The 125,262-nt window shown below is 49.0% G+C and overlaps 3 protein-coding genes across 4 annotated transcripts; 1 reads left to right on the forward strand and 2 right to left on the reverse strand.

Moving 5' to 3' along the window:
• Positions 1 to 4,263: 4,263 nt before the first annotated feature.
• Fam241b (family with sequence similarity 241 member B) lies at positions 4,264 to 7,275 on the reverse strand. Of its 2 annotated transcripts, none has more exons than XM_087898166.1 (3): positions 7,188 to 7,275; positions 6,131 to 6,258; positions 4,264 to 5,173 (listed from the first exon to the last, which is right to left on the reverse strand). In XM_087898166.1, exons 2-3 carry the CDS (start codon positions 6,221 to 6,223, stop codon positions 4,904 to 4,906), a joined length of 363 nt encoding a protein of 120 aa, XP_087754292.1. In that variant the 5' UTR covers positions 6,224 to 6,258; positions 7,188 to 7,275; the 3' UTR covers positions 4,264 to 4,903. The 2 variants fall into 2 exon arrangements, with proteins under 2 accessions (XP_087754292.1, XP_087754293.1); XM_087898167.1 differs by lacking the exon at positions 7,188 to 7,275 and adding an exon at positions 6,730 to 7,151.
• Positions 7,276 to 29,537: 22,262 nt separating this feature from the next.
• Neurog3 (neurogenin 3) lies at positions 29,538 to 31,429 on the forward strand. The gene is made up of 2 exons (XM_048451093.3): positions 29,538 to 29,736; positions 29,857 to 31,429. The coding sequence occupies exon 2, from the start codon at positions 29,858 to 29,860 to the stop codon at positions 30,500 to 30,502; it is 645 nt and encodes a 214-aa protein (XP_048307050.1). The 5' UTR covers positions 29,538 to 29,736; position 29,857; the 3' UTR covers positions 30,503 to 31,429.
• Positions 31,430 to 77,539: 46,110 nt separating this feature from the next.
• Positions 77,540 to 120,667, reverse strand: Tspan15 (tetraspanin 15). The gene is made up of 8 exons (XM_087898168.1): positions 120,464 to 120,667; positions 93,928 to 94,113; positions 92,671 to 92,745; positions 85,691 to 85,786; positions 82,767 to 82,883; positions 80,183 to 80,230; positions 78,785 to 78,901; positions 77,540 to 78,318 (listed from the first exon to the last, which is right to left on the reverse strand). The coding sequence occupies exons 1-8, from the start codon at positions 120,557 to 120,559 to the stop codon at positions 78,169 to 78,171; spliced, it is 885 nt and encodes a 294-aa protein (XP_087754294.1). The 5' UTR covers positions 120,560 to 120,667; the 3' UTR covers positions 77,540 to 78,168.
• Between the last annotated feature and the right edge of the window lie 4,595 nt (positions 120,668 to 125,262).

The following is a 125,262-nucleotide window of genomic DNA, read 5'->3' on the forward strand; positions in this document are numbered from 1 at the left end:
TCAAGTCCAGCCCTCAGCTGACCCTGGCCATAATGAAGACCTCAGAGTTGGCGACCAAGGGATCTGACTTGACATCTACCTCTGACCAGCTAAGATGGCTCTGGCGAGCTTCCTGGCACCTTTGGGTCTTAGTTTACTAAAGGAACAATGGCAATGCATGAAACAATGTGAAGACAATACTCCTCCTGGCACCCGTGTGTTATCCGGTCCCTTGATGACAATTTCCAGATTTTAGCCACTTTCTCAGAACAAGGTGGTTCCCCAGAACCAGCTGAGCTCCAAAGTGCAAGAAAAACACCAGTCCCAAACTGAAGGAGGGTTTTACCCGGGCAATTGTCTTTGGGTATGTGAGCGAGTATGCAGGCAGGGGTGTGTGCGTGTGTGTGTGTGTGTGTGTGTGTGCATGCACATGAGGGCACAGCAGGGTGTTAGTGGTGCAGAGGACAACCTCACCTTTCTCACACGCCATCCACATTTGTGGTTTTGAGACAGCGTCTCTCACCGGTCTAGAATGTGACTGGCTGCCCAGTGAGCCCCAGCGATGTCTGTCTCTGACTCCTAGCATGGGTTTACAAACATGTACACCATGTCTGGCTTTGTGTGTATGCTGGAGAGGGAGGGGTCTAGCGATCAAACCCAGATTGTAAAGCAATTGCCTGCCTGCCTGCCTGTGACATTTCTCCACCCCAGGCAAATTTCTTAACAGCAATATATGGACAGGGAGTACTTCTTAACAACAATACACGGACAGGTTGGGACATTTTTCCTGGTTGCTTTTTCCCCCTACTGGAATTTCAAAAGCAAATTGCATCCTAAATATTCCTGACAGTCGGCAGCTTTCACTTGAGTGCAAACCACAGTGCCACCATGCCACACCCCAGCCTCCTTACACACTCCTCACTGAGCCTGACACCTGCTCCGGGAGATCCCTTCTCCTCCACTTAGACAGGGCAACTGGGACACAACTGCCCAAAGATGGGCAAGCGGGAGATCTGCCTGACTTGCCTTGTGAAAAAGACAAGCCCCATGTGAGAAGGGATAGCTAAGCCCCACACATCACATTCATTAAAAGAACCCACTGGGCACCGGGCCTTAGAGCAAGGCTAGGAGGGTGTGAGAGGGGCTGGTGGTCAATTTCTGGGTTGTCTGGGATAGATTTGGCCATCCCCACTTACAGAAAACACAACCCCAGAAAACCACCAAGCCCCCCCGCCCGGCGGGTCACTTCATATGACAGTAGAACTGTGGGCTAGAAATAACCAAGATTGTAAAATCCCACAGAAAGAAGCCATGACTCATTCTCCTCTGGGGGTCCCCAACGGCACCCCACCCTCAGGCTCCCTGATTCAGTGTACTGAGTGAGGGCAGCTGGTCGGTATCCGGTTGTATCCATCTGGTTTTCCTCTCCGATGCCTCCGTCCCACCTGTGAAAAGGGAAAGGTCCCCTTTCTTCCATGAAATAGCAGGCTTATGCCTCTTCCTGGCACAAGACTCAGACCAGGGTGAAGCCGCTGTAAATGAGTGTTAATAAAACAGGGGCGCTTGCCACCAGGAATCTCCCCGAGGAGACCAATGCTTCTGCCAGACTTTCCACCAGGTGGCGCTATGAGACAACTTTCAAAACACGGTCTTTGGGCCAGGCTTGCGCTCTCTTCCAGGTGGTACAGAGGGGCTCGATCATGGGTTCAGACCTCAGAACTCAAGGCTGGGTAACATTTCATGACTTCCCTTCACCTTAACCTAAGTGCTCATCGGAACAAGGTGGCAGAGGAAGCGGGCACAGACACTGACTGTGCCAAACCGGAAACAACCACCGACTGAGCTCTACCATGGGCAAGAACAGTCCAGTCCGGGCCAACACATTCGGGCCTCAGCTGAAAGGGCCTTTGGGACAATCTGGCCGAGCCTTCCCTGCTGCATTGGTCAGTGGTGGAGGGAGGTCCACGGGGAGCAACAAACCCTCGGGTGAGGCCCCCTACTGGTGAAGGTGAGATTGCCGCCTCTTAGCTGCTTAGGGGACAATCAAATAGGCCTGAGGATGGTTTTGCAGGCTGTTTCCCCTCAGCTTTTGCTGGGACATGGAAGATGTTTCCAGAAAATTTGTGAAGATTAGAGGCCGGGACTAAGTTTAAATCCTTCACTGAGCTACAGGCCTCGAAGCAGGCATTTCTGCTGTGACCTATACCCAGCTCAGGGTTAGGGCTCCTTTTGGAGTCTATGGGGATAGTTCTCCCAAGAACAAATACTGTGGAGGCCAAAAGAGGGTGACAACTCACCCCAGGCCAAAATCGTATAGAATTAAGTTCTTTACTATAAAATGTGCCTGGGACGGATGTTCAGGAAAAGAACTACAGGCGGGAAATTTGTTTAACTTGCTGTGGCATTAAAAAAAACAAAAACAAAAAACTAAAAATTCAAATAGTCATGCTTGTTTATATTGGCTTAAATTCTAAGAAACTGGGCCTGGTGGTGGATGCTTGCAATCCTAGGTCCTTGAGAGGCTGAGGTAGGTGGCTCATAAGTTCAAGGCCTGCCTGGGCTACAGAGTGAGTTCAAAGCTAGCATGGACAGCTTATGAAAAGTCAATGAAGAGGACTGTGGATGGAGCTCAGCATTAGAGTCTGTGCCTAGCATGTGCAAGACCCTGGACCTAATCACCAGAACCACCCAAAAACACCAATCAATCAATCACTCATCAATCAATGAGCCCTGTATGTCATCCCATGCCTATAATCCCTGCTACTTGGGAGGCTGAAGCAAGAGCACTGCACACTCAAGGCCAACCTGGGCTCTATGTAGGCCCTGGACCACACAACCCACCCTTCAAGGGGCAGGGTCCTGTGCCTGGGTCAGACTTGGGTTGTCTTAGCACTTCAGACACATGGCTGAAGCAAAGCAGACCAGAGTCAACGAGCCCAGAGCCCAAGGACACAGCCAGGCACCTCCAGCCCCGAATACCCTTTGCCCTGTGACCTCCCTGTAGTCAGACTGTGACTGCTGCCAGTTCCTCTGACTGGAACTGGCATCCCACTTGGAAGTGAGGGTCGCCTGCTGCCTCTGGGGCCCTTTTCTGGACCTCAAAGCCTGCTCACTTGTCTTCAATGAGGCACTGAATTCTCCTGCCTGGGTGTGCACTCTGGAAAGGGAACTGAATTCTAGAAAGGGAGGTTATATTCCCACAAAGGCCCTTTCCAATCTTTAAGCTCTACCGTGTTACACAAGGACTCTAATCCACATCTCGAAAGGTATTTCCTATATGGAACAAGTTCCACCACAGATCTGAAAGTGAACCCAAAGCCCCAGAGGAACAAGGTGGCTCAGGGGACCGACCGGGATGCGGGACAGGGAGGCTGCAGTGGCTGAGGAGTTGAGCCAGGCACCTGCCAGGCCAGGAGTAGCACTGTGAAGACCCCAAGCAGCCAGCAGCTGCACTCCTCCTCCACCAAGAACGCCCCTAAGTCTCCTCCCCGCATGCCCATGACTCAGAAAGCCTTTGGTGAAGGAACTCCGCCCTGACACAGGCTTCCAGTCCCAGTGGAGCAGTGGACACAGGGATCAAGGGCAGCTGTTCCAAGCAGGAGTGCGGGCTCAAGAGAAGAGAATGGAGCCATCTCTGCCCTGTTCTCCATGAGACCTGGCCACATACAGCCACCCCCAGGGACCTGGGAGGGTGAGCTTCCAAAGGTCTTCAGGCTTCACTTGGGAGACAGAGGCCGGTGGATCTCTGAGTTCAAGACCAGCCTGGTCTATAGAGCAAGTGCCAGGACAGCTAGAGTTACACAGAGAAACCCTGTCTCAACCCCCTATCCCCCAAAAAGAGTTCAAGAGCCAAACCCAAGGCCTCTTCTCTCAGGAAAAGATGTCTACCTCAACCCGACACCCACTAAGGTAGTTCCCTATGTGTTTCTGAGAGCCTCCAGTGGTTGGAGAAAACTAAGCAGCCCCTGGGGAGAACCCCTGAGCAGGAGACCCCAGACATGCAGTGCACCCCATTCTTTGACTCCTAATGTCTCCCCAGTCATTCTGGTCAAAGGATCGCTCCCCCAAAGCTGATCTTGGAGTTCAGTGTGTTAGAGTACCTAGAGCTTCCCCCAGCACTAGACAAGGGGTCCAGGCCTGTGCCTCATCTCCCAGCTCCCCATTCTGCTGAGAAAACCCTGACAATCACCAAGGTTAAAGGCCCCTGTCATGTCCTCCCCAAACCAAAAGTCCCCACCACCTCTTCAGTCTTCCAGACCATGCAGCTCTGAGTCACTCAGTGGCTTCTTAAAAGAGACTCAAATTTATTTATTGAAAATATCACAATAGCTGGGCAGGGTATCGCATGCCTTTAGTCCCAGCACTTGGAAGACAGAGACAAGAGGAGCTCTGTGAGTTCAAGGCCAGCCTGGTCTACACAGGATTCCAGGCCAGCAAGGGCTACATAGTTAAGACCTTGTCTCAAAACCACACACCCCCCCCCCAAAAAAAGAAAGAAAATAGTCACAATAAACAGAACGCCAATACTCTTCCTCATCAATAAGAGTCGCTAATCAAAAGACACCGTTAGAACAAAGGAATGTTATAAAAATCTGGACAATTCCGAGCTGCTCTGAGCTCCAGTTCTGCTCCTGCTGGGGGACTTATGTTCTGGGAGACTACAACATACTAAGCCTGTCTTACCCTGGGCTTGTGCTTCTTAGTGGAGGCCCTATGCCCCTAAAAGCCTTCCAAGAAAACCAGAGTACTCTGTATTTTTGGCGATGCTGGTCTGGAGTCCCTCTATCTCCTATTTAACAGACAGTGGGGCAATTCACTCCTGTGGTCCTATCTTGGATCATACCTTCTGAGCACTCGCATGCTCCCTCCCCCTGTCCCCCGGCTCACACCAAAGCCCAGCCACTCCTAATGAGACGCCCAGAGGTCACCGCTGGCTCAGGTGGGACACCAGGTAGACCAGGCCCACTAACAGGAGGCCGCGAACCCCAAGCATCATGAGCAGGAAAAGCAAGAGAATGGAGGTCACAGGCTCCACCACGTGGTTCCCGAGATGCCACTGGGGGAAGCCCATGTTCACCAGCTGCCGGTTCAGGTCATTGAAGGGAGACTGGGCGGCACCCAGCCTGGCACCTGCCTGCTGCTGACGGGGTCCAGGGCCCCCTGGAGGTCCACCATGACCTCTGTTGAGAAAGCCCTGGAAGATGAAGACAGACAAATGAATCCAGAGGAAGTGCTCTGGGAACTGAAGCTCCAGCCAGGAGACTCGGGATGGGTCCCGCCCTCCCCCTTGGCCATTCTACAACAGGGCTTCCTTCCTAGGAACAACCAGTCACAGGATCTCAGAGCATAAAGAATTGCAGCCTGGGGCTGGAGAGATGGCTCAGAGGTTAAGAGCATTGCCTGCTCTTTCAAAGGTCCTGAGTTCAAGTCCCAGCAACCACATGGTGGCTCACAACCATCTGTAATGAGGTCTGGTGCCCTCTTCTGGCCTGCAGGCATACATGCAGACCGAATATTGTATACATAATAAATAAATTAATATATAAAAAAGAATTGCATGCTATGTTCCCATCACCTTCCCGTCACCTGGCCCGGGACAAGGAGGCCAGGACCAAGAGAAGAGGAATGATGTGTGCCCAGTGGACACCTTTTAGGTCCACATCCTTTCCATAAAATATTCTGAAGCCAACCATTCATCGCTATTATCCAGCTTTATCTCCATCCAAAACTTCTTGAGAGATGCTGGCTCCAGTGGGGTTTGCAAATCCCACCCTAAAGAGAGGGAGCTTGTAGGCTTGAGGCCTGGAGAAGGCTCCCTCCCCAGGAGGCAGGAGCCAGACATAAGTCGGTTCTTAATCTGCTAAGCACTCTCTGGAATATCAGTCTAGTGGTGGGTCGTGACCCCTTTTAGAGTCAAAGACCCTTCCTCAGGGGTCACCTAGGCCCATCAAAAAATTATAAATTACATTATAACGCATAACAGTGGCAAAATGACAGTTACGAAGTAGCAACGAAAATAATTTTATGGTTGGGGGTCACCACAACATGAGGATCCCATGAGAATCGCTGCTGTAGAAGGTGAGAAGCCAGCTTGAGACACTTGTGGGAGTTGGGGCCTGCAGCTACCCTTCTCTTCAGAATGGAGGCCTACCTGCCGAGGATTGCTACTTCTCTGTTGGGTGGTGGTCCTCACTCGGGGGTCGTCATCTTGGACAATCTCCCCATTGGCCAAGATCCTCACCATCCTCCTGGGAGCTGGGACTTCCTGTGGGGCTGGACCTGCAATGAAGGCATAGCCAGCCAGCGGGTGTTACCTCAGAAGTCCCCTCTGCAGTAGCCCTGACTGAGCTCTGTCTATGGAACCCTTTCTCCTGACCTCAAAAAGCCTGAGGCAGAATAGCTGAGAAGGAATGTTTTTCAGTGGTGGTCATACGGCGACCCACCCTCAGCAACTGCCTGGGGGGAGGGGGCGGGTCAGGAAGAAAGGGAGGGACGAGATGGAGGGAGTGTCCCAGGGGCCTGCGGGTGGCGCACCTGTAATCCATCCACCACCGCCAGAACTACGGGAGGTGGAGGCTGGGTGATCAGGGGTTAAAGGGCAGACTGACGTTTGGGGCTATGTGAAACCCTGCCTCAATCAAAGAAACAGGGCGGAAGGGAAGTACTTTGAATACTAAAAAGAAAAATAAATTGAGGGGGTTAGGGTGCAGTTCCTAGGGACCACCAAAAGAGTAAGCGCTGAGGATTTACCCTTACGTAGGTCTGCTCCCAGTTGGCAGAACACGGGGAAGGGCGGGCTTGTCCTGCACAGGGCACGGCCCCCACTGCCCCTCGCCTCCAGGGAGCACCAGTGTCCCTCTGCTAAAGGACAAGGCCCAATGCTCCCACACCACGGGGTGCGAACTGCAGCTGCGGCTCTGGGGAGCCCCAGCTCTGCAGCCCCCAAGGGTGACAGTGGGCCGGGCACTGTCAGCCGAGGAGAGCCCCGGCGCTCATCTGGACTCTCCTCGGGCCGGGACACCGAGGCAGGCTGGGCCCGGAGAGGGGCGCGGCGTGGACCCGCAGCATCGCGGTCCCGCGCGGCGTCCCGAGCTTTGTCATCCCGCAGGCTGGACCACCCGCGCCGCCGCAGTATCTCGGCCAGGCGTGGCTCCTGTCCCCACAGCGGTGGGGAGGGATCGGGACCCGGACCCGGCGCGAACACCCACCTGCGCGCACGGTTCGCGGGCCTCGGCGTCCACGGGCGGCCGCTTCTTCCCACCTGACCTCACAGGAAGCGCGCGCCGCAGGGGCGAGGTCCGGCACAGCGCCCCCTCTGCCGGCTGCCGGCGGGACTGCAGCTGCGGAACCGGGAGGAGGGAGGAGGAGGAGGAGGAAAGGAGGAGCAGCTTGATAGGGGAGGGAGGACTCCAGCGAAGAGATGAGGGGGCTGAGAAGGGATTGGAACAGGGAGTAGTCAGGGAATGGGGAGGAATACATGATGGGGTGGAGGAAAGGGAAGAGAAGTCCCGGAGCCCGATGGAGAAGAGACGTAGGCACAAGCTGAGCCCACAGGTCTCAAAATATGCCCAGGTGATCTACAGTGCCCCTTGGGGAGGACCCAGTCCCGCCCTTCAAGAGCTCCAAGCACCTCGGGGACGAAGAGGCACGCACCACAGGACAGGACGTACCGACTTGCAACGAACTTCCCTCAGGGTTTTTTGAGGCGGGATAATCAGATTTCTTGTTGGCCTCACAGTGAGTCTGGATGGAGGGAGAAGGAGAAAGGAAGACTAGACAATCTGGGGGAAAAGGGAAGAGAGAGGCGGGGAGAAAGGAGACAGACAGACAGGACAGGTGGATGGAGAAGCCAGTAGTCACTAGCTTCCTAACCTGATGACCTGAGTTGGATCCCTGGAACCCACTCCCTGACGTCCCTCTGACACTATTCTGATAGAAATGCTGAGAATATTGCCCAGAGAGCACCTCATCACAGACATGGGCTCTTCCCATGTTGCTTGGCTTGAGAACAGCTATCAAAGAGTTCTGTCCTGCTAAGTACCCTTTCCTAGCCTTCTGGCTGAGAGGAACAGACTTCCTGATGGCTTTTACCTGAGACCACATGGGGAGCCTCTGTCAAGGGTTGCCTTTCCCCGGGTCGCAGAGGTCCCGGTCTTGTTTTGTTTTACACTTGATGTTCAGATGTTTGTTGTAGTTAACAGAATTGGGGAATGCGCATTACCCCATCTTGCTGGATCCAGATCTTCAAACTTAAGAGTTACAGTAATTAAGACATTGTGGTTGAGGCTCCCGACTCACAAAATGACAATGGGTAAATCGCGTCGGAGCAAATCTAAAAATTGGGATTTATGATAAGTGGAAGTATAGAAAAGTAAGAGCACCTCCTTTCCCTCCACCTTTCTTCTTTTAGACAAGGTAGCACTGTTAGACCTGGAACTTGCTATGTAGACCAGACTGGCTTAGAACTCAGAGATCTGCCTGTTTCTGCCTCCCTGAATGTGTTCTACCATTTGCGCTACCATGCCCGGCTAGAATCATTTTATTAGCAAGTAGCTGTGACAGCAAGGCCTCTTATTCCACATGTGTCATAGAACTAATGATGTAAGACAAAACAAAGGCATATCTGTAATTTGTGTGACTTCAGAGTTTTTTTTTAACACATTATTAGTGTCAACTGTAAAGGAAATGACTGATAGCCGGGCGGTGGTGGTGCATGCCGTTAATCTCAGCACTCAGGAAGCAGAGGCAGGTGGATCTCTGTGAATTCGAGGACAGCCAGGTCTACAGAGTGAGTTCTAGGACAGGCTCCGAAGCTACACAGAGAAACCCTGTCTCAAAAAACAAGCTAACAAAAATAGAGACTATGATTGGTAAACTTTTATTACATTGAACCTACACTAATGTTGATACATTGATATCAATATTGGGAATACTGATATAGTTCAGTGGTACAGAATTTGCCTATACAGCACTGAGTGGGTAGAGGCCATAGTAAAATTAGGAATTCCTTTTGACCTACTAATCAAGACACTTGTTTTTAACTAAAGATAGGGTCTTTCTATGAAGTATACCCTGGCCTTGAATTCAAGATCCTCCTAACTCAGTCCTGGAAGTACTAGGATTACATTATTCTTTACCACCCCTAGCTTAAGAAGCTATTTTTTTTAAGAGTAAAAAAGGTGAACATTGAACAAAGAGTTTTTGCAATATAGTTATATGGCAGTTAGTCTTAACTGTCACCTTACCACTTCCTAGATTCTCCCAGAAAAAGAATCTCACTAAGGAATTACTTAGATCTGACTGGTGCAATGCTTGTCTTTGGAGGATGGCCCTGCCGACTGACCAAGCCCACTGTGGGCGGCACCATTCCCTAGGTGAGACCCTGAGCTGTGTAAGAGTCAAGATAGCCAGTGTGGATGCATTGGTTTCTCTCTGCTCTTGAGTTATCCTGGACTACAGCCTGGAACCGCAAACCCAATAAAACCTTTCCTACAATTCTGTTATTATTATTATTTTTTAGTCAGAATACCTTATCACAGAAATGAAACTAGAACAGATAACTATCAACAAGTCAGATGTCTAGGAGGTTGAAAGAGTATACAAATATTTACAAACGAATGATATGAGCAACATAGGCAAAAGATGTAATCAGGCATGTTATCAAAGAAATCTAAATGGCCAGTAAATTTTAAAACTGTGCTCAGCGTTACAAGTTGGAACATGACGAGCCATCAGATGCTCTGGGGGTAGGAAGAGTGGCAGGACCACATCCCGGTGATGCTGGGCAGCACGAGTGGGTGTGCGTAGGCTGCTGGCGGTGGGTGAGTAAATGCACACCACTCTGGAAGACCCGTAGGAAGTGCGCGTAGATCCACTCCTTCTCGCATCCCTGTGATAACATAACAGAAGGAGGTAGCTTCAGAGAGCAAGGATTTATTTTGGCTCATGGTGAGGAAGGCATGGTGGTTGGGACTCTACCTCTTGTGATGTGAGCATGGAGCCGCTGCTTCTTATGTGACTCCAGCCAGGAAACAAAGAGAGAGAGAAAGAGAGAGAGAGAGAGAGAGAGAGAGAGAGAGAGAGAGAGACACGGGAAGTGGTGCTTGAATAAAACCTGCAAGTCCCACCCCCAAGTTACCCACTTCCTCCAACTAGACCCCACATTTTAAAGGATCCACAACTTCTCAAAACAGCACCACCTGGGGACCAAGTGTTCAAACATGAGCCTGTTGGGTACAATGAATTTCAGTGGTATTTTTTGTTGTTGTTGTTTGTTTTGGTTTTTTGTTTTTTTGAGACAGAGTTTCTCTGTGTAGTCCTGGCTATCCTGGAGCTCTGTAGACCAGGCTGGCCTCTAACTTAGAGAGATCTGCCTGCCTCTACCTCCTGAGTGCTAAGATTGAAGACATGCACCACCCTGCAATCACCTCCCGGAGCATCTCCATTTCTTATGACACAGGATGCAAGAGTAAATGCTCCTGTGTGCCAGGTTGTGCATACAGGTGTGAGTTTTTGGTAATGGAGACTGGAAAGCAATTTAAGGTCCATCAAAGCAAAATAGGTAAAGAAACTGTACTGGAGTAATGGGATGGGACACTGTTCAGTAATAAAGACTACGGATAGAGAGATGGGGCTGTCATTAAAAGAGTACAGTTGGCAAGAACACCGTGGTGACCAAAGCGTGTAGGAGAGAGGAGCTGTTGACCCCACAAGCAGACGGGATGCAGGAGGGTGACTGAGAAACTAGTATAACCATCAAAGGAACGCATGCAGGTACCAGCTTTCTCCAAATGGCTCTCATTTCCCAAGATAGCTCCAACTGGGACCAGACATTCACAGCATGAGCCTGTGGGACATGCTGTATTCAAAATGTAACAGATATTTAAAAACATCTTTCAAAAAATGTATGTTACTTATGCATTGGTGTGTGTGTGTGTGTGTGTGTGTGTGTGTGTGTGTGTGTGTGTAAAAGTGTGCGTGCGCATGTGCAGTTTGCCCACATTGGCCAGAAGAGGGCATCAGATTCTGCAGTGCTGGAGTTACAGACATTTGTGAATTGCAGGATGAAGGTACTGACAACTGAGCTTTGGTCCTCTGCAAGAGCAGCAAGTACTCCTAACCACTGAGCCAGGTCTCCAACTCCCATCAAAGCTTTTGTGGTTTTGTTTTGTTTTTTGTTTTTAAACCAAAGAAATTATTATAAAAATTGTAGGGGTAAACCCTAGGCAAGAAGGTAGGATGTCGCTTGCAAGAAACCTATGTATAACTGGTAGGCAGGGCCACACGGTTCTTATATATCGCAGGCAGGGTTCAATGTCTTGACCTGCTTGGTGGTCCACGGGCATTCCCTGTTAGCCCTGAATGGAAAAGAGGACGACCAGGACCCTGGAGGGAGTCAGTTTAGCATGACGTGCTCAGATGACTGTGTTGCAGCTTGGACAGGTCTGTCTTGTTAGCTCTTCTGTAAAGCAGGGATAACGAGACCTCGTGTGAAGACTGGAAGCTCCTAGCATGCTATAAGCGGGGCAGGAGCTTTGTTAAATAATTTTAAATGTGTGAATTTATTCCACATAAAAGTCTCTTAAGCACCATGCGTGCTGTGCCAGACCTCCAGGAGCCTTCATGGGCAGCACACTTGACCCCAGGGTGCAACTCCCAGAACTGTGGCTACTTCCTGCAGTCAGTGCAGCCCTTTAGGGTACACTTTAATGCTGCAGTTCAGGTTAGACTGGGGCTTGGACTAATCCTCACCCTCCAACCTCACCAGAGTTCCAGAGCCCTTGTGACTGAGGGCCAGGAAACTCAACAGGCCCTCATTGGGTGCTTGCTTCTGTAGAGAGGCCTGACTGGCCCCCCGCAACTAGGATGAACCCCTTTGCTACTCCAGGACTCAAAAGAAAGGACAGAGATATGAACTCAAGTTCCCAGAAAAAAAAAAAAAAGGTTATGTCTATGTTAAAGACTCTACTGGCTTGATTGAGTCATTAGAACTTTGGGATTGTGGGGAGTTGGAATTTACAGAGCCAGAGCCCAATTATCTTGGGCAATCTTTAGTCACCCTTAATAGGTACTCACTGCCCATCTCTATGTCTGCCCTAACATCCTTGTGTGTATCAGGTAAAACTAGGAATATTTATCAAGGCCACTTGCTCCTACCCACCCAAAAGCTAAGAATGCCATAGGTCGCTTTGAAATCTATAACAAGAGATTGCCTTGCTTTACAGTAACCCTTGATGCTTCCACCAATGTATTTGGGGAATTTCTTGATTTATGACTTTGTGTTGCTGTTGTTCTATAACTATAAAAGTTTACATGTTCTTTGGGACAACCCGAATCCATGTCCCCAAGCTGCGGTCACTCAGAGTGACTCAAGGATGAAGTCCCTTAGAGTGAGCGCTGCTGTCACATCCACAGAGATCACGTTGTGAGGACAGAAAGGCCAGGAGGTGGCAAAGCCAGCTTTTCATCTGTCCTCTCTCGGAGGAAGAGGCAGAAACAGAAGGGTGGGGGTGGGGTGAGGGAGAAAGCAACTGATGCAGAGAATGAGGCTTGCCCAGCCAAGGGCTTTTTGTGGGGTCTTAATTAAGCTCAGAGGCTCCATTGTTTCCTTTCAGGATGAAACATATGTTCAGGGCCTGGCTGAGATTTGGGACTGGAATTTCAATGGTGCTTGGCCCTATGGCCTATCAGGGGAGGGGGAGTGGGAAGGGATGCACTGTCCCAAGCTATAGGAGGGTCAGCAACATCCCCAGTCCCGTGTCTTACTTTCTCCGGGAGCTGGTAAGAAACATCTCAGCATGGACACATGCAGTGTGAGCTTCGGTGGGCCTCAGTTCCCAACTGTGCACCATTCAGATGAAGCTGAGAAAATAACAGGATAGTCACCCTCTGAGTAGAAGCTGTCTGAATGGCTAGATGACCATTTGAAGGGATTTGGAGAAACCCCCCCATAGGGAGTTGGGCACATGACCCTAGAAGTGTGGAGAAGCTGGTATGGCGTCTCCTGGCTGAACCACTCCCTCCACTTCGGAAAGAAGAATCTGAGCCAGGAAAGCATACAGGAAGTGACAACTTTGCTCCTGGGTCATCAGGAGCGATTCTGCCAGTTTCCACCTCTGGATTCCTGGCCGTGGGAGAACAGTCCCACATACCAGACCCTGACGGACAGGATACTTGCCTCCTGGGGGATTCTGCCTCAGCCTTCCAGGCCGTTGCTGCCTAATCGGTGCTGTGCCTATGAGTTTTAAAGTCCATCCCATTGTTCTATCAAGCTAGATGCTTCGGTATAGTGGGGGACATGCTGAGGTCAGTGAACTGTGAGTGTGGGCCCACTGTCACTCTTTCCTGTCTGTGAAGTGAGCTCCCTGGTCGGAAGCAACGCTCTGTGGACGACCACGACTGTGGGTAAGGCATTCTGTAAGCCCACGAAAGGTACTATGGGTAGAAGCATTGCACGCACAAAAGGCAAATTCATAGTCAAAGGAAGCATCAACTCCAGTAAGGTCAACGTGTTGCTCTATCTGTGGAGAAGTGGTCCAGCATAGTCAACCTGCCACCTGGTCACTGATCGGCTAACCCAGAGAATGGTGCAACCCAGTGTGGGCCTCTGCTGAGGAGCTATCACTGGGTCAGCCTCGGTGAGTGGAAGTCAGGTTGCTGAGTGGGCACCCCCCATCCCTTAACCATGGATACATTGTTCACAGGGGTACTGAGCCCCCATGAGGAGGCAAGAAGACTGTCAGCGTGGCAGGCCCTCCTGCCCACTTAGTTACAAAGGTTTCTCTCTGCTGAAGTCATCTCTTCCCCTCCCCCACAAAAAGCAGGTTGTTACCATTGTTGTTTTTGTGAGTTTTTATTTTCTTTCTTTCTTTTTCTTTTTTTTTTTTTTTTGGTTTTTTGTTTTGTTTTGTTTTGTTTTGGTTTTGGTTTTTCAAGACAAGGTTCAGGGTTTCTCTGTGTAGCTTTTGGAGCCTGTCCTGGCACTAGCTCTTATAGACCAGGCTGACCTCGAACTCACAGAGATCCGCCTGCCTCTGCCTCCCAAGTGCTGGGATTAAAGGCGTGCACTGCCACCACCTGACTAGAATCAATTTTTATGCTGAAGTTCTTCCGTGATCATCTGTAATACAAACCAATCCAAAGTGAGAGAAACTGATCCATCCCTCTATGTCCTGGCAGACCTGAGATGGAGCAAGCCGTTCTGAGGTCACCTCTGCCTATACACGAGACACAAATATCCTTGTCCCTTGCCTCCTGGAAGAATTCTAGCCACAGTCTTTGCCATCAGTTTTCCTTCTAAGCCCCTGACTGTTGAAAAAAAAAAAACCACTAGCTACATTGTGAGTCAGTGTATGGTCACCCACCTGGGTGGTTTTTTTCTTTCCAAACACAATGTGTGCTGCCTCAAGTTCTGCCCACTGTGAATAGTCACCTTCACCAGTACCCATCAGGATGTCCCCAAAGAGGGCTATTGTGCCACAAGTGTCCTCTCTCTTGACAGTGTTTGCAAACATACAGAACTATCTTTAAGACATTGTCTTCTCTTTCTGTCACCTGTCACCATGAGGCCATAGGTATGTGCTGCTGGAGGGAAGGCATTGTAGCAGGGCCAGGCACTATGGGCATTTGGGCCACTTCTTCATAGAACTTTCTTGTGCCTTCAGGATCTGTGCAGGCCCAGTTAGGTTTGTACCACTTGCATTGCTCATGGTTGCTAACGTGTACACCCTTTTTACTGGCTTGATGGGTCAGGTCATACCTAGCTCATGGTGGACCACTCGGGTCACATGATGTTCTAGATTGCTTTCTATTTCTGTGATAAAACATTCTGACCAAAGGCAAGTCGGGTGTGGATGGATGCATTTGGCTTATATTTCCGTGCCACGGTCCATCCTTGAGAAAAGTCAAGATAGGAACTCAAGGCAGGAACCTAGAGGCAGGAACTGATGCAGAAGTCATGAAGGAATGCTGCCCTACCCAGATATGGTACCGCCCAAAGATGATGGATCCTCCACATCAATCATGAATCAAGAAAATAGTCCACAGACTTGCCTACTAGTCAATCTGATGGGAACATTTTCTTAATGAAGATTTCCTCTTCCTACTGTGTGTCGAGATGGCAAAAAAAAAAAAGTAATCAGGTGGTGTTGAGTGTTGAGTTCCCCTTAAGGACCAAGAGCTTTCTCCCAAAGGGAGAATTATCATCTACAGATGCTCAAATCTGTGGGTCTCTGTTGTGATTCACCTAAAGGTGTCTGCCAAAGGCCCCCCAAAACGTCCTTATCTACCCCTGAGGACTTGAGTAATTCCGGGTTTGCTAGATCATATACCCCAAGATGCAGTCCAGTGTGCACAGTATCCTGGACCTGTTCTAGGCCACCCTTAAAACCAGAAGCTTGCCAAGTCATTGGGAATTGTAGTGGCATTTCATTTGTACTTTAATAAATAAAGCTTGCCTGAAGATCAGAGAGCAAAACAGCCCCACTGGTCAGCCTTGCAGACCAGGTAGTGGTACCACACACCTTTACTCCCAGTAGCCACACTAGTTGCCGTAGAAACCGGGCAGTACATACCTTTAATCCTAGCCCTAAAGAGGCTTATAAAACAGGAGGAAACAGTTCTCAGACACAGTCTCACTCTGAGATTCCTGGAGGCAAGATTGCCATTTTTGTACTAAGGTTGAGGTAAGAGCTAGTGGCTGGCTGCTTTGCTTTTTGGGTCTTCAGGTTGAACCCCAATCTCTCTCTCTGAGTTTTTATTAATCATGCTTCAGGGAGTCTGGTTGGGATTAACACAGCCTCTATAGTCCACACAGGCCAACGAAGCATGTCTTTCTTGGTAGTGGGAAGTGACTTGTACAACCAGAAAAGGGCTATCTCTGCATGTCCTATACCCTTGACCTCTTAGAATGTCTAATAGGAACTCTTAGTTAGATTTTATTCCCCATGCTCTGACACGCAAATGCTTTCCCAAGTTCAAAGTGGCTGACACCTCCTGCTCATGGTCCAGTTAGCATAAGCGCTATCGATGGAATGGACCAGTGTGATACCTTGTGGAAGAGTCAAGTGACCAAGATTCCTATGAGTTGAATTATGGCTCAGGGCTGGAGAGTTAATACAGCCCAGAGATGGAATTGTAAAGGTGTATTACTGGGCTGGACAGATGAAAGCAAATTGCCTCTTACGGTCGTTTGGAACACACTGGCGGGAAAAGGCCATTGACTGCATGAACAGCTGCACATCGAGTGCATTAAACTTCTCAAGCAGAGAGGCAACTGGAGTCATCACATGGTTGTGCTTGCAATAACCAGCTGTCAACCTTCCACACAGGTAAAATGCAAGAGTTAAGGGAGATGCGATGCGTCTTCATGTTCTTGATGGTACACTAATCTCTGCTCTCCCCAAGGAACAAGCTATTGCTCTCGGCTCACTATTTCCCAGGTAGAGGTAGCTGACGCGGCTTAGTTTAGCCTATACTACCTCTAACTCCCTGCAAGAGCTTTTACTGCGCAGGACATGGAACCAGTGTGGGAATGTTGCTAACTCTCACATGCATCTATTCCAGTTATACATTCGAAACTGGGAAGATAACTGTCTTAGTTAAGGTTTCTATTGCTGTAAATAGACCACAACCACAACCACGGCAACTCTGTTAAAGGAAACATTTCATTGAGGGTGGCTCGCTTACAGGTTCAGAGGTTCAGTCCATCATCATCAGGATGAGAGCAGGGCGGTGTGCTGGCAGATGTGCTGGAGTTGAGAGTCCTACATCTTGCAGGCAACAGGAAGTCAACTGACTCCCTGAGTAGTATCCTGAGCATAGAAAATCTCATAGCCCACCCCATAGTGACACACTTCCTCCATCGAGGCCACACCCACTCCAACAAAGCCACAGCTCCTTATAGTGCTACTCCCTATGAGATTATGGGGGCCGATTACATTCAAACTACCACAATAATCAGAGGATGAATCTGGGGACCCAACAGAGTCAGCCCTTGGCTAATACACTATTCATCACCTGGCCTCTATAAGTCTCTACTTCAACTGAAGGACCACAATGCTGTTTGGGATGTTGCAGAATCAGCATCACAAAGCAGCTAGTATCCAGTGAGGCCCCAAAGGTTTGACTATTGTGCTGGGATACAATCCTAAAGATTAACAGTAAAAACCTGTTGGTAATGTAGCAACTTGGCCCTTCCTCAGCAGTGCCTGGCCTTCCCTTCAATCAAGAAGCTCTGGGTCTGGGATCCAATCCAGTTCTGGAATTGCTGAGGGGCCATGGTTCTCTTTTGCTTTGAGTCAAGGTAGCCTCTATTCATGAGCACTGGGATGTTTCTGCCCATACGGATGGAATGAGAATGTGGCAGACTTCCCATTCCCTTCTGGAGACACCATGATGAATTAGCCAGTGTCAGCTGAGCCAGGCTGTCTCTGATCATTGCTTTGCCCTCGGCTCCACTGAACAACTTAGCAGTGCCACTTGGTCCCTGCTACGCTGGACTTTAGCTATAAATTTACATTTTCCAAGTGAATGACAGTGGCTCCCACTGTAAGGTCTGGTGCACAGAGAAGAGCACAAGCCACTCTTTGAGGTTGTGGGCGCTTTCTTAGGAAGTCTGTCTCTCACAGTAGCCACACAGGACACAAATACCGCTACCTCTGTGCCCCGCAGAACATCATGGAAGAGCAGGTTAAAAGTGCCACGGGATGGAGACTTGGCATGCTAAGAAATGCTGTCCTTTGGGCATGGCCATCACAGTTGTGAACACACAGCAGCTATGGCTACTGCAAAAGATGTGTACGCACATACACGCGTGCACACACACGTGAAGACATGGTACATGAGGAGGAGGAGGAGTGGGAAGTGAACATGATCACATTACATTCTATGCCTCTGTGAAATTGTCAGAAAAGGAGGAAATGGTCACAGTACTATTCCCTCCAAAACGTGTGCATCAGTATGTTATATTACATGTGAAATTCTTGTTGTTATTTTTGAGACAGGGTTTCGCTATGTAACCTTGGCTATCCTGAAACTCACCCTGTAGTTAAGGCTGGCCTCGAACTCACAGAACTCCTCTTGCTTCTGCCTCCCAAGTGCTGGAATTAAAGGTGTGCACCAGTTCACCAAGCTACGTGGAAAATATTAAAGTATCTCTAAATAAGGCTGGTAAGATGTTGCCATGGGTCAAGAGGCTTGCTGCCAAGCCTGATAACCCAAGTTCCACCCCGGGTACCACATAGTGGAAGGAGAGAATCACCCCCAAACACTGTCCTCTCACCTCCACACATGCCGTATGGCATAGTGTATGTACACACACACACATGCATGTGCGTGCACACACACACATGTGCATACACATACAAACTAACCCCAAATACTAAGTTAAGTATTGGCATTACTTCTGGGTACCCACATGATTGATGGAGCACCCCCTTCTCTTTGATTTTTTTTTTTGAGACAGGGTCTCACTATGCACCCTGGCTGACCTATAATTCAACATGTAGACCAGGCTGGCCTCAAGCTCACAGAGATCTACCTGCCTCTGACTCCTGAGTACTGGGATTAAAGGTGTGTTCCACCACACCAGGCCTATAGTTGGCCCACCTTTTGCTACATATTGCTGTCAATCAGACAAACTGTTAGTTCCTCCGCTGTGAGTTACTACTTTCTGCCTCTTGGCCTCCGACTTGTGGATGTGATGTGACAGCTGCTTCAAGCTCCTACTGCATTGCCTACCCCACCATGATGGCCTGCACCAACCCTGATGGAGAAGAAATCCTTTCTCCTTTCAATTGCTTTTCTCCAGGTGGTTTTTTTTTCCTCGCACATCATCAGGAAGCGTAGCTAAGACAGCTGGTAGACTGGAGTCTTCTGCCATTCAGGAGGAAGCCTTTGTTTTCTATTTGTTGTAAAAAAAAAAATACTCTGACCAGAAAAGAAACTGAGGCAGGAAAGCATTCTAGAAAGCAGACCACTTTACCTTAACCCAAGACTAATCACACCGGACCAGGACCATCCGGGATTCTGAGTGAAGAGATGAATTGAGTCCTTCACCACTCTGCCCTATATGGGTTTGAGTTAAAGAGCACCACTGTTCTCCCACATCCATTGCAACAGGCCATGGATTTTTGTTTATTTGTTTGTTTTGTTTTGTTTTTTGTCATCTTGCACGTGAATTCTCCAGTGGTCTAGCTTAGTCCCTGCCAGCTTAGTCCTGGTCTCAGAGTTCTATGTGCTGAAGAAAAAATCAAGTCTGAAGAAATGCCTTTAAACATTATTTTCACAGGGGAAAAAAAAAAGGAGCAGAAGGTTCACCCTCCCTACCCCAACGCACGAGCAGATGCGCTGTGGTTCACATTCCACTGTGTATTTCAGGGCAGGCGTGGGCTTGTGTGCTGTTGTACGAACCAGGATGAGGAAGTCCCAAGGAGCCTTTTCCCAGTTGCTTTCAGCAGAGGTAATCAGCTTAGGCATAATCAAGATTCAGAACATTTCAGACCCCACAAGGACTGTTCACACTGCCTTTCTGTAGCCTTAGCTTGATTCTCGTCAACCACTAACCCATTTCGTATTTTTGTAGTTTTGTCAGTTCAAGAATACTGTAGCCGGGCAGTGGTGGCGCACACCTTTAATCCTAGCACTCGGGAGGCAGAGACAGGTGGATCTCTGCTAGTTCAGGGCCAGTCTGGTCTAAAGAGTGAGTTCCAGGACAGGTTCCAAAGCAAAAAGAAACCCCCATCTTGAAAAACAAAAACAAAAACAAAAACAAACAAAAAATATTCAAGAATTTTCTAGAGCTGGCCAGATAGCTGAGTGGGTAAAAGCACTTGTCACACGAACCTGGCAACCTGAGTTCAGTCCCTGGAACCCACATTTTAAAAAGTCAGATGCAGTGGTGTGCATCTGTAATCCCTGACCCAGGCTCCCATGGCAAGAGGGGACCATTGCCTGGAACCTGGGGGCCAACTACCAGGAGTTTGCAGGTTGTATAAACAAGAGACGCCATGCCTCAAAAAATAAATTATTCTCTTAGGTATCTGTCATGGCAGTGAAAAAAACTGGGGACGACAATATTCAGACATAACTCCAAGCTTAAAGTGGATATCTGTAAGTCCACACTAACCTAAATTAATGACTGAATCCATAAGCAAACAGGAAGATGGACATTTTCCTATATTGAAGTATTCCAAGACATTTGTTCTTTCAGGAGGTGGGACTTAATTCTCTGCTCTTTACATGTGATTGGCACTTAGTGACATTAATATAGATGCATGTATGTGTATAAATACACACAGACGGTTTTTTTGAGACAGGGTCTCTCTGTATAGTCTTGACTGTACTGGAACTCCATATGTAGACCAGGCTGGCACTGAACTCACAGAGACCTTCCTATCTCTGCCTCCCAAAGGCATATGCCATCATATCTAACAAAAAAAGTTTTCTAGCTAGGATCTCATGTAGCCCAAGTTGGTCTCTAACTCACTATGTAGCAGGGCACAACCTTGATCTTGATCTTGGTCATCTTACCTCCACGTCCAGAGTGCTGGCATGCAATCATGAACCACCATGTTTGATTTTACGTATGAATTGAACTCAGGGTTTCATGCATGCCAGTCAGGTACTCTAGCAACTGAGCCACATTCCCAGCTCCTGGTGATATTTTTCTAAAGATGATACGGAAGGGAAAAGAATGGATGGACAAACATTCTACAGTTGAGAACCTATGAGGGGCCTACAGAGTGAGCTCCAGGACAGCTAGAACTGCTACACAGAGAAAGCCTGGAGAGGAAGAGAGAGAGAGAGAGAGAGAGAGAGAGAGAGAGAGAGAGAGAGAGAGGAAGAGAGGAAGAGAGAGAGAGAGAGAACCTATGAGACAGAGTATATCAGAAGTATATCAGTAATTAGTCAGTCATAGCTATAGTAATACAATGGAGCAAGGATAGCAAGGAACCAAAGAGGAGAGGATACATCTCCGGTGTATAAATTACTTATGGTTCAGACTCTATGTGGGGTTGGAGATGGCTCAGCAGTTAAGAGTGCCTACTGCCCTCCTATCAGAGGACCCCAACTCAGACCCCAGCACTTACAGCAGGCATCTCACAAATGCCTGTGACTCCAGCTCCAAGGGATCCAACACCCCCTTCTCATCTCTGTAGTTACCTGCACACACATGTGTACGAACACACAAATACACATAGATGCACACACACACACACACACTAAACCTTTTAAAAATCATCTAAGTGGCTTAGAAATGGAAAGAACTTTCTCTAAGGATGAAGTCCTTCTATGAAAACCACAGTTGATACCATCCATGCTTTGTGGAGAAATAAGAGCCATGCAAGAGATGTGAAAATACCTAACTAATAATGCCCTGTGGGAAGTGCCATGTTAGATAGAGAGGAAATGGAAACATACGCATGAACGCTGGGTTCTTGACATGTCTCATGACATTTGCTATATCATAGACATGTGCCCATAGGCTGAAAACTTTCAGAAAAGGGCTGGTATAGTTTTCTCAGACTGAGTACTGCAGTAATGAACGCCACCTATAACCTGAAATGCGTTATACATAGATCTAGATAGATGTGTGTTAGCACACACTTGTGAGTATGTGTGTGAGTGCACACATAGACCCAGAGCTTTGGTCAGGAGTCTTCTCCAACTGTCCTTCCTTTAATATATTGAGACAGTGTCTCCCAGCTGAACCCAGAGCTCTCGATATAGCTGCTGGCTAGCCAACTTGCTCTAGGGATCCCTTGTCTCTGCCATCAAAGGACTGAAATTATAAACCAGCCAACATACTTACCAAAATTGTGTCCTGGTGGCACAGTAAGAGGTCTTCGTGCTTACTGATTGTGTGGCAAATGGCTTAGACACCAAGGAATTTTCTCAGACCTCAAAGGGTTATTATAGCAGGCAAGTAAGGTTCTCTTGGCTGTGTCCGTCTTGTTTAGAAGATGACCTCCCAATGTGTAGTCTACATAACTGAATAGTTATCCTGACTCGATGGGGTCATGGAAGAAGACAGGGTCCCTAACAGTCGTCCTATCTTGTCCCCTTCTCTAAGGAGACCACACAGTCATTTCAAGCCAGAGAATATATCTCTACAGACAAGATTCTACCCCTTTTTCGGAAGACCCCCGCCATCTTTGTCTGCAGGAATGGCATGGCTGTCAAGAGCCTCGATCCCTGCTTTTTCTAAGTCATTTTCCTTGGAACCTTGGGAACTACTGGCCACCATCTTCTCATAAGAACCCTTCATAAACACTTACAGGACAAAGGGAACATGGAACCAACTGACCGCAGGCACCTTGACGCCTAGGCACTGACAAGGCTTGATTTCTAGCTTTCCGTGCAGAGCTTTTGCAGAAGCTTTGTAAACTCTTGCTTTTGTTTTTCTATACACACGTCTGCAAAAGGCAGTCCTTTCATCCAATAAAGTCATATGCAGAGCATCTCCCATCCAAGGTCAGTTGCCAGTGGAAAAGAATGGATGAGCCATCTGCACACACCATCAGGGGACCTCATCTCTTAGCCATCACCCTCTTCTTTGACATTGTCCAGCAGGGACTTAAGAAGGGCTGTTTTATCATAAGCCCAGAAGTGGAACTCAGTATGTAATGCCTCAAAGGTGGATGGGGCAATTTAGGATCAGGCCCAGAGATAATATACAGTAAATCCCAGCAACTTGGGAGGCTGAGCCAGAAAGATCACAAGTTCAAAGCCAACCTGGATAAATTAGTGAGCTCTTGTCTCAAAGGAAAAGAAAGAGGGTTGGAACTAGAGCACAGCAGTAGAGTCCTTGCCTAGCAAGGGTATGGTGGAACTAGGGCTAGGTGAAGGGAAGGCTGGGTCAAGGATGGAAGGGTCAAGAAGCACTCTGTCTTGGGGTTGCACAGGTCTGTTTCTTTCTCTACCTCGCTAGTGCTGTGACCCATTAATATAGTCCCTCATGTTGTGGTGATCCCACCCCAACAATAAAATTATTTTCATTGCTACTTCATAACTACTTCCTGACTGTAATTTTGCTACTATTACGAATCATAATGCAAATATCTGTGTTTTCTAATGATTTTTGCTGACCCCTGTGAAAGAGTCATTAGACCTCAAGGGATCACGACCCACAGGTTGAGAACCACTTCTCCAGGGCATTGATGGGGCGGGTGGGTGGGAGGCAAGAAGCTCTAGAGCACCTAGGAAGAGGAAGAAAGTTTTGTCATTTATGGTTCAGAGCCGCTTCCATTACTGGTGCCCATAAAGCCCCATAAAGGGTCCCCCCCAAAGGGTGGAGGGATGGAGATCCTGGTTGCAGACAGTGGGTTGGGGCCAGGAGAGTAACACAGTGAAAATCCCCCACTGGGAAACTGGAATGGATACAAAGGGAGCTGCCTTCCAGTCTGAGGTACTATAGCCTTAGCTGCAAAAATGTAAAGTAGGAATTTAAAAAAATTCTTTTCTGTCTCCCCTACAGATTATGTGAACATCTAAGAAGGTGTTCCGCTTCCATATAAATAGTACTCCCACTGAGCGCTGAGTGGAATGAATAGTACTGTTGTTAAGTATTGAGTAGGAAGCTGTGATGCACCTTAGCCTGCTGCTTCCGTACTGGATTAACCTCAGATTAACCTTAATTTATTTTATTTTATTATTTTACATGTATGGGTGTTTTGCCATCCAGAATGCATGTCTGCTCACTACATGCATGCAGTTCCCATTGAGACCAAGAAAAGGGCATCACCCCCACGCCTGCGAAGTCAGAGTTACAAACAGTTGTGAGGCCTGGGTCCTGGGAACAGACCCCAGGATGACTGCAGGAGCAGCCAGTGCTCCCAACCGCTGAGCCATCTCTCCAGCTCAGCTCCTTTTCCAACCAGTTCCTGACGAGCATATGTTAAGTACTAGATTTAACTAGCAAGAAGCATACTTTTCTTCAGAAACAGGTTGGGAAAGGGGAAGCGCCCAGGGTCACACTCGCCCGCACCCAAGCTGGATGAAATGGAGGTCTAAAAGTCAGGCATTGGGAGATACGCATCTCTGCCAGGGGCTGGAAGTTGGGAACTGAGGATGGCTTCCTAAATACCAGTGCCAAGCTCGTGCCTGCTGCCACTTCCGCTGTAAAAAAGAAACCATTACCCAGAAGGCAAGACAAAGGGAGACTGGATCTGTGTTGGGGGTTGGGACCTGTTGATATCCAAGACATACAAACTTTGTATATTTGAAAGGAAAATGACAAGGTATTTCTCCTACCACTTCTTCCCTCGGTAGGTAAGAAACTGGTAGAGGCCCTGTGCCCTAGTGACTGGAGACAGAGGCAGAACCAGGCTCCCTGTGCAGCCCTGCACACACACACACACACACACACACACACACACACACACACACACACACAGTGTGCGTCTCACTATATTTTCACTATATTTTGTCACCTAGTCCAGGTCTGAAAACTTGCACCAACCAGCCATGAATGGAGAACCGCATGCAGAAGAGTGGCAAACAATTCCTCAGGGTTACGGTGACCCCAGGTGACCACCAGAACCCAGAGTCAGGAGATGGCCAGAGTTCAGACCCTGCGGCTCAATTCCACGCAACCCAAAGGGTCCCCATCCATGCTGTCTTAAGGTGGGCATCCCGATTCGTCCTCCCAGAGTTCACCTGACTGAGCGCTGCACAAAAGAGCAAGCACCAATCTGGTGAAACTTGGAGGTGGCCTCTCCACCTTCTCTAGCTTCCCTTGTTTATTTTTTTTTCCTGAGTAGAGAGAATCACACAGTCTGTTTATTTCCCCAAGCCGGGCAGGCGAGAAACGGGACATATGGGCATTTTGCGCTCCGCATCTGTGTCCTCAGTCAGGGGTTTCTTTGGATGCTTGCACGTGTGTGTGTGTGTGTGTGTGTGTGTGTGTGTGTGTGTGTGTGTGTGTGTGTGTGTGTTTGGGGCCAGGCGCTGGGAACAAACGTGCATCTGTTAAAGCTGACAATAAAGTCCTAGAGTAAAGCTGCCAAGATTGGGGCATTGGGGGGCGGAAGACAGAAGGTGGAGGAGAGTTGGAATCTCAAAGGCGAGGCCAAAGCACCCGGCCCAGGTATTATGTCGGGAGAAGGTGAGGCGAGCAGCTGCTCCTTCTCGCGGGGTGTGTATGGGAGCGAGAGTGCATGTGCGCCTGGGAGGAGTACACACGAGCTGCCCGACATATGTCGCCACAAATCACAGTAACTGTCCCTCCTCCCACCTCCCACTCCCCGCGCAGTTCCTGACCTAGTGCAGAGTTGGAGAAAGCGCTGAGAAGAGGCGCTATTTCAACAGGTGTCTGGGTGCGCAATGCACCTTTTCAAGCATTGACAGGCGCGGCTGGCGGCAGCAATAATGTGGACACTTTGTTTCCTGGCTCTGCGCGCGAGCTGCGGGCGCCCGGGGGGAGGCGGCTCCAGGCAAAGCGGGGGATCTGGAAATAAAGACCTCGGGTGCTCCAGAGTGTCCCAGCCCCTCTCCTCCCTTTGTTGGAGGACTCCCTGGGCCGAAGCTCCCTCGTGCGCTCTGTGGGGTAGCATATGGCGCCCTCTCACCTACCCAAGAAAAGGAACCAGCCACCCATTCAAGAGCGCACGAGCTCCCAGGGCCCCCGGAGGGGGGAGTCACTAAGGGAATGGCCCCTCTCCTAAAGCTAGCGAGCAGCGAGCCTTATCTGTCCCCACCCAACCTCCACCATGCTCTCAGCTGGCGCAGCAGCCGTTGGGTGGGGAGCAATGCCATGGGCAGCACCAGCCCGCGGAAGCGCCCCAGCTCTTGGCAGATGAAATATGGGGTTGGTGAGCCCCTGGAGACCATATGCTTTCAATAAAAGAAGACAAATAGGACCGAGATAGGCCTTGCAGCCAACCTGTTATAAATGAGTGGCAATTGGGCCAATGTACACGGGGGCAGGGCCCCCGGGGGGGAGGCCTGCTCAGTGCCAAATCCATGTGTCAGCTTCTAGGACAGGTGTGCCCAGGGGCCAGGGGCCAGGTCTCCCCCCCACCTTCTGGTTTATCACGGCAAAGGTAATATTGTGCTAACTATGAGTAAACAGTCATTGTGAAGACCAAGGAGAGTTTATCAGAGGCGAACTAGTTAGGGGGTGGCTTAACAATAAAGTTGCTCGCCTTAGGAGCAGGTGATGGCTGGTTGCGCTGACTCCCGCCGGAGATGTTTTCCAAAGCACCCCGCTTTACAATCTCTTGTAATTATTTATTAAACGAAATCTATTTATTATTATTTTAGCAAACACTGGAGACAGGTGGGGCTTTCTTTTCGTCGTCTCCTTTTGTTTGAAGGGCTGTTTGAAGTGGCCAGTCTCGGTCCCGGCAGCCTCGCTCGCCAGATTTTTGTCTTCCTCTCTTTCAGGGCCAAAGCGAAGGCGAGAGAAAGAAGCCCCCTCCTCTGACAAGCCATTAGCTATTCAACTTCCCATGGAGGCCCCCCTCCTCGCTCGATCCTCAAAGAGCCCCCAGGCAATGCTAGCATTACCCCCGCCCGACCGCAAGACGCTAGGGCCAGTAGCTGCCTAACCCTCTTTTCCAAACTGCCTGCCGTCTCCAGGCGTCTGACTGTCGCCTCTCTCTCTCTCTCAGAACCCCTCAGGTCCCCAGGCAACTCTAGGTCTTACAAGGTGGAGGGACACAGGGGTTCTAGAGGCCTCGGGGAAGGTGGATGGATGACCCCCTCACTGTAAGAACAGGTTTTGCTCGGGGACGCAGAGAGCAATTTTACAAGTACAATTGGCGCGCACTGCGCAGTCAACTGCGCCTCCACCTCCACCTCCAAAAGTCCAGGGATTAACTTTGGAGAGGGGTCTGTGGGTCCCTGGCCGTTGAGAGAGAGAGTATGAATCCTGAATCTCTAAACTTCTAGGACTCATAGACATTCAGCTCTGCCTCCTGACTAAATGAAGACTGGCAGGGAGTTTGGGCACTGCTCGGGCGCACTGCCCCTTCGCTGCGCGTTCCTTAACCTGACTGCTTTTTACGCAAAAAGGCTGCTGGCTGCTGACAAGCCCAGAAGGGCCCTGAACCAGGGAGATAGTGAGGAAACTGCACAAGAATTCCAAAAGGGTCTCTACCTATCATGAAATTTTACCAAGAACCCTCAGAATTCGCCCTGGCCCGGGAAGCTCTGCGCTCTAGCCAAAGTCCATTAGACTCATTGGGCAGGACCTAGCCAGGATGAGTCCTGTCCCCATGGACAGTCCCAGGAGAGCTACAGATGTAGGCTGCTTTTCAGGAACCCAGGGGGAACCCCATGATCGTTTGGGTCCCCTAGCAACCTGGGTTCCCATGGAGCCCGATTGGGTCTCAGGGCCCTAAGGATGCCTTTTAAGTCACTCTCCCAGTTTCTGATTTCCTGGAGTTGGAGGGGGTAGAGATAATTCAGGCAAAGCTGTGGTCGGGGACAGAGAAACAGAAAGTTCGACCATGCTTGGTGCTGTTTCCTTTGTCTAGGAGGGTGGGCCATGACATCTGCACTAATCTACTCTGCCTGTCTTCAAAGACTCAGACATCCTGTTCTCTGCATTTTGGGGTCTCTCGTTCTTCCCAAATCATGGCAATGAGAACCGGGGAAGGGGGCGGAGTCTAGGATTAAGAAGAAGCTCAGCTTCTGAATTTTTCATAGTTCTTAGAAGATTTGCTGTGTGACCTTGGACAAGTCACTTTCTTCTCGGGGACTTGGCTTTTTCATCTGTACAAAAGGGTTTCAAGTCCCCATTCTGAGACCAGAAGACAAGCTAGAAACAAGGCACAACCTAAAGGAAGACCACCAACAGAAGAAAGAGCCTGCGCACAGGAGAGTCTGGCCTTGTCTTCAGATTCAATTTCTCAACAGTGGAGAAGGACCCCCCCCCCCACTCAGGATCATTTAGAATCCATGAGGTTAGAACCATTGCCCTCACCCAGTCCTACAACCCCCTTCCTGCTGAACCCCAAGTAAATCCCCAAGTAAATCACCCTCTGCCTAGGAGACTCTGTGCTGCTCCCTCCCCTCCCCTGCATTCCAGGCTGTCGGAGGCCATCACAGGAGCCCAGTCACGGACCTACCTCTCGACCCTGACCCCATCCCCTTATTCTCCCAACCAGGGCATGGCCCCTTCTGCAATTCTAGGGAGTCTCCCAGTGAGAGGACATTCTAGAAAGAATAGAGTTACTGCCTAGAGTCTTAGCTCCCAGCCCCGGTTTCCTCGCCGCCGCACACTGGGAAGAAGAGAGAGCTGAGAACAGCGGAAGCCACAACCCCTCACCCTGAGTGACCGGAAACAGAAGACCACGGGGTGTCCGAGGCGGGGACAAGAGGGGGCGGGTCTGCAGGGAAGAAAGGACCGGCAATGTTTTCAAGGGTCACAGGAAAGATTTCCAGACAACATTAAGAGGGACAAATCAAAAGGCTTGGAGAATCCCTGCGCTGTGTTCACCTACAGTACAGGAGTGATGGGGGGCGGGGGCAGAGGGGAACTAGACTAGGTGAGACTGTCGGCCTTCTCTGGTCTGTGATTGGGCAGGAGGACTAAAGGGGACGGAGAGTAGATCCGCTTTTCTCCCAGTGCCTGCACATCATGACATTGAAAATACAAAAAAGGCTAACTAAGAAGAAGCCCCTCCTGACCTCTTCACACCACCTGCCTCCTCGGGGTCAGGACTTCCTCAACCCCAGGACACCGTTGGTCCCTGAGGGAGAAGTAGTGAGGTGTCCCCTCTGCACTCCCTCCACAACCACCCTCGCCTCTTTGAACGGGATCCGCTCTCTGATGAGGAGGATGGTGGGGGTTCTCCACGGCTGATCTGGGAGTTGGGGGAGAACATCTTGGTGTCTTTGGACCTGGATACCGCCAAACGATGATCTCTGCGTAAAAAACAAAAACAAAACAAAACAAAAAACTTGCGCAGAGCTTTCTCTAAGTCACTCTGTCCTCCCTCCCAGAATAGAGAGGGTCTGTAAAACGCTACTCACACCCCCCCACACACAGACACACACAATGGCAGCGAGCTAGGTAGCACTTGGAACTGATGGGCGCTCCTCCAAGCTGTCGGTCAAGACACTTGACTCCTACTTTGATTGCTGGTTGATTCAGGCAAGCCGTTTCCCTCTCTGAGCCAAAAGCTTGCATGTGTAATACTTAAAGAAGAGGCTTTCCCTACGGGCACCCCCAAACCTCCTTCATGCTACCAAGAAAGGGTCTGAACAGATGCCAGGGGGTAGAGGAAAAAGCAAGGCTGTCCGCGGCGGCCAGACCTGAGCCAGACGGGGCTCTTCTGGCTGAGCGAGGCTCTTTGAGGAACCGAGAGTTGCTGGGAACGAGCCCGCGATGGGGTGGGGTGGGGGAGCAAACAGAGCACTGCTCCCCCGCCATCCCCGCCCTTTGTCCGGAATCCAGCTGTGCTCCGTGGGTGGGGGCTTGGTGGGGGAGCGGCTCGCGTGGCCTGGCCCCTGGGCCCCTGCTGCTGATTGGCCAGTGGTGCAGGCAGCAGCCGGGCAGGCACGCTCCTGGCCCGGGCTGAGCAGATAAAGCGTGTCAAGGGGCACACGACTTGTAGCTCAGGAAATTCCCCTGGGGCTCAGAAGGGGACCCCCTAGGAGCTTCTCTTCTGCTTCCAGACGCAATTAACTCCAGGCGAGGGCGCCTGCAGTTCAGCAGAACTTCAGAGCGAAGAGAGGCACTCAGTTGTCCTCTGCTGCTTGACACTAACCGACCCGCCGCTCTCTATTCTTTTGCTCCGGGAGGACTAGGTAACAATTAGAAACCACCAAAGGGTAGACAAGGGGCAGGCGGTACCCCAATCCTGCGTGGGGTGGCCTCTAAAGCAGAGACTGTCTCACTCTGACCCTTCCATTTTTTCCCAACCACAGGATGGCGCCTCATCCCTTGGGTGCGCCCACCATCCAAATACCCCAAAATACCCAGCAACCTTTCTCCGGAGCCTCAGACAATGAAGTGCTCAGCTCCAAGTTCATCCCACCAAGCCCTACTCTCATGCTGAGGGACTGCTCCGAAGCAGAAGCGGGTGACTGCCGAGGGACCTCGAGGAAGCTCCGCGCACGGCGCGGAGGGCGGAACCGACCCAAGAGTGAGTTGGCACTGAGCAAGCAACGGCGAAGCCGGCGCAAGAAGGCCAATGACCGGGAGCGCAATCGTATGCACAACCTCAACTCCGCGCTGGATGCGCTGCGCGGTGTGCTACCCACTTTCCCAGATGACGCCAAACTTACAAAGATCGAGACGCTGCGCTTCGCCCACAACTACATCTGGGCACTGACTCAGACGCTGCGCATAGCGGACCACAGCTTCTACGGGCCGGAGACCACTGTTTCCTGTGGCGAGCTGGGCAGCCCGGGAGGTGGCTCCAATGGGGACTGGGGCTCTCTCTACTCCCCAGTTTCTCAAGCTGGCAGCCTGAGCCCTACCACCTCGCTGGAAGAGTTTCCTGGTCTGCAGGTGCCCAGCTCCCCCTCCTGTCTGCTCCCGGGCGCGCCGGTGTTTTCAGACTTCTTGTGAAGAGACCTGTCTGGCTCTGGGTGGTGGGTGCTGGCAGAAAGGGAGGGAGCCAGAGTCGCCGAGGTGGGAGGTAGAGGAGGTTCTCAAGCATCCTTGCTCCTTCTGGCTCTCACTAGCCGGGTCCCTGGCCCCCTTGCTGGTTCAAAGCTCTCCTTACAGTTTACAGCACCCTGGCTGCTGCCCAATGCAAAGCAGGCGAAAGCAGGCATTGCAGGCTGCTGTCTTCTTAAATCTCCTGTGCAGTATCTTCAAACTCTCTTTCAAAGCGGAGAAGAATGGTAGCTCTATGCGAGGGGGAGACTCTCATACTTTCTGGTGACCCTGCCCTCATTCACAACTGTCAGCCTCCGACCACCGCTTTCTGCAGGGTGGCCAAATCCAGTGTTGGTCCCACTGCTCTGGCTCTCTCTCATCCAGCTCCTGCTCACTCACCTCTGCTCCATAGACATAGACAATGCTCTTCCTCTCTGCTGCCCATCAGATCCAGGCAGGGTTTCCGGGCCGCAGCATTCTGCCTTAATTCACAAAGGTGATCCCCTGCTTTCTCCTTCTGCACTTTTCAAGTCATAGCCCTCCCCGGAGTGGAGACTCGGTTGGGAATGGGGAAAGCCCTGCTATGGCTCGGAGCATCTCTCCGGCTTGGCCCTGGGTCTGAAACCATGAACTCCAGGGACAGGTTCCTGGACCACTGCTTGTCTCCCTAAAAAGGAAAAAAAGAAAGAAAGAAAACAGAAAAATCAGCGTGTAAATGGTATAAAGCCATTTGAAATGAATTTTGTTATGGTAAATTATATGCCTCCTCTCCCGTTTTACACATTTGTATTTATTGATGCTATTTCGCGGTAGGAAAGTTTATATTTTGTACTTAAGAGTATCAGGGACTGGTGATTGAGATTTTGGACTAACTAATAAAAGATGGGCCCTCAAGACTTCAGCAAGATAACTCCGTGCGTGAGAGGAGGAGAGGAGGGTGGTAGCCACTGCTGGGTTGAGTAGGGCAATTCTACTCCCGGGAGTGAGATGAGGATTTTTCTAGGGTCTGGGGTCTCTACCTTGAGTGCTGAGCTGGAGGTAGGGCAGGCCATTTCAGAGGAGAGGAAGCCTCTTAAGAAATCATTAGTCTGAAGCTCTTGTTTTCTCTGAGACTTGCCTATTTCCAACAGCAGGTTCAGAAGAAAGGCAAATCTCTAGCTGGGGCTAGTGATTTTATAAGTCCCCCCCCAGCCCCCCTCCCCCACACATTTATCTGCCTGGATTTAGAACTACACTGCCCTCTGGGAAGGGAATGATAACTTGGAATACTAACAGGCACCCCTAGAACACCACCCCAGTAATTCCCCCTTCCCAAGGTATTTAGACACCCAGCATGACTCCACTCCCAAGGTACATTTTACTGACCAGTCTCCAGAAAATCACATTTTCAAGTAGTTTAGCAGCGAAGGTAGAGGGTCCAGCTGGGATCTCTATTCCTCTAGAAACGTGGACCCTTGACTGTGTATCCGCTCATAAAGTGGCCTGGGTTTTCACCCCACTGAACTAGCTCTCTGTAGGCAGTTCACTGACAGAGACTGGTTCACTGTAGGACCACAAGCTGGCCTGAGGGTACTAGCAGAGACTGGAAGCATCGCCTCAGAGAAGCTCTGCTGAGTTACAAGAAAGCTGCATAGCTTGCCCCTTAGGACCAAGAAAACGGAGGTCAGATATCCAGGAACCCACCCAAAGGGGGAAGATAAAGAAGTGACACCCACCAGCGGGAAGCTGCCAGTGACTGTGATCTGTGATATGTGTAGGTTGCTTCTGTCCTAGAGCCTACAGGTGGCAGTTTCTCAGGCTCTGATGCGAATGCCTCTTGTGTCTTTCTCTCTGGTGCCCGCCCCCCTCTGGACCTGAATGTTCCCTCTATTTCCAAGTCACTAAAGGAAGCTCAGAAGAGTTGTCTTCCTTATCAAGGACAGGGATTGTGGGGGGATGAGGGGTGGGGGTGGGCACTGCAAACAAGCGAATGAACAGAGCGTTGTTTCAGTTGGTGGCCTTAATCTGGGAGGAGGAGATTAATGGGTTATTGGAAACCTCAACAACAGCCAACTTTTCACCTGGGGCACTGCCCAGGGTGTCAACAGCTCCGTGCTGCACAGACCAAGCCTGCTATGTGTTGGTACCGGGTGGGGGGGAGGGGTATAGGCAGATCTGAAAAGCAGGACGGTTCCCCTGCCTCCTGGGACAGTCTCATGGATGTAGACAAGGTCATTCAAGACCTAAGAAACGTTATTACATGAGATATGAGCCCCAAGTGCAGGCTGAGACTAGTACCTGGGCTCAGATGGCAAAAAGGTTTGCCCAAAGAGGTCCTGGGAGGGTGGAGTTAAAAATGTGGAGAATTACTGAAGTGAAAAGATACCTTTCCCTGTATTAGGCTGTGGGAAGCAGTGTTTCTCTAGGGTGGATGGGAGCTCCTTTGGTACAAGTGACTGTCTTAAGCAAGCTAGAGTCTGGACAATAGAAGAGGCCTGGTGTGCACCCATTGTCCATTTCCCCAAGCATTCTCTAAAGGGAAGTAGGTGAACACACACAGCCTCATCCTCTGCCCCCATGAATGTACACAGGTACAATCTAAGTAACCTGGCTCAGTTGCTACCCAGAGTTAAGTGGGGATTTGATTCCAGAGCTAAGACACCTATTCTCCAAGTTGGGGGGAGGGGGGAAATGGGTGGATGAAAGCTTAGGGTTTGATTTGAATTCCTGCACAATTTAGGGTTCATTGGCTTAAATAGCAGCACTAGTGTGTGTTTCTTCCTGGCGAGCCCTTCTTGGAAGGTGTGAATCCAACTCAAAACAGCCTTGCCTCTCTCCTCTCTGGACATTGGATGTTTTCTAGTTTTTAAAGCTCAGTATACCTGCTGGAAACTCCTTCTGACTGGCTTTCTTTGGTTGGTCTTGTGGTCTGGGGTGCCCAGCTCCCAGAAACCCTGACAAGATTCCAAATCCTGTCACGAAAAGCCCGTTGGGTAGAGTGAATCTCCATCCTCTCTTGCTTTTGTCTGAGTCCAAGTCTCGCTCCCCAAACAGCGCATGAATCTTGGACTCAACCTCACCCCTCCCCAAGCCCTTCAGCACACACAAGCAGGTAGATTTATGGTGCCCTGCCCCCATTCTACCCTTCCCCCACAATCCCCAGCCGGCCTTGGTTGGAGGACAAAGCAATCCAGAGCTGTTGGGATGCTAATGTCTGGGAGCCCATCCACTGGGCTGGCACAAAAGCAGGCCGGGCTGGGAGCGCCCTTCCCTTTGGGCTACTGGGCTGTATGACCTTGGACAAGTCTCCAAGCTAAATCAAAACGGAAGTTGGAGACAGCTTCTAAAAACCCATTTACTAGATTCTGGGAGACCAAGAGAAGGCTTTGCTTACAAAGAATGAAATTACAGCACCCCCACCCCACCCACACTTCCACTAGGAATGGTGTAAAACACCCTTAAGTCCCTCACACCAAGGTCAATGTGGGAAGGCTCAGGGCGGGGTAGTTTACAGACTAAACACCAAGCAAATCTAATTACATTTATGCAACTTTTCTCTTTTGAGTCCCCCCACCTCCCCAGTATACACAAACCTTCAAATTTCTGGCAGCTCACTGCTCAAGAAAAAAGCAGGACCTGGAGCTTGCTGACCTGTCTGTCTGACTTTCCAAGAACCAGATGTAGGGATGGATTGTAGGGGATTTGAGACCAGACACCCATCTCAGTACCTCTTAATGCCAGAGAGCAGGGCAAGATGAATGGCCTCAGTCCAGAAGTGACTTCCATAAGGCCTGTGGTCATTTGGTGACTATGGGAGAAAACAGACCTGAGACACGGACTCTAATTTAGTAGTTTGGTGTTTTTCTCTCTGTGCCTTTAGACAGAAGAGGAGAAGGAGCTAGAGAGGACAAGCCTCTGGAGTTCTGCCAGTTCCCTGGGGTTCCAGTAAGGTCCAGAAACTCCCTTGTGCATTGCTCAATTCAGTTTCTAGGTCTCCTGGCCAGCTTCCAGGTCCCATCCATTACCTCTGCTTCCAATACCTATTGGTCCAAGACGGACTGAAGAAATGTCACTGACCGGCTAACTTTCAGTAGCGACTGCTTAGATCCTCAAGCCTTAAGCGCGCCCCTGGCCATGGTGCTGAAACAGTCAGGTTGCACAAAATATGCTCCTGGGCATGTCTTCTTCTCAGCCCAGAAAACCGCCTGCCTACCCCTTCAGTCCCCTGCTTCCAGGATGGAGTTCTAGATATGGAGCTGCCCAGTAACCCTAAGTGGGTAAGTATGTTCTCTCTCTCTCTCTCTCTCTCTCTCTCTCTCTCTCTCTCTCTCTCACACACACACACACACACACACACACACACACCAAATTAGAAGCTAGAATGTAGCAACATGTTCAGAAAATTCGAACAGAATCTAAGAAATCTGGTGCATAACAATGCTGCAAGTTTGGTCCAGGGAAACCCTAGATGACAGACAAATTGTTTGGAAACTTTTCCCTCAATATATGTCTTAACTTTGAATTACAATAAAGTTTTGATGATTCCAAGAACAAGAGTAAAAGAAAGTCTTTCAAATGCAGACACAGAATAGCAGAGAGGTGACTAGCAATTGCTTTAGGCTAAGATACGTGAGTTCAAATCTTGATACTCTTACTAATTTGCATTAAAGCCCCCTTTAACTTTTTCTTTCTTTCTTTCTTTCTTTCTTTCTTTCTTTCTTTCTTTCTTCCTCTCTCTCTCTCTCTCTCTCTCTCTCTCTCTCTCTCTCTCTCTCTCTCTCTTTGGGGACAGTGTTTCTCTGCATAACAGTCTTGGCTGTCCTGGAACTTGTTTTTCAGACCAGGCTGGCCTCAAACTCACTGAGATGAGACCTGCCTGCCTCTGCCTCCCAGTGCTGGGCGACCATCTAGCCCCTTTATCTTCTTAAAGCCTGTTTTCCTCATTCATGAAGCTGGGACAATGACTGATAAGCATGTAACTGGGCCATTGTCCTCATTAAGTATACTTGTTTGGTCTTCTAGGCTTCAATCGATGGTGCCTACTAATTTCTAAATTTGTCTCAAGCTCTTCCATTGTGGGAAGGAGAGAGAAGACAGTGTGAGTTTAAATTTGCTCCCCACCCCAGCCTATTGTAGACTGACACAAATGCCACAGACCACACCCTAATAACCTTTCCTGAGCCCCAGAAATATATGTACAGTTGCCCCTAGGGGCCTTCAAAGAAGATGCCCCAAATTGAATTACTCTGCACTCCCTCCCAGAATTAACCTTGCCTCCTGCGTGCTAAGTGCCATCATTTTGAGAAGAAATCTAGATTCTTCTAGACTTTTTTTCCCTCATTGCCACTTCATCCTGGTTCCCCTTCTCTTTTTAATTTTTAAAGTTACAGTCACCTACTGAATTGGAGTGTGTACACACACGAGCCCACCCATCCATGTGGGGACACAGTGTACATGTGGAGGTCAGAGGACAGTTTGCGGAAGTCAGTTCCCCCCTTCTCCTCTGCGGGTCCTGAGGACTGAACTCAGATTGTCAGGCTTGGTGGCCAGCATCTTTTACCTGTGAGCCATCTCACCGCCCCTCGTTTTCACTGAGCCATTTCACTCCCCGCCTTTTCGTGCACATGGCCCCTTCTTTCTCTTCAGTTCAACTCTCCTCCCCTTACATGGAGAGATGACCTAACTCAAATCCTGTCCTGTAACCTGGACCCTCCCGTACCAGTGAGTCCCATCCAACATTTAGGATAACCTTGCTGCTCTCCTGTTTAGAATCTTCCTGTAGCTTCCAGCTACCATGATTGAAAGCTCACACTCTAATGTGGAAGAGTGAGGTGACAGGAACAGATGTGAATCTGGGTCCGGTTCCAGCCGGTTCGCTATCAATATAAATATAAGCCATTTTCGCAGTCTTTCTTTCAGCACAAAGAGGAGACTGGCAACATTACTTTTCAGGGTACAGATGGTGGCCTAGGTGTGAGAGAGCCTCATCAACAATACCCTGAGCTGAGCATCCCTGGTGGGTGGGTAGCTCCACTCATGCCGTATAAACTCCTTCCATCTTTGTCTTCCATCAGCTTCTATGTTCTTGACAACCAAAACACTGAGGTTGCATCACCGTGGGTTCCGTCAGTGGGAAGGGAAAGCGCAGACCAGGCTCACCCATAGCCTTCAAGCCTCAACCCTGCAGTATCATTCAGTGCTTATCTCATTTGGGGAACATGACGGCAAGGTTTGACCTATCTGGATAAGAGACTGTACTTAGCTTGGAGAAATGAAGACAAGATTCTGGATTGAGGTAAGGACTATGTTGGGTGATGTGTGCTATTTTTTATTGGATTTGTCATATCAGAATGTACACTTGTGACTGATGAGCTGACACACCTGTTTTGATGTGTGCAATGTGTATTATCACTGAACTAGGACAGTTGAAACTCTGTATCCTTGGGTCAGCTTCTTCCCATCGCCTTCCTCTTCTTTATTGTTATTCTTTTTTACTTTTATTTTGTACACATGGGTGTTTTGCCCATGTATGAGTGTATATCTTTTGCATGTATATCTGAGTGTGCATCATGACTGGGTAAGTACAGAAAAGGATGCCAGATTCTCTGGAACTTGCAGACAGTTGTGAGTTACCATGTGGTTGCTGGGAATTGAACCTGAATCCTCTGGAAGAGCAGCCAGTGCTCTTAACTGCTGGGCCACCTCTCCGGTCCCCTCTTTCTCTTTTCACAATGGCTAGTTTTCACTTTCAGAAATACTGACCCGTCAGAGGTTCCCTTTGACACATAAACACTCATTCTGTGCTGTCCCCTAGTGTTTTCTGTCTGTCAAAAACCTGTCTCCTTTTCCTATTCCCCAAGCCTTGAGAGAGGAAACTTTCTCTATATCATTACCCCACCTCTCCCTCCTACTTCTAGAAGATCCTGTGAGTGTTAATATTCATAAATATGTACATATATGGGATACTGTGATCTATGTGCACACTGTAGAGTCAATAAAGTAAATTAACATACTCATCACTTCATCAATTAGTTATTTTTTAAATTACATTACTTTTTGGGTAAGTGTGCACGTACCACAGCACCTGTAGATGTCAGAGGTCAACTTGACCCCAGCCAGTTCTTTCTTCCACCACGTGAGTCTCAGCAATCCTACTCAGGTCCTCAAGCTTGGAAGCACCTTTACCTGCTGAACCATCTCCCTGATCCGTGTGTGTGTGTGTGTGTGTGTGTGTGTGTACGCACTTGTGTATGCATGCGTGTATCTGTTTTGGAATATACAATGTGTCATCGCTCACAATTGGGGTCACCCAACAGACTTGCCATCTCACTGAAGCTAATTTCAAGTACAACTGAAGCTTTGCACCCTTTGATGAACATCTTCCGTGACCTCTCCTCCTTCCTCACTTTCTGGTCCCCACTTCTCTATTCTTTCCTTCTTTGAGACGTCATTTGTTTAGTTCCCCAGATGAGTGAGATCACACATGGTTTTTCTGTGCCTAGCCTGTGTTCCTCGGTGTCACGTTCTCCTGTGTCATCTATGCTGCCGTGTGTTATTCCACTGTGGATGTATGTCACGTTTTCTTTATTCCTCTATCAGTTGGTGGGCTGGGCACTTGTTTTCAGATCTCAGAGATTGTAGACAGTGGGTGTGCAGGCATGTCATCCTCTATATACTGATTCTAATTCCAGAAATGGTTGGGTCAACCTGTTTGTTTCGGAATTTCTAGCCCTCCACCCACTGGCTAGCACCTGCACACAGGTGAACATCTTTGAATGAGAGGATGATTCATTGGCAGACACGAGGTTGACTCATATTTTCTTCTGTACCAAAATAGCCAATATTGACTGTCCATGGACCTATTTTAGAAGAGACCTCATCTACCATCATAAATCCAGATTCTCACGGTGGCTATGGTGTTTCTGAGCTCAAGAGTAGCAATACCATCATGTAGCTGATTCCTCCTGAGTTCGTTTCAATGAGTCAATGAAAAGAGACAGGGTGTGATGGTTATCTCATCTTTGACACTCATAATCCTATCAACTCTGGCAAGTCACTTAGCTGCTCCAAGCCTCGGTTTCTCCAGCTATAAAGTTGGAGGGCACTGGCAAGATGGCAGGTGTGCTCGCGTACTTCCTGTGATGCCAGCGACTCGATGAGTCTCCACTAGGGGACCTCCTTCATCTCGTCTCATTCCTATAGATGACTAGCAGAGATAGCAAGGCCCAGGAACGACTTTCCCACCTTAACCAGGGAGGTGATGTGGTTTACCGAGCACTAAGATCAGTCATCATGGAGACGCACGGAGCTAAACCACCTCTGCTCTACTAGGTATCTATCACTGTGTAACAGATTACACAACACTTAACTTCTGAAGGTCAGCCACAGTGCATGCATGCCTCTTCTGAGGGTCAGGAACCTCTGTGTGGCTTCGCTGGGTTCCTCTGGCATCTCATGAGGCTGTAGAACAGGCAGGCATGTTCTCTCACTGGGTAATCTGACTGGAGGACACATCTCCATGTGTCTGTGTGTCTGTGGCCAATATTCAGTTCATCTGAGGCTGTTGGAAAGAATGCTTTAGGTCTTCACTGACTGTGGGACAGAGGGCCCCCTCTGGTCCTTCTCACATGGTTTTGGTCACATAGGACAGCTCAAAATGTGGTAACTGACTTCCTTGTATGTATAAATGTATGTATGTATTTTTGAGCTATGTAGTCCTACTGTGTAGCTATCACTAGCCTGAAACTTGCTCTGCAGACCAGACTCAAACTCACAGAGACCCACCTGCCTCTGCCTCTCCAGTGCTGGGATTAAAGGCATTCTTTGGGTTTACTTAGTGGAAGCATACAAAGTATGTAACACCCAACACAGGGGTTATAGACTTTTTGTAACTAAATTTTAAAGGGGACTTAACCTTGGTGGGGGTACCAAGCTCAGGTAACCCAATTCTCAGAAGGTTGAACTGGGAATAGCAAGAGTTCCAGGCCAGCCTGAGGTGCATATCAAAACCTTATCACACACACACACACACACACACACACACACACACACACACACACACACAGAAGTAACAATCCACATGTGACCGTCCACACATGATAGTCTGAACATGACAATCCATCAACTTTGTGACATTCAGCACACAAGGGAAAAAATCAGGAAGGCCTGCCCACTGCCCAAGGGTGGGGTTATACAGAGGAATATGGATTTGGAGACAGAGTTCCCTGGGGCAACCATATAGGTGTCTATCACATTTATGGTAACAGAAATCTTGGCCACATCCCCCCCCCCCATCCCCTGCGAGAATACTCAGCAGGTAAGAGCATTTTCTCTGCAGCCTTCACATCCTGAATTCCCTGATAGTCTCATTTATTACTTACTTTTCTGTCGCTGTAATAAAGACTACGCCCAGAAGCAACTGGGAGGAAGAAACAGAGTATCTGGCTTATTCTTCCCATCACAGTCTATTGAGGAAGGACACCAGGGCAGGAACTCAGGGGCAGGAACCAAAGCAGGCTCCGAGGAAGAACTCCATGCTGGCTTCCTTCCCATTCCCAGCTTGGCCTGCTTACCCTTACAGCCCAGGACTGCCTGCTCAGGAATGTCACCACCGGCGATGCCCCCACGGACTTGCCTACAGGGCAATCTTGTGCAGGAGGAATTTCTCAGTTAAGATCCCTTCTTCCCAGATGTGTCTAGGTTTGTGTCAAGTTAACAAAAACCGACCAGCTCATCAGGTAGAGATGGAAGGGGAGAACTGGCTTCCCCAAGTCATTCTCTACTTTTCATGTGTGCGCCATTGCACACATACGCCTGTACACACACACACACACACACACACACACACACACATGTGCACACGCTCAGACTCTCTGAGGTAAGCATACTAGAGCTTACATGAAGGAATTTCAGGTACTTTCTTTGACTCCTGAGCCTGCAGCAGATGCCTCCTTATCCCCAGGGTTTAGATTGATTCTGCAGAAGGCCCAGAACACCCAGCCTGCCACACTGAATGCACACTGGCCTGCCACACTGACTGTTCATTTGAATCCCCCGACCCCACCCCACCCCACACCCCTGTCCACTCACTGCTTTCACAGGCCTCCCTGCCCCCACTCCTGAGGCAGAGATTTAGGATGTCTGGGGCCTGGACACAACACCCACTGAAGAAAATTTACTGCCTCTGGAGAACCAGGGCCTGACTTGGGGTCTTGAATGCATCTTTTTCCCCTTTGCCTTCGCTTTATTAGGTTAGTCATTGCCTGAATCGGTTGCCATGGTTTGGGCAAACCCATGGCGACTCTATAATGAAGCCTGAAAGACTTGGACCCCATTTATCATCCTCAGTGTTTGGGAGGCCCAGAGCCTCATTTGCCTGCCCTGGGGTCTGGACACCACTCTTCCCTGCTCCCCCCACTCCTGGGCCCCTTTTGAATGAGAAATGAACAGGTGGCGACTTGGAAGAAGAGAGGAGACCCACACAGGTGGAATGAGAAATACACGGTGAAGTTACACACATATCCATGTTTACACCACACACGCACGCACACATACATACACACATGCACGCACATATACTCTAGGAGTCTGAACACAGACCGAATGCACAGCCAACTTTGCCAGACTTTTTCTTCCTAGGGACTAGGAGGCAAAAGTGTGCTCTCCAGGTATAAGGAGTTTGCAACCTCTCTTAGAAAGATGGAGCCCTGTGTCCCGGCAGATCCAGATGCTGTTCCACTCTCCACATTTCTCAGGAATGGCCTGGGCAGTACTGCAGTCCCACAATGAGTCAGGGCAGATGGGACATGGACCAGTACAGACGTGAAGACTCGAGGAGGTTTGGTACCACATTCACAATCACCCAGTGATGGGCAACTATAAGGAGCCCATCAGAGAGAAGAGTGTTATGAATTCTCTCACACTCGTTGCCCAGATTCAGGAATTATCACCTAAGAGTCAGTCACAATTAGAACACATGCCTGCCACTCCGCTCAGCAATCCTCTGTGGGTTACACCGACGCAACCCAGGAACCACACGGTTCCAGTGGTGTAGCCTTCGTTGTCCTGCTTTTGCTCAGTGTGAACTGAATGCGACAGTATAGTAGCTGATAGTCTTGGCTGTGAAGGCAAAGGGCCTGGGGTTCTAATTCAAGCTCCTCCTCCCCTGAGTGTGGCATTGGATCCAAGGGTCTGACCAGGTCAATCACTGATGAAAGGAAACAATGTTGGCCTCTTGCAGCATAATTGCCAGAATTAAAGGACTCAGGGACAGTATCCAGCATGCATCAGCACCTTTGCAGAAACACAAGGCTTCCGTGATTTCCATTCTGGTGACCATTCCACCCCCACCCCTGCCAGCTGCTGTTGTCCTGGTAAGAGGTCAGTTTTATTGCGATTCCTCTATTTTAAGAAAGATTGTGTGTGTGTGTTTGTGTGTGTGCGTGCATGCGTGCATATGTGTGTGTGTGCATGCAAGTGTGTGCTGTGTTAGTGCAAGGCAGAGACCAGAATAAGGTCTTGCATCCTCGAGAACTAGAGTTACAGACCATTGCGAGCTGTCCATTGTGGATGCTGGCATCCACACTTGCATCTTTTTAACGAGGTTTTAGGGGAAGAGTTTGTAGCGGCAGAGGTCTTTCTCCAGCCCCAGAAGGTCAGCTCTTGGCTTTGTGTACTGGTGATTTGGAGTAGGTCCCTAGAATGGCAGCAAGTGTCCTCTTGCTGCTTCATCTGGCACTAGGTGCTCAGCAGTGAGCGTGGTTCCAAGTGCTGACATCCCCCTGCCTCAATTCTCACAGCCATGCTTAGCTGTGCTTCATGAATCCCCCAGTCAGCTAATCAGGTCCCTGTCTCCTGTTTTGCATCTCAGGTTTTGCAGCCTCTACACTCGATCCCATGTGAGCACCCTTTATGTGTGTGCACGTGTGTGCACTTGCTGAGGGTGTTCATCATTCAGAGAGATGCCAGGACACTGTGACCTGTCCTCCTGTGCCTCTTGATTGATTGACAGAAACAGGAAGGAAACTGGTCCCTGAGTAGAATATTGAGGTGCTGAGTTTTCCTGGAGGAGGCGGACAAGCACTCTCCAACATGAAAACACGCTGGCGGGGCGCGGTGCAGGTTGCAGCTCAGGGAAGGCAGGTAGCCCACCTAGGTCTGTTGTGCAGATGAGGCCTGATCTTAGTAAGCTGGCCTGTTCTGCAGGGTTTTTGTTTATTCCAGGAATCCGGAAGCAGAGTTCAGAAGGGCTCTGACTGAATGAAGGGCATGATCTCCCTCCAAAAGGTCACATTAAAAAATTTTAAAGACAACTCATTGTTACTGGGGTAGGCTGTATGTGACTCACTGTTACTGGGGTACACTGTATGTGACCACTGTTACTGGGGGACACTGTATGTGACCATTGTTACTGGGGGACACTGTATGTGACCACTGTTACTGGGGGACACTGTATGTGACTCACCATTATTGTGGTATACTATTTGAGGCAGTCCTAAGTGCGTTCTGCTTATTAGTCTATGAGTGAGAATTACCTTTTCTATTCTGCAAATGAAATGAAGACAGGAACCGTTAAGTAGCATGCTACTGGCTTCCCAGTAAGAGATATCATGGGACTTGTCCCCAGGCCTTCTGGACCCAGAGCCACTTCCGTCTCCATCGTAATCCATTTCCCCCTCTCTCTCTCTCTTTTTTTTAATGAGTTTAGACTTTGGACACTTTCAAGTGGACACAACTGCACAGAGATAGACCACTGTGACTTCATGTATGACCACTAAGCCTCTGCTTGCTAAAAACAGTGAGTGAGGAGAGACCGGGAGGGGTTAAAGGGCACGGAAGTGTAAAGAAGCCTTCCCTGTGGCCACTGATTCGAAGCCAACCTTGGTTCATCTATTTGCAGCCGCCCCTCAACCTGCAGAGACAGCCCAGGCATCTGTCACCCCACAAATGCAACATTAGTGTCTGTTTTCAGATAAAAACTCTTTTCTGAGACACTGTCTCATGTAGCTCATGCTAGCTGAGGATGAACTTGAACTTCTGATTCTCCCGCCCCTACCTGATGCTGGGATTACAGGAACATACTACCACACCTAGGGATAGAACCTAAGGCTTCATACATGGAGGGTAATCCTAATACCTGAGCTATAATTTCTAGGCTCATAAGAACATAGAAATAAAAACACAAACACCAAGTCATTTTCACCTCTAAGGACTTGGCAATAAATCCCTTTTATCCCTACTCTATCCCACCTGAGGCTGACTAACCATCCTGATTTTTCTGGGACTTCTGACATTGGCACTATAAGTCCCCTGTGCCAGGCAAACATGGATGGTTGGTCACCCCACAAGGAGCCGGAAACCCGGAGCCCACCCCAGCCTTCCCTGCCCCTCCTAGCTCCAGTGTGGGGTCCACTGAGAGAAGACGGAGCCTACCATTGAATTTCAAGGACCCTTGAAATGCCAAATAATTTACCGAAACCTTTGAGGGGCCCTGGTGTGCCCAGCTCAGTAAAGAGAGCCCTGAGCATCACCCCCCACCTCCCCCCCACACCGCCGCCAGCCGCCAACACCAGTGGCATGTCAGGGTCTTTTCACACCCAGGAGGCCAGATTCAGTGGACTCCTCCCTCTGGCTTTGGCCGTCTCCAGATCTAATGACAATCCAAAGAGTTCCTGATAGGGTTTTAAAAGATGCTCCCCCATTCACCGTCCACCAAGCATGAAAATCCAGCTCATTTGTGTCCATTCTTCATTGCTAAAGGCCTAGCCGGCCCAGGGCCTGCAGCTCCAAGCTTGTCACTCAACTTTTTACTTGCTTTTGTTGGATTCGCCTTTATTTCATTCTTCTGTCTCCTCAGCACACCCTCTTCTCCCCCCACTCCTCACTCTATCCCTGTCCGTCCGTCCGTCCCCCAGCCCCGCCACCGCCCAGGACTTCCCCGGTCGCTCTCTGCACACACAAAGCAGCAAGGCCAGTCTGGGAATTTGTTTTACAGACCTAGTGTTCCTGCCCCCACTTCTTCTCACTCCTTGCTTTTTGGAACATTGGTAGCTAAAAGTCAGCAGTGGCTGAAAGGGACTCAGGACCCAGTCACGAAGCAGCCTCGTGGCCTGGCTGAAAATGGCCTTGGCGGTCTCAGATTCCTCGATGTTGACTTCAGGGCTGTGCAAAATGAAGGCCAGGAAATAGAAGGGACTGTTCCAAGGTGACAATGGAGTTAGCGGCTAGCAGGGTCCTGCGCTAAGTATGCAATTGCTCAGCCTAGACTCTGCCATTGGGAGTTAATGGCCACTTCTCAGTCCCACTGCAGAGAAATCCTTAGTCTGGCCTCTGTGACTGGTGTGGTTGTAGCATGAGTTAGTAACCATCCTAAACTAGACGGGTATTATCTTCACGAGACCTAGTGGACTCTGCCTTGAAGTTCCCGTGGAGCTTGCCTCCACCTCTCCCATGCAGTCTTCTCCGCTGACTCTTGACTGCAAATGGTCGCCACCAGAGAAAGCCCTGCGTGGAACCCCCTGCGACCTCTCCTTCCAATACAGCATGCACAATAGAGCCTAACCTGTAAGCTCATGTCTTCTCTCTGTACAGATGGTTCCAAAGCCATTTACTTTTCTTTTAATAGACTGTGATGGCCAAGTTTGGAGCGAGGGGACAGATCTGAGCTCTACACGCTTGGTGGTCTCAGACAACTCCTTTTAGCACACTGCTATTGTAAACCTTTAGTACTTCTCCCATAAAATGAAGGCTGCATATGGAATGTATAGCAAAAGTACTGAACAGTCATTCTCCAGTAAGCCCCGTGGATATCAAAATCCAAAGACACTCAAGTCCCGCACACAAAATACACAGCGATGATCTTGAAAAACGGGCTATGGAGATGGCTCAGTCAGTAAAGTGCTTGCTGGGCAACCTTGGGGACCTGAGTTGGGACCCTCAGCACCCCTGTGAATGCATGCATGCGCCTGTCACCTAAGGGCTAGGAGTGTGGGGTGGGCAGAGACAGGAGGATCCCTAAAGCTTGAGGGAGTCAGTCTAGGTTCATTGGAGAGCTCGAGGTGGACGAGAAACCCTGTCTCGAAAAGCAAGGTGAGGAGCGGCAGGGGAAGATGTCATACATCAGTCTCCGACCTCGACACACACGTGATCACACACACCACAGACACTGTCTCCCCGGCTTCTCTCTCTCCCTTAGGGTTGGGGAGATATCTCCGCATGTAAAGAGCCTGCTGCACACTCATGAGAACCTGAATTTAAACCCCCAGCAGCCATAGAACGACAGGTCTTGGAGCTGGGCACTTGCAAACTCCACACCTGGGGACCAGAGATAGGCCGACTTTGGGGTTCACCAGCCCTCTAGTCTAGTTAGCCCGAGTGATGAGGCTCTGTCTCTAAAATTAAACTGAAGAACAATAAAGACAGATGCCCAAAGTTGACCTCTGACTTCCACACCCTTACACACAAGAGTGTACCCCTCCTCATACCACACATCTCTCACACACACACACATGCAACACAACATCACACATCCATACACACACATACAAATTTATTAAGTCAGTTCACATTAAAATAACAACAACAGCTGAATCACACCTGAGAGGCTGAGGACCCAGAAGTTCTGGGTCCTGGAGGCTAGGATCCTCAGCAGTCAGAGCCCGCACACAGCAGCTGTCTCCCACATCAGAGGTCGGCAGCTTGGTAGTTAGTCCACGAGGCTGGTTCCTCGGCAGTCCTAATTTGGCACTGGAAGTCTGGGAGGTCCCTGGAGAGCTGCTGGCCCTGGTCTGCGATAGAAGCCTGAGATTCTGGCTTTGACACCAGCAAAGGAATCAGCAGCGGTGCCAGTGGCAGCAACAGCGGAGCAAACCAATACAGAGGCAAGAAGGTAGCCGAAAGAACAAAAGGTGAGATCAGTGTCCCCCTGAAACACCCTTTTGGTCTGGGCTGCTACCAGAAGGTGCCCCTGAGGTCAGGGTGGGCCTTCCTGCATCAATCAATCAAGACTATCAGGATAGCTCTTCAAGCAAGGCTCTCCACTCAGGTGATGCTAATTTGTGGCAGGTTGATATCAACCCTAATTCTGTGTCAATGCAAAGGCACTTGTTCCATCTCCATGTGTCCAAAGTCTTAACACTTCCATTATTGTTCAGAAACCCATGCTGGAACTAGAGAGGTGGCTAGGCAGTTAAGAGCACTATCTTGTTTTCCCAGAGGACCTGAGCTCTATTCCCACCATCCATGTGACTGCTCACAACTGTCTATAACTCCAGTTCTGGGGATTCTGAGGCCTCTTCAAGCACGGCATGCATGTGGTGCACAGTTATTTCCTGCAGCAAAAATACCCTGAAAAAGAAATAAATCTTTAAAGAAAAGAAGAACAAGAAGAAGAAGAAGAAGAAGAAGAAGAAGAAGAAGAAGAAGAACAAGAAGAAGAACAAGAAGAAGAACAAGAAGAAAAAGAAGAACAAGAACAAGAAGAACAAGAACAAGAACAAAAAGAAGAAGAAGAAGCCTACACTTACTGGAGAATGATAGGACATTTGCCTGACTTGTGAGACAGTTAGTTCAATCCCCAGTTCCAAAACCAACCAAACAAATAAATGAAGCTCATGTTCGAAGTCTCCCTTGGAATTCAAAGGGAGTCCCTGTCAATCAAAACGAAACCAACATACTTCTAAAATATAATGGCGCAGAGCAAACCTTTCCATTCCACAAGGGAAGACATTCTAATTTCCCTGGCATCTCCACCATCCTGGGTTCTCCACCGCATCTCAGATATTCCCTTACAGATCCAGAGGGAACAGGACATTGTACACATTGCTTGGTCCTCTAGGCTTTCCTTTGCATCTAGGTGGAAGCCTCCGGGACTCCACAACTCTTGCATTCTGCATGCCTGTTGCATTCTGCATGCCTACAAACCAGCATGACATGGGTGACAGGGGCACTTCCAGATTGAGGGGCATCTCTGCCTTCCTAGAGTGCAGTGATTTCTGAGTGTCTGGGCAGCTGGAACAGGGAAGGCATTTCCTTAACGGTGCTGTGAAAGCAGGGCACCTGGAGCTCTCTTCTTACCCAAGTCTTTCAAATGAGGCAAAACTTTACACCTTTAACCCTGCAATGGATCAAAGTCAGCAAGTTAGCAAGTTCTTGAGGTATCTCCCATACACCATCTCTACTGTTCTGATGCAAGGCACTTAATTTCTTCAATAGCATTCCCTTCTTGCCCACACTTTAAACATGGTTTTTCTCTGACCAAATTGTACAATTTTCTAATCTCTGCGTTCTACTTTTTGATCCTGATTCTTGCCATAAACCTGGACAAAAGCAGCCAGCACAAATCGTGTCACCGCCTGAATATTATGCTACTATGACATCTTCTCTATCAAATTGATTGGTCTGTTTCTTTTAAACTCAGCTTCACTCAGATTCTTAAGACCCAGATGAATTCTTTGCTCAAATGTGACAAGAATGGCTTCTAGTCTAATCCCAGGTGAAGTCCCCATGTCAACCTGAAACTCGAGGAGCACGGTCTACGCTGTCCTCATTTCCGTCAGCATTCTGTACCTCATGACTCCCATCAGAGCCACCTATTACCATTGCTGTTCTTGTAGAACTCCCAGCTTTCTCTAGCCTGCTTCACCGTAGTGCGCCAAAATCCTTCTTGGAGTCAGTTCCTAAGTCTTAAGACACATGCGGTCATTGATCAGAGCAAAGGGTCCTCCCCTGATGCCATCGTTTTGAAATTCAACTCCATATCTCACCACTGTGACGTCTACCTGACATACACCTTAAAGGATGGAGGATTTGTTCTGGCTCACAGTTTGAGAATGTTCCATCTTGGATATTTCGCCCCATGCAGGAGAGCAATGCATCATGGCTGGGGAGCACAGGGGAGAGAAATTCTTCATCTCGTGATGAGAGGAAGCAGAGCGAAAGGAAGAGGCTGGGAACCAGGTCCAACCTTCAAATGCCCCCCTCTGTAGCCAACCTTCCACAGCTAGTCTCCATCTCTTAAAATTTTCCACAGCTTCCCAAAAGACTGACCCACGTGGTGACCAAGTATTCAACACAAGAGCCTATGGAGACTCTTCCACAATCAAAGCCTCACATTTCCATGGTGGGGGGTGTGCATATGGGACCCCTAAATTGTCATGAAGAGCTGGGAATTTAAAGTAGATCCAAGCTTAAGTTCCTGGACAGCTCAAGAGACAAATTCCTTCAAATTAAAAAAAAAAAAAAAGAAAGAAAGAAAAATTACCACTACTATGGTTTCATTGACTCAACACCAAGGTGGTACTTTTTGTTTTTTAATTTGTAGCTATTCTAGTTAAGAGCCCTTGTGGGGCTAGAGAGAGAGCTCAGTGGGCAAAGCACTTTGTTGTGCCGCCAAAGACATAGGAGGGATTCCCCCTTACAGCCTCTGGAGTTCGCTCTGCCTGCTGCTCTCGGTGTCAAGACTTTAGAGCAGTGGTCCTTAACCTTCCAAATCTGCGATCCTTTAATACAATTCCCCTCAGGTTGTGGTGACCCCCAGCCATAAGATTATTTTCATTTCTACTTAATAGCTGTAATCTTGCTACTGTTATCAATCATAACGTAAATATCTGTGTTTTCCGATGGGTTTGGAGGTCATGAGTCACAGGTTGAGAACCATTGCTTTAGACGCATAGACAACAGAGTGAACTCAGCAAGGCCACAGAGCCACATGATTCCACAAATGGTTCCCGTGTGAGACACAAGCTTGGTGTCTGAGGCGTGGGGCCCCACCTCTGGACTTGGGAGAGGAGACAGTTTCTAGAATGACTGAAGTGACACAATCCCAGATAGGGGACAAGAAGGCTGTTTGAAAGAGGCCACACTTTAAAGGTGAGAAGAGTTAGTGACACACTAATATGACATGAACACGAACGTGAGCCCCAGGATGGTAATCTCCCAGCTCATCACTGTAAACAGCGGCCACCTCATCTTCCCAGCTTTGTACATAGAAGAAAAAGCTTCAAACCCCAGTGTGCTTTGGTGACAATATGCTTATTCCATTTCACTTTTTACATATGAACATCTACCTGTCAATCTCAATGGAACACAGGTCATTGGTCTGTTTTGTCTTCTTTGCTGTTGAGACAGTGTCTCGTGTAACCCAGGCTGACTTTGAACGCCTGACCTTTCTGCCTCCATTTCCCAAGTGTTGGGATTACTTATACACCTCATCAACCACATTTGCCTTATAGCTTATCATTTAAAAAAGGTTTCTTTGTTGGAATTTTATGTGTATGGGTGTTTTGCCAGTGTACATCTGTGTACCAAATGCATATCTGGTGCCCTAGAAGGCCAGAAGGGAGTGCCAGGTCCTCTGGAACAGGACTTACACATGGTTGTGAGCTGCCATGAGGGTGCTGGGCGCTAAACCCAGGTCTTCTGTGAGAGCAGTCAGTGCTCCTAACCACTGAGCCTCCTCTCCAGCCTTTAATGTGGCTTTTTAATTGCTAGACTTAATACTTTTACTTCCCCACTAATAAAAAGGTACAGTAGATTCTCCATGTCCCCTGGTTCCATGTGCAGATTCCCCAACTACAGACTCAAAATATTCAAAACAGTAAACTGCCTCTTTGCAGATCCTGTAGGGACTTTTTGGGGGGTGGCATTGCTCCCTAAATGATACAATAGAAGAACTAGTAATACATAGGTAGCATTGAGTATCCCCTTCCACTTTCAGGAGCCTTTTCTCTTTTCCTTAATGTATCTATTTCCATCCTGCACTAAAGCTATGTACATTGTATCTTCCATGCCCTCTAGAGACGGTTATGACTGCATGGCAGGATACATGGACACGACATGCAAACATTACTCCACCTTAGGTCAGGAACTCAGATAGGTACTCTGGGAAGCCATCGCGCCAGTCCCTGATGGATAGATACTGAGAGATGTCTCTATCTGGTCCCCTGGTTTGGGGCAAGGTTAAAGAGAGGGAGGCTGTAGTGATTATTGCAGATGTATGTCGGGTACCAGGTCATTGCGCAGTTCATTGATGATGACTACAAGAAGAATGTGGCTTGCTGGCCTTGGTGGTGCACGCCTGTTATGTCCGAACCCCTGGGAGGCAGAGGCAGGTGCGTCTCTGTGGGTTCGAGGCTGGCCTGGTCTACAGAGCGAGTTCAAGCCAGCAAGGGCTACATGCTGATCTCCTGTCTCCAATTAAGAAAAGAAGGATGTGACTCCTTTGATCAACTATCCTTTCTAGGGACTGATGCCGGACTAGGGAAGTAGGGAGCTGGGGGCAGGAGAGAGCAGAGCAGCCTGCCTGTAGCTCCTAATCCATCAGCTGCTGACAATCAAGGCCCCCCACGAGGGCTCCAGCCCCAGCTGCTGGGCAACAGCAGGCACTAAACAGGAGTTGCTCCCTGGGCCTCCACCCTCGTGCTCCCCTCCTAGGTCAACAGACAGAAGGGGCTCTGTCAGCCAGGTTAGGACAGGAAAGATTAATGGAGCAGGTGCAGGTTGCGGTAGGACAACCACCTGGCCTGACAAAGTCCCTCCTAGAGATTGAGAGCCTGACCCAGGCCAAGAACCCGGCCAGATATCAACCCAGCTGGTCTTGGTCTTGGCAGAGATGGCCTCCGCTGTCCACTGTTTCCTGCCCTCACCTGGCCACACCAGGTCACATCTGGCTGCACCTGCCCTCCCATAGGAGGCCTCAGAGAAGTCCCTGTAACACTCAGCTTTGAAATAAATATCTTTTTTGTTTTACCAAGGTCCTAAGTAACGCACTACTGAAAAGTGAGATTTTTTTTTTTGAGACAGGGTCTATGTAGCTCAAGCTGATCTGGAAGTTACCAACCTCCTGCCTCAGCCTTCTGAGTTGGGACAATCAGCTTGGCAAAAATAGTTACAGTCACGGAGTGAAGCCACCATTCCTCTTCTGTGGATTTTAACTGTCAGCAGGGGTACAGAAAAAGATAGAGACCAGCACTGCCACCAACCTGTGGAGCTTTCTTTTTCTTTAGGATCTCCTCTCAAGAAAAGTTAGACCCTTGACTTTTCTGCAGGAAAAGTTTTGTGGGGTTGGAGAGATGGCTCAGTGGTTAAGCGCTCATGCCATTCTTGTGAATGATGCATGTTTTGTTCCCAGCACCCATGTCAAGTGGCTCACGGCCACCTCTAACTCCAGCTCCAGGTGGAACACTGTGCCCCTGGCCTTCTCAAGCACCTGCCACCCATGCACGCATGCACACACAGACAGACACACAGACATACAAACATATACATCATCAAAAATTTACAAAATCACTGGGTGTGGTGATCCAGGCCTTTTAATCTTAGCACTTAGCCAGCAGAAGCAGGCAGATCTTTATGAGTCTATGCCATCCTAGTCTACGTAGAAAATGACAGGCCAGCCTGAGCTACGTAGTAAAACCCTATCTCAATAAATAAGTAAAATATAAAAATAAATCTTAAAAGCAGAATTCCAGGAAAACAGTATGAACAAAGTTGGAGTTTATTTAAAAAAAAAAACCAAGAGAATTTTTTTACACTTGTTCTACATGTATGGGTGTTATGCTGCAAGTCTGTCTGTCTGTGTGCCGCGTGCATGCCTTCAGAGGCCAATAGAGTGCATCAGAGCCTCTGGAACTAGAGTTATAGTTGATTGTAAGCTGCCACATGGGTATTGAACTGAGATCTTCTGAAAGTGTAGACAATGCTGTAACCCCTGAGAAATCTCTCCAGTCCCTAAAAAGACATTTTTTTAAAAAATGCAGACTTGTACACAGAGGTTAATAGAAAGATAGGTGCTCAAGGAAAGAATGAGACACGTCTGGGAGTGTGGGTGTGGCCTTCTTAGAACAGGCTCTGTTGTTCTTTACAATAGCTGTGTGTGTGTGTGTGTGTGTGTGTGTGTGTGTGTGTATTGCAGGGAGAGGAGCGCTTGTTCATCCCAGCCACCTGACTAGCTTAGCCCCGAATAATTAAACAGAAATTGTATTCATTAAAACACTGCGTGGCCCATTAGCTCTATCTTCCACACTCATGGAGACACACCTACGTCTGCAAGAAAAGAAATGTCTTTATGTCATCAATCTTCACAGCAAATGCTATTAACTGTGCTATTATTTGGTTGTTTGTTTATTAAATTGATCTATCTATCCATTTATTTATTTAGAAACAGGGTCTCACTATGCAGCCTGAGATTGCTTGGAACTTGCTGCGGAGACCAGGCTGGCCTTAAACTCACAGAGATCCATCAGCCTCTAACTCCGACAAGCAGGAGGTTAAAGGTGTATGCCATCCACCTGGCTGTGCAAAAAATCTTGATTCTCCAATGGCAAAAGTTTGACCACATTCCAGAGTGTGTGGCTCTGTTTCTTCTCCATAAATTTTTTTCTTTCTATCCTGCCTCAGTGGCCTGGAATGCACCATCCTCCTGACTCAACCTTCTGAGTGCTAGGATAATATGTGTGTGCCACCACGCTCAGTTTGGCAAAGACGTCTTTTGTTTGTCTTAAGACTTACTTATTTTTCTTCTGTGTGTCAGCCTGGGGTCTGTGTCTTTACTACAAGATGTACAGTGTGTGAGGAGCCAGGAGCCAGGCAGTAACTTTAATCTCAGCACTTAGGAGGCAGAGGCAGGCGAATCTCTGTGAGTTCAAGGCCAGCCTGGTCTACAAGAGATAGTTCCAGAATGGCTAAGGCTGTTACACAGAGAAACCAAGTCTAAAAAAAAAATAGGATTATCCTAAGGAGACTGGAAGAGAATTGGCTCCCTGGGAATTGGAGTTACAGATGGTAGTACATTACCCGTGTGCATGATGGAACTCAAACCCACATCCTCTGCAGAAATAGCCAATGTTCTTAACCACCGAGTCAGCCCCGTAAATACTGTAGGCAAAAAGATGAGCTTTGGGGGGTTTTGGTTTTGTTCAGGTTTTGGTTTTGGATTCAGGCAGCACAGGCTGGTCTCAAACTCTACGTAGCCAAAGATGATCTTGAATATCTGGTCCTCCTTCCTCCATCTCCCTAGTGCTGGGCCTACAACCTCTCACATGCTGTTCCAGATGACCATTTCCACACATGTAACCATCCCTCAGAATCTATGGTGGGAGAGGTTGATTCCGGGACCCCCAAGGAATACTAAAATCCATGGGGGACTCAAGTCCCTTGGGTGAAATGCATAGAGCTGGTGCACATCCTCCAACATGCTGTAAACCGTCTGTAGATTGCATGTAAGCATGAGACCTAGGTAAACAGTTGCTAATGCAATATACATGGTTCAACAGTAATCACAAGAAAAAAAAACCATGTTCCCAATCTACACAGATATAATGTCATTTTTCCTTTTTGTTTGTTTGCTTGTTTGTTTTTTTTTGTTTTTTTTGTTTTTTTTTTTTAGACAAAGTACTCTCTACGTAGTCTTGGCTATACGGGATCTCACTGTGTAGACCAGGCTGACTTCAAACTCACAGAGATTCTCCTGCCTCTGCCTTCCAAGAGCTGCGGTTAAAGGTGTGCACCAACACTCCCAACTTGCAATATCATTTCCAAATATCTTCAGTCCAAGGATGGTTGAATCCTCAAGTGAGGAACTCCAGGATATAGAGGGGTAACCATAAATCATTTTATTATTCTTTAAGAAATGCCTCAATCGATCTTACCCAAAGCAATCTACAGATTCAATGCAATGCCCATCAAAATCCCAGCACAATTCTTCACAGACCTCAAAAGAATGGTACTCAACTTTGTATGGAAAAGCAAAAAGCCCAGGATAGCCAAAACAGTCCTGTACAATAAAGGAACTTCTGGAGGCATCACAATCCCTGACTTCAAACTCTACTACAGATCTACAGTACAGACAACAGCCTGGTATTGGCATAAAAACAGACAGGAGAACCAATGGAACTAAATAGAAAATCCAGAAATCAATCCATATACTACAAACTCCTAATTTTTGACAAAGAATAAAAAAAATAAAATGGATAAAATAGAGCATACTCAACCAATGGTTCAGGCATAAATGGATATCAACATGTAGAAGAATGAAAATAGATCCATATCTATTGTCATGCACAAAACTCAAGTTCAGATGGATCAGAGACCTCAACATAAAACCAACCACATTGAACCTCATAGAAGAAAAAGTGGGAAGTGCACTTGAATGCACTGGTACAGGAGATCACTTCCTAAATATAACCCCAGTAGCACAGACACTGAGAGAAACAATTAATAAATGGGACCTCCTGAAGCTGAAAACCTTCTGTAAAGCAAAGGACACGATCAACAAGACAAAATGGCAGCCTACAGAAAAGATCTTCACCAACCCCACATCAAACAGAGGTCTGATCTCCAAAATATACAAAGAACTCAAGAAATTGGTCATCAAAAGAACAAATAATTCGGTTAAAAAAATTGAGTATAGGCTTAGACAGAGAATTCTCAATAGATGAATCTAAAATGGCTGAAAGACACTTAAGAAAATGTTCAACATCCTTAGCCATTAGAGAAATGCAAATCAAAACAACTCTGAGATTTCATCTTACACCTGTAAGAATGGCAAAGATCAAAAACACTGATGCCAACTTATGCTGGAGAGGATGTGGGGCAAAGGGAACACTCCTGCATTGCTGGTGGGAGTGCAAACTAGTACAACCCCTTTGGAGATCAGTAGGACGATTTCTCAGAAATTTAGGAAACAACCTACCTCAGACCCAGCAATACAACTTTTGGGTATATACATAACGAAAAAAATCAGCCTACAGAGAATCCAGACAACAAGGAGGACCCTAAGAGATACACACATGGATCTACATGGGAAGTAGAAAAAGACAAGATCTCCTGAGTAAATTGGGAGCATGGGGATCATGGGAGAGGGTAGAAGGGGAGGCGGGAGGGGAGCAGAGAAAAATATATAGCTCAATAAAAACAATTAAAAAAAAATAAATGCCTCAATGTGGAACTTCTGGGTCAGATATATATTCTGAATGGCTTGTAACAGGCTAAACCCGTGCTTCTTGGGGCCTGTAAGTCAGCTGTCCTCTCTATACTAGAGTCCAGGGTCTGTTGGAATAGGTCTGTGCATTCACACCCAGAGACTGGAGTACAAGCCAATAGAAAATAAACCCCAGCCTCTGGGCACGAGGCATCTGCTTCCCACCCAGAGATGATGAACAGGGGGGAAATTGAGAAATGAGCTTCTTGGACTGTACAACCATCTAAATCATAGTTCGGGGGGGGGGGAATTGCTCAGGGGAGAGGAAGCCCTAAATGGTGTGTTAGAGAGAACCTTCTAGAGCCTTGTCAGCAGAGAAGGATGTGACTGGCTCAGCAGGAGCATTCCAGGTGGGGGAAGAGGAAAACCAAGACAGACACAGTCTGCCCTTGACCATGAGCTCCTTCCCTACTCATGAAGTTCTCAACAGGTAAAGTCATGGGGTGACATGACCAGACCTGAATTGAGGACAACAATCCTTTGTGACCTCTGCCCCTTGACTTTCCCATGGCTTTCCAGTCTGCACACTCCCTTGTGACTATGGGGACTGAAGTGGTGGCACAGGGCACAGCCTTGGGAAATGGTGATCAATCCGAGGGATGAGCTGCCAGCAAACAAAAGCTTCTTTCTAACTGCTGTCCCATGTCGACATGCGGAAGCATGTCGTATCTCCACATTCTCCTTACGAACTCTTTTCTGCCTATAGGACAAGGAGGACCAGGGCTGAGGTGACTCTGCAGTACCGAGATAGGGAGCCTCATGGGGGTACAACTCAGGGTCCTGCCAGCTTGGGAGAAACAGATCAGAGACTGTGGAGATAGAAGGCAAGGACTCCCAAGGTCCCCTGCCTCTGCCCTTTCCCTGGCCTCCTCTGCATGGGGCAGCCAGCTGGTCCCTGACCTTGTGCCTCTGACAATGATTTAACCACAAGGTGGGGGTGGGGAGGGATCTGCGGAGCTGTCAGTAGTGGAGGGGACTCAGCCTGGCTCCTCTGTTTGGGTCCCTAGTGAGTTACAGGTGAATTAGGACCCAGGAAGAGGCCAGAGGGCCCTCTGAGAGAGTCTGCTGGCTCCCCTTCTCCGCCATTCCCTAGCAACATCCTAGGAACGCACTAAACCTACAATACCCTGCATCCATTCCCCTTCCCTCTGCATCAGCTTCCCTTGGTGCAAACTTAGGCAACTGTATTGTCATTCTTCTCTTGCCCCGTGCTGAGGAAGCACTGGTCACAGCCTATAGGGGAAATAGCGCTTCCTGGAAGTCCAGGAGCCTTGGTTCATACTGAGACTGCTGGGTGTCTGTGCAGAGATGCCAGAGCAAGGACGATGGGGGAAGCAAGCATGCTTGAAGAAAGCAGCCATGTCAGGGACAGTGGGCACCTGAAGATCACGTACTGCTAAGTCACACATACTATTTCTATGTAATAATAAAGATAAAACCTCTTTCTCTCTCTCTCTCTCTCTCTCTCTCTCTCTCTCTCTCTCTCTCTCTCTCTCTCTCTCTGTTGCTTGGTTTAATTTTGGTTTGATGAGACAGAGTCTTATGTAGCCTAGATACACTATGTAGCCATGGATGACCTGCTTCTACCTCCCATGCCGGAATGGCAAGTGTACCTCACCAAGCTGGGCAAGACAGAATCTTCCAAGGGAAGCTGGAGGTTCAGATTTGTAGGTGATATCTCCCCAGCGTTAGCAACTAATTGGAGCAACAGCAACAAACTAGGCATAGTAGCCCGCACCCACAGTTCCCCCACCTAAGATGGGAAGCTGGGGAGATGACTCGGTTAGTAAGGTCAAGCACGTGTAGGTGTGAGGTCCTGGGTGGATTCTTAGCACCCATTCTACAAATTAAAAACTCAGGGACAGCAGCATACGCCTGTAGCTCCAGCACTGGGGGCTGCAGTGACAGATTCCCTAAAGTTCACTGGCTGGCATCCTGATCAAAGCAGAGAACTCCGAAGTTCAATAAGAGACACTGTGTCTCAAGGAAAAAGACAGAGAAAGTGATCAAGACAGACCCCCCTCAATCAACCTCTGGCCTATACACATGCACACACATGTACACATACACACACACACACGTGCACACATGCATGCACGCACAAGCACCTAACCACACATATATGTGCATGCACACACACACAAACAAGTGCACATAGAGAATTCAAATGCAAAAAAAAACCATGAATAAAAATTAAAAAGCTGGGTGTGGTGGTACATGCCTTTAATCCCAGAACTCAGAAAGCAGAGGCAGACAGGAGGATCTAAAGAATTAAAATTCAATTTAGGCCAAACCAAACAAGTCTGTATGCAACTTTGGGCTGCAATCTAGAACCAGAAGCCACTAGGGCTATAAGGGACATGTGTGAGGTTTTATTTAGCAGACTCCTTTTAGCTTGGTTGTGAAACTGAGGCTGTACAGCAGGTAAGGGAAGGCACACTCTGGTTAGTGGCCCGCCTGGGCACAGAACCCACCTCTCCTGCACTAGCCTGTGTCTTTACCCAGCTTTCCAGGCCGAGGGGCTCAGTGGGCCGACCTTGACAATCCTGAGGAGAAAACCTGAGACTGGGTTCACTTGAGGCATGGAGTCCTCAATGCACACAGAGGCCCTTATGTCTTCCTTCAGAGAGCACCCTCAAATTGTTCACTTGCACCACCAATGCCCTCTCTTCCAGGATCCCATGACCAGGCTTCTATAGTCAACCCCACAAGACAGACGGGGCAGGACTCTGGTATCCTGCTTCCATCTAAAACTCAACAGAGGAGTTACCACCCATCACTCTGTATGGCTGCCAAGGTGACGGTGTGTGCACAGGCATGGGGAGGGCAAATGTGCTGGCAAACACTGATTCTCATTTTATTCTTTCCTTTTTGCCGTGATGAAAAAATAAATCTCAAGCCCCATGCATGCTAGGCAAGAGCTCACCACTAATCAACACTATCATCTTCATAAATGCTAATTTAAAGTATTTTATTACATTGTGAGTGTGTTTGCACGCGCACACGCGCATGCGTGCATGCGGGGCAGTTCCATGGCACACATGTGGAGGTTGGAGGACAAATTTCAGGAGTTAGTCATCATCACGTGGGTTCCAGGGATCAAACTCAGGTTATCGGGTTTGTCTGCAGGCACCTTGACCTGCTGCGCCTGGGTATTTTAAAATAAAATAAAATAAAATAATCCAGGTAATTTCAATTTGTTGTGAAGTTTGGATTTTGCTGTTTTCTACTAATAAGGAATTGCTCTGTGTTCCTCTAGTCCAGTGGTTCTCAAACCTCCTAACGCTGTGACCCTTTAATACAGTTCCTCATGTTGTGGTGACCCCCACCATAAAATTATTTTTGTTGCTGCTTCATAACTGTAATTTGCTACTGATAATTGAATCATAATGTAAATATCTGTGTTTTCAAGTGGTCTGAGGTAACCCCTGTGACCTTTGACCTACAGGTTGAGAACCTCTAGTCCTTCAAAAGACAGGTATGGAAGCTGGGACAAGGATTCTATCAGCAAAATAAGCAAGCTTGAGGACCTGAGCTCTACGTCAGCGCTTAATTAAAACTTAGGTACAACACTGGGGAAGTGGAAACAGGAGAATCCCTGGGACTCACTGGTCAGCCAGTCTACCCTCATAGTTCAGTGCCACATTTAGTGAGAGACCATAGCCCCCAAAATGAGGTGGAGTCAAAATTATAAATCAGTTTCCTAAACAAACCTGTCATGAATGAGGACATTGAGCCAAGTGTGATGGCTCACACTTTTAATCCCAGAACTGGGGAGTCAGAGACAGGCAGATATCCCTGAATTTGGGGCCAGCCTGATCTACATAGCAAGTTCCAGGACTAGCCAGGGATACATGGAGAGACCATGGAGAGAGAGAGAGAGAGATTGAATGGTAATAAAAAGCCTTCCAAATAAAAACTAAATCCAGGACCAAATGGATTCACACCCAAATTCTACCAGACTTTCAAAGATCTACAGCCAGTTCTTTTTAAACTATTAAAAGGGGGAGAGAGAGAGAGAGAGAGAGAGAGAGAGAGAGAGAGAGAAGAAAAAGAAGAAGAAGGAGGAGGAGGAGGAGGAGGAGGAGGAGGAGGAGGAGGAGGAGGAGGAGGAGGAGGGGGCTGGAGAGGTGGCTCAGCTCTTTAAAGCACTGCCTGCTCTTCCAAAGGTCCTGAGTTCAATTCCTAGCAACCACATGGTGGCTCACAACCATCTGTAAAGAGATCTGGTGCCCTCTTTTGGCCTGCAGGTACATATGCAGACAGAATACTGAAAATACTGTACACATAATAAATAAATAAATCTTTAAAAAAAAAAAGAAGAGGAGAAAAGGCAAAGAAGAAGGAAGCAAAGAAGAAAGGAAGGAAGGAAGGAAGGAAGGAAGGAAGGAAGGAAGGAAGAGAGGAGCATTTCCAAACTCTTCCTCTGAAGCCAGTATCACTAATCCCCAAGCCAGGTAAAGGAACAACAACAAAAGAAAACTACAGGCCAATCTAATGCACATAGGTTCAAAAAAGTGTTCAATAAAATACTTGCGGACAGAACATAAACATACAACAAAAAAAATCAATCATCAGCAAGTTGGCTTTGTCCCTGAAACGCAGGGTTCAACACACAGAAATCAATAAATGCAATAAAGCGCATAAATGGACTTAAAGACAAAAATCACATGACCATCTCAGTAGCTGCAGAAACATCTTTTGACAAAAATCCAACATACATTCATAATAAAAATTTCTAGAGAATGTAGGACTAGAGGGAATACACCTAAACATAACATAAGCTATACATGAGAAACCCATGATCAACAGCATCCTAATTGGAGAAAAGTTTGAAGCAATTCAGATGGAATAGGAATGAGCCAGGGGTGTCCATTATTCCCACTCATTTTCAGCATTGTGCTAAAGCACTATCTGGAACAATAAGGCAAGCAAAGGAAATCAAAATGGATACAAATAGGGAAAGAAAAAGTCAAATTATTCCTACTCGTAGATGCTATATGATCCTATACATTAGGGATCCCAAAAGTTCTACCAGAAAACTCCTAGAAAGGAGAAACTTTCTTCAGTTCAGCAATGTGGCAAGATATAGAATCGACTTTAATAAATCAACAGCTGTTCTTTTCTCTATACCAACAACACACATACGGAGAAAGAGTTCATGGGCACCACTATCCTCCCATTCACAATGGCCTCAAAGAAAATAAAATATCTAAGCATAAACCTAACCAAGGAAGTGAAGGACAACTACAGTGAAAACGTTAAAACTCTGAAGAAACAGATAGAGATACTAGAAGATGATGCTTATTCCCCAAGCATGATACAACTCTGACCCTGACCCACCAACTGGTTCATTCAGGCAACGTAAAGAAGGGGTGGGATTTGTTGGGGGCGGAGCTTAGTTCAAGCCATACCCACCAAAACACGGACACTTAGGGACCTCTCTGAGTTTGGGTACACACACACACACACACACACACACACACACACACACACACACCGGTACCCCCGACCAAACTCTCAGCACTCGGTCTCTCAGTTCCTGTGCCCTGTAAGAGTCCCATTTAGTGTCCTCTGGACAGGAGAGTCCAGGCAGGGGAGAGGGAGGTGCTGGCGGGCGACAAAGGAGCTCGCTGTGTGGCCTGGAGGCTCAGAGCTTTTGAAGGCCGATTTGCTCTGGCTGGGCCAGAGGAAGCCGGAGCTAATTTCCTCCCGAGGGGGTCTGTAGCCCTTCCTTCCTAGGGGAAGGAAAGTGGGGCGGGGGGGGGGGGGCGGTGAGGCTGCTGGACTTGCAGCTCCGGTGCCCTGCCACTGTCAGTCTTCTGTCTCCTCAAGTTCTTGACTCCTCCTGGAAGCCCCGTGGCTTCTTCACGGAGCACAAAGTAGATCCACCGAATAACACAGTGAACCCCAGTTTGTCCCTACTTTCTGGAGAGGAAAAAATGCACTTAGCTGCAGTTAAGCAAAGCTAAGAGCAACCTCGAGGCGGAGACACCCGCGGTCCTGGGGAGGAGGAAGGAAGCCTCGGCACAGCCATGCTTGGTGCAGCTGTTTGGACCTCTGGAGAGATGCTGTTTATTCTGTCCTCTCCGCAAGGAATGAGGTTCAAGAGATGCCCGGGTTTGCTAACCGCTCCAGAGAGTCCCATATTCCACTCAGGTTCTTGGCCACCCCAGCACCTGCTGAAGCTTCCAAGTATTGGGCCATTCAAGTTATCTCTTTTTAGATTTAGTTCCTTTTTTTTTCTTATTGCAGCTAGAATGTAAACTTAAAAATAAAATCTTTATTACATTTAATCAATTAATTTAGTGTGTGTGCTTGTTCTCATATATAGAGGTCAGAGGACAACCTTTTCATTCCTTCTATTATGTGGGTCTCTATCCAAGGATGGAACTCAGGTAACTAGACTCAGGAGAAAGTGCTTTTACCCAGTGAGCCCTCTACCTGGTCTTTTTGTTTTTTATTTTGCATGCCAAGTTCAAATAGTAGACTTTCAATAAAAACAAAGAAAGGGCAAAGGCCAGATGTGAGGAGCTGTGGGCTGGCACTTGGGGACAGAGGTGGTGACAGAAAGTGATGACGAGGAGCTGCCCTCAGCAGCCTGGAGTCATGTCTGCTCTGCTTAGATGACTCTGGAGGGGGGGGGGGGGCTTGGGACCTGTGCTTTGGCCGATGGTACAAGTTTCACCTCCCTGTCCACGTATAGGTCCCTATACACTCTCTCTCTCTCTCTCTCTCTCTCACACACACACACACACACACACACACACACACATACTCAAACACGGGCTCATATACTTCCTCTCCACACAAGCTCACACTCTCTTACACACACTCACATACACACTCACACACAATTCATTCACATATACAGTCATACATGCTTTTACACACACTCACACATTCACTCATGGATACACTCAGCCATACAAACATTTTCACACACTTGGACACAAGCTCATACACACTTTCACACACTCACTCTCTCTCACACACACATAATTCACTCACATACACACTCAGGTACACAGGTTTGTTCTCTCTCTCTCTCTCTCTCTCTCTCTCTCTCACACACACACACACACACACACACACACACACACACACACACGGTTCCTTTCTCCTCCTTCTTCCCCTCCCCTCCCTCTTTTCTGCAAGTCCCTCAGGAGTCCCTTTGTGAGGTAATTGGATTTCTCCCCTTGTTAGCTTGCAATGAAAATGTCATCTATTCCAGGCTACCGCCAGGGAGGGGCCAAGCCCCCATTCAACAACCAAGCCCAGAGCTGTGAAGCTATTCAGGCCTCCCAGCCTTCCAGTGGGGCAGCTGCAGGCTGTCTTCCCCGACAATGCCCCTCTTCCTCTCTGGCCTACCAGCATACCAGCCCGAGAGGAGCCTGACAGGAGCCTGACAGGGCTGGACCCGGGTGCCTGGATTCTGGGACTTCTGGGACTCACTTTGGTCAGGAAAGGAATTTGATTTTAAGTACAGCTTCCGATACCACCACCAACTTTGGGCACAAGGAATGGAGTGGGGGGATGATAATTCAACGACATTGGGGTGCACTCGAGAAGCTGAGAGACTGCAAAGGGCAAATGCTGTCTGAGGAAGACGGGTATTGGAATAACCAGTCATTGTCAACTTGACTGTATTTTGAATCACCATGGAGATGCATTTCCGAGTGACTGTGAACTTTCCAGAGGTTTAACTGAGAAGGGAAGAGCTTTAATGGATGTAGGGGGGCATCATCCCCACAATAGACAGAGGTGGCACCATCCCTATAGTGGATGTAGTTGGCACCATCCCCACAGTGGATTAGGTGGCACCATCCCTACAGTGGATGTAGGTGGCAACATCCCTGCAGTGGACGGAGGTGGCACCATCCCCACAGTGGGTGTAGGTGGCATCATCCCTACAATGGGTATAGTTGGCACCTCCCTACACCTAGAGATGTCACTGCCCACAGTGAGCTGAGCCTTCCTACATCAATCATCAATCAAGAAAATGCCCCACTGGCTTGCCCACAGACCATCTGGTTGGGGCAGCCTTCAAGGACATTTCCCCAGTTAGGCCTTATCTCCTAACGTTTCCAGCACGGTCCAAAAGAGTACCACTAGTTAGGAACCAAAGCTTTAACACACGAGCCTTTGGGGGACTGCTCCTATTCAAATCACGACAGAGTATGACGTACTCTAAGTTGGCCGGTGAAACTTGATGCTGAGGATGTCACAGATCCATCTTTCAAGTATTTACTGAGTCTCTTGTGTCACCAGAGCTGCACTGATGACAAGATGCCATCTGAAGTGGGGTTCTGTGGTCCCTGGTACTCAGTCATGGCAGACGGTCTCCTCCTGCTGCTGCTTCTTCAGCATGGGAGTCCCATCGAATTCTCCAGGAAACAGGTAGCTCTGATCTGCCTGCTGCCCCTGGAGCGCTCTCCTTCTCCTTCTCCTTCTCCTCCCCACCCCTTCTCTCTCTTTCAGTCAGGATTGATTTCTAAGATCCACTCTGACTGCCAGCAGAGTCCACGTGACTCTAAAAGGCTCTGATGCCTCAGGAGCATCCATAGCCCAGGCCAAACCAGCCCCAGAGGGCACCTGAGACCGAAGAGCAAAGCTCCAGCCCTGATTAATGATGCTTCAGCCTCTACTTTCCCAGCTCTGCCTCCAGCCTTAGTGTCCTTAGTGGATGCCAACCAGGCTCTTTCTAGTCACACGAAGTCTCTGGTTTCCTCTAGAGGTAGGGGCCAAGAATGTCATTTTGGCCAATGGAGAGGAGGACACTAGGGCAGCGAGAAGAAAGGGGATACAGTCACCAGCAGGGTGGCAGGCAGCACACGCAGGCATCCTTACATGCGGCACGGTCCCCCCTTGACCTATCCCACCCAGAGACCTCAGATGTTTCCTGGGGAGAGGAGACAGAGGCTCAGAGGGACACAAAGGTTTTACAAGGCTGGCAGCTGTGCAGGGTGCATCACGCCTTGTCCTCTGTGGATCAGTGGAGGCACACAGCAGGCCCAGTATATCCCAGGCCATTCCGGTGTGCTCCAACCACTGCCCATCATCCTCCAGTCAGTGTCCACTGTGCTCCTGGAACAATCTAAGCTCTGTGGAGACAATACACACACACACACACACACACACACACACACACACACACACACACATGAGCAGATAAAAATCCTGCTGTAGGTGGGGGATAGGGAGCCTGGCAATGCAATGCAGTAGCAATGTAAGTGCAGTAGCCAGTGTGTTATGGTGTGTGTGTGTGTGTTTGTGTGTGTGTGTGTGTGTGCACGCACACATGTGTGTTGCACCCTGCCATAGGCATTAGTGTGGGGAGAGTAGGTACTGAGTGCCCTTTCAAGAGCCCTCCCACGTCTAGTCTCCTGTCATCCTGGCAAGGTAAGGGTGGCTACCCTCCTGTCAGTAGGTGAACAAGTGGCCCCACAGACTCATTCTGGCATAGGCGTCCTGTCCCTCTCCTCAGTTTCCTCCCAGCCTTCATAAATGCCCAAGGCCCAGACTTCCCTCTGGTGGCTACGTAATGAAGGGAAAAGGGCTGTGCCAGGGAGAGGAATTACACTCACGAGGAGAGAGCACAAAAGATAAATAGGTGGCCTTAGTCCTTCTGTGTCAGTGAGACACAGGCAGAGGCCTTCAAGTCCTCGCCCTTCTGCTTGTTCTCCCGACTGTGTGATTTTGGTGAGTCACCCGGTCTCCCTAAGCCCCTAGGGTCCTGGCTGGACACACTGTCCTGTAACAGCCACCAACCATAGTAACCTTAGTTACTACTGCCTCCCTCCCCTCGTCTGTGCCATCCATTCACTCAACGATTTTTTTGAAGCAGGCTCTCATTTAGCCAAGATTTGCTGCAGACTCAATGTGCAGCTGAGGCAGGCCTTGAATTCCTGGTCCTCCTGCCTCCATTTATTCCCCAGTGCTGGGATTACAGGCCCGTGCCAACACACCGGGTTTGAACAGTTATTTATTGAGAAAAGCCCTTACACGCTAGTGGCTGTGGTGATTTTAGCCTACCTCACCTGTGGCTGCCCTTCTGGGTGAGGAGGTGGGGCCTAGGGCTCGCCCCACCTGATTCCCAGGTGAGGCTTGGCTTCTGGAAGCCGAGTTGCAGAGCGCTGGGCTTTGAAGCGTGCGGGGACAGCGCTACCTAATGGCTATATGTTTCCATTGCTGCTGCTTGCCTTCCTGGGCTTTTAAGACTGCAACTCTGGCTCCCCCTAGGGGCTTCTAGGCATGATTGTAGGATACTGTTAAGTACAGGAGAATTCGCCTTCTGGCAGCATGAAGGCTCTCTCTAAAATTCCTCCCCAGAGGGTGACATAAATAACATCTAACCCTTCTCCTAAGATGGCAAGAACAAACCAAGGCTCAATTCTACCAAAGTTCAGTCCTGGGAATCAGTGAATTTATCGGGCGTTCTTACAGGGGATAGGCGAGGGGTTCCTTACAGGAGTGTGGGTGCTCCTCCTGCAAAGGGCTGACCTGGAAAGCCTTCACCCTGCAGGAATGATGACTCACTCATAGCTGCATAAATGGAGCTCCAGAAAAGTAGGCATGTGCCACGTAGGAAGACTCGTTATTTTTATTTATGTGTATGTGCCTGCTAACCTGTATGTGCACCAATTATGTGCCTGTGGAGACAAGAAAAATGTTGGATCCCTGAAACTGGAGTTACAGACAGCTAGCTATAAACCAGTATGTGGGTGCAGGGATTGAAGATGATTCTTCTGCAAGAACAACCAGTGCTCCTAAATACTAAGATTGGGGAGAAAAACATTTGCATATTATACATATGCAATAAAAGGCTTACATAGAATATATAGAGTTCTCCAAATTCACTAATATGAAAACAAAAGGTCCAGTTTATTATTATTATTATTTGTGTATGTGCACATGTGAGCATGTGCGCATGATGTATATGTATGAACGTTTGTGCCATGAAACAAGTATAGAGGTTTGAGGACAACTTGAAGGAACTGGCGCTCTCCTGTTATGTGGATTCCAGTGACTGAACTCAGGACATCAAGCTTGAAATCAAGTGCCCTTAACGACAGAGCATTCTTGCCTAGCCACTTACATGTTTTTGCAAAGATGTGCAAATGTTCACAGCTTTGCAATAACAAAATAAAGTTGTTGCTGAACATAGCAGCCCACATCTTTAATCTCAGGAGCATCTTTGTGAATTTGAGGCCAACCTAATCTCCACAGTGAGTTCCAAACCAGCCGGGGCTTCACAAGACTGTCTCAAAACAAACAAACAAACAAAAACAAAAAACACCCCAAAAAGGTAAACAGCAAAGTCCATTGATTGGTAAATGCATAAATTAACTATGGCATGTCGGTACAACGGAGTACAACTCAGTCACAGAAATGAATGACTTTTAAAATAATGTTATATGAAAGTAACCGGATCCCAAAAAGAGTGCATGTGAACCTAGTCTTGTAAAAACTTTAGAAAAAAACAGACTGATACACAGAGACAGAAAGCAGATAGGGGCCGCCTAAGTGGGGAGCAGGCAGTGCTGAGGAGTGAAGACAGACATTAAAAAGAAATCCCACACTAGCTCAGAATTGAGTGTAATAAAGGGTTATTTATTTAGGGATAGACTCACAGATCACAGTCCTCTGCTCAAACAGGGAACAGCAACCTAATCCAGCAGCCGGAAGAGAGTGTGAATCCATGTTTTACATTGGCATTTATAGTATAAGAGGCCATGCCTAAGTGGGCTGGTATCTTAAAGGCTACTGACTGAAGGATTTCCTATAGCACCTCCCCCTTTTGTTTAAATAAGAGAATTCTAAGCTTAATACAAAATTATATACAATAAGAACAAATATCAAGTATAAAAATTAGAATTACAACCAGCATAAAAAATATCAAGCAAGAAACATGTAATAAATGTTTCAATAATTATCCTATCCTAAGGAGTCTAAGTCTTATATTATAAATAACTTGGCCAAGTCATGAGAGGAAAATAACTACAACTATCTAGTCTTAAACCCCGTCAAAGACCTGAGAAGGGAAATAATATTACTTGAGTAAGCAGGAAGTACTATCAAGCAACTTCCAAAATCTGCAACAAATGACAGAGACAACTGGCTACTTGGGAAATCACCCAAAATCTCATTTGCAACATTGGAACAACCAATTTTGGCTAAGGCCTAGAGTAACTGACAGACCATTTTCAGAGGGAGGAAATTTTTCAAAACTGTCTTACCCTATCTTAGCAGGATTTGACAGTCTTTTTTTTGTATCCTGCTTGTCCTGTCCAGACATCGTGCATTTTGTCAGTGGCCAATACATGGGCAGTTCCTTGCCCAAAGGTCAATTTTGCCAAGAAGAAAACAAGTTCCAAGGGGAGCGTCTTTGGTGCTCAACATTCTCTCGGGAATAGATTGGTGCTGCCAAGAGCAATCATGTCTCATGTCAACAGAAACCTAAATTATTTAAATGCCATAGTCTACAGCTCTTTGAAGTAGTTGAAGATTTCCTATATATGCAGAATACAATCTCTATGTATCTAAAGAATCTGATTAGTCTAACTATAAGTATGACAAGCATGGATGACTATTGACCTATAATTCTTAACACTTACATAACTTAAAGACTAAGACTTCATTTTAGAACATTAAACAATCTTTAAACAAATGTGCAACAAATGAGGACAGTGACCTCAAAATGTAAACAATGTGTAAGTATCTTGATCAGAGGTAGAAACGTATATTGCAATATGATAAAAATGTCCTAAAATTATATTAATATACAAAATATATTAAACAGGTAGAAGCATGCATGTATACAATATGACAAAATAACTTTGCAAAGGTATACACATATTTTAGACAAAATAGAAACATATTCAATATAATTTAAATTTGTATCAATGTACAAAAATCTAAACCAATGTAAATTGCCTACAAATAATAACTTACAAGTATTCACTCTATTACTCACTATTATTATTAGTGTGAGTAAGCTCACACTAATCTATTTTTCCATCCAAGTTCCCTTTTTTTTTTCAAAGAGATTCCTGAGCCTACATAATTTCCTCCCCAACCCTATAACAATTATAATCAACCTCTAATTGATGCTCCTAACCCTGAGGACAAACTTTGAGAGAGAGGACGTCATCTTCTAGAATTACTCCAAGATGGATTTGATGTTCTTTCTATGGGATCAGGTGAAAGTAAAATGATGGTTAAGTTTCAAGATTACTGTCTGGTATAATTGCAAATAGTCTCTGAGTATTCGGTAGGATTTTACTGAGGTACCTATTTGGAGTTTTGGCCAGAATGTTGTAAAAAGGTGCACCATTTCAGCTAACCAAGTTGAAACCATCTTGAACAGCTGGTACCCAAAACAGGTCTTATAGTAGCTCTATCAGCATCATGACATCATATCAACCAGGTGGAGTTGTTGTTTGGCCCCATCTTCTTCCTGGGAACTTCAAATATTACTGCAGGAAAATTCATTGTTCATTGTAGAAAACTTAAACATTAGTTATATAGACATATATTCAATGAAAGGTATGATAAAGACAAAAATAAGTATGAAGAAAAGTAAATTTGTTTCTAAATTCTTTCTTCTTTCTGTCCCAGATGACTCCTGACATGCGACAGAAACTCTGAATTTTTCTTTTAAGAACATGCTTGGATTGAGAGAAGGACAGAGCCATTGTCCAACTTCAAAGCCAGCTTTGATTTTTAAGTGAGTCATGACTATTATTCTAATTACTATCCTGAGATTCTTATCCTTAGATGACATGTCCTCATAAATCATAATTCTCTTTGCTTGGTGATCCTATCTGGGTAATTATCTTTTCCTCTTTAGGCATCTAGATGTCCAGGGTCTCTTAATTTTTTGAAGATGAATATTTTCTCGCAAAGACAAGAACAGAATCCGCCCCAAGTCTTTTGAGGTTTCCTTACCACCTGATTGTTGTCACTATTGTGGATAAGCTGACATTTCTCTTTCTCAAGAGATTTCTCTTTTTCAAACCGAATCTTTATTAATTTTGATGGTATCCATAGCTTTTCTTCTCCTGTTGAAAGAAGAGTATAAACCCTTCCCCAACATAGCACATCTCCTGGTTTCCATTGTGAGGTCAACACAGCATTGAAATACACTGGGCTGATTTAATTCAGAAGCTTTTTCTATTATCCAATGTCTCTCTGCTGTTGTTGTTCCTTTCTCATTAGCATTGAGAAAATTCAAGGTTAATAAAACATTATGTAATCTATTTCTGGGGTTATTTTCCATCCCTTTCTGTTTGCTTAACATATCCTTTATAGTTCAAATTGTTCTTTATATAACTGCCTGACCTGTAGGATTGTTTGGTATACCTGTAATATGCTTTATATTATAATAAGCAAAAATTTTTCATTTTCTTAGAGACATATGCTGGACCATTGTCTGTCTTTATTTGTGCAGGTATACTCATGAAGGCCATAACTTCTAATAAATATGTCATTACTGAATCAGCCTTTTCTGAGCTCAAAGCAGTTGCCCATTGAAAACCTGAATAAGTGTCAATAGTATGCTATACATATTTTAATTTTCCAAAATCTGTAAAGTGGAACACATTCATCTGCCAGATTTCATTCCTTTCAGTACCCTTTGGGTTACTCCCTGAAGGTAGCAGTGTTTGGTTATAGAAAGAGCAAGTAAGACATCTCTTTCAATATGCAAGACAACTCTTTCTGCATATTGGGAATCAGTAACTATATTGAGAAGTTCTTTAAAATCCCTTAGTACCACGAAAATAGCATATAATTCTGCCTTTTGGAGAGAATCATAAGGGCTTTGTTCCACCTTACTCAAATCTTCTGATTTGTAACCTGTTTTCCTGATTTATTTGCATCATATAGAATGTATGGGCTCCAGTTATTGGTGTGTCCCATACAGTGCAGGGAAGGATCCAAGTAGTTCTCTTTATAAGGTTAATCCTAGCACTTTTGGATTAATAATTGTTATTAATCTCTCTTAAAAATTAGCACAATCTCTTTTCCAAGGTTCATTGTCTTCCTATAATTTTTAAATTTCATTAATAGTAAAAGGCACTATAATCTCTGCCGGGACTCTACCAGCTAGTCGACAAAGTCTCAATTTTCTTTTTATAATTAATTCAGAGACTTTTTCCACACATTTTTAAAATTTTTTACTTGGTTTATGTAGTAAAAAGTTACATTCTAAGATAATATCTTCCCTTGCGTTAAAATTCCTGTAGGAGAAATTCTGGAAGGCAATATAACTAGAATGCAATTAAGATTTGGATTCACCCTATCCACATGTGCCTCCTGTAATTTTTCTTCAATGACCATCAATTCCTTTTCCACTTCAGCTGTTAATTCTCTGGGACTATTTAAGTCTTTGTCACCATCTAAGGTTTTATTTAAATAAATTATTAGATCAGGTGTTATTCTAACAGCTGGTCATAGACTGGAAATGTCTCCTAACAATCTTTGAAAGTCATTAAGAGTCAGCAATCAGTCTCTTCTAATTTGAGCCTTTTGTGTTCTAATTTTCTGTAAACCTCTTTTATAAACTAGATAATTGACAGAATCTCCTCTCTGTATTTTTTCAGGAGCAAATTGTAGTCCCCATTTTGGCAAAACTTTCTTTACTTTCTTAAACAATCTAAAGTATCTACGTTTGAATAAGATAGCAAAATATCATCCATGTAATGGTAAATTATAGACTTAGGAAATTTTTTATGTATTATTTCCAATGGCTGACTTACAAAGTATTGGTATTGGGCATTCCCTGTGGGAGTATGGTCCACTGGTATCTTAGTAGGCTGAGAATTATTATAAGTAGGCACTGTGAAGGCAAATTTTTCTCTGTCCTTTTCTTGTAAAGGTATAGTGAAGAAACAATCTTTCAAATGAAAGAGGCCATCCTTTTGGTAATAGAGAAGGCAGAGGAATTCCAGATTGTAGAAGGCCCATAGGTTGATTTACCTTATTGACAGATAAGATCTTAGATCTGTCACCATTCTCCATTTACCAGATTTCTTTTTAACAACAAATAAAGGAAAATTTCAAGAACTGGTTGATTCTTCAATATGGTGAGCATCTTGTTGCTCCTCTACCAGCTGTTTTAAAGCCTGCAGTTTGCCTTCTGTTAAAAGCCACTGTCTAACCCATATTGGTTTCTCAGTTAACCATTTTAAAGGTAGGACTATTGGTTTCTCTAAAGGTTTGCTAGTTTCTTTGTGTTCTTGTACAACCTGAATGACTGGTGACCCTTGTGTATAGTATTTTATAATATCCCAGAAATATGAGTTTCTAGGACTGTAGGAATGTTAATCTGGGTATTCCATTGCTGCAGCAGGTCATGATTCCAAAAATTCACTGTAATACTAACCATGCATGGCCTCAGCCTTCCTCACTGTCCTTCTGGCCCTATGTATTCAACCCATCTTGTGTTTTGTTTCACTTGAGATAGGGTTCTAATTCCTAGGAATTGAACATCTGCCTTTTGAAGAGGCCAATTTGGATGCCAAGATTCTGGAGTAATGATACTCATGTCCTCACCTGTGTCTATCAAACCCACAGTTACAATGGCATTTATAAGCACTCTTAGCTTTGGTCTTTGATTATTTATAGAAGTCTGCCAGAATATATTTCCTATTGGAATTTTTTATTCATCCTCCATGTTTATTCCATCATCCAGAACAGTATGGTTTTTTACAGAAGGCTCTGGATTTTTTAATTTGCCTGGTGAGACATGTTCCACAGTGACTGGGAATGACTGGATCACTTTTGACTTGGGAGTCTGTGAGAGGCCCCCCAAAAAGTTTCCTGATGTTATCAGATTGCTTTGTCTGTCTTTTGTTGATCTGCATTTATTGGTTCAATGTCAGCCTTTGCCACACCTTCTACATAATCCAGAAGGTTGGTACCTTTTGGTTTTGCCATTTCCAAAGGAGACATTATTTCTAGGAATTTCTTGCCTACAATCCCTTCTCAGATGCACTATTCTACCACAATTAAAACATTTGGCATTTTGATGTCTCCTCATACTTTTGTAAATTTCTTCTCCTACCCAAGATTCAGTATTATAGTCGAATGCCTCAATGTCCATTTATGCAGGATCCATTCATCTATTGGTGCTGATCTAACCTTTAAAAGTCCAAGTGTCTTTTTGCATTCTAAGCTGCCATTTTCAAAAGCCAGAATTTGATAAGTACTTATCTAGCTTATGGGTCTGTTTCTCCTATTTGTACAGCCTTAGTTAATCTTTGTAAAAAGTCACTAAAGGGTTCTCTCTGGCTCCATTTAACCCTGATATATGATTCATTTTCCGAGTTCTTGAATCCTGTCCCAAGCATTTAAGGCTGATTTGTGGCATAGGGACAAGATTTGTTCATCATAAAGAGCTTGAGTCTGTGGGTCAACATAAGTGCCCTTGCCAAGAATTTGATCTTGGGAAGTCTCAAGTCCTTTTGCTTTTCCCTGTTGTCCTAAAATTTTGCCTCTTCTTGTAAATAACATTTCCACAGCAGTTGGGGTCCATCATCCAGGACTGCTATAACTAACTGAAGCCAGTCGTATGACATGGCTTTAAAATACTAGAAGCCCATGTCTTTATCATCTCCCTAACAAATGCCAAATGCAAGCCATCAGTTACAACAGCTTGCTTAATTTCTTTTAGAGCATTCATTCCTATAGGTATCCATCTACCTTCTTTGGATCCTTTTGGGCATTTAGAACTTGATGCTTTGTCAGAGTAGATTACAGGGTAAGAAACTAAAACCCTGGGTAAGTCATCTCTGACAGGTACTGGCAATGTTAAATCCTGCCCTTATACCTTCTTTCCCTGCTAATCAGCTCCAAAAATTTCCTCAGTCATTTTAAATCTTTTTACTACTGTCTTTTGTAAAGCCTGAGTCTCCTGGCCTGTAAATATCTCTAGTGATTTCATTGAGGCACATAGCCTCTGGTTCTCATCCTGCACATGTGATTCTAAGGTCTGAAGTTTTTCCTATAAAGATAACATCTCATCCTTGGACATTATATGGATAGTATGCAGATAGCCTTCCTGGAGAGATACTCTATCTGCTAACCTATCATAACTTTTTAACAGATTTTGATTGTCAAATTCAACAGTATGGATTCTTTTAGATAATTTCTCAGTACCCTTTGACATAGATTGAATTTTGTCTGTAAAATTAATGTTATCCTTTTCAGGAGTATTAATTTTTTCAGGTAACTGTTGATTTTTTTATGGTATTAATCCTGTCAGCTAGCTGTTAATTATTAATCTGTAAAGACTGTATTTTTTCTAAAAGTGCCTCATTCTTGGCTCTGTTATTAAACCATTTTCTTAAGGATATAATATGATGCAAAAAACTGGGCCCCAATATCCAATAAATGGATTTATCACAATAACCATATAAGCCTTGCAGAATACAATCCATTGTATCAGCAAAAATGTTACTAAAATTTTCTATGATTATATTGTCTACCATTATATAACTTTCAAGTTTATTGATTTATTAATCGACAGTTAATCAAATAGTTACCTGTGTTATGAGACCTGGTGAATTGTTTTATGTGTAATAGTCTTTATTGTGCAGCAGGCAACCCGTGGTGGTACAACTCGTGGTGGCACGAATGGCCCTGCGCCACTTTGGTTTTCAGCCTTGGTGCTGGTTAAATACTGACAAATATGCTTTGCTTGACAAATCAAAAGCAATTAAATCAATTCCATAGACAGAACAAGGAGCCCAGAACTCAGGAGCAGGGGCACAAACCATAAGCTGTGCAAGTTGTCATGGGGTAGGTAACGTGGCAGTGGGGCTGGGCTTGGGAAATTTCCAAGTCACCTCGCACTTAGCTCTGCTGTGGCAGGGGTTTTACAAAAAAAGTGCTTAGTAGGTGAAAGCAAGACAGGTGGGCAGGGGTGGGAGACCTCCTGGGCCGTGGACTGTTTGTGGGCCTTTGGACCAGTCCACCCGGCAGGTATGGAGTTGGGGTCCATGTGGGGTGCCAGATGAAGATGAATGCTAAAAAGAATTCCTACACCAGCTCAGAATTGAGTATAATAAAGGGTTATTTATTTAGGGCTAGACTCACAGATCACTGTCCTCTGCTCGAACAGGGAACAGCAACCTAATCCAGCAGCCGGAAGAGAGAGCTAGCACACATGCTTTACATCAGCACTTATAGTACAAGAGGCCACGCCTAAGTGGGCTGGTATCTTAAAGGCTACTGGCTGAAGGATTTCCTCCAGCAGGGGAGGACTAGGAAGAAGGGATTAGGAGAAAGTTGTAAGCAGAGACCCACGTTGGGCACCAGATGATAAAGGAAGTCAAATGATTACCATTTATTATCAGCAAAATCTGAGCACAATTATCACAAGACAGAATGGAGAATGAGCTGAGTCACCAGCCGCTCCACTGCTGCTGTTCCTCGTTCCAAAGGGCGCACAGGGTCCACACATCCCTCAGCTCCGCCTTATCTTTTGGTCATGTCCATTCCCAATGCTAACCCCGCCTCTTAGACCAAAATGCTCCCTACAATTAGTTAGTGGACCAGTGACAGAATTCCTGGAACAGAACGTTCTTTAGAGCAATGAATGTGTTTATTATCTTAGATTGCACTGATGCTTCCATTGGCTCTGTCTGCCTCTTTAAACACTGGAGTCCCATCTCAGTTACTTTTCTCATTGCGATGACAGCATACCTGAGACAAGCAATTTAAGAAAGGGTTTATTTTGACTCACAGAAGGAAAGGCAAAAGGTGGCAGGGATACAGGACAAAACTACAGAGGTGTTTTATTTTTAATGCAATCCTCCTGCCTCAATCTTCTAAGTGCTGGATTACAGGCATGCATCCCCCATGCCTGGAAAATTTGTATCCACTTGCATAAACTTTAAAAGGAAGTTTCCAGACAGTTTTTGGAATTTTCACGTGCAGTCAGTGCCCTGGGCTGGAGAAGTTTAGAGTAGAAGGCTGAGTATGCAAGCCAGAGGACCCTGTAACAGGCAGGGACTGAGGGATGCTGGGAGAACCTGGCAGTCAGCGTTTGCTTTGATATGTCAAGTAGGCACCTCAGCCATGTCCCAGGTTTGAAATGCAATTGTCAGCATTCCCAAATGTATTCTCCTCAAAACTGTCAGACAGCAGTGGTGCCTCCCAGCACTCAGGATGCAGAGACGGGTGAATCTCTGAGTTCGAAGCTAACCTAGTCCACAGAGTGAGTTCCAGGATGACCAGGGCTACACAGAGAAATCATGTCTCCAAAACAAAACAAAAAATTCAAAACTGAAGCCCGCGTGGGTGGGTTAGGGTCTAGTCTTGGGAGACAAGGTGACATAGGGATCCTTGACATAGAGTCACAGAAAGGAGCCGTGGCAGAGGAGTCCCCTGAAACTGACTGGCAAAGCTCTCTCCGTGTGCTTTTTCTTAAGAGACAGATTTGGAGGCCTGAGTGCGCATGGGGAACTCAGGCTTGGGAGGCCAACAACCTCCAACCCTGGTGGTGGAAAGAGTCACCAGACTCCGGGCTGTGAAGTAGCAGGCTTTTATAAGCAGGCTCCAGAGTAGTCCCAAACCCCCTCTGCGTGTCCTGGCCATGTTGCTGTGCCACAGGTGTATAGCGGCATTTCAATTGTATTTTAATAAATAAAGCCTGCCTGAAGATCTGAGAGTAAAACAGCCCTACTGGTCAGCCTTGCAGACCAGGTAATGGTAACACACACCTTTAATCCCAGTAGACACACTAGTTACCATAGAAACCAGGTGGTGCATGCCTTAATCATCGTGGTGCACACCTTTAATCCCCACACTAGAGAGGATTATAAAACGGGAGGAAACGTCTCTCACCCACAGTCTCACTCTCAGATTCCTGGAGGCAGGATCGCCACTTTGGACTGAGGTCAAGGGAAGAGCCAGTAGCTGGCTGCTTTGCTTTTCGGATCTTCAGGTTGAACCTTAGTTTCTCTCCCTGAGTTCTGCCCTCTCCTCTGGGCACAGAAGAATACTGAGAGCAACCAGAGCTAGAGGGCTCAACAGTCAGCCCTGTGCCCAAGTCAAAGGGGCTCAACGGGGCCCAGGATATAAAGAGCCTCCAGCCCCAGCATTCCATAACCAGGGTGTGGCGGTGCCAGCCTGGGATCCCAGCTGGCATCCTCATGGGATTCATGAGGATGAAGCAGGAGAGTCTGAAGTTTAAGGCCATCCTTGGCTACACAGTGAGTTTGAGGCCAGCCTGGACTACACGAGACTATCTCAACAACCAAAGGTGGATGGGCAGAAACATCCATAGTGAGCATGGGAGCCACAGCCCCAGCCATGCCTGGTTTCGCACACCGGGGAGAGTCTATGGACAGACACAATTCAAGCAGAGGTGCTACGGAAGCAGTCCTGTGCATCGGCAAGTTACTTAACCACTCTGCCTGTTTCCCATCAACAAAACTGAGATAACAGGAAGGACTGCAAACAGCCTTACCATTTATGCTAGATGGTTAGGCCTGGCCTTACGTGACCTCTGATGTCCTCGCTGTCATGGCGCTCTTTTTAAAGCCCCGCCCCTGCCCTTCCCCATAACCCTGAGATTCTTATTTTATTTCTACTGACCCATCTACTAAGAACGTCCAGAAAACCTAGAACCCAGGTGGGGTTGGAAGTGACACATGCTTGGGTTGACGCTTCCTGCAGGACCTGCCATTTCCAGCAGGGGGCGACCAGCACCAAGCTTTGCTTGGCATGGGTCCCTGGATATAATCTGCGGATTCCTACCAAAGTTTTTCTATGTAACACGGGTATATTTGCGGTCGCAGATCTCCTTTCCGCGCCCTGGGCTCAGTTACTTCTCCGTGTGACCATTTCTCCACCTGTGGCGTTTTATGTCTTACCATTTAGCCTCAGTTTCCCCTAGTGTGTGAAATACTAGCGCTGTCCATGCTGCCTCCCTGGCCTCAGTGGCCCAAGTCATACCAAGCTTCACTCCAGAGCAGCTTCTCCTTCAACCCCTGCACCAATGAGAGATTTTCAAATAATACAAATGAAAGACCACCATCCCCCCTCAAATCACATCTTTATTGTTTGATTAATGACTGACTCAGAGGGATGAGTGAACTGGGGAGAGGGAGTGGGGGTGGCCAGTTTTGGGTAGCCAGAAACTCTTGTTAATTGTGTACAAAACATGAATGTTATAAAAAACCACGTAGAAAATAGATGGGCAATGCAGGAGCCTTACAGAAGGCCCAAGGCACCTGGAAATTTGAGACATGGTCCAACCGCACATCTGGCTCAGTGGGACTGGGGCTGAACCCAGCACTTCCTGCCCCACGGAACAAACACATTCTCCTCTCCTGAAAACCACCACAGAACCGCTCCTGAAGGGGCGGGGTGTGATGACCACTGGCCAAGGCACTGCAAGAAATAAACTGAGCCCATACTGAGTCTTGAACTTCCTTCGTGGGGACCCAGAACTGGAGCTGGGTCATCCCTATCCCCTGGGGTTCCGCAGGGCTCAGCCATCCCCTGGGAGGAGTGGCCATCAGACACTGTACACGGGCACATACACCCTGGGCTTTGGTCGGTGCCTCAAGTGGGCAAGGGAGCTGGAACTCCTCTGCCTGGCTTGTGTAGACTGGGATGTGCTGTTCAGTACAGTCCTGCTGAGGCTGCTGTGCCGGACCAGGTCCTAACTGGGATAACACAGACAGCACCCAGTGCCCGCCGTGTCCACGCTAGACTTGGCACCAGGTCCCAGCAGTCCATCCGTGACCGAGTGCTCCAAGATAATGTCCTCCACTCGGGTGATGTACAGCAATGTCAGCAACACACCAAAGAACTGAGGATGGAGAGGGGGCAGGTGAGAGCTTCCTGACATATGGGCAGTCCTTCCAGATAGTTCCCCATGACACTGGGTGGCTGGGGAAATTGAAGCATCCTCTCACCCACTGCCCAGGCAGCCCCAGGTTAGACCTCTTCTGTCCCTCCTAGGAACATGGAGACTTCCCTGTGCCTCACTAGCAATGGCCCCTTTTCTGGGCCTTCTGCCTCCAGCCCAGCTCTGTCACACTTTATTCAGGACCTTGGAAAATCCTGCCACCTCTGTTAAGTGGACAGTGGTAACCCATGCACTGGGCTGGGTTACCCATAACTTCAGCTCTGGGCTGAAGCCAGAGCCAGTGCTACGTGAACAGTTGAGGCTATTCCATTTGTCTCTCCTTGCAGACCCTAGCCCTCTCTCAGGGCCTCTAAACTTTCACCTTCATCACTCAGCCTGGCTTCATCTGTCCCCACAGACTACCCACCTGAGGAAGCAGGATGCCCAGTAAGAGACCCGCCATGATGGTGTAGTTGTCCATGAACCATATCAACACGGCGTTGGTGCAGCCCCGCACGTGAATGACGTTCTGGGCACTCAGGCGCTGTGCAGGAAGAGGGTGTCAGCACGGGACCCTGGGCTTTCTAGTACTGCTCCTGAGACAGCATTGGGGACACTGGGGCAGTACTTTGGGGGTCAGAACTGCTGGGAACTGGGGGATGGCAGGGTATACGCACATGCCTCTCAGATGCCACCCAGCACTGCACATTATCACCACAGCCAAAAGCCAACTCCAGGTATATGTGGAAAAACAACAAAACCCCCACAACTACATGGCTTTAATGTACAGGGAAGCTTCTAGAATTACTGTTAGATTTTTCCACAAGTAAAACATTCCTCACCATGAAACTTTGCTTCATCCCATAATTATTAAACAACATCATTTGGGGGTGTGGCTGCTGGCAGGCTGCCCCTCTTCCAGTGGATGGCCCCACCCTCATGCATATATGGGCAAAACTAATTGGACCCAGTGGGTTATTTAAAAAAGAAAAAGACTGGGCATGGTGGTGTACACCTTTAATCCTAGCACTCAGGAGGCAGAGGGGGGAGAATCCCGGGGAGTTTAAGGCTGACCTAGTCTACATATATGAAGTTCCACATCAGCTGGGGCTACATAGAAAGACCATCATCCTAGCTTCCCGAGGAGTTGCCCAAAAAGCTGATGCAGGGGGATATCAGGGAAGGACTTGCTCTACCCCAGGGCCTTCGGGGTCCCAGGCAGGCAGTGCCAGTGTGAGCTGTCAACAAACTACAGGACTGGGCAGGCAGCATGGGAGGGGGCCTGTAAGGGAATGGATGTCTCACACAGAGAAGCAAACCTGGGCAGGTGCCTCCCCTGCCCCCGACCCGGCTCCCTGGGCCCTCATGTGACTGAAAGCCAGAGCTGGGGAAGCTGAGCAGCCAGGAGCACTCTGCTAGAAATCCTCCATCAGCTAGGGGTGGGACAAGATGTCCTCCATCAGCTGGAGGGGGGACAAGAGACCCTCCATCAGCTAGGGGGTGGGACAAGAGACCCTCCATCAGCTGGGGGGGGGGACAAGAGACCCTCCATCAGCTGGGAGGGGGGACAAGAGGCCCTCTATCAGCTAGGGGTGGGACAAGAGATCCTCCATCAGCTGGGGGGTGGGACAAGAGACCCTCCATCAGCTGGGGGGGAGACAGGAGGTCCTCCATCAGCTGGGGGTGGGACAAGAGACCCTCCATCAGCTTGGGGGGGACAAGAGACCCTCTATCAGCTAGGGGTGGGACAAGAGACCCTCCATCAGCTGGGGGGTGGGACAAGAGGAACACCATTTCTGGGGACAAAAGGTTTTCAAGCCCTTACCTCCTTGTCGATTGTTTTGTAGCCGCACATGGTGTTGACGACATCTGTCTGAAACAGAAACATATCACAAGCCATGACTCTATGGGCTGTAATCCGAAGGACACGCCTTTTACAGATGAAAGAGCCGAGAGGTGGGTGTACAGTCTGGTGTGGGGGGAGCTGAGATTTCCGGCCTCCAGCAGCAGGCTCCAGCCTGTTTCTGAGTTACCTCCTCAAGAAATACCCAGTGGAGAGCCAAGGGCAGACCCACCATCCTCCCTGAGGGTCCCGGTGGGAGATAACCCCTCCACCAGCTGCAGTCCATCTCTTAGCTAGAAGCAGTCCTGAGGTGCCCCCCTGCTGACCCATCTGTATTTCCCAGTCACCAGCCAGGCTGTTCCCACTTTCCTGGCTCTCAGAAAGGAACTGCTCAAACCACAACAGGGCCCCCTGCCAGCTGCGGTTTACCTGAGGGCAAGGCTGGGCCACTGGCCACGCTTCTCTGCCCTTTCAACACTGGGTTCACCACCAGGGTCATAGAAGTTTCTCTCTGAAAAAAGGGCCACTCTCCAGGGCTCCCTGCTGACTGATTTACACACACGGCAACCCTATGGCTGGGCTCTAACCCCCATCAAATTCCTTTCCAAGTAGGCGCGATGACACTTCCCATCATTGCCTGTGCCCTGTTTGGTCACATCTTCAGTCATCAGGGGAGAGGTGGAGTCCCAGGTCCAGCCTGGATCCAGTTTGGGTTCCTGCATATGTAAGTGAGGCATCGCTTCTGACATCCAACCCCAAAAGGACAGAGGGGTGGCGGCACTTGATAGAGACAGGGGTGGGGTGGGGGAGTGGATGAGAGGTTCCCCCAGGCAATTCTGGAAAGTCAGGTCACTCAATAAACAAAGGTTAGCTGGCATTTGTTGATATCAGTCTCCATTTTAGGGGCTTGAGGCACAACGAAGCCCCCGCCTCAGCGCCGGTAGCCTAGAGAGAAGGCCACGGACACGATGAGGGAATGACGTAGCTGAGAAAGAGGCGGCAAGAAAGACCTCGCTGGGCAGCTGGAGGTGGGATTGCATGACGCCCAGGGGACATGGTCGTGTGAGAGCCTGGCTCCCTTGCCTCGGTGTGAGTCAACTTGGAGGGACCATAAGTATAGATTTAGCGGAGACTCACACCGAATCTCCACCACCGCTCACACCCCTACCCTCCCACTTGGTATTTGCTTGCTTATGTGCGCCCTGCAGTCTGCCCTCCTGCTGTGGCTGCTCCCTTGGAACTTCCTGCTCCGCTCCTGCTTGCTGCCAGCACCTCAGGGCTGACTTCTGTCACTCATGAGGACACCAGCCTGTGGTCTTCAGGGTACCACCTTGAATTTCCCCTACCCCCTGCTGATCTCAGTCTGCTTTCTGGCCACACAGGCCTTCCTGCTGTTTCTCAATCACACCAGGGCAATTCCTACCCCAGGACCTTTGCACCCGACACTCTCTCTGCTGGAGATCCCCCTCGCCAACACTTGTGCAACTTACTCCCTCACTCCTTCGGGGTTTTCCTCATAATCCACCTCTGTATCTAAAACTGCAGCCTCCCCGAATGTTCTTCAGTGTCTCCTTCAAACCTGTCACTTACGTTGTCAGTTTCTCTCACTAAATCGTCCCCATTTGGGCAGAGACGTCTGCGTGTGCCTGCAGTCCCTCCAGAGCCTAGCACTATGTCTGGCACACAGTAGCTCTTCAGTCAATGGTTGCTGAATGAATGAGCAAAAAAGGAAGACACACTGGGCTTCCACAATTCATCTTGGACACCCAAAGTGCACCCACGGGCGAAGAAGTTCAGGGTCGCCTTCCGCAGTTCTCTGCAAACCCGGGGAACCTTCCACAGCGCTCAGCGGCCTCAGAGGCCTGGGGTTTCCAAAGTCCCTCCACCCCGCCTTTCACAGGCAAGTTCATTTGGCACTGGTCCAGACTTTGGGCAGAAGCCCCACCCACAGCCACTCTGTTTCCATGGTGACTGGCTGGGGTGGAAAGCACAGCTGTTGGAACCATTAACAAGAGACTTTGCACGAGGGTGTGTGCATGGGGGGTGGGGAGTAATTGTGAGGCTTTTGTTTCCGGCTCCAGTCCAGAAACGGGGCAGTTCCTGATAGACTTGTCATACATCAGGACTGATGGCGCGGTGACGGCACAGCTCAGCATCCCAGATGGCTGGGGAAACAGCTGAGAGGCTCCTGCCAGGGCAAGGTGGAGGCTGGCGTTTACATCACCGCATCCCTGCTGGCCCCAGCTCTGCTTACCACGCCTGCACTGTACGAGGTGGAGCTGGCTGCCCCTGCTGGGCGCCTGGCCTGACACAGCTGCATTCCATACTAGCCCTGCCAACCTTAGGCAAGTCTTCTAGAGGGGGTAAAGTAACCCCAGTGCAGAGGCAGTGCCGTGGGTAAAGTCTCCCCAGGTCTCCCTTTGCATCCCTGTTGTGGCTACCAAGAGCCTGGGCGGGGCTATGCACATGCTCACTGACACTCTCCCAGAGGAAGCTGCCCACCCAGCTCCCCTTTGCCAGAGCCCGACTGGCTGGGCGATCCTGCACCCAGCACCCATGCGGTTACCGTGTTCCTGATGCAGCAGGTGTAGGGCACCCCGCAGGCCAGGGGCCCTGGGGCGCTGCAGTCGTGGTACTGGTTTTTGCTCCAGTCTCTGTAGTCCTCCCCGCCACAGCACTTGAACTGAGGAGGAAAGCACACCAATCTGAGTTATTGCCAAAGTCAGGGTCAGTGTGTGTTGGGGGCAGGGAGGGGGCAGTACCAGGGAGGGGGTCGGAGTGCCAGGGTGGGGGCGGGAGTGCCAGGGTGAGGGCGGGAGTGCCAGGGTGGGGGCGGGAGTGCCAGGGCCAGAGTGGGGGTGGGAGTGCCAGGGTGGAGGTTGGGAGTGCCAGGGTGAGGGTGGGAGTGCCAGGGTGGGGGCGGGAGTGCCAGGGCCAGAGTGGGGGTGGGAGTGCCAGGGTGGGGGTGGGAGTGCCAGGGTGGGGGCGGGAGTGCCAGGGTGGAGGTCAGAGTGCCAGGGTGGGGGCGGGAGTGCCAGGGTGGGGGTGGGAGTGCCAGGATGGGGACAGGAGTGCCAGGGTGAGGGCAGGAGTGCCAGGATGGGGACGGGAGTGCCAGGGTGGGGGTGGGAGTGCCAGGGTGGGGGCGGGAGTGCCAGGGTGGGGATGGGAGTGCCAGGGTGGGGGCGGGAGTGCCAGGGTGAGGGCGGGAGTGCCAGGGTGGGGGCGGGAGTGCCTGGGTGGAGGTCAGAGTGCCAGGGTGGGGGCGGGAGTGCCAGGGCCAGGGTAGGGGTGGGAGTGCCAGGGCCTCATGAAGCCATCTTCTGTTAGGCCAGAGGGATCAAGAGTGGCCTGGCCATACAAAAAGGGGTGAACTCTCTACCCTGGAAAGCCATGCACAGTAAGGCCGAACTACTTCAACTGGACACCAGGTGCTGACTAGACACTGGAAAGGGAGTCTCCCTGGCAACCGATCTGCATCCTTCTTCTTCAAGCCCCTGGGGTAGGGGTCTGGCCGGAGGAGACAGCCTCAGAGGCCAGATCCTATGGAAGCCCTGCTCCATCCTGACCTTGGAGACCAGAATAAACTGCCATAGTCTCTCTCCTACACCTCTCCTTTCTGGACCAGGGCCAGCTTTGGGTGGGGGTGAAGTGCAGCAGAAAACAGTTCTACAGAAGGGCCAGCTGGATGACTCCCTCCTGGACACTGTACAGATGAGGTAAAATCACCCTGGGAGATAGGCCTACTGGCTAAGTGATGAGCGCCAGAGCCAAGAATGCAGACATGCCTGGATTCCCCGCAGGAGAAATGGTACAGTGTGGAGCCAACCTGGGCTACACAGTGAATTCTAGGACAACCTAGGCTACAGTAAAAGACTCTCTCAAAAGCAAAAACAAAAAACAAACAAAACTATCCCAAAACCACCTGGGAGAGGATGTGACCAGGAAGGGGTGCTCTATACCTGGGCCCAGGGAAGGCGGGGGAGGGGGAGGTGACTTTATGTTGGGAGGACAGGAAAGACAGCTTAAAAGAGAGGACATGTCATCTGAAACATGTACAAGGAAGAGACAGTCACCACGTATGTGCCAAGGCCCTGTACTTCATCAGCAAGTAGAAAAGTCTGTGAGTGGAGGGGATGAGGTTCAGGGAACAGAGGCCCAGTGTGAAAAGATCCATCAGCCAGAGCAAACAGAGGTCTGGGACTGTTGCAGGAGCGGGAAGCTGAAGGAGCGTGCGGTGGGAGTCCAGGTAGACACCATCTGGACACCCTTCAGCCGTCTCCACGGTGCCCTGTCGATCACCAGGCCTTCCTTGGGGTCCACAAGCACCTATCTGCAGTGTTGTACAAGGGCCATGTGTTCTGTTGCTGGACAGATACATTTGAATCCTCACATCGACACCTCAGGTGTGTGACCAAGGGCAAGGGGATCAGCCTCTCTGGGCCTTGGACGCTTGTCTGTTAGGAAGAGCAATGCCGGCTCCGTGGGACAGAGCTGGACTGTAAGAGAGGCCCTGAGGGAAGCGTTTTGCGCAGGGCCCAGTGAGCATTAGTCACCTCCTGCCCCCACCCATGGAGAAATGAAATCTCTGAGCCAGCTAAGGGCTGGTTCCAACAAAAGCATCTACCAGGAGAATGTCTCGGCCCTCCCAGCCTGGGCTGCCAGGCACATGGATGGCAGGAAGCAATCTCCCAGAAGCTGCACCTGTTTCTCCTACAGAGGAGCCCAGAGTCACAGGCCCCGGGGAGTGGTGAAGCTGGCCTTCACTGAAGCTCAGGGGACCAGGAACATCCACTGACAGGCTCGGGAGGGGCCTGTGACCCTCCAACATCACTGTCCCCACCCAGTGAGTGAGGGTGACCCCCACTGCACTGGCTCTGCTCTGAGCATTTCAGAAAGAAGCTGAGCAAGTCCCAGTCACTGTGAAGGGAGAGACCAGAATTGGCCCCATGGCATGGATGAGAAATCTGCTGCGCCTCAGGACAAAGAAAAGGCAGGCCAGCCCCAGGGAAGGGTGGCCCCACTGCAGTTGTGACGGTTGCACCCACAAACTGGGCTGGGCCTCTGGGAGAGGGACAGTGTCCCAAGAGGACATACAATTGTCATCACATTCAAAGATGTCTGAGAGGGATGGGAGGGGTCTTGTCCCATGTCCAGCGGGGATTAGGAGAGAGTTTTCTCCCCACCTTTGCTGAAGTAAACTCTCCACAGCAGAGGGACCGGGCCCAGTGGGCTGGACCCTGGGGGAAGGCCAGCCAGTCCTGAGAGAATGAGATCCCTGTCAGCCAGAGGGTGGGCCCTACAAAGTAGCCGGAGTGACATCTGGCCTTGTGGGTTGTTCCCTGTGTTTGAAGGGCCACTCACAGGCCAGTCACCTGCACTGGGACTGTACTGGTCACCTAGCCCTTCACTCCACTCTCTGGAACAGAGGCTCAGGACAGGGACAAGGGTCCTGGAGGTGCCCCTCAGACCCCATGCTCCCCATGTCACCTTCTTCTGAACAAAGTCCATGATGTTCTTGAAGTCCAGGTCGTCGTAATAGTTCTCAATTCCTCTCCGAATGTTGTCGTTCAGGAAGTCAATGGTCTATACAGAAGGAAACAAGATCACCAAGGAGAAGGAGCATACATCAGAGGCTAGGCCAAGATTATTCTAGAAGTCCAGGTTAGCACAGAGGTGTAGCCAACGGTTCCCACCTAGCTGAGTAAGTCTCCCCCACGCCCCACCCTGAACACCCGAGACTACCCAGCCCACAGATATTGCCCAGGTCCTGAGAGCCCGGCCCGCCAGGCTCCAACTCTAAAGAGCAGCGTGCTGGAGCTGGGCCTCAACCCTCCTGATTCCTGGCTTGTATTCTCTCCTCTGCCCAGCAACAGGCCTGAGCTGGAATCTTCCTTTGATGCTCCAGCCCCTCGGCCACACTCTCATCAACCAACCTCTTGCTTTATGAAGAAGTAAACTGACCCCAGGGGAAGAGTACTATGGAGCTTGGAGAAAGGGTCACAGAGGGGGCTGGTCAGGACCACATAGCCTCCTCCCAGTTTGGGCACAGTCAATCTCCACCCGGAAGGGCACTGGAACGCCACCCTCTCCCAGTCACGCTGGGCTCCCGGGATCAACAGCCGGTTGTTGTGCTGAGGTCCCCGGAATACAAAGGCTCCACAGCAGGCAGGGCTGGGGTGGGAGAGTGGGCAGCCCAGTCACAGGCTTGTTGTGACAATCGAAGCTTTCAGAGCAGAGGCAGAGTACCAGCAGAGACTGGGGACAAAAGGCATTCTTGGCTCTGGTACAGGGCAGAGGAGCCAGACAATTCCTGGGGGAGGCACCCTGAGGTACGCTGGGATGGCAGGGGCCAGCTTCCAGGCCCTGTTAAGGCTGAGTTTCCCGTCGGTGAACCAACCCTGGGGACCTTCCAGACCTAAGCATTAGCAATAAAGCTAAAAGGGGCCATCAAGTCTCATGGTTAGGGCCACAGTCCCTGCTGTCACCAGGCCACAGGCACTTCTTTTAATCTCTAAGCCTCCTTCTCTCATCCACAAAATAGGGAGACAAAGACAGTCAGCCTTCTGGGGGTGACAGGAGTTTGAACCCCTGAAAGTGCTCATTCACGGATGCTGGGTGCATGGTGGGTCCTGATAACACAGACATCTTTGCATGTGGGAAACAGACCCCTCCGGGGGCTACTTCATACTGCCACAGAGGAAGCTCAGTCCCTAGGGGAGCTAAGGCCTACCGCTTGCCCAAACGACCTCCTGCCAGAGCGGTAGCCCCTAGTAGGAGCATTCTGGAGCTTATATGAGACACTTGCAGCCCTGAGATTGGTATGCCTTATCCAAGGTCCCCCAGCTGACCAAGGTGCCAGCCTGCCAGCCCACTACAGTCCAAGTTACAGGCGAAGAAGCCTGGGTTCAGGCGCGGCTAAGTGAGGGCAGGGCCTGATTTGAGAGCCTGGAGGACCTCCCCTCCCCCACACTTCTGCTCGTGACCAGCGGCAGCATAGACCCTAACAGAAAAGAGAAGCCCCAGGCTTCTGCAAGAGTTTCTGAGGTCATCAGCACACAGCCCTTCATGGGTCTGGCACCGGACCCCAGGGTAGGGGTTGAGTGGTCCACCTGCCTATCAGCCACACTGCATAGGTAAAAAAACTAGGACCAACCAAATCTTAGCCTGACCTCCCATCTAACCTTGCCTGCCTGGTCCTCTGGGGGATGGGGTGACAGGCCAGCTGGCCGGGGTGGGGTGGGGATGAATAAGAAGCAGGACATGAGGGTGAGGTCTGTCTGCCACCCGAGGGGGTGAGGGAATGAGCTCAGAGCCCTGACCCGTGCACTGCAGGGCTTCACTGATTGAGCTAGGGTATGTGGGTGACACCAAGGTTAGGGACTTGCCTCGGCCATGAGGATGGAAATGTGATGTGACAGTCTCTTTCCACTCTTTGGGCACACTGGGGACACAGAGCTGATTCACCATGGCCCTCCTTTTCTACCTCAGCCATTCTAGATCTCCATGGAGGCTCTTGCCTCAGGGCAGGCCATGGCGTAGATGAGGGCAGGAGGCACAGTGGCCAGGGTAAACTGGAAGCCTGTGGGATCGGTCGGTCTGTCATCTATCTATCTATCTATCTATCTATCTATCTATCTATCTATCTATCTATCTATCTATCTATCTATCTATCTATCTACCCACCCATTCCATCCATCCATCCATCCATCCATCCATCCATCCATCCATCCATCCATCCATCATCTATTCTCTCTCTTTCTTGCGTTCTCCCTCCCCTGCTAAGTCTTGCTAGGATCTGAGGTATGTGCTGGCCCCACCAAGACAGACCAACAGACCAGGAAACCCTATATACCCATATGAGGACCATCTTCCCACCCAGGAAGCTGTATTGCGCCTGTTATGGGAAAAGGCCCTGCGGGGAACCTCCCTGACTAGGCACGGGGGAAACAGATAGTCCTGGCCCGGCCAGCTCAATGAGATGGTTCTTGGAGTTGTTTTGGCTGCTGCAAACCTGTACTGCTCCTGGAACTGCGCTTGAGGTGTGTTTCCTGGGAACATGAACAAGACACCAAGGTGGTCCCTTGGCTGTGGCCATTGAAAAGATGTAACAGATTCCCATGATGCACTCGGGTTGTGCGGTTTCCAAGTGATAAAGTGTTTGCTAGTGTTCACAGCACCTATCATGCAGGATTCAAGGGAGCTGGGGTCAATCAGAAGAGGGACAGGGCACAGAAGAGGAAACTCTAGCTTCTGCAGCTGCTGCCCGCGGCCAGCCACACCACACCCAACTCTCAATCAGGTCACACCAACAGGAGCAACTTCAGCCCGCCAGCTGCCTTTCACCGGGGCTGGCACATACCACAAGGGGCACATGACCTGGAGCAGACAAACATCAAAGGCCACGTGACTTCTCAACGTGTGTTATGCCACCAGATGAAGCCATGCAGACCTATCCTTTCCAGAATTCTCCTTTAAATCTGGATTTCTAGCCTTGGATGCCTCCGCCACACCCCAGGGAAGTCTTAGACTATTTTAAACGGATAGAGGTGTGTGTGGTACAGCTCCCTGTGCAGGAGCCAAGGGTGAAGGAGTCTAAGAGCATCCCACAGGCTGGCTGCTCCAGGATACAACCCCTCTGGGGATAAAAAGCGCTCTGGGCCTCTCTGCAGGCTGCCCAAAACTTGGGACCTCAGGCAAGCTAGGCCAACAGTAAGAATGGAGACTATAGCTCAGGTTGTGGGGTCACCAAGTCCCCTTACTATGCTCACGGTCAAATCACCGGACATTTTTCTGCTGGCCCCAACTTGACTCCCCAGTACACACCACACATATGCACAGACAAGGACACCCTGCACTCTGATTGCTGGGTCCCCCTCTGTGCAGACACCTCACCTGGCACAGGGGCACTTTCTTCTTGTATCCAAGCATCCAACACTGAATTTCTACAATGACTAAAGAAATCTGCCTTCTCCTGAGGAAGCAATTGACTTGGGCACCCCCTCCTCCTCTTCTCCATCCCCTCCTCCTCACTGACCCCTCCCCCACCCAGCAGCCTCTTTTTCCCCCCATGCTCAGCACTGGTCTGGCTCCTCTCTGACAAAATCATTTGCAGTAGAGCCAGAAGGGGCGCACTGGTTGTTTTTGTTCTTGCTGCTGTTTTTGTTGCTTAATGTAGCATTCCCCACCAGCGAGAAAGAAAACTTTAGGAGCTAGAAAAAAAAAAAAATAGAGAAAAATCAACCCAACCCACCCCTCTGGTTCCAGCAGTTTCTCCAGCTTTTTTCTTTTTTTAATTGTTGAAATAAGGAATTACTATGTAACCTAATATGCCTCAAAGTTGCAATTCTCCAGCTTCAGCCTCCAGAAGTTCAGGAATTACCGGTGTGAGTGGCCATGTCTGCTGTGTTCAAACAACTTCAATATTATATATTGTGATTTGATTTTTAATTTTGAGACAGGGTCTTGTTATATACCCCTGGGTAGTGGAACTCACTATGTGGCTCAGGTTGGCCTCAAAGCCTCATCCGTTCCCCTCCTGTTTTGGTCTCCCTGGTCACGAGACAGGTACTGGTCCCAAAGACTATAGGCATGTGTCATTATTGTATATGTTTACTTTCTTTTGTTCCTGGTTCCTTGCTCATGACCCTGTTCCCCAAGGCAGGCAAAACAAACAAACAGAAACAAACCTAGAAGCTCTGTTCCCCAAGGAGGGTCACAGAAGTGGTCACCTGCCCCACTTTCGGGGCCACAGAGACCAGCTCTGAGCCATTCCCATCTGGTAAGGTCATTCCAGAGGGGTCCATGGCAAACCCACAAGAAAATGCTGAAGAATCTTCAAACAGGCTTCCCCACCGGCTTTTAGGTAGTCATACCTACACAATGGTCTTCATAACGACCCAAAGGGACAGTTTGGGGAGCTGAACAAAGGGTGGTCCTATAGGGTAGAGCATTGGGAAAGGCGCTGACCAAAAGAACATCTCTTCTCATCCTTTAGAATGGCTTTGACATGGTTTGTTGTTGTTGTTTGTTTGTTTTGTTTTTCGAGACAGAGTCTTTCTAGCTTTGTAGCCCTGGTTGTTCTGGAACTTATTATGTAAGCCAGACTGGCCTTGAACTCACAGAGATCCACCTGCTACACGTCCTGGGTGCTGGGATTAAAGGTATGTGCTACAACACCTGGCCTTTGACATGTTTTGTTTAGTTTTGAGACGGGGTTTCAAGTAGCTGAGGTTAGCCTCAAATTTACCAGGTCGTTGAGGGACAGCCCTGAATTCCCTCACAAACTATGAAGCACACATTTATTTCATGGCCATGGAGCCCATAGGGAGTGGGGATAACTAGAAAATCACTCCTGACCCAGGCCTTGGCTTCCTAAGCTGTGAGGACTGAAGGTTCCAAGAGGCTCTCAAGGCAGTGGCCTTCACTCAGCTCAGTTCCCTCATTTAAAAGAAGGAAGTGATGTCATGGCCATGACTGACCTTTAAAGCCCTGGGAAATGACAAACCTGACAGCCTTAGAGAGGCATTCTGGAACCGGGACTGGCTCTCTTGGAAAGGACAGGTTTAGTAAAGCCATGAACGGCCCTGACCATGAGCTGGCCCTGGGGCTCAGCCAGGAAAGTGCTAACCTAGACCCCTGCAAGACCACTGGCCAACTGAGAGACCTGCTGACCACACAGGAAAGCATAGACAACTATAAACAACTGGAATAAACACCTCTCTCTACCCCAGATTGCTGGGGGATGAACCAGTACCAGCTCAGAAGACATGCTCTGAAAAGCAGAAAGAAGAAACAACTCAAGGGGCCTGGGGTGTGGTGGCACACAGCTGTGATCCCAGCTCTGGGGAGATGCAGGCAGTAGGCTCAAGGTCATCCTTCCTACACAGCTAGTTTGAGGCCACTAGACTATGGAGATTCTGTCTCAGAAAACAACACACACACACACACACACACACACACACACACACACACACACCTTTCTGTTCTTGGAAGGGCTTCTTAACCCCTCTGGGCATTGATGACTCTCCATCAACACAATGGGAACTGGTCCTCTCCCCAGACCCTTGGACCTCACTCACTCACTAGGAAGCAGACCCCGAGGTCCTACATTTGCTTAGGGTCAGGTCCCACTGTTCATGTTTCCTTCTGGGTCAGAACACCACTATGCCAATGCAGGGTGGACTAGGGATCAGGCATGTCACTCTTTGAGGGTTTGGGACAGTGATTGGTGACTTGGAATCAACAAGTTACATGATTCAGCAACAGCCCTTGAGGCACTGTCTTATTGTTTTTTGAGACAAGGTCTTTCCACATAGCCCTGCCTGTCCTGGAACTGCCTAGACCATATAGACCAGGCTGGCCTTGAACTCAGAGAGATCTGCCCACCTCTGCCTCCTGATGAGAGGTAGTCTTAACAGTACCTGGAAGGTCAGGGACCAAGCCCTACCTATAACACCCAATGAGGAGGAAGGCAGGGAGGAAGCTAACAGGAGACAAGCAGAGCTCGGTGTGCCGCTCAGTGGTAGACCGCTTGCCCAGCTTGTGAGGCATCCCAAGGAAAAAGACAATGCCCTGAATCGGAAGACACCCTACCCCATCACTAATGGGATCTCGGACAAGAGATGCTGAGGAGGGTCTAGAACAGGCCTGAACCATGCCCTGCTCATCACATTCACCCCTTCACTCCATCTTCACCCCAAACTCTAGGAGAAGGGAGTACTCAGGGTCAAGGAAGCCACATGACCTGACCAAGGCTTCCCAGCTAGTATGAGGCACCTGAGTGTAGCTGTGAAGGCACTGGGGACCCAGAACTGTGAATCTCATGGACACTGCTGGGCTTGGATATCAGGCATCACTCACTCAACCTGTCTCTTCTCTCAGTCCTATATGCAGTACAATGGCCCAAATCACACATCAAATCCCACTGTGTCAGACCTGGGCACATTTGCCTCCACTTCCATCTGAGCCACCGTTCCTTTGCCTCTGGATGACTGTCACAGTCTCTGGGCTAGACTCCTATGTCACCCTTACTTTCCTACTGCCCACTCTCCACTTGGCAGCTAGAACAAGATGTGAGTCAGGGTATGTCCTTCCCTGCACATAGCTCTCAAACGGCTCGCTGCCTTTCAAAGACACCAGGATGGCTAGCCAATAGCCTCTAAGCACCTCTGTACCCCCCACGCCAGCCTGCCAACTTCACCTTTCATCCTTCTCCCTACACCTTACCCCACGGGTCAAGCAGACTCCAGTCCAGACTGTTCTCCCAGTGTGCCCAGCGGTTCCTCCTACCTCTGCTCACCCATCCCCTTGCCATGATATAGTGCTGTATGGTCTGGCCTATCCCAGGCCACCCAACTTCATAGAAACCATCTGTCTACCCTGTCCATGGCAGCACCCTGGGTAAAGCCCAGGACACTCACAGTGGGTGTTCAATACACACACAGCTGATGGTGAACCCACAGGCCTACCTGGTTCCGAAAGATCAAAGCCACTATGCCGCCAATAAGCTCCATTATGAGGCAGATCCCCAGGATGTACATAAACTGGAAAACAAGATTCAGAGATTCATCCGGGGAGTCAAGGGAAGGCTCAGAGAAATCCATACCTGCGCTAAGATCAAGCACAATAAAGTGGGAGTCCAACCTGACGGGGCCCTGCTGTCCCTCCTAGAGAACACAGGGTGCTGCTCAGAAAGGCTTGACTCTAGAGAGTGACTGAGATGCCCCAGGCAGGTACTCCTCATGTTTGCCCCAGTAATCCTGGGGGTGGGGTGGGGGAATAGATGAACAGTAGGCTCCTCCCCTAGTAGGCTCCTCCCTCAATTAGACTGGTGTCCTTCCTTTAACACAGCCAGAGGGAGCGGCCTGGGCAGTACTTCCAGTCCCTGGTACTCCACTGCCCCCCTAAATATCTCAGAAGTGGCTTCCTAGTCAGCCAAGTATAGAAGAGGCACTTGAAGTTTGAAGAACACACACTCCACCTCTCATTTGAGAAAAGATATTGACCAGATTGATTCTAGCAAGTTCCAGCCTTGGGCAGTACCAAGACCCTGCTTGTGTGTGACTACAAAGCCGCCCATCAGTGGGATGGTGGGGGCAGAGATGGGAAGACGCACATGCATCAGAGGACAAGGGCCTGCACACCCAGTGTCCCCAGGACTGGGTGTCATCCCTCAGCTATCGACAGGGGTTGTGTGGACTACAGCACTCTACCTGATGGGCACATGATCTGAGCCAGGCGCTCCCGTGTACTGGGACTCTGCCCAGAGTGGCCAAGAAAGATGCCCTGGGCTCAGAAACAATCAAGATTTTGTGCCTGAAGACAGTAAGCAGGAGCAGTCCTGCTGTGGCAAAACAGACTGCCCGGCCTTGCCTGGTGGTGCCACGAGGCCCCTTGGCCCCCATAGGTTTGCTGGCTGCATGAGCCAATGAGTCATCTTCCCATCCCTCAGCTTTGCTTAATCTCAGTTGACTGCCATCCCTCCTATGACAACTGGGAATCCAGAGACCTCAGCAGTATCCAAGTCAGATGTACATACAGGCTGATATGAGGTCGCCAGGGCGGATATGGGCCACTGTGCTACGGTGGCTGATGTTCTGGGGCAGCTGGATGGTGTGAAAGACAGAAGGAACCCAGCTGGCCAAGACAGAGGGACAGGCTCTTCAGCTTTCTTGGAGACACCAAGAACCACTCCCTCCATCTTGGGGCTGGGAGGAGCCACTTACCGACTGGAGAAGGCACAGGTTGTCCCGGAGGGAAGCCAGCACCCCGATGAAGGAGACAATGAACATGACTACCCCCAGGAGGATGAGGATGATGGCCGGGGCCAGGAAGGCGCTCTCCAGGGTTTTGTATTTCTGCCGCTCGACCTCTGCGTAGATCCCCACCGACAGGACCAGGCCCCCAATCAACTAAAAAAAAAAAAAAAAAAAAGTGGAAGGTGAGGGGCTGTGGACGTGTAATAATCCAGTTGGAGCATCCTTGCCTAGCAGGAAGGAGGCCCTCCCTAGGTTTAACCGACTACAAAGCATAAACCAGGGGCAGCGGTGCGCACCTATAATCCCAGCATTTAGAAACTGGGGTCAGGAAGTTCAGAAGTTTCAAGTCATTTACACAGGAAGTTTGGGGACAGCTTGGCTACGTGAGATCCCCCCTCCAAAGGTGGGTGGGGCAGGGAGGAGGAAGATGTCAGGCAGCTACTTGACTTTACTCAAAGGGTCTCTCTGAAACTGTAATCCCTGCCCCAAGACATGGGCTCCCCAGGGAACTGCACACGAGGGCAGATGTTGTGCGCTCAACTATGTGTCCCCACAAATCAGTGCCTCAGAATGTGGCTATATTTGGACTTGGGACCATGGAAGCAGTAATTAAGTTAAAATGAGATCATTAAGGTGGCTCTAGTCCAATATGAGTGCTAAGTTGGTTACAGGCTGGGAGGTAACTCAGTTGGTAGAGTGCTTGCTTGCCTAGAACGCAGATGCCCTGGGTTCGAGTTCCAGCACCACATAAACCGGGTGACGGTTTAACACTTGAAGGGTGGAAGCCAGAGAATTGGGGTTTAAGGACATCTCTGGCTACATGCAAGCTTGAGGCCAGCCTGGGATACATAAGACCTTGTCTGAAGAGGAAGGTGAAGAAGACAAAGGTAACAACACAAAACCGCACAGAAGGACCACACGAAGATGCATAAGGAAGACCACACAAAGATGCGTAAGGAAGACAACCATCTGCAAGTCAAGAAGAGGGCTTGGAAGAAAAGAACTCTGTCAACAACTTGATCTTCTCAGACTTTGATCCACCAAACTATGAGGAAAAAAAAAATCCATGCTAGTGTATGTTCTAACAGCCCTGAAGACGGACAGCAACTGCAGCGGACAGTTGGCGGAACAGGGAAATGCCACTTCCTGCAGCGTGAGTCAGAGAATGTGGATTTGTCTCAGGTCTGGGACAGATACTGGCCGGGCGTCCACATTCTCATCTGAATAATGGGTGCTCACCCAGCAGCTTTTTGATAGGTTTCAGTGAGATAGTGAAGATGAACGTTCTAAAAACAGGGGGGCACGAGGTCACTGTCATGCACACTCAATAGGCCGGCCACTCTAGGGACACTTCCCAGCTGCTCAAGGGGCAAACGCTTCACTCAGTCTCATAAACAAGGAATTTCCTTTCAGAATGACCATCGAGAAGGCCGAATGTCAGAACAGCAGAGATTTCTAGGGCATTTAAGTGCAATCTCCGCTTAACAACATTTTAACACAGAGACACGGTACATACATTAGCCACATAGGGTAACTTCCTACCAGGGAAACCAGGCTCCTCAAGGCTGTCGTTCACACATGGGCTCGCCCCACGGCCTTCAGCTCCCGTTTGGCAGAACATGGTTCCCCTATGCTAGACATCCTGGTACACTCCTCCGAATCCTCTGGGGTATTCAGTTGTCACCTGCTCCATGAAACCTTTGGGGCCACATTATTAAAAACTGGAAATCCCCGATTGTTGTGGTCCCACATGCTTGCAATTTCACCTCTCAGGGATCTAAAGTGGGAGGGACTGAGAATTCCAGGTCTGCTTGGGCTACATTAGAGACTTTCATCTCTCTCTCTCTCTCTCTCTCTCTCTCTCTCTCTCTCTAACACACACACACACACACACACACACACACACACACACATGCAGAGTAAAAAATATTTTTAACGGAGTGGGGATCCCTCCCCATGAAAGTCCTTACATCTTTTTTCCCCGATTTATTTCTTCCCTTTTGTGCTTATTAATATGTTGAAAGGGGATCAACTTTAACTTGTTTGTTTCGTTGATATAGGGTCTCATGTAGCCCAGGCTGGTCTTGAACTTGCTGTGTAGCCCAGGGTGACCTTAAATTGCTGATCCTCCTGCCTCTGCCTCCCAAGTACAGGATTACAATATGTGTCACTGCTCTTGGATTTGTACTGACTAGTATTAAATATGCATTATTTTTTAAAATTGTTTCACATATATTTTTTATTGGGGGGTGGGAAACCTGTGGAGGTCAGAAGAGAACTTGGGAATTAGATCTCTCCTTCTAGCATGTGAAACTGAAGACTGAACTCGGGTCATTGGGTTTGGTGGTAAGCACCCTTGCTCGGTGAGTTATCTCATCAGCCTTTATTTTTTTTTCTTTTTTAATTGTTTATTCCCATGCCACCCTAGACATAACGTAACTCCAGGACAAGTGGTCTTTTGGCAGTTCAGGGCACCCCCATCACCCTGGCAATCCCAACATGAGGAAGTCTGGCCAGCGTTTACAGCCTGTTCTGCTGAAGGAAACTGGGCTGTGCTTTCCCACAGACCTCAAGGTTTGAGTTAGACATCACTTCCCCCAAGTGTGTCCAAGTAAGGACTCCAGCATTGGAGCTATGCATGCAGCAGGACAGAGAAAAGGCATTAGATCTGTAGACTTCCCCAGTGCACAGAAAGCAGCATGGAGGAGTAACAGGCACCACGTCCAAAGTAAGACCGGTGAGGGATGCTACTGACTGCTGGAGAGCTATGCTAGGGGCTGGGCGAGCCTGGGGACCACTATCTCTCTAGAGAACACAGAGACTGACCCACACTGACTTCCAGCCTTCCAGAGGCCATAAGAGGCTCCTCTCAGACCTCTGTATCCTCATACAGTGCCAAGGTTATCCTGTGGAAAGAGAAGCACCTGCTTCTGCCTGAGCACTGAGAAGAGACAGGGATCTCAGGAGTCACACCAAAGACGACACAGAAACAGCTGACAGATGACCAGGAAACCAGGTCTCTCGGACCCCGTGTCCTCTTAGACTTTAAGCTGAGTCTTCCTGGTTTGCGAAGATGGCTGAGACCCACCTCCTGGTCCAAAAAGGTCTCTCTAGTACGCATGACCAGGAGGCTAATGGCATGGACAGAATCAGTCAGCATCTCCGTATGAACAAGTTAGCCAAGGCAGGGAAATTGTGGGTAAAGGGATCAAAATGATCCATTTGGGTAATTTTTTTTAAATGAACAGGGCAACAGATATAACACAGACAGACAGACAGATAGGCAGACCCTCCCCCCAACACACATACTACCTCCCTACAAGAATAAACTATAGTCTTGATAGAGAAAGAGTAACTATAGGCTGTCTGGTGAGAGGCATTCTAAAACCCAGAATGTGGTCTAAGCAGGACTGGCCTCAGCTCCCAGGGTTCTCTGAGACACACAGTGGGCAAACATTAAAAAGCCAATTCTTGTGCTGGGCACAGTCACATACCCTTAATGACTGCACTTGGGAGGCAGAGGCTGTTGGATATCTGTGAGTTCGAGACCAGCCTTGTTTACAGAGCTAGCTTTAGGACAGCCAAGGCTACCCAGGAAAACTCTGTCTCAAACAAACAAACAAACAAACAATAAAAGAGGAGTCTGAAGTGGCTGGTGATGTAACTCACTGGTGGAGCACCTGCCTAAAAAGCCAGACCCCCTTGTGACTCCATGCCCAAGGGCTGCTCACTGCATCCCAGCCTTGGACGGGTCAGCCCTGAGAAGCCTGTACCTTGGAACTTTGACTGCTTTCTTAGTCACAGTTCTGTTGCTGTGAGGAGACACAGCAACCACAAAAGAGAACATACAACCAGGGACTTGCTTATGGTTTCAGAGATGAGCCCGTGACCATCATGACAGGGAATGTGGCAGCAGCCGGGCAGGCATGGCGCTAGGGTAGTAGCTGAGAGCTTACATCTTATCCAAAAGCACTTGACAGAAAGAGAGTGAGACTAGGCCTGGCACAGGCTTCTGACCCATCCCCCAGTGACACACCTTCTCCAGAAGGGCCACACCTCCTAATCCTTCCTAAACAGTCCACCGACTGGGGACCAAACATTCAAACCACCACAGATGACGACATCCCTCAGAGCAAAGGGGTTGTCAGAAGCCACACGTGGAAGGAATCAAATATGCAGGGGCCCAGCGTTCTTGAGGGCAGCAGGGGTGGGGCTTTGTCATGTCCCTTGGTGCAAAGTTTGATTCTCACCCTGTCCCTGAACCGTACAGCTCATCTCACTAATGTTTTCAGAATTGATTCCATATGTTCCTGAAAGTTGGAGGCATCCTGTCGTTACAAGTTTATCTTTCTGACAGGATGGGCCCTGAGCCCTGTTAGCTCCCTCTGCTCACGGCCCCTAGCCCGTCCCAGCCCCCACCCTCCTTCCAGCCTGAGCCCCTGCTCAGCCTTTGAATCCACCCCTTAGATCCCAGTGCTGTGGGACAATTTCAGACATAGCCAACCTCAGCCCTCTGCAGAAGGACAATGGGTGGATTCTTTTATTTTACAAGCTCTCTGGAGCCCTGGGACCACTCCGGGACAGTATTGCTGGCGGTAAGCCAAACTTCCCTTGGTCTGATCACAGTCACCCATCAGATGTCACTACTAGTTCCTTGCTAGGTTAGCCGATGGCAACAACTCTAGCCCACCAAAGCCTGGACAAAGCTCCCACACTGTATGCCAAAGCCCAGGCCTCGGGATTCCCTCACTACCTCGCACCAAGCCATCATAGGCCAGTCTCTGCTGGTCAAAGATGGCACCGCTGTTCACACTGTCCCCACCCTGACCCAGGCCCCTCCAGCAGGTGTTCAGAGCCATGCTGTTCATGGCGAGAAGCGGGCATGAATCTTCCCAGGACCTTAAAAATTTCCAAGTGATATCTACATCTCTGATGACATCAGTTTATCCATCTGGGTACAAAGTTATCAGTCAATGCCAGCATGCAATCCAGTCTGCTCCTTCGCTAATTATAGCCCTGCCCCAGGCAGCCAGCCATCCCGGCCCCAGCGCAGGAAGCAAACGGCCCATTTGTTAAACGAGACAGCTTCAGCTCAACAGGCATAAGGGTAGGAGCACGGGCCATGCCCATTTGGGGACACGGTGGGAAAAGAATATACTGTAGGCAGTCTGTGAGCCAGGCCTCACATTGTGGGACCAGGCAGCCTCTTTGTCAGTCTGTGGGGGAGCTCTGTTGTCCAGTGTGAACTCGGTCCTTTGAGAATCCGCCTGGAGCTCAGCTTTCTCGTGGGCAGAGACAGGCCCAGCTGCACGAAGCTGCCGGGAAACAAGCCATCCTGTGTGGTGCCCCTGTGCATCCTCGGAATGCGGCTGGTTGGTGCCTGGCTGGTTCACTCTGAGCTGGAACAGCTTTCTACTTAAGAGAGGTCCATTTCCAACCCTCGGGCACATAACAGGCTCCTGCTACGTTCCAGGCCCTTCCTTAGGCTCCCCCAGGGCACAAGGAATCAAAATCAGATAGGGAGCAAGACTTGGGGAGGAGAAGGTGAGAAAAACATCTGCCCCGTGGATGGATTCATGGAGTCTTTGAACTTAGGGTGCTGGGAAAAGTCACATCTTCCTTTTTTCCAACCAAGTATCTCTTAGAGGCCCAAGTTTATTCTCTAGGGTGGGGCTGCTGGGAGCTGATGGAGCCTGAAGGAGGTAGACCAAGTCAGAAGTCCTCGTTCAGCTCGCTGGGGGCATGCCCTTGAAGGGAACAATTGACCCTCCAGCCCCTTCCTCTTCGTTTGACCCCAAAGCCCCCCTTTCTCTTCTTCCTCTTCACCACTTCCCTGGCCACAAGGTGCATGGTTTTTCCCCACCGTGTGCTCGCTCCATGAGGGACTGACTTTTCATAGGTCCCAAAGCAAATGAGTCAATAGATCATGATCTGGAACTCCTGGAACAGCAAGCCCGAATGGACCTTTCCCCTTTACAAGTAGCTTAGCCCAGATAACTGGTTAAAGTAGCACTGACTAATACTGCCTCTCACTGGAGTGTTCTCTCTGGCCCTACAAACGGAGGTGGCTTACAGGATCGGTGACTGATGGATACAGCGTGTCTCCCCAGGCTTCTAAACCAGGCTCTCTTCTACAGAGAGAGGGAAGGAGCCGTTAGAGACGGGAGGCAGGAGCTGGCATTCTGGGCCTGCCTTGGCCATGGCATAGCCTAACTTTGAGTCTTGCCAAATGGAAAAAAAAAAGCCTTCTGCTATAAACAGTAATTGTTTCTTTTTATGCATACGTGTGTTTTGTCCACATGTGTGTCTGTGTGCTACTTATGCGCCCGATGCCAGAGCATGGCAGAAGAGGGAGTCAGATTCCCTGGAAATGAAGTTATAGATACCTGTGAGCTGCCGTGTGGGTACAGGCAATCAAACCTTAACCCTGATCCATCTCTCCAGCCTCTTAACTGCTGATCCATCTCTCCAGCCTCTTAATTGATTTGATTTTGAGGAAGGGGCTCAGGTGGCCTAGGTTGGTCTAGTGCTAACAACATAGCGGAGGGTAACCTTGAACTTTTGTTACCAGTGGCTAATGTCTAAGTCTGTGTCTCTGGGTTCTTAGCATCATTAATAACTGAAATGAAAACAGACTGCAAAGTAGCAAGGAAATGTCATTCAAAAGCAAAGGAATAGAACAGACCAGGTTGCCGTCAAGCATCATGGTGGGCCACCTGAGTAGGCCCTGGCTTTCTTTTGAAGTTTCCTTTGATGGGGCCCAAGAGCAGGAATTTAGTTGTTAAGAGGGGCAACCCAGGTAGTTTTCTGTTTTGACTGACAAGCTTGGGTTTTATATGCCTTTGCTCACTGCGCATGTTCATTTCCAGGACATGTATGATTTTAGTCACATGCACACCCAATACGCATACGCATAAGATGATCAACAGGGGATTCTCCTAAAAGTTCACTAGAGGACACCAGTTTGACTCAAGGTGAATGCACCCAAAACTAGCTAAGGCCAGATCCCCACCTCCACTCCCACCCCCACCCCCACATTCCCTTATCTAGATAGTTAAGTAGAAACTCTTCTCAAAACTCATCAGTTACTGATGGCTGTTAGGGACTGAGAAATTTACTTCCCTATGTGTGCAGTTTCATGCAGGTAGGGGTCCTGGGAGCTAAACTAGTTCCTATGCTAGCCCACCTAGTCCCTATGCTAGCCCGCCTGGTCCCTATGCTAGCTCGCCTGGTCCCTAGGCTAGCTCACCTGGTCCCTATGCTAGCTCACCTGGTCCCTATGCTAGCCCGCCTGGTCCCTATGCAAGCCCGCCTGGTTCCTATGTTAGCCCGCCTGGTTTCTATGTTAGCCCGCCTGGTCCCTATGCTAGCCCGCCTGGTCCCTATGCTAGCCAGCCTGGTTTCTATGTTAGCCCGCCTGGTCCCTATGCTAGCCCGCCTGGTCCCTATGTGAGCCCGCCTGGTCCCTATGCTAGCCCGCCTGGTCCCTATGTGAGCCCGCCTGGTCCCTATGCTAGCCCGCCTGGTCCCTATGCAAGCCCGCCTGGTCCCTATGTTAGCCCGCCTGGTCCCTATGCAAGCCCGCCTGGTTCCTATGCTAGCTCGCCTGGTCCCTATGCTAGCTCACCTGGTCCCTATGCTAGCCCACCTGGTCCCTATGCTAGCCCGCCTGGTCCCTATGCAAGGCCGCCTGGTTCCTATGTTAGCCTGCCTGGTCCCTATGCTAGCTCGCCTGGTCTCTATGCTAGTCCGCCTGGTTTCTATGTTAGCCTGCCTGGTCCCTATGCTAGCCCACCTGGTTCCTATGCTAGCCCGCCTGGTCCCTATGCTAGCCTGCCTGGTCCCTAAGCTAGCCTGCTTCACTTTTGATCACTCTGTCCCTACCTTGCAACTGCTGGAATTACAGGTATTTACAACTGCTGGGCTTGTGCACTCTCTTCACGAACACCTTACTTAAGAGCAGGATTCTTTTCCTCCCTCAGGCTTTTTCCAAGCTAGAGAACGACTTCGGGGGACATTTTATAGCCTTATTGAGTGTTTGTGAAACAAGCAACGTACGAGGCGTGCGCATCATTTTCTAACTTCCTGTTGGCAGGAAGCTGACTTCGAAGACTCCACACACACAGGGAGCATTCCAGGCAGTGAGGGAGTTCTGCTCAGAGATTTGTGAAACCAGTTTTTCAGTCCAGCCAGGGCAGAGTGGAATTTCTAATCACAAACCGCCATCGACAGATGGCTAGGTGCAGCCAAGACAGGCAGGTGGGAGTCATAAGACCCACCAGGATACTGAGGAGTCCAGGGAGGGTCCGCTGGAGTAAGCCTAGAAGGAGGCACTGAGTTTGACAAGCACCCGGGTGGGATGAGCCTGAGAGATTGGCAAAGCCTGAGATGCTCCTGGGCCTGAAGAAGGCCCTTTGCTGTCCCCAGGCTGGACTGTAGCCCTGGAAGCTTGTGGATGACGGTGACTCAGCCATGGAAATGGTTGCGGGAAGGAGGAGGAGGGGCAAGAGTAAATCACCTTCCCCTACGTCTCCCTCCCCATTCCTTTTTCTGCCCTCTCCAGCCCTCTCTGCCTGCCTCCCTGGAAGGGTCCCCATGGTCCTTGGATAATGGTGGCTTGCCAAGAACTTACTCAGCCTTGGTAGCTTATTGTCAAGAGGCCACAGAGCAGAAGGTCACGCTCCCTGGGGTGTATCCTGGACATCAGGCCCTGGGGACCGAAAGTCCCCACCCAGGCCACTGCAGGAACATGAGCTGTACTGACGGTAGGATGAGGAATGGAGAATTTTGGGATAGGAGCTTGGGGACCCTAGGGATGAGAGCCTTATAGGGTGGAGGGACCTGGTCACAGACACACCCCTGGGCCAAACCACTGCTGCTCAACCCTCTTCCTTCTCATCCAACCAATGCCCTGTCCCCTGCAGCCCAGGGCACCCAGGGAGTCAGAGACAGAAATAGTCACCATGAGCTAGAGACGTAGCTCAGTTGGCCGAATGCTTGCCTAGCATGCATGAAGCCCTGGGTTCGAGTCCCAGCCCTGCCAAGTGAGGATCAGAAGTCCAAGGTTACCCTGGCCTTTTCTGAAAAAAGCAAGCAAACAAACAGATTTTTTTAAAAAAATACTTTTTTGTTTGTTTGGTTGTTTTTTTTGTTTTTTGTTTTTTTTTCCTTAGCTCTGAGCGCTCCTCCCCTGGGAACGTTCACTGGGTAGAAGGGATCTCTCTGCTCTTCTCAAAGTCTATGGTAGGGGAAGCCCTCACTGGTGACAATATGAACTGTACTCATTCTGCCCTCTCTGTCCACAGATATGTGCATAGCGTGGTGGCAGGAGCCAGCAATACCCACCACTGTGACATATACCGTAAATGTACTCGCATGTCCCAAAAGTCTGTGTACAGGAAGTTGGGTGGCTTCTCCACACACCACGCTCTTCCCACAAAAGATACATGGAGGGTGGTTGGCCTTGTCAGCTCACAATGACCAAGCCACCACAATGCCCCAGAAGCAACTGCCACTCCAAAATTCTGGGCATCCAGCAGGTGCTCAATAAATGTTACTTCTTTCCTGGAATCACCCAGGACCACCATCATACACACATCTCAGAAGCTAAATCAGATGTCAGAAAAACAAAACAAAACACTTTTTCGTTTACAGCCACTTTGTAACCTTTCCAGGTACTCTTGGGAAGAGGGAAGAACCCTGTGGGTTTGAATAAGATGTCCTAGTTAGTCTCAGGCATCTGAATACTTGATCCCCCTACTTGGGGGCTATTTGAGGAGGGTTAGGAGACATGGCCTTGCTGGAGGTAGTATATCACTGGAGGAGACAAGGTTTGGGGTTTCGGGAGACTTGGTGGTTTGAGATGTGAGCTCCCAGCGGCCGATCCTGCCTGCAGCCAGTCTCCACTTGGCCATTATGGACTCTAACCCTCTGGAACCATAAACCCAACATGAATTCTTCCTACTAGGAGCTGCTTTGATCACCGTGTTTCATCACAGCAGTAGAAAATGTGTAATGCAGAAAAAGTCTGAATGTAATTGGCTCCCATAGCTCATAGGGAGTGGCACTATTAGGAGGTGTGGCTTTGTTGGAGTGGATGTGGCCTTGTTAAAGGAAGTATGTCACTGTGGGGGCGGGCTTTGCGGTTTCATGCACTCAGAATACCACCCAGTGAGTCAGTCGATTTCCCGTTACCTGCAAGATGTAGGACACTTGGCTTTTTCTCCAGCATCATGGCTACCTGCATGCTCCCATGCTCCCCCTCATGTTGACAATGGGCTGAGCCTCTGAAACTGTAAGCGAGCCACCCTCAATTAAAGATTTTCTTTATAAGAGTTGTCAAGGTCACGGTGTCTTTTCATAGCAATAATAAACCCTAAGACAAAAAGTAACAGAGACAAATCCTGTTCTACATTCTACAGCCACCAACCACCATCGTGTGCCTGGCGCTGGGAGTGAGCGGGGAGACATCACCCGGGTGACTCAATGTGCTCCTGAGAGGCCTCACTTTGCACCCCACTCTATTCTCAATGTGACAAGCTAAGGAGCGCGCTTAAAAGACCAGTAGGAGGAGCCAATTAGCTATTATAGCCAGGGAAGGGGGCATTTGGGTGAAGAGAGGGCCCACGCTACCCTGGATGAGCATCCAAGCAGGTACCCAGGCCTTACAATTTATAGCTCATCAAGAATGGTGACTCAGATGGCAAAGGGTGCCTGTTGCTCGGAGTTGAGGTCAGAGGCTCTGAATGTACATAGATATGATTGGAAAGGCTGTTTCCAGGTGCTCTGTGACCCTTCGGTCAAAGGGACACCAGTAGCAGGTCAGGACTGTGATGCTGGCTTCTGAGTTTTGTCTTTTTTTAATGTCTTAGAAACACTTTAGTCACAATGGGAGCACTTTTTAATATGAAGCTGAAATGGTGTGCTTAGACCCAAGAACAGTTTAAAATACATCCTGCAGTCTGGTGGAGAGGCGCACGCCTTTACTCCAAGCACTCGGGAAGCAGAGGCAGGAGGATCTCTGTGAGTCTGGAGCTAGCCTGGTCTACCTAGCAATTTCCAGGACAGTCGGGACTACATAGAGAGGCCTTGTCTCAAAAAATTAATGACAACACCAATACATCCTGGTATACTTGGAATGATTTGTCGTGGTATGTACAACTTTTTCTGTAATGGTCAAATGTCAAAACTCCTGCCTCTGGGTGGTGGTTCAAGCTATATACTACAGCATTCTGCCACCTTATGCAGAAGTTTGATTATTTTACAATAAAACATTAAGAAGGAAAGCAAGGTCCACGCCCCATGCACTCCAAGAAGTCTTTCGTAGGCCTCATGCCCCAGAACATACTAGCACTGACAGGGAAATGTCAGAAGTGTCAGCCAGGAACTGGAGGTGGGTGGCCTCTTCTGGTCCGAATTAATGGCCAAACTGAAGACTTCACCAACTGCTAATTGGAGCTGAGTACAGGCTATCCATGGGAACCTCTCTATTACACACCGGGCTGGAAAACAAGACACTAAGGCTTTAGGAAAGCGAGGGTAGGAGATTTGCAGGAAGGCAACGGGTTGGGGGATGGGATTTGGGTTAGGGGCATGGGAATTGAGAGGGGATGACCTGGTACCTTCAATCCTTTCTCTTCTGCTCTGAGCTCTGAGGAAATCAGAGCGAGCTGAAGATGCAAACACAAGGTGGGACTCTGAGCAAAGGTGGCACAGTCCCCAGAGAAGAGCCAGAAGCCGTCACTACCATGTATCCCAAGTCCAGCCAGTCTCCTGTCGCATCCACATGGGCCAGCTGCTTGTACTTACCGATTGGGTATATTTATATGAGTGTGTGTGTGTGTGTGTGTGTGTGTGTGTGCGCACATGCGCGCGCACGTGCGTGCACTTGTTGCTGTTATTGCTTTGTTTTATGTTTGTTTTGAGACAGGGCCTTTCTCTCGGAAGCAGGCTGAATTGGTAATCCTGCCTCCCCAGCTTCCAGAGCACTAGGATCACAGGCATGACCCACCTCGCTGGATGAGACTTTTCTTTTAAAAGGTGACTTTTCTTCTGAACTGTCCTTCGCTAGACCAACCGACACCTATGAAACCAAAGACTCAAAGTACTTAATTTTTCTCTTTAGAGAGAGAGAGACAAAGAGAGATTTGTTTGATGTGTATGTGCCTGAAGGTATGTATGTGCACCCCGCGAAGCACCCAGAAGAGAATGACAGAACTCCTGGAGCTGCTGCTACAGGCTGTGGGGAGCCACCCAGTGTAGATACTGGGAACCAAACCTGGGTCCTCTAGAAGAGCAGCAAGTGTCCTTACCCACTGAGCCATCTCTCCAGCCCCTTATTAATTTCATTTTTATTGTTCATTTTGGTTTTTCAAAGCAGAGTTTCTCTGTGTAGACCTGGCTGTCCTGGAACTCACTCTGTAGACCAGGCTGGCCTCGAACTCACAGAGATCCGCCTGCTTCTGCCTCCCGAGTGCTGGGGTAAAAGGCACACACTACTACCTCTCAGCTTTAATTACCTCTCAGCTTTGATTACCTTCTTTACTGCACACCACACTCCATACACATGGACCACCTCACCGAACCCCGCGGTGCAGCCACTAGCGGTAGGCGGACAGACCTATCTGACCCAACCCCCTCATTTGCAGAGGGCAAGAGAGGTCACACAGTGAATTAACCACTGGTCAGCAGCTGTGACCAGTTCTCTCTGCTCCCAGGCCCAACTGTCTCCACTGAAGGCTATCCTTCCTCCCCAGGAACATGAGTTCTCACGCCCTGGCATATCCTCTTTAGAAAAAAAAAAAAAAAGTAAAACGAGAAAACCGTTTTCTGTAAAAGCCAGTAAAACTGGCTCCACATCTGCTTCCTGCAACGCAGCAACTCTGGGGAGCCTGCCGGGACTCAGCTAGGGTACTCTGTCACTTGGGCTCTGCCGGCTCCTTCCTCTCCCACACTGGACTGGGGTCAGTGCAGCTCCCTGGTGGAGCTGCAACACCCACCCCAGGGGGCTACCACTCCTATTCTAGCACCCAGCTTCTTCCAGCCGAGCTTCCAGAGGACTCCAAAACTCCCAGACTAAAAAAAAATAAATAAAAAATAAAAAATAAAGTGATGAGTGAAGGAGTGGCCCACCCACCAGGGCCACCTCAAAGGAAGAAGTGTCCCCTGAAGAACAGAAGCTTCCACCTGTCCACCTGCAGCAGGCCAGGCAGTAAGTACACTGCCAGCCAACTGGCCTTCCAGACTCCTCTTCACAGGAACAGGGCAGGGACAAACATCTGCTCCCAAAGGGCTGCATGTGCAAGTCCGTCTAGAAAGCGGCTGAGCTGGGAGTGGCAGGGCAGGCGGAAGAGCTCCTCATTGTTAGCCTCACAAAGACAATGGAGGAGGATGGGACCTGAACAGAAGCAGCATGGGGATTTCCTGGCTGCAAACATCAAACTTAGGGGCTGAGGACAGAGCTGCATTGGGCGAGCACTTGCCTAGCACGTAAGATGCCCTGGGTTCAAACCCCCAGCACTGAACAAATAGGCATAGTGATGCACACTTCGATCCCAATACTCAGGAAGCACAAGCAAGAGGATCAGGAGTTCAAAGTCATCCTCAGTCACAAAGCAGATTCCAGGGTAGCCTAGGCTACATGAGACCCTGTTTGGGGGGAAAAAAAATGGAAGAAAGAAAGAACCAGTCAGAAAACCAGAAATAGGTCCTAGGTTGGTCTGGTCCAACGAAAATTTACGCACACATCGCCTAGGGACTGTTAAGAGTTGAGTGGCCATCCTTTGGGTCCCCAAGCCCAATTCTGACAAATGTCCCTCCAGACATCAGGGCTCCTGACCTCCACTGGCCCCACCTTGAGGCACCCAAGCCCATAGCTGTCTCAGTGTGCTGCCAGGGCTCAGCCAAGCTCACCCGCCTTGCAGCGGCTCCTCACAAGGCTGAGCCAAGAGCAGTGGCCCCAGGCCAGAGGCCGAGTCAGAACCAAGCAGAGAAGTGAGCTAGAGACGTGAGGTAGGCAGGTATCAGAATCACCTGGAAGTACACCTGTAATCCCAATACAAGGGGGGGTGGAGTCCCACAATCTTCAGGCTAGCCTGGGCTACAGAGAGAATATGGTTGCAAAAATACCAAAAAGGAAAAAAAAATTCATCTAGAGAAGTTGACCTCATGCCCTGGAACCTGTGAATGTGAATGTGGCCTTAACTGGAAGTGACAGGACCCAACCTGTTGGCACCCCAGATCCACTGAGTCAGCAACTCTGATGATGGGTGTGGCTGTGTGGGTCTGTGATACCTGTAAAGGCAGGTCTCTAGCCAGGAGAAGGTCCCGACCTTGGTAAGGGACCCGGTCTGAGAAGCCAACAGCCCACTCCACTGCGCCCAGCACACTGCCGGATACCCACCGCCACACTGTTCTCAGGATCACAGAGGTCCTGGCACAGGACCAGGGCACACGGTGAGTGAATCAGATGTGACTCTGACCAGCCATGGGTGAGGGCTTCCTGCTGCACCTGGCATAGCTGGAGAGTCTGAAGCACTGACCCTTGGCGAAGGCCGGGAAGCAGCAAAGAGGGGCCATGTGACCATCCTGGAAGACACATGGAGCACCCATTCTGGAGCGCACACGCAGCTGGCCTGGGCAGGAAGTGGAACAGCTCTCACACGGAAAAACAGACACCCTCTGCCAAGGCTGTTTTCCTTCTACTCCCAGAGCCCATAGTGATTTCTCTTGCCAGTCAAGACACACGTGTGTCTCGTGGTGAGAAAGTCCCTTCTGGGGAAAAAGGAAGCACACAGTGGACATTGTTTTCTTGACGAAAAATCTCTCGTCTCAGAGACAGATATAAAAGATGGCCACAAACAAGTCACTTACTTCGCAGGCCACAGTCTTTCTGTGTGTAAAACGGGTACCTTCCCATTTCTACCCAGCTCACATGGTTGGTCCAAGAACCCAGAGAAGTGAAGGAAAGTTTAGGGGGCTGCAGTCATGGTATCTAGTGAGAGTCATGGTCACTGGCCATAGATCCTGTGGGGGAGGGGGTCACTCTATCCATGCCACACACACCCCGAGGCAATAATTACCTCCTTTCAACGGAAAAGAAAATCTAAATTCTTGGGCTAGCAAGATAGCTCAACAGCTAAAGGTACTTGCCAGGCCAGTCTGGCCTGGGTTTGATCCTCAGAACCCACATGAAGGAGGAAGACGAGAACTGGATCTGCAAGGCTATCCTCTGACCTCCACAAGGGCACGGTGGCAGATACACAATAATGACGTTTTAAAAAAAAAATGTTAAAGACGGAAAGGAGCCAAACATAGTGACGTACTCCTTTAATCCCAGCACTCGAGAGGCAGAGGCAAATTGATCTCTGTGAGTTTGAGGCCAGCCTGGTCTACAGAGTGAGTTCCAGGACAGCCGTGGCTAAGTAAAGAGACGATAGATAGATAGATAGATAGATAGATAGATAGATAGATAGATAGATAGATAGATAGATAGATAGATAGACAGGAAAGGAAAAACAAACATCAAGACAGAGACTTGTCCCCAACTTGTCTCTGGACATACAGCTAAACAGACTCTCTTCCTCATTCTAACCTAGCCCCTAGCAGAGCTGAGTGAGCCTGTCTTCCTGACTACGCATCCTAGCCATGCTGCAGGGCACCTTGTCTGTTCAAAGGGGGAACTATTGCCTTTCACAGCGGTGAAGCACGGGTGGGCAATGCCTTCTCACACACTATCCTTCCCAGGCTCACACCCGAACCCTTCCTCCAGGTTTCCCAGCTGTACAAGCCCTTAGCTCTGCTCAAGGGGTCCAACTCACACTGGCTACAAATCCTCACTTCTCTGCAGATGAACCCCAGGAACCAAAATTTGCCTTCTCTGCTGACTCTGCCTTCTCTGTCTGGCCTGCCTCGGCCTAGAGCGCTAGCGTAGAATGGTACATGGGTACTGTATCGACTCTTTTTCTGTCCCTCCAGCCAGCTTCCAGATAATAACACAGAGACTTTTTACTAATTATGAACGCTCAGCCCATAGCTTAGGCTTGTTCCTAACTAGCTCTTATAACTTAATTAACCCATTTATATTAATTTACCTTCTCTCGTGTGGTGCTACCTTTCTTCCATCTTGCATCTCCTGTATCCTCTCAGTGTCTCCAGCATGCCTAACTTCCTCCTCCTCTTCCTCTCTCTCCCCAGGAATCCCGCCTGTACCTCCTGCCTAGCTATTGGCCGTTCAGCTTTTTATTACCCCAATCACAGCAATACAGCTTCACACAGTGTAGAAATACCCCACAACAGTGTACCATGTTGACAGCTACCTGTCTGACACTCCTGGTTTGTGCAGACCCTGTCCTGGACCCCAAGAAATGCCACGCCCATTTCTCTAGATTCCGGGACCAGCTATCAGAGCCTGGTGGAGTATTCTTCACAAAGCCTGACTCACATGCCCCTTGTGTGACCCACTGCCCCTGCTGGCACACCCCAAGGCCCAGGGACTAAGGGGCAGTAGACAGCCAACACTGACTGTCAACTAGACAGGGTCTAGGATCACCTAGGAGACAAACCTCCACTCTTGTCTGTGAGTAAGTTTCTAGACTGAGTTAACTAAGGTGGGACCCGTCTGCCTAATGTGGGCAACAGCATCCCATGCGCTGCACCCAAGGCTGAGTGAAATGGAGAGAGAGAGCTGAGAACCAGCATCCATCGCTCTCCTCCTTCCTAACTGTGATTGTCATGTGACCCGCTGCCTTCAGCTCCTGCCAAGATGGCCTACACCCTCGAACTCCTTTGCTTCTTTAAAAAAACTGCTTTTGTTGGATGGTTTGACACAGCAAGAAGGTAAGTAATACAGACAGGAAGGACCAGGTCTCCTATAGTCTGTAACCCCTGTCAGTCTGGACCACCCAGCTAGAGGCCACACCCACACCACCTGTTCTAGAAGAAGGAAAGCCGCCTCCTCCAACACAACCGACTCCACGGATCCTCCCCAGCTCTCTCTGAGCTAGGCAAAGGGCGTAAGCATTCCTGGAACTCTTGAAGCCTTCATTTTACAGGAGCCTCTCAAAGCCCTGAGGGCTGTCCATGGATGAGAGGCCACAGCGAGGTGGTTCTTTTCCCAGGTCACACAGAAAAGCTGACCTTGACTTAAGTCTCCCTGGAGGCCCCTGCCACCCATCCTGACAAGGAATCCTTCCCTCTCAGTGACTCTGACCCTAAACTCCATATCCAATCAAGTCCCTGTTGCCCTCTTGACCCACATCTGGCTTCTTCTAGGCTCCTTCTGCTTCAGCGGTGGCCTAGGCTTGCCTGCCTCCGGGGACCTTTGCACTTGTCACCCTGTCTGCCTGGGATGCTCTCCACTGGCTGTCCCTAGTCACTTGCAGTCTCAGCTGAAAAGGCAGATCCTGGCTAAGGCCTTCATTGATCACACCATCTAAAGTGAGACTTTCCACTGACTCCCCGATTCCCACCCCCACCCCGACCCAGTAAGTATGTCCACTTAGGGTCTGTCCTAAAGTCTTTCTTGGTCAGTTGTTTCTTGTACTATCAGTGTCTGGCATACAAGAGGTGTTAAATAGTTGTTGACAGAAAGAATTACTGTACTACCCTGACCTACCCCTCGAAGGAACAGCTAGCTGGTGTTGCCTAGAGTCTCCTTCCCCCAACCAGGGTGTCATCCCAAACCAGTTGGAGACCAAAGTTCCCTCTGGGAAAGCCTCTTCCCGGTGCCTGTGACCTAGCTCACCCGGAAGATAGCTCTGCCTCAGGTGGAGCAAGCTGGCACAAGAATGTCAAGACCAGTCCCTTATCTGGTTTCCTCTGAGCTCCACCCCTGGGTGTCCCTGTGAGTCACCAGCAGAGAAGACAGGGAACCAGTGGCTTTTCAGAACCAAAAGCCACAGGTGCTAGGTCAGGTCTGGCAGGTTGAGGTAGCCACTCCTCTGCAGGAGGGAGAGGGGTCTTGTGTAGAATCCAGGAGCCTTTGCTGCTCTTTTGTACAACGGGTGTGTGTGTGTGTGTGTGTGTGTGTGTGTGTGTGTGTGCAGGGACTGGAGGGTGAAATCCTGCCTCACTCTGACTCCAGCTGAGGGAAACCCAGGCCCCCCAGGCTGTGGGTCATCCCCCCACTACCCATTAAGCATAGCACACTTTTCCAAGGTGAAGGCCACTGGCTTCCTGCTGGGGTATCACTGTGTTCTCTATGAAGCAGCTTCCTGGACCGTGAAACTGGCCCCGCCCAAAGAACCACGCAGGAAAAAAATATTAAGGAAGTAAAATATCTACCTATGTACAAGATGTCTAGACAGATACTAATAGATAACGTGACAGAGGTCAAAGGTAAACTGTTGTCTTCATCGTGTGTTTCTAAATTGCTTGATTTAAAAAAAAAGTCAGATATGATTTTCTCAAAAACAGAGCTCTTTTCAAAAATGAAACTCTGCAAGAGCCTGGATGTGCACACCGGTAGCGCTCTGCAGGCTGAGGCAAGAATATCACTGGGAGTTCCAGATCAGCCTGGGCTACATAGAGACTCCCAGACCAGCCTGGGCTAGATATATTGTCTCAAACAGCAATGAAAACCTGTCAGAAGCCACTTTACTTTCAGTCTGACTTCACTGACATCACAGTGGGAGGAGGGGGACTCCTTCCCGAGAGGTCACCTCCCACTCTTAACCTGAAGACCTGAGTTACAGGAACGGGGAGGGCATGAAGGTGGTGGGCGGGCACCTCTTTCTTGGTCTGGCAGAGAATTTTGAAGCACCCCCTCACCCACCCAGGCTCTGATTTCTTCTGGATCTTTCTTGTTCTCCCAGGGTGGCTGTCAAGCACCTGGCAGGGAGAGGAAGGAGGAGCACGCTGGGCAGGAGTGTGCGAGGCAGTGCCCTGTGTGTATAAGGAGTGGAGTGTTTGCGGTGCCAGGCCCGGCTCCCTGCTCGTTTACATATCAGTCCACTTACTCTCGGCCGCTCTGGGCGTGCTCTGTTCTAATATCCACTTTGCAGATAAAGCAACAGGAGCCCAGGGAAGTCTGCAGAGGTGTAGCCGGGTGCAGAGTTCATGCTCAATGACGGCAAAGCAGAAGAATCCAAATGCTGTAGAGTGGGGATCCAGTTCGGGTGATAAAAACTTTTACTGGGTGTGCACAAGGCCCTCCCTGGACTCAATCCCAAGCACCACTTAGAAAACTGGGCATGGGGGTGCATGCTTGTAATGTGAGTACTTATGAAGTGGAGGCAGGAGGATCAGAAGTTCAAGGCCACCCTCAGCTACATTAGGACTTTGAAACCTGAACTATATGAGACCTTGTCAAAAAAAAAAAAAGAATGAAAGAAAGAAAGAAAGAGAGAAAGGAAGAGAGAAAGAGAAAGAGAGAGGGTTGGAAAGATGGCTCAGTGGTTAGGAGTATTTGCTGCTCCCAGGTTGTTCCCAGCACCCATATTGGCAATTCACAACTGCCTGTAACTCCAGTTTCCATGGCTCTGACACCCTCTCCGGCCTCCTCCAACACACACATACACACAGGCCGTGTGCATAACTCATTCAGATACACACACACACCATAAACAAGTACATAAACTTTTAAAACCAAAAAAAAAAAAAGAATCAGAGGCATGCCTTGGCAGACTGGCCCATCCTTAAAGAAGGCAATTTGTTCCTATTTCTTCCCGCACTCATGACGCTTGCCACCTACCCTCCCCATTCGCCACCACTACAGCGCGTTCTTCTCCTCCTGATTCTTCAGCGACACTATTCCTTCCCTGACCCAAGTGGAAACCCAACAGGTTTGGCTTTCTAGACAGCCAGTGACTTAGCCCGCTTCAAGTTCAAAGCCCAGCTGAAAGTGACCAACAGCAGGGTTTCACACACAGCTGCCAGGCTCAGCTCTAGCCTCGGTCAGATCCTGGCCTTGGGGGCACAGGTGAAACTCCTTCGCTCTCTCGCTCTAGGCTCTCCTCCTCCTCCTCCTGCACGTGCAGAGCCACACCCATGACCTCCCAGAGCCCAAAGCCCAGCAAGAAAGGGCAGTGTGTAAAAAGATCTTCAGGACATTCTGGGTGATGCTAAAATCAGAGGTGTGGCCCCTGTGGTCTCAGGGCACACATGTTACAATAATTCACCCTTCATACGGAAGAGGAGCCTCTGGGTGCCTCTGGATGAGACTCAAGGTGACAGGTTGGGGAGATGGCGAGGAGAAGCCAGAAGAGCAGGCCGAGGAGAAAGCTGGGAGCTCAGGCCAGCTCCGCAGGGGTGATCCTGAACACATCCATTCAAGAAGCACCCTCATTGTGAGCCAGGGACACCAGGATAGGTGGCTTAGGATCGTATGTTTAGCACATGTGCCCTCAGACCACAGGCACTTTTGAACCTGCCTTTGATCACAGAGGGAGCATGGAGGTCCTGACCCTCAACAGCCACCACCACATCAAGCCAGGATGCTGTAACCTTGTCCCCCATTTCCCTGAACTATGTGCCTTTATTGCTGTCTGCTTTTGTGATGGGGTACTGGTTTCCCACAGGTAGTAGTGATAGAAACATCTTCTTTTAAGATAAATCGAAGGCTGGTGAGGTGGCGCGTGCCTAAGACAGCAGCACTCTGGTGGCAGAGGCAGGAGGATCCAGAGTTTACGATTCAGAGCAACTTCAGGGTCAGCTGGGACTACATCAAGACCAGTCTGGACTACTACATAGGATCCTATGTCAAGACATAAATAAAATTGGGCTGAGTGCGGTGGCACATGTCCACATCCTGGCACTTGGGAGGAGGGAGAGGTAGGAGGATCTGCGAGTTCAAGGCCAGTCTAGTCGTTAGCCAGGCCATCAAGGACTACATGGTGAGAACCTGTCTCTAAATTAATTAGTTAGTTAGTTAGCCAGTTTAAGCTAGGATTGGTGATACATGTCTATAATACTAGCGCTCAGGAGGATGAGAGGCCCAAAGATTGTCATGAGTTTAAGGGTAGTCTGGGCTACAGAATATAGCCCTGTCTCAAGAAAATACAAAGAGGAAAAAATATAAGTAAATAACATTATAATTAACATTGTTTCTATATAGGACAATTTAATAGCATCAGAATTTAAGGGCTGCAGGTCTAGTTCTATGACAGAGTGCAAGAGGGAGGGGCAAGGAGAGGGAGGAAATCTGCCAGTGCCCAAGCTAAATCAGCATTGCTGCTCTCCAAGGCGCTAAGTTCTAGAAATGACTGCGGCAGTCTAAGGTTGTGGTGACTGAAGAGGGCAGGAGGGGACTCCTGGTTTCTGCTGTCCTTTCTTACTGGGTCAGCATTGACTACAGGCACACAGCTAGCTTTTATAAAAGAATGGAAGCTCACATGTGTATATATTTCCGTACTGAGACACGCATCCACATGCCTTTCACCCCAGCAATTCTCCTGAAAATTACCCCATATACAAACATATTCAAACTTAAATACACAGTCGAAAATTACCATATACACACACATACGCAAACTTAAATACAGTTACCTCCGTATTACCCACAGCAACAACAGACTGGAAACAACCACAGAATTCCCCAGCTTTGGCCAGATTAAATAAACTTTGGCCCAGCCTAGAGTGAAGCCTCTAAGACCATCAAACAGAGAGAGGCATCCCCTTGGGTCTCACAAGGTGGTTCAGTGGGTAAAATCTCTTGCCTTGCAACATCAACAACCTGAGCTGGAGCCCTGGGAAAGGTAGAAGGAGAGAACCAACTCCACAAAATTGTCCTCTGACCTCCAAAATGCAAGATGTGGTACCTACAACACATAATACACACATACCATAACATCCATAATAAAAAAAAAATAAGACAGAGGCAGACCGTGGCAGTTAACTGAAATTTACAAAGGTCTTACTTTGAGCAAAGTCCTGGTGATTTGGTTCAGTCGGTAGTGTTTGTCTAGCATGCGCGAAGCCCTGGGTTCAATTGTTAGCATCGTATAAGCTGGGTGTGGTGGTGCACACCTGTCATTCTAGCATCCAAGAGGATCAGGAAGAAGTTCAAAGTCATCTTCCGATACTTTGTGAATCCCATGACAATCTGGGATAGCTGAGATCTTGTCCCCCAAAACAAAAGCATTAAAGCATTAAATGAAAAGGTGAGAAGGCTCCCCCCAGTTCTCTATGCAGTATAAGATGTATACATATATAATGTGTTTATACATATATAAATAAATATTATACACCGCAGATGCATATTTGTGCCCAAGCCACCCTTGCCTCGGATACCTCAGAAAAAAAAATTACTATAAACTTGTAGCAGAGGTCTCCTCTGTTTAAGACAAACCAGGAGGGGGAGAGCTGGTTGCCACTGGCCATCTGTTTCATTTTTTTTTATTTTTGAGACAAAAAACCCACTCCTTTTTTATTTGTGTGGGTACACGGGTCACAGGGCACATGTGAGGCTAGGGAACAACTCTGTGGGGACAGTTTTCTCCTTCTACCTTTAAGTGAGCTCCAGAGACCAAACTCAGGATGTCAGGTTGAGCTGTCTCCCTGACCCTCTGAGATAGTTTGAATATAACTGGTCCTCATAATCTCATAGGGAGTGGCACTATTAGGAGGTATGGCTTTGTTGGGATGGGTACGGCCTTGTTGGAGGAAGTGTGTCACTGTGGGGGCGGGTTTTGCAGTTTCCGATGCTCAGGATACTGCCCAGTGTCTCAGTCCGTTTCCTGTTGCCGGCAAGATGTAGTACTCTCAGCTCCAGTACCACATCTGCCTACACACCACCATGCTCCCCTTCATGATGATAATGGACTGAACCTCTAAAACTGTCAGTGAGTCACCCCAATTAAATGTTTTCTTTGTAAGAGTTGCTGTGGCCACAGTGCCCCCCCACAGCAATGAGAACCCGAAAACACCCTCCCTTTTTACTTTTAATCAGTGCATGGTTGCATGCATTTTCTGTCAATGATCATTTTTATAGACAAGCATTTACAAGCTGGGCATGGTGATTCATGCCTGCAATCCCAGGATTTTCAAGGTAAACACAGGAAGATTAAGAATTCATGGTCAGGGGCTCGAGAGATGGCTCATAAGAGCACTGACTGCTCTTCCAGAGGACCTGGGTTTGATTCCCAGAGCCTACCTGGCAGCTCATAATCACCTGTAACTCCAATTAGGGGGATCTGACACGGTCTTCTGGCCTCTGTGGGCACCAGGCACACATGTAATGCACAAACCTCCATGTAGACAAGACAATTACTCACAAAATAAAAATAAATAAATCCTATTTTGAAAAGAACTTAGGGGTTAGGCAGCTTGTTTGTTTTTTTTTCTTGCTTGTTTGTTTGGTTGGGTTTTTTTGTTAATTTGTTTTGAGACAGGATTTCTCTGTGTAACAGCTCTGTCTGTCTTGGAAGTCGCTCTGTAGAGAAGGTTGGCCTCAAAATCACAGAGATCCATCTGTTTCTGCCTCCTGAGTGCTGGGATTAAAGCCATGCACCACCACTGCCTCCTTCTTTATAGACAGAGATGCGAGCACTTACTCTTCTGGTTTATAAAGTGAGTAACCCTTGCCCCCACTCATCCTCTCGCCAGGGGTGAGGCAGGAGATGGCATCATCGGGATAATGGGTTTTTCCATAAATGCTTTCCAATTAGCAGTAAACTCAATCCGGACAAATTACTTAACCTGCAGTCGCCACCACCCTGCAGTCACATTCTGGCACCTGGAGCCACCCCAGCCAGCAGCCTTGCCCCGCAGCTGAGCTCTTGGCCTGGGTAGGGAGATATTTTTAAGTAGAAATATTGCCAGGGATAGGAGTACAGCAAGCTCGGTTGGCTAAAGAGGAAAAGTTCCAAGTTCTGGGTCCTGTTCAGCCTCAAGAAAAGCAAAGCAAGAACCCATGTGGGTGTCTACGGGGACTGCAAGGGGCAATGACTCTGACCTTGCAAGTTCATTTGGTTTCACGTAACTGTGTCTACCTTCAGTTTAGGTGAGGTTTTTTTTTGGGGGGGGTTCTGTAGTGCTGGGGATTGAACCCAGAGCCTTCCACATGCTAGGCAGGTTCTCTACCACTGAGCCACACCCCCAATCCTTTCCTCACTTTTTATTTTCAGTCTCACTAAGTTGCCCAGGCTGCCCTTAAACTCGCTGTGTAGCTTCTGTAGGCTTTGAACTTGGGATCTTCTGGCCTTAAACCTTCCTGAGCGTTGTGAAGTCCACCACGGTTTCTCTTAACATAGCCCTTTCCTCGTTCACTCTCTCGTGGCTGGCCCTAAAAGGGATGCTACAAGGTGCAAGGCAGGTGTAACACATCTCCATATTACAGATGAAGAAAGGAAGGCATGGCGAGACCGGGCCAGGGCTCACACACTGAAGAGGAGGAGGAAGAGGGACCGGGACCCCTGCCTTCCCACCCTTTACCATAGTCTTTCCTTTTATCTGATTTATAGGCAGGCAAGACTCAGAGGGATCACCGTGTTCTCCACTGCTGGCTGTTTTCAGCCCTGACTGCACACGGAGTGGTGGGAGGGGCCGAAGTACAAGTGTAATAAACACTTGTGCCCAGGCACAGGGATCTGTAGTGTTGGAAACCACAGACTTAATGCTCATGCAACTTGGGGTGAGAATCTCTGAATTATAATTCGAATCATCTACCCCCACCTTCAACCTCCCTGCAACTTAGATCCCACGTCTCCATCTCCGCTCTCCCCTCCACCCTTGGGGCCCTAGCGATGCTGCTTATCTTTCTTCCAGGGTACCTGGAGTCAGAGAACTCGGCTGGAAGCTAGCCACAGACTAGAATGAACAGTTCTGAGACCCAAAACAGAGATATCATTTGCCTATGATATGCCAGTGAGGCAGAGATATAGCAGGACGAGAATCAAGATCTGCTGGCTGCGGCAGGGTGGCCTCACAAAGGGGTTCCATTCAAAGTCAGCCCTGATGGCCAGCCCAGCAGCTCCTGCTGACAGAAGAGGTGCAATGGGGAGCTGAGGAAGAGGAGGAGAAGAAAGACACACAGAGAGAAGAACAGGGAGGGAGGGAAGGAAGAAAAAAGGGAGGAACTTATTTTCAGAGAACCCTTTGGGATCTCCGAACAAGACTAAGTACACACTGGTGGCGGAGACCTATTTTCTAAAGGTGAGGGTAGAGCCAGCCTGTGGACAGATATCCTCATGTCTAGACTGAGGTCCAGTTATTCTAAAGTGCCCAAATAAGCCAGGGGTGGTGGTATACACCTGTGATCCCAGTACCCACTGTGGTAGAAACAGGAGGATCAAGAATTCAAGGCCATTGTCAGCCTCACAGAGAGTTTGGAACCAGTCTAGACAACATGAGACCCTATCCAAAAGAAAAAGAAAATCCCATGGGGTTGCTTATACCATTCGTGTCTAGATTCCTTGCTCATAATAATATTGATGGTGCCAGACATGGTGTCTTACAATTGTAATTCCAATACGTGGGAGGCTAAGGCAAGAGGATTACTATGAGTTCAAGATTATCCTGGACTATATAGTGAGTGCTAGGCCAGCCAGAAATGCATAAGACCTTGTCTAAAAAAAATTGCACACGCATGTGCGCACATGCACACACACATACCACCACCACTACCACCACCAGCAGCCAGACTGAGCTACAGTAAAACAACAACAACAACAATAATAACGGTTACGTGTGGTTGCACATGACTTTGATCCCAGCACTTGGGACAGAGGTAGGTACATAGAGAGACCCTATCTCAAAACAACAACAAATAATGTTATTATCTCGCATTTTTGAGCTGTCTATGATTTCATCTTGGACTACTTCCATTTTATTTCCACAACCATTCAAAGATTTACTAATTTACTCTCTCCAATTACAGATGAGAAAACTATGATCAGAGAAATGAAGGAACTTCTCCAGGTTACTCAGTTAGAAAGTGGCGGACAGTCTTCAAAGTCTGCTATCCTGATCTTCCGTGAGCAATGCCAGAACTCGTAAAGACAGTGACCTAGAAGGTACACGGTGGAATGCCCCACTCCAACAAAAAGCCAAGTGCATCCTCCTCCCATCAAGGAGCAAAGCAAGATGCCCAAGGGAAGCATGTTGGCCGGAGAGAGGCAAGTAACAGCAAGGGCCACAAGCACAAAAGCTGACCTCTTGCAATGCTTATGGGCAGTCACACCCTGCAGGCGTGGTGGGCGCGGCCAACATCGTACCCAGCGCCTACCAAGCAGCCAAAGGATGAAGAGGGGCACGGCTGACAACCAGATCCCATCAGGTAGGTGCTCATAGGTGAGCAGCAGCACAGGTAGACAAAGTGGCGTCCTGTGGGCAACCGCCCAAAGCTGAGGACTGGACAGCTGAAACCCAGCAGAGCTGGGACCGCCACAACATCCCGGTTCCCAGGGAAGTGGGAAGAGGAGCCGTTGCGCACTCCCGGCGACCTCCCTGGAGCGGCTAAAGCTGGACCCGCCCCCGAAACGGGTGCGGGGACCCTCAAAGGAGTGTGGGCCATCCCATTCCCTCCTCCCCCAACCCCCGGTCTTTCGACTCCATCCCGATCACTCACCCAGAACACGGTGGAATAGACGATGAGCGAGAACTTGAGCCAAAGGTAGGAGAAGCGCGCGCAGTAGCGCACCTGCTCCGAGTCCCCGCGGGGCATCGTGGCTCCCGCGCGGGGCTGCGGGGCTGCCCCTGTCCGGCCACGGCTCCAGGCCCCACCTGCGGCTGTCCCGCGGCCTGCCCCGCCACCCGCGCTCCCTCCGGGGACTGACACAGGCGAGCCGCAATCACCGCTCGGGCCAGGGAGCGGACAATGCCGGCGGCCAATGGAAGCGAGGGGGCGTGTCGGGGGCGTGTCTTCAGCGCCACACAGAGCCCAGACCCCGCGAGGGGAGGGGGCGAGCCTCGTAAGAGCGAGCGCTCCGGTGCCCTGCGTGGGAGCGTGTGGCCTGGAGAGGCGCGGGAGGAAGGGTAAGCGCGCCCACTACCGTATTAGAAATCAGGGTTTTGGGCGCTGGCGCCGTAGTTCAGTGATAGGGCGCTTGCCTAAGAGCCTGAGTTTCTTAGCACCCTCAAAACAATAAAGCGTGCTCTCCACTATTGCGGATGAATAATGTGAGAAAGAGGTAGTGACTAACGGCACCGGTGTTAAATGTGCAAGTGAAGCACTTGGGAGGCAGAGGCAGGAGGATATTTGTGAGTTCGAGGCTAGTCTGGTCTACATAGTGAGTTCCAGAACAGCCAGAAGGACCTGTGAATTCCTGCCTGGAAGACCAAAACAAAACAAAAGAAATGCAAGTGAGTTAGGGTTGCAATTGTAACCTAACAACCTAACACGCTCTTTTAATCCCTGCACTCAGGAGGCAGAGGCAAGCGGATCTCTTGAGTTAAGTTTGAGGCCAGCCTCATTTATATAATTAGTTCCAGGCCAGCCAAGGCTACATGTGAGACACTGTCTGAATAAAACAAAACGAAAACATGCAAGAGACCATGTAAGAACGTTGCTCTGGGTCCTGGAAAGTCGGCAGTCCAGGGTGGAACTCGGGAGCAGCAGTCTGCCAGACAAGGAGCGGCTCCAGCCTTTCCCCTCAACTGACTGTGGAAATCCCCCTTTGGCACCCAGCCCTGCTCCTAGAGCTTCTTCTCCCACGAAATCCTCTTCTAGGCCCATCTACCCCCGTCACCACAGTCAGTGGGGTCTGACCAGCCTCCAGGACTGATAGCCTAGGCCACAGGTGATATCAGTCCATTTTCTTCACTAAGTGGTCCCAGCGGTACTCTAGACTCTGTTGTTTTCCTGTCCCTCGGCCTAGCCTAGCTCATCCCAGAGCCTGAGAACCAGGCCATCTGTGTTTGCGGCATTCGGTAATTAAATGCATGGCGGCAAGTCAAAAGCTCTGGAGGTGCAAAGTGGGATCTCTGGTGGTGAATCTGGGAATGGCACCTTCAGGCAAGTCTCGTGAGCTGGGTTGAAGAACAGGAGGGACAGGTCGCAGAGGTGGACTGACCAGGTGCTAATCTTCGTATTTCCCTCTTTCTTTGAAGATTTATCATTGCTATTTTATTTATGTATGTATATGAACGCCGGGAGTGTGTGAGTACCGCTGGACCCAGAAGAGGATGTTGGTTTCCTTGGAGCTTGAGTTAGAGGCAGTGGTGAGCCAACAGATGTGGGTGCTGGGACCCAAACTTAAATCCCCGGTAAGAACAGGAAGCCCTCTGAGGGCTGAGCCATCAGTCCAGGCCTCCTCTTTGTTTTGCTTTTGAAAAACATGTAACTATGAAGCATACAAACATGTAAACAAATTAGGCATAGATTGTGGAAACTATCTCAAACATCACCCTTCCTAGTCCTACTTAACAGAGAAGCCCTGTAAAGACAGTACACTGGGCTAAATCCTTGAGGGAGCCTCTGGTGGTGTATATGGCTGTCAGTTACCTGGATCCTGTCTTTCCTTGAGCAGACCCTTCCAGCAAGGATGGACAGGAGTTTTAGGTATTTTACTGAAGTCGCAGGACCGGTTTTGTGAGAGCCTGCTCTTGAAGGCTTGCATTGTGAATATCCGCCTGGGCCTCGGAGTGTGAAGATCATTCTTCTTCAGAGTGTGGCAGAGACATTTAGAGGGGGAGCTCCTCTTGTCAGTAACGGCTGCCGTGATGGAAGGAGAAGAACCTCAGCATGCTGTGTGGCTGACATCATTGGGTAAATCTGCAGCTTTGCAACTGGACCCGTGGCTCTGCCTGTGTTTCCCCATCTATGGGACAATGAGGCCGGACTGTTTCTACCCAGCTCCAGCCACCACGGCTTCTTAGTCAATAGGTAATTCAGCAAATGTGTATATTGCTTCAAGTCTAGGGCGCTAAGGAAATGTTCAAAGGTGATGACAAAAGAATGCCTGTCCCATTGAGGAGTGTGGGGAATGTCGGGGCATGCAACATAGGAGCACGGAGACACACACACACACACACACACACACACACGTGCACTCATGTGCAAAAGCACAGAAGAGGTTAACTTCAGATGCAGGTGTATGCTAATGACACAAAGAGCTTCCCAGTGGAAGAAATGGCAGGTGCAAGGGCCCTTCCACAAGCTTCCTGGAGAAGCTGAAGGGGCGGGGCCAGTGCCTAGGAAGAAATTCTTGTATCTTCTTTGCAAATGACAGCTTCTGCCTAGCGGTTGGAGGCACACCAAACCAAAGAGATTTTGTTTATTTCCCATTATAGTGCAAGCCTCTCGTAAGGTTCATGAGAGGAAGTGACACAGAATCTAACCTGTAGTTTCAAAGACAGCTGTGAAGGTCGAGTTGGAGGGGAGGAGCTGAGGAGGAGGGGACAGTGGAAAGGTTTGGACCAGGCTGTTTTCTAGCCCCAGGGCCCTGCACACCCCAGGGTAGCTGTGAACTGAGTCCAGTACAGAATCATAAACTTACTCAGAACATTGTGAGAAACTTTTGTTTTTTGGGTTTTGTTTTGGTTTTGGGGGGTTGTTTTTGTTTTTGTTTTTGTTTTGTTTTGTAACTTGATTACATAGTTCACTACCCGGTGGTTCTCAGGTTTGAAATTTGTAGATGACAGTGTCCTGTTGTGATGTCAAAACATTGGACTTGTCTGGTAAAGAGACAGGGCTTACTAATGGGTGGGGCGGTTTGTGAGGAAGCAGATGTTTGGGATGATCCCAAGGTTTGGTTTGGATTCCTTTGCATTGAATAGCTAGGTAGATGTTCCTGTCATTTACACAGGGCAAAGAGGAAAAGCAGGAACAGGTCCAGGCATTTGAGGATGGTGATGATGGTGACAGTGATGATGATGGTGATTTGGGATCTCAGAATGTATCAGTTAGCTTTTGCTGTACAACAACAAAAACCTCTGAACCACACTTCTCTGGAAGGAGGAGCTATTTGGAAAAGTTCAGGAGGGGTTTCTCCAGATGAGACAAACAGTCTTTTCCTCAGTTTCCCAGCCTGGGCCCCAAGGACATGTGCACAATCTTAGAGCCATCTTCATCCGTCAGAAAGTCTTTTTTCAGTCACGTGACAGGGTCTTGAGACCACACGCTGCTGAAGCTAGTGTGGGGTTTGGGTCTCACACCATCCTGACTCTCCATGAGTATGAACCCCCACCTTCAGACAGATGCCAGTCTGGCTCCTTCCAGAGCAATCTGGGATAAACTCTTCCTCATGATCAAGCCCTGGGGCTGGATTTGCCTGGTGCCTCCCTGCCTCCTCAGGACACTCCTCATATCACCCCCCTTTTTATATCCCTTCTGTCCAGGTTGCCACCGCCTTCTTTTGCCCAGAATGGAAAGTAGATCCATGGATTTAGGAAGTGTCATTTCTAAATTAAGACTGCCCTCATCACTCCGTATGAGTTTTCCCTGAGGGATACCCCGCAATGCAGACTGTGAGTATAAACGAGAAGAAATCCTGAGAAAGCCAAGGCAAGCCAGCCGGTCTGATTTCCTGTCCTCCCACTAGCTGAGGATGCTCGGAGAGAGTGGCCTGGGTGAGACAGGGTCTCGAGTCACTCAGGCTGGCCTCAAACTGGTTGACCATGACCATGACGGTAGTGGTTTCAATGAGAAATGTCCCCCATTGGGTTGGGCCTTTGAACACTTGGCCCCCAATTGATGTGCTAATTTGGAGATGTTATGGAGGTACAGCCTTGCTGCATGGACTTTGAGAGTTCACAGCCTCACTTTACCTCCAGTTCCCCCGCTTGGCTTTCTGTGTGTGGTTGGAGATGCAGTCTCTTAGCTGCCTGCTCCTGTTCCTGCTGCTGCCGCCGCTGCCGTGCCTTGCTGCCTGGATGGCCTCTTATCCACTCTGGACTGGAGCCCCAAAAACTCTTTCCTTCCCCAGTTCCTTTTGCTCAGGGTGTTTCATTCCAGTTTTATTACAGAAAAGTAATTAATACAATGACCTTGAACTTCTGTTCCTTCTTCCTACATCTTCTGAGGGCTAGAATTACAGGTGTGTGCCTAGCATTTGGATGCTGTTTACTTTTGGGAGGGGGCATGGTCAGTATGTGTAACATGAGGGCCTTGCTTGTTGGGGTTTCTGTCCTGCCCAGTTCCCACAGCCAGTAAGCCCCAAAGAAATCACACAGAGAGGTCTATATTAGGTTATAAATTGATTGGCCCATTAGCTCAGGCTTCTTATTAGCTCTTGTAAGCTTATATTAACCCATTATTCTTACCTATGTTAGCCACATGGCTCCGTACATTTTTCAGTGAGGCAGGTCACATCCTGCTTCTTCGGTGATGTGGGCAGGACTTCAAGGAATGGGCTTCCTCCTTCCCAGCATTCTCCTGTTCTCATCGCCCCCTCTACTTTCTGTCTGGTTGACCAGCCTATACTTCCT

This window comes from Myodes glareolus, chromosome 18, assembly GCF_982192425.1.
Source record: "Myodes glareolus chromosome 18, mMyoGla1.1, whole genome shotgun sequence".
NCBI classification, from domain to species: domain Eukaryota; kingdom Metazoa; phylum Chordata; class Mammalia; order Rodentia; family Cricetidae; genus Myodes; species Myodes glareolus.

Bases quoted from the DNA above. Each gene is read 5' to 3' on its own strand.
- Neurog3 (XM_048451093.3), top strand. From the start codon at position 29,858: ATGGCGCCTCATCCCTTGGGTGCGCCCACCATCCAAATACCCCAAAAT.
- Fam241b (XM_087898166.1), bottom strand. From the start codon at position 6,223: ATGGTGAGGATCTTGGCCAATGGGGAGATTGTCCAAGATGACGACCCC. The intron at 5,174-6,130 runs GTAGGCCTCCAT...TTCATCTTCCAG, and splicing joins GAAGTAGCAATCCTCGGCAG to GGCTTTCTCAACAGAGGTCA.
- Tspan15 (XM_087898168.1), bottom strand. From the start codon at position 120,559: ATGCCCCGCGGGGACTCGGAGCAGGTGCGCTACTGCGCGCGCTTCTCC. The intron at 94,114-120,463 runs GTGAGTGATCGG...TTTTTTTTTTAG, and splicing joins TCTATTCCACCGTGTTCTGG to TTGATTGGGGGCCTGGTCCT. The intron at 85,787-92,670 runs GTAGGCCTGTGG...CCTTCTGTATAG, and splicing joins CTTTGATCTTTCGGAACCAG to ACCATTGACTTCCTGAACGA.